The 144179-nt window shown below is 44.1% G+C and overlaps 1 protein-coding gene across 4 annotated transcripts; it reads left to right on the plus strand.

Annotated features, from left to right (window-relative positions):
* Positions 1-28491: 28491 nt before the first annotated feature.
* EEF1A2 (eukaryotic translation elongation factor 1 alpha 2) lies at positions 28492-88703 on the plus strand. 4 transcript variants are annotated; one of them, XM_069751117.1, is made up of 10 exons: positions 28492-28614; positions 33815-33895; positions 34592-34712; positions 50568-50748; positions 55288-55467; positions 55782-56078; positions 58577-58727; positions 74585-74841; positions 77544-77778; positions 88350-88703. In XM_069751117.1, exons 4-10 carry the CDS (start codon positions 50605-50607, stop codon positions 88475-88477), a joined length of 1392 nt encoding a protein of 463 aa, XP_069607218.1. In that variant the 5' UTR covers positions 28492-28614; positions 33815-33895; positions 34592-34712; positions 50568-50604; the 3' UTR covers positions 88478-88703. The 4 variants fall into 4 exon arrangements, with proteins under 4 accessions (XP_069607218.1, XP_069607221.1, XP_069607217.1 ...); XM_069751120.1 differs by lacking the exon at positions 34592-34712; XM_069751116.1 differs by lacking the exons at positions 28492-28614; positions 33815-33895; positions 34592-34712 and adding an exon at positions 47390-47726.
* The last annotated feature ends 55476 nt before the right edge of the window (positions 88704-144179 follow it).

The following is a 144179-nucleotide window of genomic DNA, read 5'->3' on the forward strand; positions in this document are numbered from 1 at the left end:
TAGGAGTTTTTTTCCTGATTCCCCTGGGGTTCTTGAGCCGGTCGGCATTTTGAAGGAAGGGATGATTCTTTCTGCCATCTCCCCTGATTTGCGGCGGGTGCTTCAGGAATTTCAGGCTGATAGGCCTGACCGCTGTCCTGTGGGGAAACTGTTTGTTCCTGATAGATGGACTAGTAAAGTGATTTCTGAGGTTCATTGTTCTGTGTTGGCTGGCCATCCTGGGATTTTTGGTACCAGAGATTTGGTTGGTAGGTCCTTTTGGTGGCCTTCTTTGTCACGGGATGTGCGTTCTTTTGTGCAGTCCTGTGGGATTTGTGTGCGGGCTAAGCCTTGCTGTTCCCGCGCTAGTGGGTTGCTTTTGCCATTGCCGCTCCCTGAGAGACCTTGGACGCATATTTCTATGGATTTTATTTCCGATCTTCCTGTTTCCCAAAGAATGTCGGTTATCTGGGTTGTCTGTGACCGATTTTCTAAGATGGTTCATTTGGTGCCTTTGCCTAAATTGCCTTCTTCTGATTTGGTTCCGTTGTTTTTTCAGCATGTGGTACGTTTGCATGGTATTCTGGAGAATATTGTGTCCGACAGAGGTTCCCAGTTTGTTTCTAGGTTTTGGCGGGCCTTTTGTGCCAAGCTGGGCATTGATTTGTCTTTTTCCTCTGCATTTCATCCTCAGACAAATGGCCAGACTGAGCGAACTAATCAGACCTTGGAGACCTATTTGAGATGCTTTGTGTCTGCTGATCAGGATGATTGGGTGGCTTTTTTGCCATTGGCCGAGTTTGCCCTTAATAATCGGGCTAGTTCGGCTACTTTGGTTTCGCCTTTTTTTTTGTAATTTTGGTTTTCATCCTCATTTTTCTTCTGGGCAGGTTGAGCCTTCTGACCTTCCTGGTGTGGATTCTGTGGTCGACAGGTTGCAGCAGATTTGGGCTTATGTGGTGGACAATTTGGTGCTGTCTCAGGAGGAGGCTCAGCGTTTTGCTGACCGTCGTCGGTGTGTTGGTTCCCGGCTTCGGGTTGGTGATCTGGTTTGGTTATCTTCCCATCATGTTCCTATGAAGGTTTCTTCCCCTAAGTTTAAGCCTCGATTTATTGGTCCTTATAGGATTTCTGAGATTATTAATCCGGTGTCCTTTCGCCTGGCGCTTCCGGCCTCTTTTGCTATTCATAATGTCTTCCATAGATCTTTGTTGCGGAAATATGTGGAGCCCGTTGTTCCCTCTGTTGATCCTCCGGCCCCTGTATTGGTCGATGGGGAGTTGGAATATGTTGTTGAGAAGATTTTGGATTCTCGTTTTTCGAGGAGGAAGCTCCAATACCTTGTCAAGTGGAAGGGTTATGGCCAGGAGGATAATTCTTGGGTTTCTGCCTCTGATGTCCATGCCGTTGATTTGGTTCGTGCCTTTCATCGGGCTCATCCTGATCGGCCTGGGGGCTCTGGTGAGGGTTCGGTGACCCCTCCTCAAGGGGGGAGTACTGTTGTGAATTCAGCTTTTGGGCTCCCTCCGGTGGTTGTAGAGAGTAATGCAGTTGTGCCTGGACTGCAGGAGTGGACAGGTGTATCTACTAATTGCAAAACTGACTGGGGTATATAGCTTTGCTGGATCCTTTAGTCAGTGCCAGTTTTCCATTGTTCTTAAAGGATTCACTTCCCTGCTGGTCTCTCCAGTTTGCTGTGTTTTTCTACAAAGATAAGTCCTGGCTTTGTTTTTGCTGTCCACCTGCAGTGGACCTTATAGTTCTGTGCATTTTCATGTTTTTGTCTTGTCCAGCTTGGTCTGTGAAGGATTTTTTGCAGCCTAGCTATTTCTCTGGAGATGCAGATATACCCCCATGTCTTTAGTCAGATGTGGTGATCCGTATTTTCTGCGGTGGATATTTTCTAGTGTTTTTATACTGACCGCATAGTACTCTGTTCTATCCTTTCTTTTTAGCTAGTATGGCCTCCTATGCTAAAATCTGATTTCATATCTGCGTATGTTATTTCCCTCTCCTCTCAGTCAATATTTGTGGGGGGCTATCTATCCTTTGGGGATTTTCTCTGAGGCAAGATAGGTTTCCTGTTTCTGTCTTTAGAGGTAGTTAGATCTTAGGCTGTGCCGAGGGGTCTAGGGAGTGTTAGGTACCCCCCATGGCTACTTCTAGTTGCGCTGCTAGGTTCAGGGTTTGCGGTCAGTACAGGGACCACCTTCTCCAGAGTACGTCTCATGCTGCTCCAAGGCCACCAGATCACAACAGGTCCGGACCTGAGTGTGGGTGACTGGGTGTGGTTGTCCACAAAACACATAAGACTCAAAATACCATCCCTTAAATTGGGTCCAAGGTTTATTGGTCTGTTTAGGGTCGCTGCCATCATTAACCCGGTAGCCTACCGATTGGAGCTCCCTACGGTATATAAGATTCACAACGTGTTCCACAGGTCTTTATTAAAAAAGGTGATGGGTTCCGTGGACGCAGCGCCGATGCCACCTCCTGTCTTGGTGGATTGCAATTTAGAGTTTGAAGTCTCCAAGGTGGTTGACTCTCGAGTAGTGCGCCGCACTTTACAGTACCTGGTACACTGGCGTGGTTATGGGCCTGAGGAGGTCTTGGGTACCAGCCTTGGACATTCATGCGGACCGGCTGGTCAGTATGTTTCACCGCCGCCATCCGGACAAGCCGGGTCCTATAAGTCGTGAGGGCCCTGGGGTCCCTCGTAGAAGGCGGGGTACTGTCATGTCGGATGCTATTCACACTAGGGCGTCCGACAGACAGCAGTAATTCCGCATTCGTCCACTATGCGCTCAGTGGCGCCGGCTAGATTTTGTCTAGGTTCCATTATTACTTCTCTCAAAGTTAAAATTAACCTACCCTTAAAATTATAGACTGTTCATGTCTTTGTCAGTGGGCAAACTTACAAAATCAGCAAGGGATCAAATACTTATCCCTCCTCCTCCCCCCCCCCCACTGTATTCAGAGCCAGGGAATTTGCAATGACCCCTTTCACTATTTTGGACAACTAGACAATGTTCTATTAAAAATGTCACTCCCTAGACCACCAGGGAGTGAACACGCAACCCTGTTAGTACCCTTGAGCACTTCCAATGAATTCCCTGTCTTATATTTATATAGCCTAAGCATAGTATGTAGCTCAGTACAGAGATTGCACCAGTCACATTAGTCCCTGTTCCCAATGGGGCTCACAATCTAGTTTAGATATGATCATACGCACGCATACACACTGTTATGGGTCATTTTCATAGGGATCCAGTTAACTCCTTAGTATATTTTTTGAATGTGGGAAGAAATCGGAGGAATCAGAAGGAAAATCAGCCCAAACCCAAGGAGACTGGAGAACACCATGTTCCCTAGTTGCCCATTATCCCTGCAAATCGTGGACATCTAATGATGAGTGCAAAGCTTTATTGTGGGAATGACCTGAAAATAAGAAGTGGAATTGTTGAAAGTTTGACAACCCCCTTAAAATTGGGACAATCTCTTTTCAGATCATAAAGTGAAAAGTCCGGCTGTATCACCGGTAGGTGCAAGGATCTCATGACCTGTGTATCGTCTTGCCACATGGTTTTTTTTGCCTTCCTCTGGATCAACATGTTAGGGCATGTTAGGTTAGGCTATGGGTTGAACTAGATGGACTTATAGTCTTCCTTCAACCTTAATAACTATGTTACTATGTAACTATGTAACTATGTCATAGTAAAGAGCAAAGGAAAATCCGGTTCATGTGATCCAGGGAACTGTCGAAGGAAAGAGAGACCAATGCAAGAACAGATTATAAAACGCGTTTCGACTCAATTATGATCCTTCTTTATGCCATGAAGAAGGATCATAAGTGATCTGAAAAGCTCTGGATTCTGCGCAATTTTCATTGCGGGATCTGATTTTTTTTTTGCACTTTACTGACCACTTCTCAGAATCTGTATACCAGCGGACCTCCAAACCAGAGAGCCAATTATGACAAGGGGGAATTGAATGAAGTTAGAAGTGACCATGCTAGGATGGGGATTTCCTGGACCACCTGTCACCCATCCCTACTGCCACAGAGTATTCTCGGCAGGGAATGGCTGATAACAGGGAGATAGCTGATTTCGGTACCAACTCCCAATAATATGAAGGTAATGCAGCCAGTGAGACAAGATCACCTCTTGGGAGGTCTCATGAGTCAGTGCATCACCCAGGAGGGAGATGCTGACTCAAAGTGCTCTACTTACCCAGAAGTATAGTTACATACTTTGACCCTTCTAAGTGTAGGTAATGGAATCCTACGAGAGATCTTTGGCCTATATGGCTGCCATTATGGCTCCCATAGATGTTATCCAGCTTTTCTAGAATCCTGATGAGCATCGGCAGATCTCACTCGTTATACAGTTTATCTACTATATGATGAGGATGGTGATTCAGTAGTGGAGGGAAGTAACATGACTGCACCTGTGGCAGCTATTACTGGTGCGGTTACTATTTTCGTCTCTTTCATCATTACATGGAGCATTACAGCAGGTTACATCATCTCCTCCTGAGTGCCTTGTCACGTCTCTACCTGCTGCACACATTGTGCACGCCCTGAGCTCTCCGTGTCTGACTCAACACTTACAGTAATATAGGCATTATTACACTGACCAGACGGGCACATCTCACTGTGAGTATAGTGACCGCAATGTCCGGACATGATAGGATTAGATACATGGCTATGCGAACTGTATCACACATAACATTATTAGATACATGGCTATTTGTTCTTAAATAGCCAATAGAATACATAATCTGTCTCTTATTGTCTGTTACTTCATAATTAATATTATTTAACCACAGTATTAATAGGACAGAATAGGACCATATTTGAACAACTGCAAATTCACACAGAATATATTCATAAAAAAGGGGGCAGTCAAAAAGTCCAAAAGTATACAAACGTGCAAAACTTTATTTTGTAGTAACAGGCATAAAACATAGCAAGTGGGAAAATCCCCTCCGTCAAACCCAGTACATACAAAAGGACAGGTCAAGGTGCATGTGGCTATCTCTTATTCATTGTCCAAAGATCCATATTCGGCATGTAACTAAATCATGCAGGTTTATCCCAATAGTAGACTAGTGTCATGGACATATGCGACCTAATTACAGATATCATTATTATTATTTATTGTTATAGCGCCATTTATTCCATGGCGCTTTACATATAAGGAGGGGTATACATAATAAAAACAAGTACAATAATCTTAAACAATACAAGTCATAACTGGTACAGGAGGATAGAGGACCCTGCCCGCGAGGGCTCACAATCTACAAGGGATGGGTGAGAATGCAGTAGGTGAGGGTAGAGCTGGTCATGCAGCGGTTTGGTCGATCGGTGGTTACTGCAGGTTGTAGGCTTGTCTGAAGAGGTGGGTCTTCAGGTTCTTTTTGAAGGTTTCGGTGGTAGGTGAGAGTCTGATATGTTGGGGTAGAGGGTTCCAGAGTAGGTGTGATACGCGAGAGAAATCTTGTATACGATTGTGGGAAGAGGAGATAAGGGGGGAGTAGAGTAGGAGATCTTGTGAGGATCGGAGGTTGCGTGTAGGTAAGTACCGGGAGACGAGGTCACAGATGTATGGAGGAGACAGGTTGTGGATGGCTTTGTACGTGATGGTTAGGGTTTTGTACTGGAGTCTCTGGGCAATTGGGAGCCAGTGAAGGGATTGACAGAGGGGAGAGGCTGGGGAATAGCGGGGGGACAGGTGGATTAGTCGGGCAGCAGAGTTTAGAATAGATTGGAGGGGTGTGAGAGTGTTAGAGGGGAGGCCACAGAGCAGGAGGTTGCAGTAGTCAAGGCGAGAGATGATAAAGGCATGGACTAGGGTTTTTGCAGATTCTTGGTTGAGGAATGAACGGATTCGTGAAATATTTTTGAGTTGAAGTCGGCAGGAAGTGGAAAGGGCTTGGATATGTGGTTTGAAGGAGAGATCAGCGTCAAGGATTACCCCAAGGCAGCGAGCTTATGGGACTGGGGAGAGTGGGCAGCCATTTACTGTAATGGATAGATTCGTTGGGGGGGGTCACGTGAGATGGGGGAAAGATGATAAATTCTGTTTTGTCCATGTTAAGTTTCAGAAATCAAGCGGAGAAGAAGGATGAAATAGTGGACAGACATTGAGGGATTCTGGTTAGTAGGGAGGTGATATCTGGTCCAGAGATGTAGATCTGTGTGTCATCAGCATAGAGATGATACTGAAAGCCATGAGATTCTATGACTTGTCCCAGGCCAAAGGTGCGAATGGAGAAGAGCAGGGGCCCTAGGACTGAACCTTGTGGGACTCCGACAGATAGGGGGCGAGGTGAGGAGGTGGTGTGTGAGTGGGAGACGCTGAATGTCCAGTCTGTTAGGTATGATGAGATCCAGGATAGGGCCAAGTCTGTGATGCCAAGGGATGAGAGGGTCTGTAATAATAGGGAATGGCCCACTGTGTCAAAGGCAGCCGACAGGTCCAGGAGGAGGAGGACAGAGTAGTGTCGCTTGTTCTTGGCGGTTAAGAGGTAATTGGTGACCTTAGTTAGGGCAGTTTCAGTGGAGTTGTGTGACCGGAAGCCAGATTGTAAGCGGTCAAAGAGGGAGCAAGAAGAGAGATGGGAGGACAGTTCAAGGTAGACATGTTGTTCCAGTAGCTTGGAGGCATAGGGGAGAAGTGATATAGGGCAATAGCTAGATACAGAGGATGGGTCAAGAGAGGGCTTTTTGAGGATAGGTGTGATGGAGGCATGTTTAAAGCTTGAGGGGAAAATACCAGTTGTTAGTGATAGGTTGAAGAGATGGGTTAGGGTTGGGATGAAGACTGTGGTGAGGTTTGGGATGAGGTGGGATGGGATCGGGTCAAGTGCACAGGTGGTGAGATGCGATCTTGACTGAGTAGAGTGGAGAGTCAATCTTCTGTAATGGTGGAGAAGTTGGTTTTGAAGGTGGAGGGCTGGGAAGTCGGGAGGAAGGGCTCTGGGGGTTGTTGACCAAAACTGTCTCTGATGTTATCAATCTTCTGCTTAAAAAATGAGGCAAAATCTTCAGCTGAGATGAGTGGGGAGGGAGGAGGTGCTGGGGGACGGAGGAGAGAATTGAAGATGTTGAATAACTGTTTAGGGTTGTGAGACAGGGAGGATATGAGAGATGAGAAGTAGGTTTGTTTAGCTGTGGCGAGTGTTGTCTTGAAAGTAGTGAGGGACTGTTTGAATGCTATGAAGTGCTCGTTGGAGTGGGATCTTTTCCATCTGCGCTCAGCAGCCCTGGAAGATCGCCTCAGTTCTTTGGTCAGGCTGGTGTGCCAGGGCTGTCTGTTGATTTTGCAAACTTTGGTACAGTATGTGTAAGTGGGGCAGCAGATTCCAAAGCTACAGCTATTGTGGTGTTATATAGAGCGGCAGCGTCATCCGCATTGTGTAATGAACTTATATCTGTGAGAGGGAGGAGAGATTCAGAGAATGAGTGTAGGTCAAGGCATTTAAGATTTCTGTGAGGGTGTGAAAGTTTGTGGGGTGGGGATTGTAGACATGGAGTGGAGAGGGAAGAGAATGTGAGAAGCTTGTGGTCAGAGAGAGGAAAGGGTGAGTTAGAGAGGTTAGATAGAGAGCAGAGGCGGGTGAAGATGAGGTCCAGTGTGTGGCCATCTTTGTGGGTGGCTGCAGAAGACCATTGAGTGAGGCCGAAGGAGGAAGTGAGAGATAGAAGTTTAGTGGCAGCTGAGAGGGTAGTGTCAATGGGGATGTTGAAGTCGCCCATGATGATAGTAGGGATGTCCACGGAACGGAAATTAAGTAGTCAGGTGGTGAAGTGGTCAAAGAAGGTGGTGGCTGGCCCTGGGAGGCGGTAGATGACAGCCAGATGGAGGGGGAGTAGATGCGCACAGAGTGCACCTCAAAGGAAGGGAGGGTAACAGAGGGTGGCAGTGAGATTGGGGTGAAGGAGCAGGTATCTGACAGGAGAAAACCAACTCCTCTGCCATGTTTGCTGCTGGGGTCGGGGGTGTGAGAAACGTGGAAGCCACCATACGAAAGTGCAGCAGGGGAGGCTGTGTCAGAAGGGGTGAGCCAGGTTTCGGAGATGGCAAGGAAGGAAAGTTTGGTAGTAACAAAAAGATCATGGATGTAGGAAAGCTTGTTGCAGAGAGAGCGAGCGTTCCACAGAGCTCCTGTTAGTGGGACTGGGGAAGCGGGGGCTGGGTGAATGGGTAAAAAGGTTAGAGAGGTTACGGAAGGTTGTGATAGAGCGTGGATGGGGGGTAGAAATGACTGTGGGAATGTGGTGAGGAGGACCAGGATTTGGAGAGATATCACCAGCAGTGAGAAGGAGCAGAGAAAGTGTTAGCAGGTGGGAGCAGGAGAGGGTGTGAGGGGGCTGTCTGTGCTTGGAGACAGAAGATTGTATGTTAAGGAACAGTTTTGAGGAGGAGGTGAGGTGGATGGGGAGGATTGAAGAAGAGATGAACAGTTCTTTACTAGGAGTAGGGATTAGGGGAGTTTGCAGAAAGTGAAGAATTATAGGGGTGAAAGTGAAAACAAACTGAAACATTGTTTACAGTGACTGGCCAGTTACCTTCAGTTCCCTTCTGGTTCAATTCTGGTTTTAATTCTAAAATTAATCTTCACACTTCTAGGACACACTTATAGGAATCACACTGCAGACTAAAGTTATTGCAGACTTGAGCTATGCAATATATGTCAAACTAAGTGCGTTCAGGTGTGAAGCAGAGAGGAGTGGTCTCTGCTCATCTTGGTCAGAGAATTAAGAGTGGACCAGATGCATACAATCAAGCCAGAGTAAACGAGGTCATAAATAACACTGGGGTAGAGCTGGGGTTAGCTGAAAGGCATACCATGAGAATGCTAGGAGCAGAGGAAAGTCTGTGTGCAAAGCTGGGTGATGTACTATGTACACTTCATAGGCAGACAGCAGGAGAGCAGGAGAGCTGGGTGGATGAACATACCATGAGAATGCTAGGAGCAGATGAAAGTCTGTGTGCAAAGCTGGGTGATGTACTGTAAGAGGGTGAACTGTAGTCCCACTGAGAGGGCACTAGGACCCTGTGGTTTTTGCCTGTTGCAGCAGAGGACAGACCTCCCAGAGACAATGTGTGCTGCGGGGTGGGGTCTAGTGTCTCGAGTGTAAAGTGAAAGTGAGAAGTGAGAGCTGAGAGAGAAAAGGCGGGAAGAAAAGGAGAAGCTGCTGTGAGATCTTAAAAAGAGACTGTGTGGATTTACTGCAAGTGTTTTTGGAGGAAAAGAAGCTTTTGAGAGACTTTTTGTTGCTAACGTTCCCCTGGAGAAGAATTAACCTTTTGTTTAACTCTGTGAGAGACTTGTGTTGCTAACGTTTCCTGGAGAGGAGTTAACCCTTTATCCAAGTAAAGACGGAGACTTTGCTAAGAACCCAGTACGTATTTGGAAGTCTGTGGATTCCCTGTGCATTGAGTGGAGAACCAAGTCTGGACAGACTGCTGATACAGAGACGGACGGATTGTCGTGGAAGCATTCCTAGGAGCTACAGAAGCAGAGACTACATCGTGAGACCACTAACTAAGTCCCCGGCGTTTGGGCTCGGCATCGGCCGACAAGACAAGAGGAGTTTGCTGTAACTTATTGGCGCTGAAAATATGAACTGGCTGCAGCCTGTGCGGATTCCTGCCTGAGAGGAAATCCATCTCAGGATACGGTACCATAGTTATAGATACCCGGGTATCTCTGCTCAGAGTGTTAAGTTGTTACTTTAGAGGTGTATCTTATATTAGAGTTGTGTAAGTTATACTCAATGTGCCATTCCAGGGGCTCCCTTAATAACACTACATTCAATTTACACTTGTTCCTGTTTTTAGTTGCCTGTTAGGTAAATTTCTTACTAGTCTGTTGTAGTACACAGTTCTCAGGAGACCTTGGAGTGGCACAGTGATTTCAGCTGCTGCTGAATTAGTGTATCTTTGGGGTGCATCTGCCTTAATATTCTCCATATTACCTTTATTATTTTGCCTTTGAGTAAATACCGTTGGAGATTTCTGCCTTGGTCTTGGTTTGTGACTCACTGGATCTTATTCGGACCTCTGGTCATTACATTTTTGGCGTAGTCGGCAGGATCCAGTGTTTGTCATGGACGGAGGCGAGGGTGGAAATGACCCCGCTGTATCCGCATCCTCCTCGGGGGTTGGGGTTCCCCTGGCAGCCGCTGCGACTCCGGGAGGGTGTGTGCCTGTAGGAGCTTTACTTCAGCACATGCCGAAATACGATGGGCGCAATATGGCGTTGCAAGATTGGGCTGAGAGAATCCGGAGTATTCTGCGCATGTGTAATTTGACCCCCGCGTTACGCGCTGAGCTGGCATTAAATGCACTGGAGGGTGATATTAGGCGTATGGTGATGGTGCGCCCAGAATCAGAGAGGGATACATTAGAAAAGATTTTGGAACTGTTAGAGGGGAGTTTGGGGGGCCGAGCGCGTGTGGCCCAGCTTCGGTCCCTATTCTTTAATCGTCCCCAGAGAGAGTGTGAGTCCCTGATGCAGTACTCTAATATTTTACAAGAGATGTTGAATGAGATGCAGCGACTAGACCCGGGGGCCATGGGGGCGTTCCGGGAGGTAGACCGCTTGCTCCGGGACCAATTCATCACCGGTTTAGCCCATAGACTTCTCCGGGACAAGCTGTTGGAAATGGCCCGGGTTGCACCAGAGTTATCTTTCTGGCAGATTTACCGAGCTGCAGTGGAAAGGGAAGAGAAATCAGCCTATGTTCCCGAGGGGTCAGTGAACAGTGCCCAGCTGGAGGAAGGTGTGTCATCAGGGTCGGGGGGAGAGGGGCTGGTAAGCGTGGTACAAGCTTTGCGTGCTGAGGTGAAGGAGTTGAAGCTGAAATTGTCTCAACTGACAGTTGATCCCGCCTCTACCCCCTCACGGGAACCTCCTGCCCCACCCCCTGGAACGGTGACCCCGCAAATGGCCAGGTCGTCCTATCAGAATGAGTCAAGCCCTCGCCCACGAGGAACAATCACCTGCTGGAAGTGTGGCCGCCAGGGACACATCTCGCGTTACTGCCGGGTGCTTACAGCCCCAGAAACCCCGTCGCCGGCTTTAAACTTCCGGCCGCTGCCATGAGAGGGCAAGCAGCAGCGGCCCCACCCACACAAAGCCCTCGACGGAATGAACAAGATTTGTTTGCATGTAGTCCAGTGATAGAAGCAGAGTTTGAAGGGCGGAAGATGAGGTGCTTAGTTGACACGGGATCCGAATGTACTATAATGCCTCTAGAAGTATATGAGAGATACTTCAGTCGACTAGTGATTCCAGAGGATGGCCGAGTGATACGACTGACCGCTGCAAATAATGGTCAATTGTCAGTCAAAGGGATCGTGTGGATGCAACTAAAAATGTTTGGTCAAGAGCTGGGGCAGAAAGGGGTAGTACTGGTGGATCACCCCCCTAGAAGAGGGATGGAAGTGACGCTCGGAATGAACGTGCTGCGAGATTTGAATCACCAGATGTATGCCAGTGAAGGACCCCGATACTGGGCCCGTGCGACAAGACACCGACCCACACAGAGAATTCTACACCGTCTAGTGCTGAGTTGCGACTTGCTGAAAAGTGCGGTCCCAGGTGGCCGGGTGGGCCGGGTCCGAGTGACTTCGAGGGCCCCGATCCTGCTGGGACCCAGACAAGAGGAACTCTTAATGCTGCCTGTGGGAGCTGCACAGAGATTGAATGGGCTTGAAGTGCTACTTGAGCCCGCCCGAGAGGGTTCCTCATTTGCCAAGGTACATGTGGCCCGGTCTTTGGCGATTGTGAAGAATGGACGAGTGCCGGTCCGATGCATCAATGTTTTAGATGAAGCTGTTGCAATTCCCGCTGGGACCATACTGGCTGAACTGTTCGTGCCGGCAGAGAAGGTGCCGGAAAATGCAGGGTTCGAATTGCGACCAGACCAACAGTCATCCTGGACATTCGCGGTCGAGGTAGGCCGGACTGAACCTCCTACGGAGGAATGGAATGTTCATGTGATCATGGAGCAGATGGGAGTGGATCGGGAGAAGCTGACCCCCGTGCAGTTGGAGCGGTTGGAGAGAGTTTTGTGGGAACATCAAGAGACATTTTCCCGACATGGAGAGGACTTTGGGTGTACCCAGACGATTGAGCATGAGATTCCAACGGGGGATACTCCACCCATTAGAGAAAGATATCGTCAAATTCCTCCGGCGCTCTATCAAGAGGTGAAGAGCATGGTGGCCAGTATGCTGGACAACCAAGTGATCCGAGAGAGCCGGAGTCCCTGGGCGGCCCCTGTAGTCTTGGTCCGCAAGAAGGATGGGACACTCCGATTTTGTGTGGACTATCGGAAATTGAATGCCCACACTGTACGGGACGCATATCCTTTACCCCGTATTGAAGAATCCCTGTCGGCCCTGGGTCGGGCCAAGTATTTCTCAACGTTGGATTTGGCAAGCGGGTACTGGCAGGTCCCAATGGCTGAAAAAGATCGGGCCAAGACGGCGTTTGTCTTGCCAATGGGGCTCTTTGAGTTCAACCGGATGCCCTTTGGCCTCGCTACCGCCCCAGGAACCTTCCAACGCCTGATGGAACATTGCTTGGGCGATCTAAATTTTGAATCAGTCCTGATATATCTAGACGACATTGTGGTGTTCGGAACCTCATTTGAAGATCATCTGGAGAAGCTGCGTCAAGTTCTCCGGCGGCTCAAGAGCTACGGCCTGAAAATAAAGCCAAAAAAATGTCAACTGTTACGAAACCAGATTGAATATTTGGGGCATCTGGTGACCCCGGACGGGGTACTACCTTTAGCCAGTAAGATTAAGGCAGTACAAGAGTGGCCACCTCCTTGTGACCTGCGAGAAGTGCGGGCCTTCCTGGGCCTAGCAGGATACTATCGGCGGTTTGTGCCTAAATTCTCACAAGTGGTGAGTCCCTTGAATGAACTTTTGAGAGGGACAGCGCTGGGTCCTCGAAATCGCCCCATTCCATGGGGGCCCCTACAGAAAAAGGCATTTGATGGAGTGAAAACCGCCCTAACGAGTGCCCCATTGCTGGCCTACGCCCGGTTTGACACCCCTTTTTTGTTGTATACCGATGGTAGTCTTCATGGGTTGGGGGCAGTACTAGCACAGGTGCAGGACGGCCGAGAACGAGTGATTTCTTATGGCAGCAGATCTTTAAGAGACTCCGAGCGAAATCCGGCTAACTACAGCTCATTCCGGCTGGAATTGCTGGCCCTGGTGTGGGCAATGACAGAACGCTTCGCCGAGTATCTAACAGGAGCTGAGGTGCTAGTCATGACAGATAACAACCCGCTAGCTCACTTAGAGAATGCAAAACTGGGGGCGTTGGAGCAGCGGTGGGTCGCCAGACTGGCCAAGTTCAATTACCGCATTAAATTTCGCTCTGGTCGAGAGAACGGCAATGCAGATGCATTGTCAAGGGTGCCCCTTGGGTCATCCGGGGAAGATGTTGACGAACAACTTGAGGACACTGAAACTCCAGCTTTGGGGCAGATACCTATCTTCCAAAGTGTGGTACACTCAAGTGGGGTGGCCACCGGGATGCCCTGTGTCCTGGGTAAAACACCCTCAGATTGGACAAGAGTCCAGGATGAGTGTCCGGACGTTGCACTTGTGCGCCGTTGGGTACAAAACAAGGCCTGGCCCAGTGCAGAGGACAAGGCTCAGTTGTCCATGGAAGGAATGAAACTCCTTCGACAATGGGATAAATTGTGTGTGGAACAAGGTCTTTTGTATCGTAAGGTGTACCTGCCATCGGAGCTGCAGCATCGGTACCAACTGATAATTCCTGTGGGGATGGGGCCGGTGGTCGCTCGTGAGGCGCATGAGAAGGGGGCCCATTTTGGAAGTGAAAAGACACTTCAGTGGTTGCAGCGAGTCCTCTACTGCCCTGAGTTGGGAGGGATGGTGGCCGACGCATGTCGGCAGTGCCGAATTTGTGGGCTCAACAAAAGCCCTGAGCAGCGGGCTCCCACACAGTCTATTAAGACTTCAGCTCCACTGGAGCTACTCATGATTGACTACGTGTTGATAGGGTACTCTACGTCAGGGTACTCCTATTGCCTGGTGATGACAGATCACTTTACCAAGTATGCTGTAGCGGTGCCGACAAGAGATCAGACGGCCAAGTCGGCGGCTGAGGCAGTGTGCCGACATTTCTTCCAAGTGTTCGGGTGTCCGCAGAGAATACATTCAGATCAAGGGGCCTGCTTTCAGGGGACGCTGATGAAAGAGTTGCACCAGCTCTATGGTATCGAGCAGTCGAGAACAACGCCTTACCACCCTCAGGGTAACGGGGCGTGTGAGCGTTTTAATCGGACCCTGTTGCAAATGTTGAGGTCCTTAGAGAGTCAGCAACAGACATGCTGGCCTGAGTATCTCCCCGAATTGATGTGGGCTTACAATAACAGGGTGCACAGTACTACTGGTTACTCACCACACATGTTGATGTTTGGTAGACCTGGCCGAGACATTGAGGATTTGAACATGCCAGATCCCTCCTCCGCCCCCCTTCGGACTGCATCCGAGTGGGTACGAGAGCATCGGCGGCGGTTGAGGGTGGTGCATCAGGTGGTGGGCGACCGCCTTCGACAGGTGGTCCATAAGGACACGCGACCTGTACAAACAGAGCTGTTCTCTCCGGGGGACAGAGTGTTGGTGAGGACAAAACGACGATCAGGAAAGCTGAGTGACCGATGGGAGGCGATACCGTATCTGATAAAAAAACAGGTGAACCCTGAGATTCCAGTGTACGAGGTCAAACCGGTGGGGACAGGGGGGCCAACCCGTAATTTGCATCGTAACATGTTACAACGGTGCTGGTTTGAAGATTCGGCGCCTACTCCCCTAGAGCCAGAGGCCATGTTCCAAGGGGCGGAAGCTCTGAATGATCTTGAGTTTGATGGTGTGTTTACTCCTGCGCCTGCTTATTTGCCCCCTGTGACCGATCTGGCCTCGGGTGATGAGAATGTTGGGGATATGGAGGATGTTGTTGAGGAGAGTGCATCAGGTCAACTGCTTGGTCCTGACGCTGTATCACAGGACATCGAGCCGCAGGAGGAGACAACTCCACTTACGGCCACTAACACGACCACGGAAGAGACTCTAGCTCCCTCTAAGGTCGCACCTGTTGATGTAGGACTCAGGAGAACTACACGATCTACGGCAGGAATACCGCCTCAGCGATATGCTCAAGATGAATTTGAGTGGGAAGGTATGTCGAGGACGCCAACCTCTAGTGGGGTGGCATGTAAGAGGGTGAACTGTAGTCCCACTGAGAGGGCACTAGGACCCTGTGGTTTTTGCCTGTTGCAGCAGAGGACAGACCTCCCAGAGACAATGTGTGCTGCGGGGTGGGGTCTAGTGTCTCGAGTGTAAAGTGAAAGTGAGAAGTGAGAGCTGAGAGAGAAAAGGCGGGAAGAAAAGGAGAAGCTGCTGTGAGATCTTAAAAAGAGACTGTGTGGATTTACTGCAAGTGTTTTTGGAGGAAAAGAAGCTTTTGAGAGACTTTTTGTTGCTAACGTTCCCCTGGAGAAGAATTAACCTTTTGTTTAACTCTGTGAGAGACTTGTGTTGCTAACGTTTCCTGGAGAGGAGTTAACCCTTTATCCAAGTAAAGACGGAGACTTTGCTAAGAACCCAGTACGTATTTGGAAGTCTGTGGATTCCCTGTGCATTGAGTGGAGAACCAAGTCTGGACAGACTGCTGATACAGAGACGGACGGATTGTCGTGGAAGCATTCCTAGGAGCTACAGAAGCAGAGACTACATCGTGAGACCACTAACTAAGTCCCCGGCGTTTGGGCTCGGCATCGGCCGACAAGACAAGAGGAGTTTGCTGTAACTTATTGGCGCTGAAAATATGAACTGGCTGCAGCCTGTGCGGATTCCTGCCTGAGAGGAAATCCATCTCAGGATACGGTACCATAGTTATAGATACCCGGGTATCTCTGCTCAGAGTGTTAAGTTGTTACTTTAGAGGTGTATCTTATATTAGAGTTGTGTAAGTTATACTCAATGTGCCATTCCAGGGGCTCCCTTAATAACACTACATTCAATTTACACTTGTTCCTGTTTTTAGTTGCCTGTTAGGTAAATTTCTTACTAGTCTGTTGTAGTACACAGTTCTCAGGAGACCTTGGAGTGGCACAGTGATTTCAGCTGCTGCTGAATTAGTGTATCTTTGGGGTGCATCTGCCTTAATATTCTCCATATTACCTTTATTATTTTGCCTTTGAGTAAATACCGTTGGAGATTTCTGCCTTGGTCTTGGTTTGTGACTCACTGGATCTTATTCGGACCTCTGGTCATTACAGTACTATGTGCACTTCATAGACAGACAGCAGGAGAGCAGGAGAGCTGGGTGGATGAACATACCATGAGAATGCTAGGAGCAGAGGAAAGTCTGTGTGCAAAGCTGGGTGATATACTATGTGCACTTCATAGACAGACAGCAGGAGAGCAGGAGAGCTGGGTGGATGAACATACCTTGAGAATGCTAGGAGCAGAGGAAAGTCTGTGTGCAAAGCTGGGTGATGTACTATGTGCACTTCATAGACAGACAGCAGGAGAGCTGGGTGGATGAACATACCTGTAGGAAGAATAGACATGCTGGTTAGAGTGCGATGGTGGCAGGTAGCAGGGCACAGTCTGTATAACACATCTATCTGGTTTTAATTCTAAAATTAAACTTCACACTTCTAGGACACACTTATAGGAATCACACTGCAGACTAAAGATATAATTGTGATCCGTCTGTCCTACCGGTCTCTGAAATGAGGCGTAGAGGTCCTTACTCCCTCGGTGTTCCGGCTACCGGGATTCTGTGCCTCAGAAGGAGGCAGCCTGAGCGGGGCTGGTCCCCTTCTGGTACCCTCTCCTTTGCTTCGACTTCCTTCACGCTCACTGCAATACAATTCTGCCTTTCAATGTCTCTTTCTGGGAGCTGCAGCTCTGAGGGCATGCACAGCTCCGTTAACCTTCTGTCCTCCTCAGACTCCGGTCTGGAACTAACTGAGCTGAGCTCAGCCAGCAACTAACTAACTTTCACTACAGACTACCAGTTTATATATATATATGGAGAGTGACCTAATAAATAGGAGCAAAAGCTCCCCCTGGTGGCCCGGAGTATGAAGTGCTTTGCATGTTTGTGATACCTGGATGCAGTTATCCTTTCTTGCCTCCAAACGTAGCATCACTCTCCCCGAGAGGAAAGCAATACCACTGTGACAACCAGGACCCTGGGGCGCCACAGATACACGGCTTTGTGGACTGTATCACGCATGATAGGATTAGATACACAGCTCAGCTGATGATATCACATGATAAGCTTAGATACATGACGCTGCAGGCTGTATAACACATTATATGATTAGAAAGAGATTTCCGGGGAAATGGAAGTATTCTGCGCTTACTGGAAGAATGACATCCACTAGAGGCGCATCCGGGCGGGATCACGCAGGGCATGAGCCGACAGGGGGGCACCATCGGGTCACCTCATGCGACAGCCGAGGTGTCTTCCTGTCAGCTGCATTTTGCCACCCCCACACTAGGATTCCATCATTCTTTGGCTGTCAAACTGACATCTGGCTCAGAGAAAGTGCAGCTCACAGGCTCCCAGTGATCAGTTGTACTGTCGTCTTTCAGACGCAAGTACAATTTGGGCCCTGACCACCGGCACTTCCTGGTCAGGGCGACATCAGCAGCATCATAAGGTCATGTGATCATGCTGCTGACGTCACGCGCCGGCTCTGCACAGGGGAAGACGACAGGGCACAGCGTTGGAGGTAAGTGGGATGCAGGGGAGGAGGATAATGAGGGGTTTGGGGGATTGAGATGGGAAGAAGGGGGATTTATAATGGATTTAGGAACAGGGGGAGGTGGAGGAAGACGTTATTATCGCTTATTATGTTAAACAGTCCCTTAGTATATAGTGTACTCACTTATTATGTATAGCTCAGCCCCTTAGTATATAGTGTACTCACTTATTATGTATAGCTCAGCCCCTTAGTATATAGTGTACTCGCTTATTATGTATAGCGCCATCCCTCAGTATATAGTGTAGGCACTTTTTATGTATAACACTGTCCCTTAGTATATAGTGTACTCACTTATTATGTATAGCACAGCCCCTTAGTATATAGTGTACTCACCTATTATGTATAGCACAGTGCCTTAGTAAATATTGTACTCGCTTATTATGTATAGCGCCATCCCTCAGTATATAGTGTAGTCACTTTTTATGTATAACACTGTATAACTTATGTATATAGTGTACTCACTTGTGTATAGCACAGTCCTTTAGTATATAGTGTACTCACTTATTATGTCTAACACAGTCCCTTATTATATAGTGTACTCACTTATTATGTATGACACCATCCTTAGTTACATAGTTTCCTCTTTTGTTATGTATAACACCGTCCCTTATTACGTACCATCCTCTGGTTATATATGATTCCATCCCTTATTATATAGCTTCCTCTGGTGTTATGTACAGTGCTGTCTCTTACATAGTGTATTCTTGTTATTTTTGTTCTTCAGAGCACCCTCTTTTATTACATAGTCTCCTCTCTTGTTAGATATAAAATGACTGCTGATGGAGGAGCTGGTGACCAGACTACCAGTTCATCAACTCCTCCATTAAAAAAGAAGCTTTCCCATGCTCCATCAGCCATCATTGCTCCATACAGCTTACAAGACAGGACGATATGTAATAAAAAACAGGGCTCTATATAATCCAATATGTAAGGGACAGTGCTGTACATAACAAGAGAGGACACTGTATAATAAGGGACGACAATATACATAATAAAGGAGACTATGTAATATATATACATGTATGTGTGTGTGGCTATATAAATATATATATATATATATATATATATATATATATATATATATATATATATATATATATAATATTTATTTATATATATGTAGCTTTGTCCCAATAAAAGGAGGGGGGCCCAGACACATTTCTTGCACAGGGGCCCCATGCTGTCAGTATCCACCTCTGGTGAACATAGTACGAGGAGCAAGGGGAAGAATGTATGCGGACACAGTATGGGGAGCAAGGGTGATGGAATGTGTGCAGACACAGTATGGGTTGCAAGGGTGATGCAGTGGGTGCATACACAGTATGGGGAGTTGGGAGGATATGTGAGGGGGGCAGTATTGAGAGTAGGGGGTAAATATATGAGGATACAGTATGCTTATCAGGGCAGACATGAGAGGAGAAAGTATGAGGAGGGATGGGGAAACGTGTGAGGAGATTATTGAGGTGAATACTGTGAGGAGACAGTGGGGGGTAGGAGAAAGTCTGAGTGGGTACAGAATAGAGATTGAGTAGTGTGTGTGGGGGAAGTAGCATGAGGGGACAGTGTAAAGGCAGAGCCAGGAGAGGACAGTATGCTAAGGAGGGGGAGTGTGATGAGGGGGCACAGTATAAAGACTGGGCCATATAGAAGGGATACAGTGTGAGAGAACAATGTAAAGAGGGGTCCCAGTATGGAAGGAAGGGGCAGTGAGGAGGGCATGTACGATAAGAGGGACAGTGTTTGGGACATATTTTGTGCAGGGAATATAGTGAGGGGCAATTATTTATTCAGGGGCTCAGCGTAGGGCAGCTTATTTTTATTTAGGAGCATTGTAATGACACTGCTATTTTTAAGGGTATCATGTGGGTATGTGCTGCAGAAGACTGGAGACAAGACAAGCTGTGAATGTGAAAAGTCATCATGGAGTCTCGACAATATGAAGAAAAGAAAGAGAATGACTGCAATCAGATGCATCATCATCATCTTTCAGATACCTGGATGTAAATTTATTTTGTGATACTAATTTTCATCAGTACTGTGGTTCCTGTATGATCCGTAGCCTAATTATGACTGATAGCAACAACTTCCAATATCTCCTTACCATTATTAAGGACATACTGGAAGTTGTAGGTTCATGCGAAACAAATGTATATGGGTCTGACCTGACATTACAATTGATGTACCGCAGTCCACCGCAGTTCAAGCTCATTGAGTTCACAGCACATCACTGTGAGAATTTACGGTGATCTGCTGTGAAGACACTGAGCTTGAACTGTGGTGAACCCATAACTGTTTTTTTCCCACAGTACTGAGGTCACCACAATTTAGCCCTGCTGGGAACGCAGGCTCACTGACCGGCGGTAACCTCGATGATGTCACCGCAGGTCAATGATGCTGTGCTCACAGCATCTCATTCACCAGTGGTTCTCAGCCTGGACGGTTGCATCTTGGCACCGTCCAGGTTGAAAACTATTTATGCCCAGACATGGATTATGGCGTGGGACAGAACGTCGGATAGGTGAGGGATATTGTTGCTTTTTATTTTTGTTTTTTTTTACAGGAGACAAGGGCTTTGGTGGAATTAGGCGTTGGGTGAGTATAACTGTGTTTGTTCTGTGTTTGTTGTTTTTAAATGAAAATGGAAAACTGTGTTTTGTTTTATTTATAATAAAATACTTTATTCTGGCTGCATCTTTATTTACCATATAACTATAGGATTAGAAATGGATAGGTGTCTTATAGACGCCTCTCCATTAGTAATCCGTGGGCTTGATGTCACCTGACAATACAAAGGTGATATCAACCCCACAAATATGAACCTCACTTGCCACCACTACAGAGCAAGTGGGAAGAGTCAGGCAAAGCGGGAAACTGCGGGCTGCTATTTTTAGGCTTGGGAGCCTATATCAATGGCCCCTTACCAGCCTAAAAATACCAGCCCCCAGCTGTCAGCTTTAGCAAGACTGGTTGTCAAAAATGGGGTGGACACCATGCCGTTTTTTAAAATTATTTATTTAAATAATTTAAAAAAACAGCGTGGGGACCCCTCTATTCTTGATAACTAGCCTTGCTGTAGCTGACAGCTGAGGATTTCAGCCCCCAGCTGTGAGTTTTGCCTGGCTGGTTATAGAAAATACAGGGGAACCCACGTCGGGTTTTTCATTTATTTATTTATAGCGCAGGTGGCGGGTGAGGAATACTCTCATCAGCTGCCCCTGCTGTCACTATTATTACAACCTAACACAAAAAAACACAGACCTATTTATGGCATATCCTAAACTTTAATATAATCCTACAAATACTGGGAAGTAAATGCCAAGTATTGAAAAAATTAAATGTACATCTTTATTGAATTATCACATTAAAATTGTTTTTAACGGAGGTACAAGTGCAAAATATACTGCTTATTCCAGGTCAATATCAAGTCTATTGATTGGAGTCCTCGTTTCAATAAATCAGTTAATTGATCACAGCCATATATGTTTAACTAGCTGCCGGTGACCGAGCCACACTGTGAACTAGTCATACAGATGGTTCCTTGGTGGCTCCTGTCCACTCACATATAGACAGAGACTTTTCTGTCAGAGTTAACTGGAGGGGACAAGCTGACGGGGACCGCCTGTATGACTAGTGCACATTGCGGCTCTGTCAGCGGTGGCTACTAAAAATATATGGATATATGGAATATATATGGAAGAATGGATGAAAATCCCTGAAACAAGAATTGAAAGACTCTTTGCTGTCTACAAAAACCATTTACAAGCTGAGAAACTTTCAAAACGGGGTGCTACTAGGTATTAACTACTCAAAACACGGAGTGACGGTCCATTTAAAAATTGTTACAAAGTTTTACTTAAAAAAAATCGCATATAAAGACAAGTAAATAAACATGTACATTATATATATGAGGACAAGGTAATGTGAAGGGCTCAATGAAAACAGGAAGATTAACTCATCCAAGAAAAAAGTGTGGTGGGCATGGGAAATAAACTAGGGAAAATTACTGTACTAATGCAAAATGCCAATCATAAAGTGTCAGTGCTTAAGCATTTCATATAATCCCAATATAAGGCATGGTGTTACTGGTAAGAGTACAATTAGTCAAAGTAAGTTCAATTATCTAGAAGACTATAATAGGGAGAAAAATCCCAACCAGTACACCCATGAATGTATTGAGAGTAAAGTCTGTCAATTAATCCGAAATCTTATAGTGTCATACCAGGATGACTCAGACAGGAGCCCCAACGCGTGTTTCGCATGGGCTTCCTTGGGAGGCTGTCAGGTATTAACCACGCAGGGCGCCCAAACTTTTCCATCGGCCCATTTTGCTTTTTGTAATTTTTAAAATGTAAAAGATTGCAATATTTATTTTTTGCTTAACCCCTTCCCAACATGCACTGTAAATGCACTGCTCTGCGGGAGTTGCGTTCACGCAAACCTCAGCACATGTACGGCGGCATGATCGTGCAGCCTCACGCTGAGCGCCGCTGAGATCGGGTGTGGGCATCAGCTCTGTGAGAGGGGACAACTCACATCAACGGCCACGATCGGTGCTAGTACCAATAGTGGGCATTTAACCCCTCTGATGCCGCTGTAAGTAGTGACAGTGAGATAGAGGAGCATCGAGCATGGAACTCATTCCCTGCATTGCGTTGTCCTGATGGTCTCCATGGAGACACCCAGCCACAAGATGGCCGCGGGGTCCTTCAGGGAAGGTGGCGTGTCAGTGTCTGCAGAGAGCAGGACCTGAGACACCTCCTTCACTGCCTGTCCGATGCTGGTCTGATGCCCTGCAGTGCAGAAGTATTGCAGAGCATCAAATCAGCGATCTGATGATATACAATAATGTCCCATCCTGGGACAATGTAAAAATATAAAAAATTGTAAAAATATTTATTTAAAAATCCCCAAATAAAGAAAAAAAGAAACAAATATGTTTCCAATAAATACATTTATTTATGTAAATAAATAAATAAACAATAAAAGTACACATACTTGGTATCGCCGCGTACATAACGACCCGCTCTAAAAACTGTCCCACTAGTTAACCCCTTCAGTGAACACTGTAAAAAAAGGCAAAAAACAATGCTTTATCATCATACTGCCAAACAAAAAGTGCTATCAAAAAGACGAATGTAAATTAAATTGGTACCGCTGAAAATGTCGTCTTGTTCTGCAAAAAAACAAGCCATCATACAGCTCCATCAAGCAGAAAAATAAAAACGTTATAGCTCTCAGAATAAAGAGATGCAAAAATAATCATTTTTTTTATAAAATAGTTTTTATGTGTGGAAGCGCCAAAAAATAAAAAAACTATATAAATTTGGTATCGTTGTAATCGTACTGACACGAAGGATAAAGCTGCCTTACCAATTTTACCACACATGGAAAGGTATAAAAAAAACAACCAAAAAGCAATTCCTGAATTGCTGCTTTTTGTTCATTCTGTCTCCCAAAAATCGGAATAGGAAGCGATCAAAAAATGTCATGTGCCTAAAAATTATACCAATAAAAATATCAACTTGTCTCACAAAAAACAAGCTTAAAAACGACAGGGGGAAATAATCCCCGAGCTGTACTCAGCACGCACCTACATGAACAGGGGACAGGTGCCTACAGTATAAATATATCCACATTGTAACCGAGACAGGTATCACAGAAAAATCAAAGTGACTGTGCAAGTAAATAAAGTTCAAACACCTGCATTAAACACACAGGTCCAGAGGATTGTATAAAAGAGCACATACAAAATGAGTAAAACTAATATACATACCATATACACCCCTTGAGAAAGGCAATAGCCGAAACGCGCGTCGGGGGGGACAGGGGTGAGGTGCCAGTCCACGCCGGGATTCTTTCTACACTGACTGGTATGTATATTAGTTTTACTCATTTTGTATGTGCTCTTTTATACAATCCTCTGGACCTGTGTGTTTAATGCAGGTGTTTGAACTTTATTTACTTGCACAGTCACTTTGATTTTTCTGTGATACCTGTCTCGGTTACAATGTGGATATATTTATACTGTAGGCACCTGTCCCCTGTTCATGTAGGTGCGTGCTGAGTACAGCACGGGGATTATTTCCCCCTGTTGTTTTTAAACCTGGAATTATAATTAATAAAGTTTGTTCTACATATTTATCTGGACTTTATGCTGCTTCCTTTCTATTGGTTTTGTCGATTTGAGTGCAGTGGTCCAATATGGTCCTTTCTTTGGTCCCATTTTTTCTGGATTAAATATACCCTATTTGGGTTCTATTATGATGCTGGTGACCTTACACTGTTCCACCTTAGTGCCCCACAAAAAAAACAAGCCATAACATGACTCTGTCGGCCAAAATATGGAAAAATTATAGCTCTCAAAATATGGTGATGCAAAAATTAGTTTTCGCAATAAAAAGCGTCTTTTAGTGTGTGACAGCTGCTAAACACAAAAAACAACTATAAATCTGGTATCGCTGTAATCACACCGACTCGAAGAATAAAGTCGCCTAATCACTTTTACAGCACGAAGAACGGTGTACAAAATAAATAAAACCAATTCTTCACATGCTGTTGTTGTTTTTCTTTCTGCCTCACAAAGATCGCAGTAAGGCTCAGAACACATCCTGTGCTCTGCGTTTTACACCAGGGAGTTCCGTGTAAATCTCTAAAATAAGTGGAAGATTCCCTATAATGAGGCAGATGGAGGCACCGTAGACGCCATAGGACCTGTGATCTGGCAGTTTCCGTCTTTTTAGGATTGCATAAAAGTGCCATCGGCCACAGTTTTGTGCACTTCTGAAAAGAAGGACACCGCTGAACAGAGGCCAGACGGCAGAGGTGTATCTAGGGTTTCTGGCACCCGGGGCAAGAATTCATTTTGGAGCCCCCCCCAAGGACATATGCCCCCCGTCAGCCCCATCATTGCCGTCTGCTCCCCCACCATCCCCATAATTGCCCTCTCACCATCAGCCCCATCATTGCCCTCTCCTCCACCATCCCCATCATTGCTCTCTCTCCCCATCAGCCCCATCATTGCCCTCTCCTCCTCCACCATCCCCATCATTGCTCTCTCCCCGTCAGCCCCATTGTTGCCCTTTCCTCCTCCACACCATCCCCATCATTGCTCTGTCCCCGTCAGCCCCATCATTGCCCTCTCCCTCCCCACACACACACATACACCATTCACTTCTCTGCACATTCCCCTGCAGCGCGATATACACACACACACACACAATACTGAGCCACACACACACACATACACATACACACACACGATGTATTCCTGTTACCGTTTTTTGATCTGAATATAATGTGGTTGTTATATACTTGTTATTGGATCGTGTGGGGCTCTTTTTAGAGCTGGGACGGCATTGACTTGTGTGTGACCTAGCCCTGTATATATCTACATAGATACCTACAAATTTTTGCATGTTCCTGGATACATCTTTGGCCCTTTAGTTATGTATATATATATATATAAGAGGGGTGATCCAAAAGTAATGATAATCAATACTAAACACAATGAATATAGTCAAAAAATGTTTTTATTTTTTTACATAGTCTCCTATCAAGTCTATACATTTAGTCCATCTCTTTTCTAAACTTAGAATTCCCTTAGAAAAAAATTCTTGATCTTGACCCTCAAAAAAATCCCCAACAGCGGTTATCACGTCGCTATTGTCATCAAATTTCTTGCCCCGGAGGTGTTCCTTGAGTCGAGGAAAGAGAAAGAAGTCACTGGGGGCTAGATCTGGCAAATAGGGGAGGTGTTCCACCAGTTCAAAGCCCGCTTCTTGAATGGTAGCCATGGCAACTGCAGCTTTGTGAGCCGGCGCGTTATCTTGGTGAAACAGCACTCCAGCCCGCAGTTTACTGCGCCTTTTCTCCTTGATAGCCTCCCACAATCTTCTTATTTGTTCTGCGTAGTAGGAGCCCATAATAGTGGCTCCCTTCTCCAAATAGTCCACCATAATAATTCCTTCATCGTCCAAAAAAACGGACGCCATAACCTTCCCTGCTGAGCTTGACACTTTGAATTTCTTCGGCGTTGGTTCATCGGCTCGTTTCCACGTCATCGATTGTTGTTTAGTTTCGGGATCAAAGTGGTGGATCGAGGTCTTGTCCATGGTCAAAAAACGTGACAAAAAATTTTCCTTGTCTGCTTGGAACTTTTCGAGATTTGCTATTGAAATGTCAACTCGTTTCTTCTTTTGCTCGTCGGTTAACATTTTTGGCACCCAACGCGCGGAGACCTTTCTCATATGCAATTCTTTTGCAAGGATTCTTTGAATACTGCCATATGAGATCCCTGGGACCTCAGCTACATGCCTGATAGTCACTCTTCGATCTGCCAATACAACTTCTTCAACTTTTTTCACGTTTTCTTCATTGAGGGACGTGGATGGGCGTCCTTGTCGATGTTCATCTTCTGTCGATGTTCTTCCCAGCTTAAATTCCTTGGCCCAGCATGCAACTGTGGAATATGGAGGAGAAGATTCCCCCAATGTTTCCACCAAGTCGCTGTGTATGTCTTTGGTAGTCATTTTTTTCAAGCAGAGGTATTTGATGACAGCCCTGAGCTCGTTTTTTTCCATTTTGATGTTCACTCCTCGGCAGTTCATATTCAAATGAATGTAGCTCCCGGGAATCGTGGTCTATTTAAGTGATTTTTTTTTTCCTGGACTAGTGGGTACCTAAGAGAGAAGAAAACATTTTATTTTAATTTCTGTGTGCAATAGAAATAACCGATTATCATTACTTTTGGATCGCCCCTCGTATACTATTTATATTACTAACATGGCATGTATGGTTCCCAGTGCCCTTTTCTTGTTTTTTGTTTTGTGTATCTTGTCTGGTGGCTAATCACTGTTGCCACCGTCTCCGTGCCTTCCACAATAAAGCTATTTTTACTGAAAGACCATAGGTTATTGGTTGGATTTTCCTCCCCCCTATACACACACACACACACACACATTCACATACACACACATTCACATACACACACACATTCACATACACACACACATTCACATACACACACACATTCACATACACACACACATTCACACACACACACACACATTCTCATACACACACACATTCACACACACACATTCACATACACACACACATTCACACACACACACACATACACACACACACATTCACACACACACACACATTCACATACACACACATTCACATACACACACATTCACATACGCATACACACTGTAGCGTGGCTAAAGATCATGTGATTAATGGACGGTATGTATCGCAGAGGTGGGTGGCCCTGTGATGGAAGCCTGGGTATGTTTTGCTCAAGCAGATCTACTGCTGAGTGATTTGTTTACATTGGGAAGGCTTCCAGGTGATTGGAGAGATGGGTGGGTTCAGTCACCTACAAACCCACCCTAAGAGGCATGTTTGAATACCTAAGATGGTTTTATGTTGAAGGACCTGTGGTGATGTCACACTCACCTGACTGGCCATGTGACAGGTATCTGGGTGTGGTTACACTTATGTAAAGAGGTGTGTGTAGCCCATATGGTGAGAGTGTGTTTGGGAGTCTGCAAGAGTGGACATGGTAATATAGAAAATGTTCAGCACAGCCGAAGGGAGGAGGTGCAAGGTCATAGGTTCCCAAGCCTCAATGTGTAAATAACAAGTGACTGGCACACTCCGGACGTGTTGTGATGCAAAATAGGGGGTTTATTATACATACAGTAAACACAAACGTTTCGGTCGTAACTGGACCTTCATCAGTGTGCTAAAGGAAAATATACAAAGAGAATGATATCCAAAGCATAAAGGAACAAAATACAGAAAATAAACATAAACAAAACACAATCAAAATAAACAAAAGTATATACAACACAAAAGTCATGATACAGAAATGAGTAATAACCCCATTAGGGGACCATCAAACAAGATTTCCGAGATATTCATGCTGGAAAAAATTGAACGTGTACGTGAAGGTATGGTGACGCGCCAAGAAAGAAGAAGGAACTAGGGGATGGAGGTATGAAAAAGGTGATGATGAGAGACACACTTTACCGTGGGGTATGGGTGAAAAGGTAAACCTACCTAGATTACTAGTATGTTGGAGGAGCCCCACAAGTTAGAACTAAGATGCATCTGAAGGGAAAAATAAAGTGCATGTAGAGATAACCCTGTACGTGCCTATATGGACCATACGTAATACTATAGGGCTTATGGTGCCATGTAAAATAGTTACATACCGGAAGCCTGAAGCTATATAGAATTCAGGTTGTAGAAGCAGTACATAGACGCAGGGGAGTATGTCCCAGGTGGCGCTAACTGCAGGGGAAATAGGTATGATATAAATTGTGCCAGTGAGCTACTAGATAATATAGGAGTATGGTACATACCAGAGGAAAGCCTGAAGCTATATAGATCCCAGGTTGTAGAAGCAATTTGCTGATGCAGGGTAGTGTGTCACAGGTGACACTATCTGCAGGAGGGATAGGTATGATATGACATAGATGGCGCTAGTGAGCCACTAGATAGTGAAGGTATATGGTACACAGGACTTACCCACCCAGTAAATATGAAGCCACGCGGTGTCACCGCTGTTAAGGGCTAAGAGGGAAGTGCACGCTATCTGTATAAGAAAAGATAAGTGACACTTATGTCACCACACCCCGCCCCCTCCAGCCTCACTTCTCCGGCAACACTATGCACACACCATTCCTCTTCCCCACTATATAAGGAGGTCCCTGGTGCTCCGTTCCCCAGCCTGCACTTGCAGTGGACACTGCGTGCTCCCTCCATTCATCAGGCTGGTAAGTCCCAGACACTGCACGCTCTCTATTATAGCAGTGCAGGGTGGCATCCCTCATACAATTTACTTTTCTTATACAGATAGCGTGCACTTCCCTCTTAGCCCTTAACAGCGGTGACACCGCGTGGCTTCATATTTACTGGGTGGGTAAGTCCTGTGTACCATATACCTTCACTATCTAGTGGCTCACTAGCGCCATCTATGTCATATCATACCTATCCCTCCTGCAGATAGTGTCACCTGTGACACACTACCCTGCATCAGCAAATTGCTTCTACAACCTGGGATCTATATAGCTTCATGCTTTCCTCTGGTATGTACCATACTCCTATATTATCTAGTAGCTCACTGGCACAATTTATATCATACCTATTTCCCCTGCAGTTAGCGCCACCTGGGACATACTCCCCTGCGTCTATGTACTGCTTCTACAACCTGAATTCTATATAGCTTCAGGCTTCCGGTATGTAACTATTTTACATGGCACCATAAGCCCTATAGTATTACGTATGGTCCATATAGGCACGTACAGGGTTATCTCTACATGCACTTTATTTTTCCCTTCAGATGCATCTTAGTTCTAACTTGTGGGGCTCCTCCAACATACTAGTAATCTAGGTAGGTTTACCTTTTCACCCATACCCCACGGTAAAGTGTGTCTCTCATCATCACCTTTTTCATACCTCCATCCCCTAGTTCCTTCTTCTTTCTTGGCGCGTCACCATACCTTCACGTACACGTTCAATTTTTTCCAGCATGAATATCTCGGAAATCTTGTTTGATGGTCCCCTAATGGGGTTATCACTCATTTCTGTATCATGACTTTTGTGTTGTATATACTTTTGTTTATTTTGATTGTGTTTTGTTTATGTTTATTTTCTGTATTTTGTTCCTTTATGCTTTGGATATCACTCTCTTTGTATATTTTCCTTTAGCACACTGATGAAGGTCCAGTTACGACCGAAACGTTTGTGTTTACTGTATGTATAATAAACCCCCTATTTTGCATCACAACACGTCCGGAGTGTGCCAGTCACTTGTTATTTGCAAGAGTGGACAGACTTCCATGTGTCCTGGCTGGACACTGCAGAGTGGCCTGTGTGTTGGACGGTTCCAAGTGGGGACAGATGTCCTGAACAGCACACAGAGACCATATTTAGGCTGGAAAGCATAGGTTTTGGACATGGCACAGCCTGTATGCCTACAGGTCTGAGAGAGAGCGGAGCTCTACCATGGACATTGAGGATTCAACTGTCTGAAGTAAGACTGTTTACCTGTTGTTCCTGTTCCTATGTGGTTTATTGAGCAATAAACCTGTGAACTTTTAATGAAACGTGCCTCCAGAGTGTCATCCGCCGCACCTGATCGAGTACAATCCCTACAACACATACACACACATATTCACACTATTCACACATACACACACATTCACACACACATACACACATTCACATACACACATTCACACATACATACACACATTCCCATACACACATACACACACACACACATTCACACACACACATATTCAAATACACACGTTCACACACACATACACACATTCACATACACACACACACACACACTCACACACACACATTCACATACACACACACATTCACATACACACATTCACATACACCTCTCACCTCTCCTCGCGCTCTGCCGCAGCATCTCATCGCCTTCCTCTGACACAGCCGGCCGCTGAATGATGACGTCATCCAGCGGCGCGTCTGTGTGAGAGGAAGCAAGAGGAAGCAGGAAGACCAATCGCTGGGCAGCGGAGCTGCAGGGATTTGTCCCTGCCCGCCGCAGCCACTCTGCAGGGGCTCCCCTCCACCTCTGCACACTTTGGGAGCCGGCACTCTGCAGCTTCTGTGCCAGCTGTCAGCTTGATAGTCGGCACAGAGAACAGCTGACTCCCAGATCGGGGGCGGCAGAATGCAGCCGCCGGGGGAGACACTGCGGACCGCCGAATTAGGCGGCCCGACTGCGCCCCCTTGCCAGCTATGCCTGGGGCACATGCCCCGGCTGCCCCCCCCTAGATACGCCACTGCCAGACAGAATCCAGAGTAAATCTGCTGCCTCATAGTGATTGAATCCATCAGGGATTTCATCTGTCACGTTACTCGGAGATTTAGATGGAAACCCCAATGTAAGTGCTCAGCATAGAGTGTCAGATAAATGAGATCATAAATGATATGTAAAATGTTCCCAATAAAAGCTTCAACTCAATCCACAAAAAAAACAATTCCCCACTCAGGTCCGTCATCTGTTAACGTAAATATAGGGGGTTTCCACGTTACTGGTAGCACAAAGGCTCTGGAAAAGCGAAATGGCTCCTCGCCCCCCAAAAGAAATTCAGCAAATTCTCCGCTCCCAAATCCAAATGCTCCCTCCCTTCTGAGCCCCAGTGTGCCTAAACCACATTTAGCTCCATTTAGCGCCCACATGTTTGGCATTTCTGTAGTGGTGAAAGCCCACCTAACTTATGGGTGCATGTCTCCAGAAGCACGGACTGGGTATAACGTACTGGTGTCTGCAACGTACTGGTCCCTACAATGTACTGGTCACTACACCGGCAGTTTGCAATTTTCACTCAGCAACATCCAATGCTGTCTGTTTCTGGAAAACACCCATGGAGTCAAAATGGGGTCACTTGAGGGGGGATTCTGCTTTTCTAGCACTTAGGGCTCTGTATATGGAATCTGCAAACTATTCTAGGAAACTCAGTGTTCCAGGAGGCAAACAGCGCTCTGTTCCTCCCGAGTCTCTCCGTATGGCTAAGTAGCACTGTACAGCCACATATGGGGTATTGCCACATTCAGTAGAAATTGTGGGACAAATTTTGGTCCCATTTTTACCCATTTCCCAGTAAGAAAATGTAAAACTTGGGTCTAACACACAATCTTGGTGGTAAAAAGGTAAATTATTTTTTTCTTCACTGCTCAAGGGTATGAATTCTATGACACACCTGTGGTGTCAATATAATCACTGCACTCCCTAGATGAATTCACTGAGAGGTGTAGCTTGTAAAATGGGGTCACTTTGTGGGGGTTCTGCTGTGTTGGCACCTCAGGGGCTCAACCAATGTAACATGGCACCCTTAAACAAGTGCAGCAAAGTCTGCACTGTAATATGACACTACTTCCCAACTGAGCTTTGCCTCAAAAGTAGTGTTCGACGACACTGCAAAACAAATTTGGGGTCTATTTTCTCCTGTTACCCTTGTGAAAATACAAAACTTGTAGCTAAAAAATTTTTTGCAGGAAAATGTGATTTTATTTTCATGGCTTAACGTGTGCTACTGTGAAGAACCTGTGGGTTCAAGGTGCTCGATTCACATCTAGATAAGTTTCCAAAGGGGTCTAGTTTCCAAAATGGTGACACTTGTTGGGGGTTTGCACTGTTTTGGCACAACAGGAGCTCTCCAAACACAACATGGTATCCCCTAATTATTACATCAAATCTTACATTCAAAAAGTCAAATAGCGCTCCTTCCCTTCCAAGCCCTGCCGTGCGCCCAAACAGTAGATTTCCCTCACATATGGGGTATCTGCGTACATGGCGTCTGCTAATTATTATTGAAATGCCAATTATTCCAGCAAATCTTACATTCAAAAAGTCAAATGACGTTCCTTCCCTTCCAAGCCCTGCCGTGTGCCCAAACAGTGGTTATCCTCCACATATTGGGTATCTGCGCACTCAGGAGAAATTGCACAACAAATTGTATGGAGCAATTTCTCCTGTCACATTTATGAAAATGCTAAATTTGGGGCTAAAAAAGATTTATCTGTGAAAAATGTGATTTTTTTTTTATTTTTATGGCTTAATGTTATAAACTTCTGTGAAGCACCTGTAGGTTCATGGTGCACTGCTCACCACACATCTAGATAAGTTTTCTAAGGGAAAATGTGATTTTATTTTCATGGCTTAACGTTATAAGCTACTGTGAAGAACCTGTGGGTTCAAGGTGCTCGATTCACATCTAGATAAGTTTCCAAAGGGGTCTAGTTTCCAAAATGGTGTCACTTGTTGGGGGTTTCCACTGTTTAGGCACATCAGAGGCACTCCAAACGCGACATGGCATCTGCTAATTATTCCAGCAAATTTTACATTCAAAAAGTCAAATGGTGCTTCTTCCCTTCTGAGCCCTGCTGTGCGCCCAAACAGTAGATTTCCCTCACATATGGGGTATCGGAATGCTCAAGAGAATTTGCACCACAAAATGTATGGTCCATTTTCTCCTGGTACCTTTGCAAAAAAAAAAAAAAAAAGGTCTAAAGTAAAAAATTTTTGTTAAAAAAAAAGGAAATGTTTATTTTTCCTACCACATTCCAAGCACCTGAAGGGTTAATATACTGAGGGGTGCATTTTCTTCCATATAGGCCCCTCAAAGTCCCTTCAAATGTGATATGGTCCCTAAAAAAATGGTTTTGCAAATTTTGTTGTAAAAATGAGAAGTCGCTGGTCAACCTTTAACCCTTATAACTTCCTAACAAAAAAAAAATGATGTTTCCAAAATTGTGCTGATGTAAAGTAGACACGTGGGAAATGTTATTTATTAACTATTTTTGTGCGATATGACTCTCTGATTTAAGGGTATAAAAATTAAAAGTTTTCCAAATTTTTGACAAATTTTTATTTTTTTTTCACAAATAAATGCATTTCATATAAAAGAAATTTTATCATGATGTACAATATGTCACGAGAAAACAATGTCAGAATCCGTGGGATCCATTGATGCGTTCCAGAGTTATAACCTCATAAAGGGACAGTGGTCAGAATTGTAAAAATTGGCTTGTTCAGGAAGGTGAAAACAGGCTTCGGTTCGAAGGGGTTAAAATACAAAGGAAATGTGTCATCTTTATCTTCAGGCCTTTTAGAGATCATTTCATCTTCAACTTGCTTAACTGTTCACAATAACAGTAATTTTGACCAGGGGTGCCCAAACTTTTACATGCCACTGTATATCACACTCAGTTCTGCTGTGCTCAAGCACATATTACCACTCATGATCCCAAGTGAATACAAGTCCTTGAGAGGTCCTGTTCTGTCAGTCACTTCTTAAAGGGTTATTCCCATCTTCATAATAAGTACTGTTTGGATAGTGCTTGTAAATAAAAACAATTGTGTCATTTACTGCTTAATACAAATTTTCAGCCGTTTTTAAAATACTAACACTTTTTTCTTGTTTGCAGCTTGTATTGCACAGCATGTGTTGTGCTGTCTAGCACCAGTGGTCTGTAACCAAGGCAACCAACTGTAAACCAAAGAAAATGGTAAATATCTCAAGAATGGCGGCAAATTTTAATAAGCTGTAAATTGCAAAAGTGCTTATTTTTGCAAGCACTACTTATCAATAACCCTTTAACTGACCTAGGCCTGTTCACACAGCTGGTGGGTTGTTACAATGCAGATAGGAATCACAATTCCAGACCAGGAGAGATCTGTGATACTGATGGGTTATGCTTACTGAAGCTTGTCTACACTGGATACATTGTAAGAAATAACCTTCATATACCCAGGAATAAGTCAGATGAGGTTTAGCAACTGAATGTAAACAGCAGATGTTTCCATTGCATGACAGCAAGAAGAGATTTTGAAACTGTTCCGGAAAAGAGGCTTGAAAACACAAGTCTTACGTTTTATATGAGAAATTTCTACATCCGAAAGCATTCTTAGGGTTAATGCTTCCTCCATAGGTGTCCCCTAAGAATAAAAACTCCATAAAGTACAAGAAGATGCTGCCAACTTGTGGCAAGATTGAGGAAGTGCAAGCATATTCAGACATATAGCATTTAGGTGTAATAATAATGTTTGACCAGCAGATGGAGCTCTGTTGTAAAATAAATAAATCTTTCTGGAAGTTTACTTTATAAGACATTTTTATGGGTCATAATATATTCCATATTGTATAATTAAATGCAATAAATATTATATTATTCACTGTGTTTTTATTTTGTACATTCTTTAAGATCTCTGCATTCTGTGAGTAAATGGCAACGTTTTATTTCAACTCAGAGGACGAACACTTTCCGTCCAGAACTAATACTTCTTACAGCAGAGAGTTTGTTACAGTTGTTTCCAGTCTGTGAGGTAAACAAGCAGGAGTCCATCTAAACAACATTTCATATATTTCCCCTGCACGGATCCATTGTGGGAAACAATCAGGACAGGAGACATATTTGTGCAACTGCTGTGGTTAGCTGAGAAAGACTTGAAAAGACTGGATACAATTACAGCAGCAAATAAAAGAAATAAAAGGGCTATTGCCATATAAATGTCACCATAAAGATATATAGCTATACATTTCATTTCCTCCTTTGGGACATTACACCGTCTATATAAAGTGCTTTATATCGGGGGCAACAAAACAGGATCCCCCCCAGCACAACACTGAGGGCTGTGGATTGATTTTCAGTAATGCAACATCTGGAGAAATTGCATTAGTTAGGAATATGAACAAATGACTGGGTAAGTACTCATGTCTGTGGAAATTACACTTCCCTCTAAATAAGAAAAATTACATAATCAGGAGAAATTTACATAGATGGAGAGTGGTCACTATCCAGGGTTCTGAAAGCCGGAAAAAAAAGTTATATACAGCAGCTAAGTGGTGGAAGCAGAGGAATTTTATAGTGGGCAGTATTATAGTAGTTATATTCTTATACATAGATGGCAGTATTATAGTAGCTATATTCTTGTACATAGGGGCAGTATTATAGTAGTTATATTCTTGTACATAGGGGCAGTATTATAGTAGTTATATTCTTGTACATAAGCAGCAGTATTATAGTAGTTATATTCTTGTACATAGGGGCAGTATTATAGTAGTTATATTCTTGTACATAAGCAGCAGTATTATAGTAGTTATATTCTTATACATAGTGTCAGTATTATAGTAGTTATATTCTTATACATAGTGGCAGTATTATAGTAGTTATATTCTTATACATAGTGTCAGTATTATAGTAGTTATATTCTTGTACATAAGCAGCAGTATTATAGTAGTTATATTCTTGTACATAGGGGCAGTATTATAGCAGTTATATTCTTGTACATAGGGACAGTATTATAGTAATTATATTCTTATACATAGTGTCAGTATTATAGTAGTTATATTCTTGTACATGGGGGCAGTATTATAGTAGTTATATTCTTATACATAGAGGCAGTATTATAGTAGTTATATTCTTGTACATAGGGGCAGTATTATAGTAGTTATATTCTTGTACATAAGCAGCAGTATTATAGTAGTTATATTCTTAAACATAGGGGCAGTATTATAGTAGTTATATTCTTGTACATAGGGACAGTATTATAGTAGTTATATTCTTATACATAGTGTCAGTATTATAGTAGTTATATTCTTGTACATAGGGGCAGTATTATAGTAGTTATATTCTTGTACATAGGGGCAGTATTATAGTAGTTATATTCTTGTACATAAGCAGCAGTATTATAGTAGTTATATTCTTGTACATAGGGGCAGTATTATAGTAGTTATATTCTTGTACATAAGCAGCAGTATTATAGTAGTTATATTCTTGTACATAGGGGCAGTATTATAGTAGTTATATTCTTGTACATAAGCAGCAGTATTATAGTAGTTATATTCTTGTACATAGGGGCAGTATTATAGTAGTTATATTCTTGTACATAGGGACAGTATTATAGTAATTATATTCTTATACATAGTGTCAGTATTATAGTAGTTATATTCTTGTACATGGGGGCAGTATTATAGTAGTTATATTCTTGTACATAGGAGCAGTATTATAGTAGTTATATTCTTGTATATAGGAGCAGTATTATAGTAGTTATATTCTTGTACATATGGGCAGTATTATAGTAGTTATATTCTTGTACATAGGAACAGTATTATAGTGGTTATATTCTTGTACATAGGGGGCAGTATTATAGTCGTTATATTCATGTACATAGGAACAGTATTATAGTAGTTATATTCTTATACATAGTGTCAGTATTATAGTAGTTATATTCTTGTACATAGGGGCAGTATTATAGTAGTTATATTCTTGTACATAAGCAGCAGTATTATAGTAGTTATATTCTTGTACATAGGGGCAGTATTATAGTAGTTATATTCTTGTACGTAAGCAGCAGTATTATAGTAGTTATATTCTTGTACATAGGGGCAGTATTATAGTAGTTATATTCTTGTACATAGGGACAGTATTATAGTAGTTATATTCTTATACATAGTGTCAGTATTATAGTAGTTATATTCTTGTACATAGGGGCAGTATTATAGTAGTTATATTCTTGTACATAGGAGCAGTATTATAGTAGTTATATTCTTGTATATAGGAGCAGTATTATAGTAGTTATATTCTTGTACATAGGGGCAGTATTATAGTAGTTATATTCTTGTACATAGGAACAGTATTATAGTGGTTATATTCTTGTACATAGGGGCAGTATTATAGTCGTTATATTCTTGTACATAGGAACAGTATTATAGTAGTTATATTCTTATACATAGTGTCAGTATTATAGTAGTTATATTCTTGTACATAGGGGCAGTATTATAGTAGTTATATTCTTGTACATAGGAGCAGTATTATAGTAGTTATATTCTTGTATATAGGAGCAGTATTATAGTAGTTATATTCTTGTACATAGGGGCAGTATTATAGTAGTTATATTCTTGTACATAGGAACAGTATTATAGTGGTTATATTCTTGTATATAGGAGCAGTATTATAGTGGTTATATTCTTGTATATAGGAGCAGTATTATAGTAGTTATATTCTTGTACATAGGGGCAGTATTATAGTAGTTATATTCTTGTACATAGGAACAGTATTATAGTGGTTATATTCTTGTACATAGGGGCAGTATTATAGTCGTTATATTCTTGTACATAGGAGGCAGTATTATAGTAGTTATATTCTTGTACATAGGAGCAGTATTATAGTAGTTATATTCTTGTACATAGGAGCAGTATTATAGTAGTTATATTCTTGTACATAGGAGCAGTATTATAGTAGTTATATTCTTGTACATAAGCAGCAGTATTATAGTAGTTATATTCTTGTACATAAGCAGCAGTATTATAGTAGTTATATTCTTGAACATAGGGGCAGTATTATAGTAGTTATATTCTTGAACATATGGACAGTATTATAGTAGTTATATTATACATAGGGGCAGTATTATAGTAGTTATATTCTTGTACATAGGAGCAGTATTATAGTAGTTATATTCTTATACATAGGGCAGTATTATAGTAGTTGTATTCTTGTACATAGGGGCAGTATTATAGTAGTTATATTCTTGTACATAGGAGCAGTATTATAGTAGTTATATTCTTATACATAGGGCAGTATTATAGTAGTTGTATTCTTGTACATAGGGGCAGTATTATAGTACTTATATTCTTGTACATAGGGGCAGTATTATAGTAGTTATATTCTTGTACATAGGAACAGTATTATAGTAGTTATATTCTTATACATAGTGTCAGTATTATAGTAGTTATATTCTTGTACATAGGAACAGTATTATAGTGGTTATATTCTTGTACATAGGAACAGTATTATAGTGGTTATATTCTTGTATATAGGAGCAGTATTATAGTAGTTATATTCTTATACATAGTGTCAGTATTATAGTAGTTATATTCTTGTACATAGGGGCAGTATTATAGTAGTTATATTCTTGTACATAGGAACAGTATTATAGTGGTTATATTCTTGTATATAGGAGCAGTATTATAGTAGTTATATTCTTGTATATAGGAGCAGTATTATAGTAGTTATATTCTTGTACATAGGGGCAGTATTATAGTAGTTATATTCTTGTACATAGGAACAGTATTATAGTGGTTATATTCTTGTACATAGGGGCAGTATTATAGTCGTTATATTCTTGTACATAGGAGGCAGTATTATAGTAGTTATATTCTTGTACATAGGAGCAGTATTATAGTAGTTATATTCTTGTACATAGGAGCAGTATTATAGTAGTTATATTCTTGTACATAGGAGCAGTATTATAGTAGTTATATTCTTGTACATAGAGGCAGTATTATAGTAGTTATATTATACATAGGGGCAGTATTATAGTAGTTATATTCTTGTACATAAGCAGCAGTATTATAGTAGTTATATTCTTGTACATAAGCAGCAGTATTATAGTAGTTATATTCTTGAACATAGGGGCAGTATTATAGTAGTTATATTCTTGAACATATGGACAGTATTATAGTAGTTATATTATACATAGGGGCAGTATTATAGTAGTTATATTCTTGTACATAGGAGCAGTATTATAGTAGTTATATTCTTATACATAGGGCAGTATTATAGTAGTTGTATTCTTGTACATAGGGGCAGTATTATAGTAGTTATATTCTTGTACATAGGAGCAGTATTATAGTAGTTATATTCTTATACATAGGGCAGTATTATAGTAGTTGTATTCTTGTACATAGGGGCAGTATTATAGTACTTATATTCTTGTACATAGGGGCAGTATTATAGTAGTTATATTCTTGTACATAGGAACAGTATTATAGTAGTTATATTCTTATACATAGTGTCAGTATTATAGTAGTTATGTTCTTGTACATAGGGGCAGAATTATAGTAGTTATATTCTTGTACATAGGAGCAGTATTATAGTAGTTATATTCTTATACATAGGGGCAGTATTATAGTAGTTATATTCTTGTACATAGGGGTAGTATTATAGTAGTTATATTCTTGTACATAGGAGCAGTATTATAGTAGTTATATTCTTGTACATAGGAGCAGTATTATAGTAGTTATATTCTTGTACATAGGGGCAGTATTATAGTAGTTATATTCTTGTACATGGGGCAGTATTACAGCAGTTATATTCTTGTACATAGATGGCAGTATTATAGTAGTTATATTCTTGTACATAGGAGCAGTATTATAGTAGTTATATTCTTATACATAGGGGCAGTATTATAGTAGTTATATTCTTGTACATAGGAGCAGCATTATAGTAGTTATATTCTTATACATAGTGGCAGTATTATAGTAGTTATATTCTTGTACATAGGGGCAGTATTATAGTAGTTATATTCTTGTACATAGGAGCAGTATTATAGTAGTTATATTATACATAGTGGCAGTATTATAGTAGTTATATTCTTGTACATAGGGGCAGTATTATAGTAGTTATATTCTTGTACATAGGGGCAGTATTATAGTAGTTATAATCTTGTAAATAGGGGCAGTATTATAGTAGTTATATTCTTGTACATAGGAGCAGTATTATAGTAGTTATATTCTTATACATAGGGGCAGTATTATAGTAGTTATATTCTTGTATATAGGGGTAGTATTATAGTAGTTATATTCTTGTACATAGGAGCAGTATTATAGTAGTTATATTCTTGTACATAGGAGCAGTATTATAGTAGTTATATTCTTGTACATAGGAGCAGTATTATAGTAGTTATATTCTTGTACATAGGGGCAGTATTATAGTAGTTATATTCTTGTACATGGGGCAGTATTACAGCAGTTATATTCTTGTACATAGATGGCAGTATTATAGTAGTTATATTCTTATACATAGGAGTAGTATTATAGTAGTTATATTCTTGTACATAGGAGGCAGTATTATAGTAGTTATATTCTTCCACATAGGGGCAGTATTATAGTAGTTATATTCTTATACATAGGAGCAGTATTATAGTAGTTATATTCTTATACATAGGGGCAGTATTATAGTAGTTATATTCTTGTACATAGGGTCAGTATTATAGTAGTTATATTCTTGTATATAGGAGCGGTATTATAGTAGTTATATTATTGTACATAGGAGCGGTATTATAGTAGTTATATTCTTGTACATAGGGGCAGTATTATAGTAGTTATATTCTTGTACATGGGGCAGTATTACAGCAGTTATATTCTTGTACATAGATGGCAGTATTATAGTAGTTATATTCTTGTACATAGGAGCAGTATTATAGTAGTTATATTCTTATACATAGGGGCAGTATTATAGTAGTTATATTCTTGTACATAGAAGCAGCATTATAGTAGTTATATTCTTATACATAGTGGCAGTATTATAGTAGTTATATTCTTGTACATAGGGGCAGTATTATAGTAGTTATATTCTTGTACATAGGAACAGTATTATAGTAGTTATATTCTTATACATAGTGTCAGTATTATAGTAGTTATATTCTTGTACATAGGGGCAGAATTATAGTAGTTATATTCTTGTACATAGGAGCAGTATTATAGTAGTTATATTCTTATACATAGGGGCAGTATTATAGTAGTTATATTCTTGTACATAGGGGTAGTATTATAGTAGTTATATTCTTGTACATAGGAGCAGTATTATAGTAGTTATATTCTTGTACATAGGAGCAGTATTATAGTAGTTATATTCTTGTACATAGGGGCAGTATTATAGTAGTTATATTCTTGTACATGGGGCAGTATTACAGCAGTTATATTCTTGTACATAGATGGCAGTATTATAGTAGTTATATTCTTGTACATAGGAGCAGTATTATAGTAGTTATATTCTTATACATAGGGGCAGTATTATAGTAGTTATATTCTTGTACATAGGAGCAGCATTATAGTAGTTATATTCTTATACATAGTGGCAGTATTATAGTAGTTATATTCTTGTACATAGGGGCAGTATTATAGTAGTTATATTCTTGTACATAGGAGCAGTATTATAGTAGTTATATTATACATAGTGGCAGTATTATAGTAGTTATATTCTTGTACATAGGGGCAGTATTATAGTAGTTATATTCTTGTACATAGGGGCAGTATTATAGTAGATATAATCTTGTAAATAGGGGCAGTATTATAGTAGTTATATTCTTGTACATAGGAGCAGTATTATAGTAGTTATATTCTTATACATAGGGGCAGTATTATAGTAGTTATATTCTTGTACATAGGAGCAGTATTATAGTAGTTATATTCTTGTACATAGGAGCAGTATTATAGTAGTTATATTCTTGTACATAGGAGCAGTATTATAGTAGTTATATTCTTGTACATAGGGGCAGTATTATAGTAGTTATATTCTTGTACATGGGGCAGTATTACAGCAGTTATATTCTTGTACATAGATGGCAGTATTATAGTAGTTATATTCTTATACATAGGGGCAGTATTATAGTAGTTATATTCTTGTACATAGGAGCAGCATTATAGTAGTTATATTCTTATACATAGTGGCAGTATTATCGTAGTTATATTCTTGTACATAGGGGCAGTATTATAGTAGTTATATTCTTGTACATAGGAGCAGTATTATAGTAGTTATATTATACATAGTGGCAGTATTATAGTAGTTATATTCTTGTACATAGGGGCAGTATTATAGTAGTTATATTCTTGTACATAGGGGCAGTATTATAGTAGTTATAATCTTGTAAATAGGGGCAGTATTATAGTAGTTATATTCTTGTACATAGGAGCAGTATTATAGTAGTTATATTCTTATACATAGGGCAGTATTATAGTAGTTGTATTCTTGTACATAGGGGCAGTATTATAGTACTTATATTCTTGTACATAGGGGCAGTATTATAGTAGTTATATTCTTGTACATAGGAACAGTATTATAGTAGTTATATTCTTATACATAGTGTCAGTATTATAGTAGTTATATTCTTGTACATAGGAACAGTATTATAGTGGTTATATTCTTGTACATACGAACAGTATTATAGTGGTTATATTCTTGTATATAGGAGCAGTATTATAGTAGTTATATTCTTATACATAGCGTCAGTATTATAGTAGTTATATTCTTGTACATAGGGGCAGTATTATAGTAGTTATATTCTTGTACATAGGAACAGTATTATAGTGGTTATATTCTTGTATATAGGAGCAGTATTATAGTAGTTATATTCTTGTATATAGGAGCAGTATTATAGTAGTTATATTCTTGTACATAGGGGCAGTATTATAGTAGTTATATTCTTGTACATAGGAACAGTATTATAGTGGTTATATTCTTGTACATAGGGGCAGTATTATAGTCGTTATATTCTTGTACATAGGAGGCAGTATTATAGTAGTTATATTCTTGTACATAGGAGCAGTATTATAGTAGTTATATTCTTGTACATAGGAGCAGTATTATAGTAGTTATATTCTTGTACATAGGAGCAGTATTATAGTAGTTATATTCTTGTACATAGAGGCAGTATTATAGTAGTTATATTATACATAGGGGCAGTATTATAGTAGTTATATTCTTGTACATAAGCAGCAGTATTATAGTAGTTATATTCTTGTACATAAGCAGCAGTATTATAGTAGTTATATTCTTGAACATAGGGGCAGTATTATAGTAGTTATATTCTTGAACATATGGACAGTATTATAGTAGTTATATTATACATAGGGGCAGTATTATAGTAGTTATATTCTTGTACATAGGAGCAGTATTATACTAGTTATATTCTTATACATAGGGCAGTATTATAGTAGTTGTATTCTTGTACATAGGGGCAGTATTATAGTAGTTATATTCTTGTACATAGGAGCAGTATTATAGTAGTTATATTCTTATACATAGGGCAGTATTATAGTAGTTGTATTCTTGTACATAGGGGCAGTATTATAGTACTTATATTCTTGTACATAGGGGCAGTATTATAGTAGTTATATTCTTGTACATAGGAACAGTATTATAGTAGTTATATTCTTATACATAGTGTCAGTATTATAGTAGTTATATTCTTGTACATAGGGGCAGAATTATAGTAGTTATATTCTTGTACATAGGAGCAGTATTATAGTAGTTATATTCTTATACATAGGGGCAGTATTATAGTAGTTATATTCTTGTACATAGGGGTAGTATTATAGTAGTTATATTCTTGTACATAGGAGCAGTATTATAGTAGTTATATTCTTGTACATAGGAGCAGTATTATAGTAGTTATATTCTTGTACATAGGGGCAGTATTATAGTAGTTATATTCTTGTACATGGGGCAGTATTACAGCAGTTATATTCTTGTACATAGATGGCAGTATTATAGTAGTTATATTCTTGTACATAGGAGCAGTATTATAGTAGTTATATTCTTATACATAGGGGCAGTATTATAGTAGTTATATTCTTGTACATAGGAGCAGCATTATAGTAGTTATATTCTTATACATAGTGGCAGTATTATAGTAGTTATATTCTTGTACATAGGGGCAGTATTATAGTAGTTATATTCTTGTACATAGGAGCAGTATTATAGTAGTTATATTATACATAGTGGCAGTATTATAGTAGTTATATTCTTGTACATAGGGGCAGTATTATAGTAGTTATATTCTTGTACATAGGGGCAGTATTATAGTAGTTATAATCTTGTAAATAGGGGCAGTATTATAGTAGTTATATTCTTGTACATAGGAGCAGTATTATAGTAGTTATATTCTTATACATAGGGGCAGTATTATAGTAGTTATATTCTTGTATATAGGGGTAGTATTATAGTAGTTATATTCTTGTACATAGGAGCAGTATTATAGTAGTTATATTCTTGTACATAGGAGCAGTATTATAGTAGTTATATTCTTGTACATAGGAGCAGTATTATAGTAGTTATATTCTTGTACATAGGGGCAGTATTATAGTAGTTATATTCTTGTACATGGGGCAGTATTACAGCAGTTATATTCTTGTACATAGATGGCAGTATTATAGTAGTTATATTCTTATACATAGGAGTAGTATTATAGTAGTTATATTCTTGTACATAGGAGGCAGTATTATAGTAGTTATATTCTTCCACATAGGGGCAGTATTATAGTAGTTATATTCTTATACATAGGAGCAGTATTATAGTAGTTATATTTTTATACATAGGGGCAGTATTATAGTAGTTATATTCTTGTACATAGGGTCAGTATTATAGTAGTTATATTCTTGTATATAGGAGCGGTATTATAGTAGTTATATTATTGTACATAGGAGCGGTATTATAGTAGTTATATTCTTGTACATAGGGGCAGTATTATAGTAGTTATATTCTTGTACATGGGGCAGTATTACAGCAGTTATATTCTTGTACATAGATGGCAGTATTATAGTAGTTATATTCTTGTACAAAGGAGCAGTATTATAGTAGTTATATTCTTATACATAGGGGCAGTATTATAGTAGTTATATTCTTGTACATAGAAGCAGCATTATAGTAGTTATATTCTTATACATAGTGGCAGTATTATAGTAGTTATATTCTTGTACATAGGGGCAGTATTATAGTAGTTATATTCTTGTACATAGGAACAGTATTATAGTAGTTATATTCTTATACATAGTGTCAGTATTATAGTAGTTATATTCTTGTACATAGGGGCAGAATTATAGTAGTTATATTCTTGTACATAGGAGCAGTATTATAGTAGTTATATTCTTATACATAGGGGCAGTATTATAGTAGTTATATTCTTGTACATAGGGGTAGTATTATAGTAGTTATATTCTTGTACATAGGAGCAGTATTATAGTAGTTATATTCTTGTACATAGGAGCAGTATTATAGTAGTTATATTCTTGTACATAGGGGCAGTATTATAGTAGTTATATTCTTGTACATGGGGCAGTATTACAGCGGTTATATTCTTGTACATAGATGGCAGTATTATAGTAGTTATATTCTTGTACATAGGAGCAGTATTATAGTAGTTATATTCTTATACATAGGGGCAGTATTATAGTAGTTATATTCTTGTACATAGGAGCAGCATTATAGTAGTTATATTCTTATACATAGTGGCAGTATTATAGTAGTTATATTCTTGTACATAGGGGCAGTATTATAGTAGTTATATTCTTGTACATAGGAGCAGTATTATAGTAGTTATATTATACATAGTGGCAGTATTATAGTAGTTATATTCTTGTACATAGGGGCAGTATTATAGTAGTTATATTCTTGTACATAGGGGCAGTATTATAGTAGTTATAATCTTGTAAATAGGGGCAGTATTATAGTAGTTATATTCTTGTACATAGGAGCAGTATTATAGTAGTTATATTCTTATACATAGGGGCAGTATTATAGTAGTTATATTCTTGTACATAGGAGCAGTATTATAGTAGTTATATTCTTGTACATAGGGTCAGTATTATAGTAGTTATATTCTTGTATATAGGAGCGGTATTATAGTAGTTATATTCTTGTACATAGGAGCAGTATTATAGTAGTTATATTCTTGTACATAGGAGCAGTATTATAGTAGTTATATTCTTGTACATAGGGGCAGTATTATAGTAGTTATATTCTTGTACATGGGGCAGTATTACAGCAGTTATATTCTTGTACATAGATGGCAGTATTATAGTAGTTATATTCTTATACATAGGGGCAGTATTATAGTAGTTATATTCTTGTACATAGGAGCAGCATTATAGTAGTTATATTCTTATACATAGTGGCAGTATTATAGTAGTTATATTCTTGTACATAGGGGCAGTATTATAGTAGTTATATTCTTGTACATAGGGGCAGTATTATAGTAGTTATAATCTTGTAAATAGGGGCAGTATTATAGTAGTTATATTCTTGTACATAGGAGCAGTATTATAGTAGTTATATTCTTATACATAGGGGCAGTATTATAGTAGTTATATTCTTGTACATAGGGGTAGTATTATAGTAGTTATATTCTTGTACATAGGAGCAGTATTATAGTAGTTATATTCTTGTACATAGGAGCAGTATTATAGTAGTTATATTCTTGTACATAGGAGCAGTATTATAGTAGTTATATTCTTGTACATAGGGGCAGTATTATAGTAGTTATATTCTTGTACATGGGGCAGTATTACAGCAGTTATATTCTTGTACATAGATGGCAGTATTATAGTAGTTATATTCTTATACATAGGAGTAGTATTATAGTAGTTATATTCTTGTACATAGGAGGCAGTATTATAGTAGTTATATTCTTCCACATAGGGGCAGTATTATAGTAGTTATATTCTTATACATAGGAGCAGTATTATAGTAGTTATATTCTTATACATAGGGGCAGTATTATAGTAGTTATATTCTTGTACATAGGGTCAGTATTATAGTAGTTATATTCTTGTATATAGGAGCGGTATTATAGTAGTTATATTATTGTACATAGGAGCGGTATTATAGTAGTTATATTCTTGTACATAGGGGCAGTATTATAGTAGTTATATTCTTGTATATAGGAGCGGTATTATAGTAGTTATATTATTGTACATAGGAGCGGTATTATAGTAGTTATATTCTTGTACATAGGGGCAGTATTATAGCAGTTATATTCTTGTACATAGAGGTTAGTATTATAGTAGTTATATTCTTGTATATAGAGGTTAGTATTATAGTAGCTATATTCTTGTATATAGAGGTCAGTATTATAGTAGTTATATTCTTGAACATAGTGGCAGTATTATAGTAGTTATATTCCTGTGCATAGGGGGCAGGGCAGTATTATAATAGTTATATTCTTGTACATACTGATTTAATGTATTCTGAGCCCACTATACTGATCTCCTGTAAACTGATCCCTGTATACTGATCTACTGTGTCTCCCAGATCCTGGTGCCATCCTCCTGACCTCAGACTGTTCCTGCCATCCCTCTTCACTGTACATGATGTCTGCAACTGTGGGATGCCCCAGACTGGCAGCAGCTGGCATTGCAGCCAGTGCCAGTGCTGTTTATATCACAGAGGCAGCCATGTCATATGATTGGAACTGCCCTAGAAACAGCAGAGCAGCCAACCAAGAGGCTGGTCACACTGGGCATCCGCAGCATCACTCTCTCTGTCCCCTTCATTCACTAACATAATATTAAGGAGGACCCCCACCCAGCCTGTGATGTCCCCCATTATGTCATCCTCCTCCTGTGCTCCCCTCCTCCCTCACTTCTTGCTGTGCCCCCTCCTCTCCTGATCTCTCCTCCCCCTCCCTCACTCCTCCTCTCCCCATCATCCCCGGTACCGCATTGCTGTGGTGCAGGGGTAACTGCATTGCGCTGGGGCCGTCAATAGGAGGACCCCCTCCCGGAGAAATAAAACTGGCTGATCTGGAGCCGGCAGCCCCTGCTGTCTGAGAGCTCAGCCACAGGTAAGAGCTCCCCACCTGCAGCCTGCAGACCCCCAATCACTCTCTCCCCCTTACCCTATGCTTGTACCCCTCATTATCCGCCCCATATAAGTTGGGAGCCCCCTTTATCGCCTTCCTGCTTGTAAGTCCTGTCTCTCACCTGGGAGCCCCCCACTCATGAAGGCTTCAATAACTTTAAATCCGTCCATTGTGTGCCCCCCACACCACTTATCATCCCCATGACAAGTAGCCCCCTTCTATTGCCCACCCCTTATCACATCTTCCCCTATTATCAGGTCCACACCCACTTCCCTATATATATTATATATATATATATATATATATATATATATATATATATATATATAATATTTATTTTTTTTTACTTTGGAGCCCCCCTTTAATTTGTTGGTGGATGGGAGTGGTGGGGGCAGGTTTGTATGGGGGGAGTAGATGATTTGTACCTGGATGGAGGATCTGGGATTTTGGAGAAAGAGACATTTTATCTGTGGCGTAATGTAAAATCCATCAGAGGCTGGAAGATACGAGGGAGGGAGGGGGCGCCAGCGAATGCGGGCACGGAGGGCTACAGCATCTGCACACACAGATGGAGCAGACCTGAGTGCCACACCGAGATGCCCTATGGAAAACTGCATGGAGCATAGTAGATGACAAACTCAGCTCCACTATATCCATCACCAGGGCACTGAGACCAAGCAGAGCGCACGATGTCAGTTTAATGCACGTCAGATGTAGCAGAGCTGAGCTTGTCGTGTAGCACAAAACATGGTCTGATCAATATCTATGGATTTACATGGGACTGCAGGCCATTCTACTGCATTGTCTCTTACCCCAGGCAGATACTACAATGCAAAAACAAAAAGAAATAGGAGACAAATCTAGCTCTGCTACATTTGTGAAGCCAACAAACAATGATTAAGGTCAGTGTTATATTAACTATTAAGATGCTGAGCGGATGATCGATAAATCGTATCTGAAATGGCACATATACGTGTCGGCTCATTAGAAGGTGTGCTACAGAGCTGAGTTTGTCAGCAAAACTTCTAGAACTCTATTGTTTTCCATGACCATCCCGTCTCTGCTATTTACAGGCGCAGGAGGGCAGATTAAATACAGGTTGTGTCTCCCTTTGGATATAAAAGTCCTTTTCTACCGTCCCCTGATGATCCTCCCTGATGCAACCTATACCCTCCCCTCCTCCGCCTCCCTCTACCTGGCACCCATCTGCTCTCAGGCTGTCCTTGGTGTTGTGTTTCTGATCTGGGTGAGGGCACTGACAGTTATGGACTGATCTAGAAGACAGGAGTCAGCTGATGCCCCATTAGATGCCAGGGCACAGCGGAGAGGCAATGGTGATGCTAGAAAATATTTAAAGACCAGTTTCACTAAGGATAAAAATCCCAGTAATGCTCTGTTCTCCGTTCATCCACTTCCCTTACATTTTGTATTTAATTATTACTTATCTGAGTCTGGAAAAGCTGAGTTCCCAATTATGGGGACTGTTTATTGATTGTCACTCAGCCTTCCCAGAAACATTCCCAGATAAATCAAAGAGAACCTATCGCCAGGCCAAAAGTGGCAAGCAGTTCATAGTTTTTAAGGTTGAAGGTATTCCCATCTCCAAGATCCTATCCCAATATGTAGTTAGTATAATAATAATAAAATGCCTCCAATTAGAAATGTAGCATAGTTCTTCTGATTAGCTATGTCATTTACCCCATGTGTAGGGCATTGTAGTAGCTTAGCTATCCATTGTTATGACCACCAACAACTAACTGTCACTATATGAGAGGCCGTGACCATGAATATCTAAGCTACTGCAGTGCCCTGCACATGGGGTAAGCGACATAGCTTATCAGAAGAACTATACTACATATCTAATTTGAGGTATTGGCTAATATTTTTATTATTAGTACACCTACTACATATTGGGATAGGGTCTTGGACATGGGAAAAGCCCTTTAAGTCCATCGAGTTCAACCTCTAGCCTAACATGTTGATCCAGAGGAAGGTAAAAACCCCATGGAGCAGATGCTAAAGCTCCTTATTACGGGATAATTCCTGCCTAACTCCGCATACGACAATCAGACTAGTTCCCTGACTCAACACCCTATCACAGAATTTAGTGCTCATAACCTGTAATAAAAAGTCACACAGGCCCTCCTCGAATTTTAGTAGTGAGTAGTGGCAAAGAGTTCCATAGTGTCACTGCTCTTACAGTAAAGAATCTGCATGCGTGATTATCATTAAACCTCCTTTCCTCTAGACGAAGGGGATGCCCCCTTGTCCCTGACGCAGAGCTTGGTATAAAAAGATCACTAGAAAGATCTCTGTCCTGTCCCCTCATATATTTATACCTTGATATAAGGTCGCCCCTAAGCCTAAGTTATTGTTCTTATTTTATTCCTCCTGCTTCTCGGAGTATTCAGTTTGATTATTTTTTTTAATAAACCTGACATACAAGTTCGAGAAATGTGTGCCATTTTCTTTACTGCTAAATATTATGGTCTTTAGCAAGGGGGCGTGGCTCGCAGGATTCTCGGGGGCGTGTATTTTGGCTCCTCATAATTAGCTTGTGAGCCACACCCCCTTGGTAAAACCCCTAAAAATTTGTAGCAAATAATAGGTTCCATATCTCTGGATCTGAATTGCAGATTTTAAAAAATAAGCAGCAGGAATAAAATAAGATCAAATTCTGGCCACTTTGGTCCTAGTGACAGGTCCTCTTTATTTATTTTTTATTTTTAGGGGATAGAGGGGGATTTCCAGGTACATGCCTCGGTCACTCCACAGCTGGTACGAATCGGAGGTTTGATAACATACATTCTATGTTTCCTTCAGATACCCTCACCCGCTACTGAGCATAACCCCCAAGAGGATGGGGAAGGAGAAGACTCACATCAATATCGTGGTCATTGGACATGTGGATTCCGGCAAATCCACCACCACTGGCCACCTGATTTATAAATGTGGCGGAATTGACAAGAGGACTATTGAGAAGTTCGAGAAGGAGGCAGCTGAGGTGAGTGAGAATGATAAGCTGGGTTTAGAGATTGTCATTCATTCTCTATGATGCTGGCCCGTGGCTACTTTAACATTCACCAGGGTCCCAGAAAGGATCCTAAGAGGGAAGTAGGTGGGTGTCACTGGAGGACAGAAGGTATGTGTCCTGGTATTCAAGAGGGGATGTGTCCTGGTATTCAAGAGGGGATATTATGTTGTGTAGTTCACAGTGATGACATTACATCTGGACTGAGCCCTCATGGTGAAGAACCCAAATTATGGAAACCATGGCACCGTTGGGTCTGGTATCCTACACAAGACAGAATTCTCCAAATTTATATGGCATCCTATTAAACTATTGAAAGGGTTGTCACCTATAGGATAAATGTATCATCACTGAGGGTCTAACCACTGACACCTCCACAAAGCACGAGAACGAGGGTCCCAAAGTCCCAAAGTGCCCTGTGTGAATAGAGCCGGTAGTGAGTATGTACGACCACTGCCCTGTTTACTGTGGTGGTCGCACATGCTCACTACCAGTCCATTCACAGAAGGAACTTTGAACCCTCAATTCACAGTATCTGTGGGGGTGTTAACAGCCAGACCCTCGGTAATCATTATGCACAATTCCACCTCATTTGGAGGTGACAGTGGGCCTCTTACATCTTGGACTCTTGTTGCACCAATGAAATGTCTGAATGTATCATTCATCTTGTAGATAGGTGATAAATGTTGTTTATGAGACAACTTCTTTAAAGGCAGATAATGTTGAAGGATATCATATAGTAATTGAATTATCTATGAAGGCCATCAGGTCCGTTAAGGCCATCAGGGAAAGGTTGGTGGGTATCTGGTAAGGGGCACCCAACTGATACTGACATGAAATAGAGGCCTTTATCTATAAGTCCATTTAAGGGCACCATTCAAGATGTGCCTGGATAAGCATTGAAGAGACTGCCGAGCTCAGGGGTTGGACCCCACATCCATTTCACTGCACCATTAGACTAATTTGTGGATCAGGCGTCAGCATCTAGGAGACAGAAGTAACAGAAGAGGATGAGTCAGTGATTTCTATTCTCTCCCCGTATCACTCTGCCAGCAGAGAAAGATGCAAGATTGCAGTAGGGGGCATTATAATCCGACTCAGAGCCATCCAGAGGAGGCTAGATGTTCTCCTTCTACGTTTTGTATGGATCTGACTCAGCCATCGACCCTTCAGGAGTCTCCATTGAGACCCAGATGGTGACATCTCATTGGGAGCATTGTGCGGTAGAGATGGTGCCCCGAGATGATGATCAAGAGCAGCTGAGGAGTGGAGGCCGCAGAGAACGCCACCTCTGCCAGAGTTTAATTATAGCTGATCTGAGCTGGCAGGCTCCATTTTCTGTGTTCATGTAGAGGGCATGCTGTCCTATCAGCAAAACATAGCTGGGAAATGGAGACGCTCTATCAGAGGAGGCATGGGGCCACCGCTGACCTTAACTTGCTGCCACCCAAAGATATTGAACAGTCAATAGAAAGAGTCTCATCAAATCCGGCGTCAGCTTAATTAATCATCTTATTCCAGGATATTCTGCCAGAGAGTTTACAGGAAAACTAAACCTAATGGCACAGCCGTAATACCCTCACTGTATCTATCATGTCCTCATTATAACCTCCATGTCCTCACTATAACCATCATGTCCTTACGGTCTATCATGCCCTCCCTATAACCATCATGTCCTCCCTATAACCATCATGTCCTCACTGTCCATCATGTCCTTACTGTTCATCATGACCTCACTATAACCATCGTGCCCTCGCTGTCCATCGTTCCCTTCTTTTAGCCATCATGTCCTCACTGTCCATCATGTCCTCACTGTTCATCATGACCTCACTATAACCATCATGCCCTCGCTGTCCATCATTCCTTCACTGTAACCATTATTCCTTCACTCTCCATGTTGCCCTCACTATAACCTCCGTGTCCTCACTTTCCATCATGTCCTCACTGGCTATCATGTCCTCACTGTCCATTATGACCTCACTATAACCATCATGCCCTCGCTGTCCATCATTCCCTCACTGTAACCATTATTCCTTCACTCTCCATGTTGCCCTCACTATAACCTCCGTGTCCTCACTTTCCATCATGTCCTCACTGTCTATCATGTCCTCACTGTTCATTATGACCTCACTATAACCATCATGCCCTCGCTGTCCATCATTCCCTCACTATAACCATTATTCCTTCACTCTTCATCATGCCCTCACTATAACCTCCGTGTCCTCACTTTCCATCATGTCCTCACTGTCTATCATGTCCTCACTATAACAACCATGTCCTCATTGTTCATCATATCTTCACTATAACCTCCATGTCCTCGATGTCCATCATCCCCTCACTATAACCTCCACATCCTCACTGTTCATCATGTCTTCACTCTCCATCACGTCATCACTATAACCTCCATGTCTTCACTGTCCATCATGTGCTCGCTATAACCTCCACGTCCTCACTGTCCATCATGCCCTGATGGTGACATCAAGGTCTGACTAACCAATAAAGTCTTACTGTATCTGTCATGTCTTCTACTTATCTCCACTGTCCTCTGTGCTGTGACTGTCACCATAGTGTCCTTGCTATAGCCATTATGCCCTAATTGTATCCAGCGAGGTCAAACTGCAATAATCATACCATCACTGTTACCATCATGCTCTGATTGTAGGGATCGTATCCTGAGTGTAACATCAGGCCTTGACTGTAGCCATCATCGGGCCCTCACTGTGACTATGATCCATTATACCCTCACTGTAACCATCATGCCACGACTCTAACTATCACAACCTCAGCATCCGTCATACTATGATTGTAACATCACCCCACCATGTCTGACAGGAACTACCTTTCTTTCATAGTAACCATCATACCTCCACTGTAGCCATGATGCCCTCACTATATCTATTACGGTATTCCCTGTATGTAATCACTATGCCCTAACTGTAACCATCATATCATCACTGTAACCCTAATGCCCCCGCAGTACATGACACTCTAGCTAGAACCATCATACTTTCTATGCAACCCTCATGTTTTCACTTTTACCATAATTCCCTCACTGTACCCATCATACCCAGTGGTGTAACTTGAAGCTCGTGGGCCTCAATGTGAAATCTTCAGCAGGGCCCTATCTATCATGGGTCTGTAACACTATTGTCCTTTTAATATGAGCCAGAGGGACCATTTTGGAGCCCTTAGGCTTCAGGGCCTGGGTGCACCTGCAACCTTTCCTCCTATTATAGTTAAGCCCCTGATCATACCCTCACTGTAGCCATGAGGCCCTCACTATCTATTATATCCTGTCTTTAATCACCATGCCCTCATGTATTCATCATGCCCTCAGTGTAGCCATCATGCTCTCACTGTAGACATGATGCTCTCATTGTAGCCATGATGATTCTCTCACTGTCGCCATCATGTCCTCACTGTAGCCATGATGCCCTCACTGTAGCCATGATAATTCTCTTACTGTAGCCATCATGCCCTCACTGTAGCCATCATGCAGTCACTGTAGCCATTATGCCCTCACTGTAGCCATGATAATTCTCTTTCTGTAGTCTTACTGTAGCCATCATGCCCTCACTGTAAACATCATGCAGTCACTGTAGCCATTATGCTTTCACTGTAGCCATGATGCCCTCACTGTAGCCATGATAATTCTCTCACTGTAGCCATCACACCCTCACTGTAGCCATGATGCATGCCACTCACTGTAGCCATGATGCCTTTTACTGTAGCCATAATGATTCCCTCACTGTAGCCATCATGCCTTCACTGTAGCCATCATGTCCCCCCCTTGTAGCCTTCATGCCTTCACTATAGCCATCACACCCTCACTGTGGCTATCATGCCCTCACTATGGCCATCATGCCCTCACTGTAGCCTTCATACACTGGCTGCAGCCACAATGCTCTCTCTGTAGCCATGATGCCCTTATTGTAGCTTTGATGTTCTTACTGTAGCCATGATGTCCACATTGTATGATAAATGCGATCATATCTCCATTTGATTTCAGTTTTTTGTTCTTTGTTAGCAGCCAATTAAGGCAGAGCTGTCTGTAGTGTAGTCTAGTGGGATATCTGAAAGTGACTTGCTACCACCATGACTACTGTATGTCACACATATCCAGTGCGGAGAGCCTTAACCTACTACTAGGTGGTTCATGTTAGAGGCTTGTAGCTACTACTTCTATATACTGTAAGACTCTGATTTTAGGGATGGTGAAGTCACAACTGATTCTTTTTCCAAAAACTTGTCTAGAAGTTTTCCTTAATCACTTACTGAGAGCATTGTCAACTAACCCCCCTACTCAAAAAAAAAAAAAGAAAAACATCAGTAGATGTGAGCCTTGGACTCCTTTCTTCTGTAAAGTATTCTATTTCACAAAATGTAAAGTGACAGTCAGTGTGACCCCAGAACTTGTTTCAACTCATTACCACTTATGGATCTTTACAGCATCCCCCGTATACAGCACAGTAATATCACTGTAACGTGTCCTCACATCTTTGCTTTTCCTAGATGGGTAAAGGCTCCTTCAAGTACGCTTGGGTTCTAGACAAACTGAAGGCAGAAAGGGAGCGAGGTATCACTATTGACATCTCCTTGTGGAAGTTTGAGACCACCAAGTATTACATCACTATTATTGATGCCCCTGGACATCGTGACTTCATCAAGAACATGATCACTGGAACATCTCAGGTGAGTGGAGACCTCGACTGTCCAAGACACATAGACTACATAGGGTTCCCGGTCAAGGACATTATGTGGGCCCTATGTTCTCTACTCTTGCAGCCTGTTTTCCCATAGCATTGTGTTCATTAAAGAATATATCCCGCATGGTATTCAGAAATAAGTTACTATATGCAAACTGAGACTGTGTCCTCTACCATGACCAGTGGGTAAGGCCTTGGGCTAGTTTGTCACACTGGCCTTCTGTATAAAATCCACCTTACAATACTGTACACAATTTCCTTGTTCACCTTTCATAATGGCAGTCAATGTTCTCTTACCAGGCAGACTGTGCGGTCTTGATAGTTGCAGCCGGTGTTGGTGAATTTGAAGCTGGAATCTCAAAGAATGGCCAAACGAGAGAGCACGCCCTGCTAGCTTACACACTTGGAGTAAAACAACTCATCGTAGGCATCAATAAAATGGACTCCACTGAGCCGCAGTACAGTGAGAAACGTTACGATGAGATTGTAAAAGAGGTCAGCGCTTACATCAAGAAGATTGGGTACAATCCGGCCACTGTACCTTTCGTACCCATCTCCGGCTGGCATGGGGACAATATGCTGGAGCCATCTCCTAATGTAAGTGAGGAAACGTTGTGTCCCTGGTCTATTTATACTTTGGGTTAGGCCGGGATCACACATGCGAGAAACACGTCCATGTCTCGCATGTGAAATCCAATCTCTGGCGCCGGCACTGTGGAGTGGAGCGTGCGGCCACATAGCAACACATGGAGCCACACGCTCCGCTCTGGAGTGCCAGCGCCAGAGCTTGGATTTCACATGCGAGACACGGACGTGTTTCTCGCATGTGTGATCCCGGCCTTAGTTCTTAAACCCGATATATATATATATATATATATATATATATATATATATATATATATATATCATATTAAAATGGTTCAGTTACACCAAATTTGACCAATGGACTAAGCTGGTTTGGTGCATGTGGCAAAATGTTAACAGTTAGTTCAACTACAATGTCATTATTTGTGGTCAGGTGAATATTTTAGCTATTTTGGGTTTCTAATAGAAGCCACATTGCTCCTCAATAGCTCCCATCCTCCATGGTTATCTCCCTTTTCAAATATATTTCCTGACTCATCATCATGATGGATCTGGCAGGTCCAGAACATTCCCTCGGTCATCAGATCAGATAAACCCAGTTATAAAAAGGCAGGGGCTTAGTGCCAGTAGAGATGACGCAGAACTTGTGTAACCCAAACAAGGTCTTCAGCTCAGACGCCAATGTGGAGGGCTTTAATAGATTTTTAATATGTTACTAAAACTGGTTGGACGGAACCTGTAAGCTTCTTGAGATGGATAACTGCCTGGTGGATGCAAGTGAGATGTAACACAAAGGGCAAATACAAAACCCAAGATCTAAGTGAGGGAAATATGTCCTGCCACCTTAGTTGACGTAAAATTTTATCCCATGTATTGGGTGTCACCACCATAATGTGGTGTGGCTGTAATTGCTTAATGGACACTTGTCTTATACTTCACCCTCATATCACCAATATGTCCAAAACAAATCAGAAGTTAGAAAATAATAATGTCACCTATAGGAACTAGACATATTGTTCTTGTGGGGTCAAAGTTCTTTGGACAATAGTCCTTGCCAATCATACCAAACACATACAACTAAAAATCCATCAATACCATTTTGTTTCCCATCTTATTGGAGATTTGGTTTCAAGTGTTTTTATTTTGAGGAGGAAATATTAAAGGAAAGGCTTAATGGGTGGACCAGCTAGAAAACAAAAATATGAATCAAGAAAGTCGATTTCAAGATATCGGTGCTGGTCCTGACAACTCCACTTCTGGTTTGGGCTAGATAAAGGAGAGTGTTTGGCGTGTTGGCAGGTGAGCAGTGCTGTGTGCAAAGTGGACTGACAAACTGTATCAGAGAAGGGGGCTGGCCTAGCTATTGAAGTGAGCCAGCCTCCTTAATATACATCACTAGCAATGTTTCGGCAAAAACTATCCTGTGTCAGACTCAAACTAGAAGTGGAGCTGCCAGAAACCAAGACCAGCACTGATCATGTTTATATTGGAGAACCTTTTTGAACATAATTAATTAGTTTTTAATTTATTTATTTTTTGCTGTAAAACCTCTTCAGTAATACACTCCAGTCATAAGATCAGCCACTATACAGTCTTCACAATCAGTGGTCTAGGTTTTTTGGATCTGCAAATTGTACTTGGCATCCATCTGAAAAAGACGTTCAGAAGGATTACGAGTAAATCCATGTAGGTTGGAAGCTCATAGCCAATAACCATTACTCAGAACACACCCAAAATGATGATTGGCTGAAAGCCAAAGGTTGTTTTCAGCTGGATGCCTGACAGCACCACTATTTTAGGCTACTTTCACACTAGCTTTAACTGCAATCCATCACAATGCGTCGTTTTGCAGAAAAAACACATCCTGCAAAAGTGCTTGCAGGATGCGTTTTTTCCCCATAGACTTGTATTGACGACGCATTGCGACGGATTGCCACATGTCGCATCCGTCGTGCGAACGGATGCATCGTGCTTTGGCGGACCGTCGGCACAAAAAAAACGCTACATGTAACGTTGTTTGCTGCCGACGGACCGCTTTTTCCGACCGCGCATGCGCGGCCGGAACTTCTCCCCCACCTCCCCGTACCTCACAATGGGGCAGCGGATGCGATGAAAATCTGCATCCGCTGCACCCGTTGTGCGGCACTTACAACGCTAGCGTCGGTAACCTCGGCCCGACGCACTGCGACGGGCCGAGCCCGACGCTACTGTGAAAGAAGCCTAAACTGCTTAAAACCCTTGGAGACACTATTCAAGTGAAGGAAGGAAGATCAGGTGGTTGACCAAATAGCATAGAGTGATAAGGAACTTACAGATGTGGTCCACTTTGCAAAGTTTTCGAGCATTGACATCAAGACTCCCAGTGAATTCCTAAGCTGAATGAATGAATGAATGAATGAATGCATGCTCACTTTCACTGCTTAAAGCGTCCAATACACCATGATCTCTATTTGTTTCCCAACCTTCCCTGCTTTACCCTGCCCTCTGCTGTCTCGTCTTCTGTCCTATAGATGCCTTGGTTTAAGGGATGGAAGGTAGAGAGAAAAGAAGGAAATGCAAGTGGTGTTTCGCTTCTTGAAGCTTTGGACACAATTCTTCCACCAACTCGTCCAACAGATAAACCTCTGCGCCTCCCACTTCAAGATGTGTACAAAATTGGAGGTAAGGTGTTCATATGATAGATACAGTGGATATAAAACGTCTACACACCCCTGTTAAGATGGCAAGTTTTTGTCATGTAAGAAAATCGTATCAAGATGGATCATTTCAGACCTTTTTCCACCCCTTGATCTGTACAAATTCACGGGACAATTACAAAAACAAAACTAAAGTAATGTGGTTGCATAAGTGTGAACACACGCTTATCATAGGTAATGTGGCTGTGTTAAGAATTAGCCAATCACATTGAAACTCATGTTAAATAGTAGTCAGTGCATAGCTTTCATCATTTACAGTGATTAACCCCATACTTTAGTTTATCTGTTCTAGTAGGATTTTCCAGACATTACCTTAGTTATATTATACAGCAACACCATAGTCAATAAACAGCTTACAACACAGCAAAGGAATCTCATTGTTGAAAGTTGTCAGTCAGGAGAAGGGTACAAAAAATGTCCAAGGCATTAGATATACCATGAAACACAGTGTAGATGATCATCAAGAAGTGGCTTATATTTAGCACAACATTATCATTACCTAAGTGGGCGTCCCTCAAAACATATGAAAAAAAAATTGTCTGGGAGGCTGTAAGAGGCCTACAACAACATTAAAGGAGCTGCAGGAATTTCTGCTAAGTACTGGCTGTGTACAACACCTGATAACAATCTCCATATTTTGTTGGGTGGCAAGGAGGAAGCCTTTTTTATACAAAGAAAAACATCCAAGCCCAGCAATGTTTTTCTAAAACCTGAATGAAGTCTGCCAAAAGCATGTGGAAAATCGTGTTATAGTCTGGTGAAGCCAAGGTTGAATTTTTTGCAAATACTTCTAAAAGATAAGTTTGGTGCAAAGCCAACATTGCATATCATGAAAAGAACACCATTCCCACAGTAAAGCATAGTAGGGGCAGCATTATGCTTTGGAACTATTTTTTGGCAGCTGGAATTTGAATTATGAATAGTTGCAAATATCAGTCTATTTTGCATCCAAACCTTCAGGGATCTAATAAAAAGCTAAAGATGAAGATGAATTTCACCTTACAACACAACAAAAAATTGCCAGAAGAAGATCAATGGTTTGGAAGCCTGAATCCAATTGATAAATGTGTCTGTTCACCCGAAGAGGGTGTATACAGGAGATGTCAATCTGACAGATGTGGAGCACTACTGCAGGGAAGAGTGGACAAAAATTGCCAATTCTAGATATGCCATGGTGACAGATTCCTGTCCATAAAGACTGATGCTGTCATAAATTCAAAGTATTGGTTTAAGGGTGTACAGATATATGCAACCATATTGTTTTAGTTTTTCTTTTTTCCAAACAAAAATATTTCAGTTTATTTTTCAGTGGAATTGTAGAGATTATGGGTGACATTAAGGAAAAGTGCAGATGACCATATTTTTGGGCCAGCAAAACATCAGATCTGACTTAGACCCTTGTTATTCTGTGGGGCTGTGCATATGTCAGATATTTAACTCGGAGGGAGTCCTTCCGAGGAAAAAAATTACTGTATGCCCAAGTTTGATGCAATATTCAGATCTCACTTGGCCATTCAAGTCAATGAGTCCTTGGAAACCATCAGACTGCACCCAGATGACATCTGAGTGCAGTCCGATTTCCATGGACTGACAGAATGGAGAAGATGAGAAAAAAAATCTCTATCTTGTCCACATCCAAGATAATCGGATGATACTATGCTCACTATGAATCTGATCAGATTGTAATTAGCATCATTGACTAGATTTTTTCGGATGACAAAAAATATGCTTGTCTGCACCTGCCCTGAAGGTGGGAAATGTTCTGAAATTTTTCTTCTTGGTATAATTTTTTTTACACAACACACACCTGGCAGGCACTTTAATGGGGGTGTCTAGACCTTTTGTATACACTGTGCTTATATGTTTATATACACCGTATTTTTCAGACAAACTTTTATTCCCCCAAATTTGGGGAGAAAATGGGGGTGCGTCTTATAATTCGAACATACCTTATCGATTGTGGTGTAGCAGGGTGCCAGGGTCGCTGTTGACGGAGGCAAATATGGGTTGATGCTGCGGGCCTCAGGCTGGGAGGAGGCTGGTTTTGAGGTGCAACGCTGCGGGTGTTCGGTGGTGCGGGGGCTATGCCGACATTTTGTGAAAGCCCGGAGCCCCTGCATTTCCATTGTTTAAATTGCGGTGGACTCCGGGAAAATGGTCGCCAGGCACATGCGCAGATGGAGATCTCGGCACCAAGGTTTTGGGAGACAAGATGTCAGCGCCGAGATCTCCATCTGCTCATGCGCCGCCTCCGGTGGCCATTTTCCCAGAGTCCACCGCAATGTAAGCCATGAAAATTCGGGGCCTCCAGGCTTTCACAAAATGTCGGCATAGCCCTCGCACCACCGAACACCCACAGCTTCATACCTCCGAACACCCCTTCCTTCCAGCCTGGGGATCGCAGAATCGTCAGCGACCCTGGCACCCCGCTCCCCCGTAGCCGCAATAAGTTGCATGGATTATAAGAAGCATCACCATTTTATTAACGTTTTTTTTTCTAATTTTTCTCCCCAAAATTTGGGGTGCATCTTATAATCCGCAAAATACGATATATTGTCAAAATGCTACTGAAAGCATGGCTACTAAGAGAAAATTAATGTCCTGGCTGTAGCTGCTCGCTTTCAGTCACAGAGGCGGTGCACACAACAACTACAGTCATCATTCACAATACTGTAGTCACTCTTTGGCAGTTTATTTGACAGCCGGGGGTATAGCTAAAGGGAAGTAGCATTTTTTAACACGATCAGCTCAAAATTTAAAAAAAAAAGTGTTTAAACAAAAGAAAGACCTAAATTAAAGTTTCATGTCACTGCCCTTGCCTTCAAAACAGCATAAATTCTTCTAGGTACACTTACACATACTTTTGAACTAACTCAGAAAGGAGGAGAACTAACCGCAGATCTTCTGTGGATGTCGCTTGCACAAACCCTTCAGTCTTCATGCAATCCCAGACAGACTGGACGATGTGAGGTCAGGGCTCTGTGGGACTGGATCACGTTCAGGACTCCTTGTTCTTCTTTACAATGAAGATAGTTCTTAATGACATTGGCTGTATGTTTGGGGTCGTTGTACTGCTGCAGGATAAAATTGGAGCCAATCGTGATGAATAAGTATCTGTCTGTATTTCTCAGCATTGAGGACACCATTTCCTGAAGTGCAGCTCAAAACTTCCAATCAGCCTCCACCATACTTCACTGTAGGCACTCGTTATTATACCACTCTGCAGACCTTCAGCAAACAAACAGCCTTCTGTTTCCTCCAAATATTTCACATTTTGACTCATCAGTCCAGACCAGCTGCTGCCATTTTTATGCACCTCGGTTCCTATGTATTTGTGTGCTGTTGGCCTTATTTCCATGTCGAAGGTGTAGTTTTGGCTCCAATTCTTCAATGAAGAAAACTTTCTGCCAGTCTGCTCTGAACTGTAGGTGCCAGTATTTGGTCCCACTGGCTGCTGCCAGTTCTTAGCTGATACCACTGCTGGACATTTTCCAATTTCAAAGGGAAGTAAGCATGTTGTCTTTCATCTGCTGCACTAACTTTTCTTGTTCGACCACTGCGAATATTATCCTCAATGTTGTACATATTTGTGGTGCTTCTTCAAAAGAGCTTGAATGGCACATCTTCAATCCCAGGTCAGCTACAAAATCTTTTCCGGGCAGAGACCTTGCTGATGCAGTATAACTACCTTGTCTTGTTGTTGTGCTCATTGTTGCAATGCAGTATAAAATGTGACATGAAACTTTCTCCCACAACATCACCTTTGTAGCAGAGTTTTGTAGCTTTCTGTATCATTATTGACTATGTTTCTACCTACATATGACGATCATTATCACCTGACTATAATCCTACAGAATCACTGACTTTGTACAAGTGTACCTAGAATAATTGATGCTGTTTTGAAGATAAAGAGCAGTCACCCAAAATATTAATGTGATTTACATTTCTCTTTTGTTCGTTAACTTTTTGTCAATTAATGTAGGTAAACTATGAAGACTTCTATTTTTTAAGGTACATTTACTTTGCAGCATTTTCTCATCATCTGCCTAAAACTTTTGCACAAAACTTTCGGTATTCATACCCACATATGACTAAGAATAGAAATTTGGAACTTCAAGTGGTTTTTTCCACAAACAATAGATCTTAGAATAATTATGTTGTAATTTCCATAATTGGATGTGTTAAACTATGTTCCTGTGCTGAGATAATCTTATAAATGTGCCTCTGCTGTGTACTGTGTAATGGCCGTGTCTGACCGTCTACCATAGCTCCCGAGCAGGGGGGATGCAAAGAAGAGTATACAGATATTACAGTATTGGATCACAGTTGATTCTTTCTTTGAGGTAAAACATTTTTTACAACAGGCGGAGAAATGTTTTACCTCACAAATCAGCTGTGATCCTGTGCTCTCTGTATACTCTATTTTGCGCCCCCCCCCCCGCCCCGGAGCTGTGGTATGATCAGACCATGTCACTGTATGGTCAGACACGGCCATTACACAGTACACAGCAGTACACAGCCATTACACAGTACACAGCAGTTGTTGCTGTTAATGGTGGCCCAACCAGTCATTAGGCTTAGGGGGCAATCACTTTTTCTCACAGGGCCCTGCAGGTTTGAATTTCATTTTCCTTTATTAATAAAGACCTTCATTTAAAACTGCATTTTGTGTTTACTTGTACTACCTTTGTCTAATATATAAATTTGTTTGGTGATCTGAAACATTTAAGTGTGACAAACGTAAAAGAATAGGAAATCAGGAAGGGGCAAACACATTTTTATACCACTCTATATACTGGGGGAAATCATAAAGACAGGGTATTAACGACCGCGGTCACAGAGGTTCAAGTGGGTTGCTTGATGTCTCCCTACCTTTTACTTGATCATGGGGTATATATTATATACAGTTGAAACCAGAAGTTTACATACACTATATAAAAAGACACATATGCATGTTTTTCTCAATATCGGACATGAAATCAGAATAAACCTTTCCCGTTTTCAGTCAATTAGGATTAACATAATCTATATATATAATCGTCTAAGGGGTACGTCCGTCTGTTTGTCTGTCTGTCACGGAAATCCCACGTCGCTGATTGGTCACGACCGCCAGGCCGCGACCAATCAGTGAAGGCCACAGCCCGGCCGAGAATTATTCCCTCCCTACTTCCGTCCAGTCAGTGCCCGGCGCCCGCTCTATACTCCCCTCCAGTCAGCGCTCACACAGGGTTAACGGCAGCGTTAACGGACCACGTTATGCCGCGGGTAACGCACTTCCTTAACGCTGCTATTAACCCTGTGTGACCAACTTTTTACTATTGATGCTGCCTATGCAGCATCAATAGTAAAAAAATCTAATGTTAAAACTAATAAAAAAACAAAAAACTTGCTATTCTCACCTTCCGTCGTCCGCCGATGTACACGCGGCTGCCGCCAAATTCCGTTCCCAGAGATGCATTGCGAAATTACCCAGAAGACTTAACAGTCTCGCGAGACCGCTAAGTCATCTGGGTAATCTCGCAATGCATCTTTGGGAACGGAAGCTGGCGGCAGCAGCGCGCGCATCGGGATAGCTTCGCTGGACGCCGGAGGGTGAGTATATAACTATTTTTTATTTAAATTATTTTTTTTTAACAGGGATATGGTGCCCACATTGCTATATACTACGTGGGCTGTGTTATATACTGCGTGGCTGCTATATACTACGTGGGCAGTGTTATATACTGCGTGGGCTGTGTTATATACTGCGTGGGCTGTGTTATATACTGCGTGGCCACAGTTATATACTGCGTGGCCACAGTTATATACTGCATGGCCTGTGTTATATACTGCATGGCCTGTGTTATATACTGCGTGGGCTGTGTTATATATTGCGGGCCTGTGTTATATACTGCATGGGCTGTGCTATATATTATGTGGGCTGTGTTATATACTGCGTGGGCTGTGTTATATACTGCATGGGCTGTGTTATATACTGCGTGGGCTGTGTTATATATTACGTGGGCTGTGTTATATACTGTGTGGGCTGTGTGATATACTGCGTGGGCTGTGTTATATACTGCATGGCCTGTGTTATATACTGCGTGGCCAGTGCTATACATTATGTGGGCTGTGTTATATACTACGTGGCTGTGTTATATATTGCGTGGCTCCTATATACTACGTGGCTCCTATATACTACGTGGCCTGTGTTATATACTATGTGGCTGCTATATACATACAGTGGGGCAAAAAAGTATTTAGTCAGTCAGCAATAGTGCAAGTTCCACCACTTAAAAAGATGAGAGGCGTCTGTAATTTACATCATAGGTAGACCTCAACTATGGGAGACAAACTGAGAAAAAAAATCCAGAAAATCACATTGTCTGTTTTTTTATCATTTTTTTTGCATATTATGGTGGAAAATAAGTATTTGGTCAGAAACAAACAATCAAGATTTCTGGCTCTCACAGACCTGTAACTTCTTCTTTAAGAGTCTCCTCTTTCCTCCACTCATTACCTGTAGTAATGGCACCTGTTTAAACTTGTTATCAGTATAAAAAGACACCTGTGCACACCCTCAAACAGTCTGACTCCAAACTCCACTATGGTGAAGACCAAAGAGCTGTCAAAGGACACCAGAAACAAAATTGTAGCCCTGCACCAGGCTGGGAAGACTGAATCTGCAATAGCCAACCAGCTTGGAGTGAAGAAATCAACAGTGGGAGCAATAATTAGAAAATGGAAGACATACAAGACCACTGATAATCTCCCTCGATCAGGGGCTCCACGCAAAATCCCACCCCGTGGGGTCAGAATGATCACAAGAACGGTGAGCAAAAATCCCAGAACCACGCGGGGGGACCTAGTGAATGAACTGCAGAGAGCTGGGACCAATGTAACAAGGCCTACCATTAGTAACACACTACGCCACCATGGACTCAGATCCTGCAGTGCCAGACGTGTCCCACTGCTTAAGCCAGTACATGTCCGGGCCCGTCTGAAGTTTGCTAGAGAGCATTTGGATGATCCAGAGGAGTTTTGGGAGAATGTCCTATGGTCTGATGAAACCAAACTGGAACTGTTTGGTAGAAACACAACTTGTCGTGTTTGGAGGAAAAAGAATACTGAGTTGAATACATCAAACACCATACCTACTGTAAAGCATGGTGGTGGAAACATCATGCTTTGGGGCTGTTTCTCTGCAATGGGGCCAGGACGACTGATCCGGGTACATGAAATAATGAATGGGGCCATGTATCGTGAGATTTTGAGTGCAAACCTCCTTCAATCAGCAATGGCATTGAAGATGAAACGTGGCTGGGTCTTTCAACATGACAATGATCCAAAGCACACCGCCAGGGCAACGAAGGAGTGGCTTCGTAAGAAGCATTTCAAGGTCCTGGAGTGGCCTAGCCAGTCTCCAGATCTCAACCCTATAGAAAACCTTTGGAGGGAGTTGAAAGTCCGTGTTGCCAAGCGAAAAGCCAAAAACATCACTGCTCTAGAGGACATCTGCATGGAGGAATGGGCCAACATACCAACAACAGTGTGTGGCAACCTTGTGAAGACTTACAGAAAACGTTTGACCTCTGTCATTGCCAACAAAGGATATATTACAAACTATTGAGATGAAATTTTGTTTCTGACCAAATACTTATTTTCCACCATAATATGCAAATAAAATGATAAAAAAACAGACAATGTGATTTTCTGGATTTTTTTTTCGCAGTTTGTCTCCCATAGTTGAGGTCTACCTATGATGTAAATTACAGACGCCTCTCATCTTTTTAAGTGGTGGAACTTGCACTATTGCTGACTGACTAAATACTTTTTTGCCCCACTGTAGCTATATACATACATACATACATATTCTAGAATACCTGATGCTTTAGAATCGGGCCACCATCTAGTTATTAATATTTGCCAAATGCCAGACTATTGAGAGAGAGAGAAAGTTTTAAGGCATTTTTATTCCTTACCCCAAAACACAGTGTCTGCAAATTGAGATTCTGGTTTGGCTTTTTTATCCTAGGTCATGTGACAAGGCTAGTTAAAGGGTCGACATTGACTGTTAGGATTGCTACTTCCAATAGGTGGCACTAGAGTTCTAGTCCTCTTCCTCTCTGAAGAGAGAATTTGCTTATTTCTTACTGCAAAGTCAAAAATTTGCATGCATTTCATTAGTATTTGGTACCATTGCTCTTAAACTGAATGACTTGGGTCAAACGTTTGGGATATTCTTCCACAAGCTTCTCAAAGTAGTTGATCAGAATTTGGGCCCATTCCTCCTGACAAAACTGGTGTCACTGATCCAGGTTTGTAGGTCGCCTTGATCGCACCCGCCTTTTCAGCTTTGCCCATAAATTTTCAATAGGATTGAGATCAGGGCTTTGTGATGGCCACTCCAAAACATTGACTTTGTTATCCTTAAGACACTTTACTACCATTTTGACAGTATGCTACTGGTCATTGTCCATTTGGAAGACCGACTCCACCCAAGCTTTAACTTTCTGGCTGATGTCTTGAGATGTTGTTTCCGTATTGCCACAATCTTCTTTTCTCATGATGCGATTTATTTTGTGAAGTGCTCCAGTTTCTCCTGCAGCAAAACAACCCCACAACATTGTGCCTCCACCCCCGTGTTTCATAGTTGGGATGGTGTTCTTAGGCTTCCATGCTTCTTCCTTTTTCCTCCAAACATAACGATGGTCATTATGCCCAAAAAGTTCAATTTTAGTTTCATCAGACCACATGACATGTCTCCAAAAATTAAGAGCTTTGTTCCTGTGTGCATTTGCAAACGTTAATCTGACTTTTTTATGTTTCTTTTGGAGTAATGGCTTCTTCATGGCAGGGTGGCCTTTCAGCCCATGTTGATACAGTACTTGTTTCACTGTGGATACTGACACATTCTTACCAGCTACCGCCATCATCTTCACAAGGTCTTTTGCTTTTCTCCTTGCATTGATATGCACATGTCGGACTAAAGAACGTTCATCTCTGAGACACAGAACCCATCTCCTTCCTGAGCTGTATGATGGCTGGACCTTCCCATCTTATTTGTACTTGTGTATAATTGTTTGTACAGATGAACGAGGAACCTTCAGGTATCTTGAAATTGTACCCAAGGATGAGCCAAACTTGTGTAAGTCCACAATTCTCTTCCTGATATCTTGGCTGATTTCTTTAGACTTTACCATGATGTTACACATAGAAACAGTGTTTCAGGTGTGCATTAAATACATCCACACATGTGTCTTTAATTAACTCAGATGTTGCCAAAAAAACTATCAGAAGCTTCCAAACACATGACATCTTCATATGGGCAGTCCAGAATTGTTTAAAGGCATAGTAATCTTAGTGTATGTAAACTTTTGACTTTGCAGTAAGAAATAAAAAAGTCCTAAACATTCTCTGTCTCTCAGTATTCTGGCATTTGGCATATATTAATAATCACGGTAATCCTAATTGACCTAAAACAGGAAAGGTTTATTCTGATTTCATGTCAGATATTGAGAAAAACATGCATATGTGTCTTTTATATATACTCCCCATCTTGAGATAGATAGATATATATATATATATATTTTTATATATATATATATATACAGTGGGGCAAAAAAGTATTTAGTCAGTCAGCAATAGTGCAAGTTCCACCACTTAAAAAGATGAGAGGCGTCTGTAATTTACATCATAGGTAGACCTCAACTATGGGAGACAAACTGAGAAAAAAAAATCCAGAAAATCACATTGTCTGTTTTTTTAACATTTTATTTGCATATTATGGTGGAAAATAAGTATTTGGTCAGAAACAAAATTTCATCTCAATACTTTGTAATATATCCTTTGTTGGCAATGACAGAGGTCAAACGTTTTCTGTAAGTCTTCACAAGGTTGCCACACACTGTTGTTGGTATGTTGGCCCATTCCTCCATGCAGATCTCCTCTAGAGCAGTGATGTTTTTGGCTTTTCGCTTGGCAACACGGACTTTCAACTCCCTCCAAAGGTTTTCTATAGGGTTGAGATCTGGAGACTGGCTAGGCCACTCCAGGACCTTGAAATGCTTCTTACGAAGCCACTCCTTCGTTGCCCTGGCGGTGTGCTTTGGATCATTGTCATGTTGAAAGACCCAGCCACGTTTCATCTTCAATGCCCTTGCTGATGGAAGGAGGTTTGCACTTAAAATCTCACGATACATGGCCCCATTCATTCTTTCATGTACCCGGATCAGTCGTCCTGGCCCCTTTGCAGAGAAACAGCCCCAAAGCATGATGTTTCCACCACCATGCTTTACAGTAGGTATGGTGTTTGATGGATGCAACACAGTATTCTTTTTCCTCCAAACACGACAAGTTGTGTTTCTACCAAACAGTTCCAGTTTGGTTTCATCAGACCATAGGACATTCTCCCAAAACTCCTCTGGATCATCCAAATGCTCTCTAGCAAACTTCAGACGGGCCCGGACATGTACTGGCTTAAGCAGTGGGACACGTCTGGCACTGCAGGATCTGAGTCCATGGTGGCGTAGTGTGTTACTTATGGTAGGCCTTGTTACATTGGTCCCAGCTCTCTGCAGTTCATTCACTAGGTCCCCCCGCGTGGTTCTGGGATTTTTGCTCACCGTTCTTGTGATCATTCTGACCCCACGGGGTGGGATTTTGCGTGGAGCCCCAGATCGAGTGAGATTATCAGTGGTCTTGTATGTCTTCCATTTTCTAATTATTGCTCCCACTGTTGATTTCTTCACTCCAAGCTGGTTGGCTATTGCAGATTCAGTCTTCCCAGCCTGGTGCAGGGCTACAATTTTGTTTCTGGTGTCCTTTGACAGCTCTTTGGTCTTCACCATAGTGGAGTTTGGAGTCAGACTGTTTGAGGGTGTGCACAGGTGTCTTTTTATACTGATAACAAGTTTAAACAGGTGCCATTACTACAGGTAATGAGTGGAGGAAAGAGGAGACTCTTAAAGAAGAAGTTACAGGTCTGTGAGAGCCAGAAATCTTGATTGTTTGTTTCTGACCAAATACTTATTTTCCACCATAATATGCAAATAAAATGTTAAAAAAACAGACAATGTGATTTTCTAGATTTTTTTTTCTCAGTTTGTCTCCCATAGTTGAGGTCTACCTATGATGTAAATTACAGACGCCTCTCATCTTTTTAAGTGGTGGAACTTGCACTATTGCTGACTGACTAAATACTTTTTTGCCCCACTGTATCACCCATCCTGGTATATATGTCCTTTATCCTGGGCCCTATCCTGATATATACAGTGGGGCAAAAAAGTATTTAGTCAGTCAGCAATAGTGCAAGTTCCACCACTTAAAAAGATGAGAGGCATCTGTAATTTACATCATAGGCAGACCTCAACTATGGGAGACAAACTGAGAAAAAAAAATCCAGAAAATCACATTGTCTGTTTTTTTAACAATTTATTTGCATATTATGGTGTAAAATAAGTATTTGGTCAGAAACAAAATTTCATCTCAATACTTTGTAATATATCCTTTGTTGGCAATGACAGAGGTCAAACGTTTTCTGTAAGTCTTCACAAGGTTGCCACACACTGTTGTTGGTATGTTGGCCCATTCCTCCATGCAGATCTCCTCTAGAGCAGTGATGTTTTTGGCTTTTCGCTTGGCAACACGGACTTTCAACTCCCTCCAAAGGTTTTCTATAGGGTTGAGATCTGGAGACTGGCTAGGCCACTCCAGGACCTTGAAATGCTTCTTACGAAGCCACTCCTTCGTTGCCCTGGCGGTGTGCTTTGGATCATTGTCATGTTGAAAGACCCAGCCACGTTTCATCTTCAATGCCCTTGCTGATGGAAGGAGGTTTGCACTCAAAATCTCACGATACATGGCCCCATTCATTCTTTCATGTACCCGGATCAGTCGTCCTGGCCCCTTTGCAGAGAAACAGCCCCAAAGTATGATGTTTCCACCACCATGCTTTACAGTAGGTATGGTGTTTGATGGATGCAACTCAGTATTCTTTTTCCTCCAAACACGACAAGTTGTGTTTCTACCAAACAGTTCCAGTTTGGTTTCATCAGACCATAGGACATTCTCCCAAAACTCCTCTGGATCATCCAAATGCTCTCTAGCAAACTTCAGACGGGCCCGGACATGTACTGGCTTAAGCAGTGGGACACGTCTGGCACTGCAGGATCTGAGTCCATGGTGGCGTAGTGTGTTACTTATGGTAGGCCTTGTTACATTGGTCCCAGCTCTCTGCAGTTCATTCACTAGGTCCCCCGCGTGGTTCTGGGATTTTTGCTCACCGTTCTTGTGATCATTCTGACCCCACGGGGTGGGATTTTGCGTGGAGCCCCAAATCGAGGGAGATTATCAGTGGTCTTGTATGTCTTCCATTTTCTAATTATTGCTCCCACTGTTGATTTCTTCACTCCAAGCTGGTTGGCTATTGCAGATTCAGTCTTCCCAGCCTGGTGCAGGGCTACAATTTTGTTTCTGGTGTCCTTTGACAGCTCTTTGGTCTTCACCATAGTGGAGTTTGGAGTCAGACTGTTTGAGGGTGTGCACAGGTGTCTTTTTATACTGATAACAAGTTTAAACAGGTGCCATTACTACAGGTAATGAGTGGAGGAAAGAGGAGACTCTTAAAGAAGAAGTTACAGGTCTGTGAGAGCCAGAAATCTTGATTGTTTGTTTCTGACCAAATACTTATTTTCCACCATAATATGCAAATAAATTGTTAAAAAAAACAGACAATGTGATTTTCTGGATTTTTTTTTCTCAGTTTGTCTCCCATAGTTGAGGTCTACCTATGATGTAAATTACAGACGCCTCTCATCTTTTTAAGTGGTGGAACTTGCACTATTGCTGACTGACTAAATACTTTTTTGCCCCACTGTATGTCCCTTATCCTAGGATAAATCCTGGTGTATATATCCCCCATCCTGGTGTATATATCCCCCATCCTGGTATATACTGTATATCCACCATCTCATATCATGGGCCCCATCCTGATATAAATGCCCCATCCTGATAATATGTCCATTTATTCTGGTATATGTCCCTTATCCTGGGCCCCATGCTGGTATATGTCCCCTGTTCTGCCACTGTTCCTTAATGCATAGAAAAAAATCATAATTATACTTACTGTACCTTCCCTCTGCTCCCCCATCATGCAGCGTTCTATTCTTCTTTTGCAGCTGACTTCAGCATGCAAGCGACTGTAACATAGTAACATGACCTTAGCTTTTGCCTCTGATTGACTCTGTGCGCCACAATACACTTCAACTGGATGTGCAACGAGGACGCACAGCCAGTTGAAGTTTCTGCTGGTGTTGGTAGACCGCTCACCCGCATGGTTCCCCACCTGCAACCCACTTGGAACTTTGTGACCGCGATAGTTACGCCCCTGTCTTTAACATATCCTCCAGTATATATAGTGGTGTGAAAAAGTGTTTGCCCCCTTCCTGATTATTTCCTATTCTTTTGCATGTTTGTCACACACTCACACTTACATGTTTAAATTTAAATATTAGACAAAGATCACAGAAGTAAACACAAAATGCAGTTTTTAAATGAAGGTCTTTATTAAGGGAAAAAGAATTCCAAACCTACAGGGCGTAAAAAAGTGATTGCCCCCTATACCTAATAACTGGTTGGGCCACCCTTAGCAGCAACAACTGCAATCAAGTGTTTGCGATAACTGGCAATGAGTTTTTTTACAACACTCTGAAGGAATTTTGTCCGCCTCATCTTTGCAAAGTTGTAGTAATTCAGTGACATTGGAAGGTTTTCGAGCATGAACCGCCATGTAAGGTCAGGCCACAGCATCTCAATCGGATTAAGGTCAGGACTTGGACTAGGCCACTCCAAGTCTTAATTTTGTTTTTCTTAAGTTATTCAGAGGTGGACTTGTTGGTGTGTTTTAGATCATTGTCCGCGGTATAAGCCAAGTGTGCTTCAGTTTGAGGTCATGAACAGATAGCCGGACATTCTCCTTCGAGATTTTTTGGTAGACCGCAGAATTCATTGTTCCATTTACCACAGCAAGTCTTCCAGGTCCTGAAGCAGCAAAACAGCCCCAGACTATCACACTACCACCACCATATTTTACTGTTGGTATGATGTTCCTTTTCTGAAATGCTGTGTTACTTCTATGCCAGATATAATGGAGCATAAACCTTCCAAAAAGTTCAACTTTCGTATTGTCAGTCCACAGAGTATTCTCCCAAAAGCCTCGGGGATCATCAAGATGTTTTCTGGCAAAACTGAGACAACCCTTTATTTTCTTATTGCTCAGCAGTGGTTTTCTTCTTGGAACTCTGCCATGCTGGCCATTTTTGCCCAGTCTCTTTCATATGGTGGAGTCATGAACACTTACCTTAACTGAGGCAAGTGAGGCCCGCAGTTCTTTGGATGTTGTTGTGGGTTCTTTTGTGACCTCTTGGATGATTTGTCGCTGCGGTCTTGGGGTAATTTTGGCCACACCTGAGAAGATTCACCTCTGTTCCACGTTTTCGCCGTTTGTGGATATTGGCTCTCACTGTGATTCGCTGGAATTCCAAAGATTAGAAATGGCTTTATAACTTTTTACAGACTGATAAATCTCAATTACTTTATTTCTTATTTGTAGAAAATGCAAAACACCCAACAACAAGGTAGAAACTATAAAGTAATTCTGAACAATTAATTATATAGATCAGTGATAATGACTACCCTTGGTGTTAAAGCAAAAATGGAAAAGTGGCAACCACTCACAACCAGAAACCAAACCAACCACCAGAACTAAGGATACACCAGGAAGACCAAACTGAATCATATAAAATAATATCTTTATTAATTAATAGCAGCGATACAGAATAAATAAAATCAATAAATAAGCAAATTGTGTGCGAAACAGGACTGTCTATATTAGATAATTAAAAGGAATATAAAACCTTAAGCACAATTAATATAATGATTACCTGTGCAAGGTAATTAATCGCCAGAATCGGGGTAAATAGTTCCCTGAAATTTTTATAACAGAAGAAATAAAAAATAAATGCCAAGTGGAATAATCAACAATATAGTAACAAGTGTGCAAAATAGTGTGCAATGTTGCAAAAAAGTATAAAGTGCTTTAGTGCAAGAAAAATAAACTAGGGAAAGGGTCCACTCATACAAAGAAGCCTCCCTTAGACACAAAACAGTGCTACACTAAAACAAAGTGCTCAGTGCATATAGTGTATAATCCAGGGACAATATTAATAATCATTACCTTAGGGCACCTCACCATCCTAGATACGCGCACACACCCGACGCGCGTTTCGGAAATAAATTCCTTCGTCAGGGGCTTATTTGCTCCAGACTTTCTTTCGATCATGGCATGATGTATAGCTTTTGAGGATCTTTTGGTCTACATCAATTTGTCAGGCAGATCCTATTTAAGTGATTTCTTGATTGAGAACAGGTGTGGCAGTAACCAGGCCTGGGTGTGGCTAGGGAGTTTGAATTCAGCTTCCCAAAGATATGATGAACCACAGAAAATTGTGTGATCTTTGTCTAATATTTAAATTCGTTTGGTAATCTTAAACATTTAAGTGCGACAAACATGCAAAAGAATAGGAAATCGAGATGGGGGCAAAAACGTTTTGACAAAACTGTTTTTTTTTTACTGTCTGTTTCCGTAGAGAAACCATCAGCAAGTAGGTTAATTGCTGCTGATGTTATTGTTATATTTTTGTGTTTTTCTGTTAGAGAGCCGCCTTAGACATTAGATTGTGAACCTTTCAAGACTAATCTAATGTCAGTATGTAATTTTAGGCTTCATTGTGCCTCCACTGCGACAGGTGAACTTTAAATCGTCCTTTTCCTTATCGCCTGCAGGAATCGGCACAGTCCCAGTAGGCCGCGTAGAAACTGGGATCTTAAAACCCGGCATGGTAGTGACCTTTGCTCCTGTAAATATCACCACAGAGGTGAAGTCTGTGGAGATGCACCATGAAGCCCTGAGTGAGGCTCTTCCTGGAGATAATGTCGGCTTTAATGTCAAGAACGTGTCCGTCAAAGACATTCGCCGTGGGAATGTGTGTGGTGACAGCAAAGCGGACCCACCCCAGGAAGCTGCGCAATTCACCTCTCAGGTCAGTGGGAACAACACACAGTTATATCTGTCTGTGGGAAAGTTGGACACATCCACCACAATGGGACCATTCGTTTCCACAGATGTATTTCCTCCGCTTTCCTGGACTTCAAAATGGGGACTGTTCCAATTTAAATGTATAATCATATCTAAAAAAACATGATATATTCAACAGTGCCACCCAATGGCCACCTTGGAATATTACAATTTTCCAAAATTGTAGAAGATTTTTCTGCACAACTCATTATCACTTCTTCACAGTGGCCCACCGGAGGATTCTCCTGTTCTCCTGTGGGCCAGTCCAAGCCTGAATATGTTAGTTGCATTCCTTACTGCATTCTAACCCCATCAATTTCCAACCAATTTTCATTTTTTTTTTTGTCTTTGTTTTCTCCTCCTTTTCTTCCAAGAGGCATAACTTTTTTTTTTCACGTCCACATAGCCATATAGGGGCTTCTCTATTGTGGGACGAGTTGTACTTTAAAATGATAACATTCACTTCAGCATTTTTCGAGAGCCATAACGTTTTCAATTTTCGGGATATGGAGATGTCATATGTATGAGGATTAGCACCCGGTCATCATATAATTTGTACCCATATTTTCACCATTTTTCCCGTCTGCATGCTCCATATCTTAACTTTTCAGTTGCAGTTGTCTCTGAGCTAGTAGATGGAGACTAGGTACTGTGACGTATTATATTTAGAGCACACATAGACATGAGAATTTCTTCTCTTGTCTCTATTTAGCATGTACAGGTCCTTCTCAAAAAATTAGCATATAGTGTTAAATTTCATTATTTACCATAATGTAATGATTACAATTAAACTTTCATATATTATAGATTCATTATCCACCAACTGAAATTTGTCAGGTCTTTTATTGTTTTAATACTGATGATTTTGGCATACAACTCCTGATAACCCAAAAAACCTGTCTCAATAAATTAGCATATCAAGAAAAGGTTCTCTAAACGACCTATTACCCTAATCTTCTGAATCAACTAATTAACTCTAAACACATGCAAAAGATACCTGAGGCTTTTATAAACTCCCTGCCTGGTTCATTACTCAAAACCCCCATCATGGGTAAGACTAGCGACCTGACAGATGTCAAGAAGGCCATCATTGACACCCTCAAGCAAGAGGGTAAGACCCAGAAAGAAATTTCTCAACAAATAGGCTGTTCCCAGAGTGCTGTATCAAGGCACCTCAATGGTAAGTCTGTTGGAAGGAAACAATGTGGCAGAAAACGCTGTACAACGAGAAGAGGAGACCGGACCCTGAGGAAGATTGTGGAGAAGGACCGATTCCAGACCTTGGGGAACCTGAGGAAGCAGTGGACTGAGTCTGGTGTGGAAACATCCAGAGCCACCGTGCACAGGCGTGTGCAGGAAATGCGCTACAGAGAAGCAGCACTGGACTGTTGCTAAGTGGTCCCAAGTACTTTTTTCTGATGAAAGCAAATTTTGCATGTCATTCGGAAATCAAGGTGCCAGAGTCTGGAGGAAGACTGGGGAGAAGGAAATGCCAAAATGCCTGAAGTCCAGTGTCAAGTACCCACAGTCAGTGATGGTGTGGGGTGCCATGTCAGCTGCTGGTGTTGGTCCACTGTGTTTCATCAAGGGCAGGGTCAATGCAGCTAGCTATCAGGAGATTTTGGAGCACTTCATGCTTCCATCGGCTGAAATGCTTTATGGAGATGAAGATTTCATTTTTCAGCACGACCTGGCACCTGCTCACAGTGCCAAAACCACTGGTAAATGGTTTACTGACCATGGTATTACTGTGCTCAATTGGCCTGCCAACTCTCCTGACCTGAACCCCATAGAGAATCTGTGGGATATTGTGAAGAGAAAGTTGAGAGACGCAAGACCCAACACTCTGGATGAGCTTAAGGCCGCTATTGAAGCATCCTAGGCCTCCATAACATCTCAGCAGTGTCACAGGCTGATTGCCTCCATGCCACGCCGCATTGAAGCAGTCATTTCTGCCAAAGGATTCCCGACCAAGTATTGAGTGCATAACTGAACATTATTATTTGATGGTTTTTTTGTTTGTTATTAAAAAACACTTTTATTTGATTGGATGGGTGAAATATGCTAATTTATTGAGACAGGTTTTTTGGGTTATCAGGAGTTGTATGCCAAAATCATCAGTATTAAAACAATAAAAGACCTGACAAATTTCAGTTGGTGGATAATGAATCTATAATATATGAAAGTTTAATTGTAATCATTACATTATGGTAAATAATGAAATTTAACACTATATGCTAATTTTTTGAGAAGGACCTGTATTCAGGAGCAGCAGCATGGACTATACGCAGCAGTATTGAGCAGTGTAGCCATGAATCCAGCATTGCGATGAGACAAAACAAAAAATACTAGAAAACTGTTGCACTATTGTCTCTGCGTCTCTCTCACACTGATCCCCTCCCTCAACTGTTAATCTCCAACCTCGGTGAGCTGGCATTATATCTTCTATTGTGCAGGATTGATTTTAGCAATATTTCACAGTAAATGATGAGGCAGGGGGTGGGAGACAAGAGTGACTCTTAAGTGTTGTACTATTGATTCAAGCAATGATTGTTGAAATGACACTGACCATTTAAAGAGGTCCTGTATACATAGTAATATTTATAAAGATATCTTTATATTTTGTGTTTTAGTAGATTTATGATTGTGGCTCTCTTGACTTGGTAGGTGATCATACTAAACCATCCAGGTCAGATCAGTGCTGGCTACTCTCCAGTCATTGATTGTCACACTGCACATATTGCCTGCAAGTTTGCTGAGCTCAAAGAGAAGATTGATCGTCGCTCTGGCAAGAAACTTGAAGACAACCCAAAATCCCTGAAATCTGGAGATGCTGCCATCGTAGAGATGATTCCTGGAAAGCCCATGTGTGTAGAGAGCTTCTCCCAGTACCCACCTCTTGGTGAGAAATTCATTTAATATGTTTTATTTTCCATATTTTTTCATTCTAGAATTTAAAGACGAGAATGTAACTCATATAGTACTTCCTCCTAAGTACTACTATATAATGCAAAGTATGTACAAGAATATAACTACTATAATACTGCGCCTTATGTATAATAATATATCTACTGTAATATTAACACCTACATACAAGAATATGACTACTATAATACTGCCCCTATGTACAAGAATATAACTACTGTAATACTGCTCCTATGTACAAGAATATAACTACGGTACTATAATACTACCCCTATGTACAAAAATATAACTACTATATTACTGCCATCTATGTTCAAGAATATACTATAATAATGCCCCCCCTATGTACAATAATTTAACTATATAACACTACCCCATGTATAAGAATATATCTACTGTTATATTACCCCTACATACCAAATATAATTACTATAATACTACCCCAATGTACAAGGATTGAACTACTATAATACTGGCCCCTATGTATAAAAATATAACTGCTATAATACTGCCTCCTGTTTTCTAAAATATAATTACTAAAATATTGTCTCTATATATAAAAATATAACTATAATACTGCCTCAATATACAAGAATATAACTACTATAATACTGCATCCTCTATACAAGAATATAACTACTACAATACTGCCCCCATGTACAAGAGTATAGCTACAGTGGGGCAAAAAAGTATTTAGTCAGTCAGCAATAGTGCAAGTTCCACCACTTAAAAAGATGAGAGGCGTCTGTAATTTACATCATAGGTAGACCTCAACTATGGGAGACAAACTGAGAAAAAAAATCCAGAAAATCACATTGTCTGTTTTTTTTAACAATTTATTTGCATATTATGGTGGAAAATAAGTATTTGGTCAGAAACAAACAATCAAGATTTCTGGCTCTCACAGACCTGTAACTTCTTCTTTAAGAGTCTCCTCTTTCCTCCACTCATTACCTGTAGTAATGGCACCTGTTTAAACTTGTTATCAGTATAAAAAGACACCTGTGCACACCCTCAAACAGTCTGACTCCAAACTCCACTATGGTGAAGACCAAAGAGCTGTCAAAGGACACCAGAAACAAAATTGTAGCCCTGCACCAGGCTGGGAAGACTGAATCTGCAATAGCCAACCAGCTTGGAGTGAAGAAATCAACAGTGGGAGCAATAATTAGAAAATGGAAGACGTACAAGACCACTGATAATCTCCCTCGATCTGGGGCTCCACGCAAAATCCCACCCTGTGGGGTCAGAATGATCACAAGAACGGTGAGCAAAAATCCCAGAACCACGCGGGGGGACCTAGTGAATGAACTGCAGAGAGCTGGGACCAATGTAACAAGGCCTACCATAAGTAACACACTACGCCACCATGGACTCAGATCCTGCAGTGCCAGACGTGTCCCGCTGCTTAAGCCAGTACATGTCCGGGCCCGTCTGAAGTTTGCTAGAGAGCATTTGGATGATCCAGAGGAGTTTTGGGAGAATGTCCTATGGTCTGATGAAACCAAACTGGAACTGTTTGGTAGAAACACAACTTGTCGTGTTTGGAGGAAAAAGAATACTGAGTTGCATCCATCAAACACCATACCTACTGTAAAGCATGGTGGTGGAAACATCATGCTTTGGGGCTGTTTCTCTGCAAAGGGGCCAGGACGACTGATCCGGGTACATGAAAGAATGAATGGGGCCATGTATCGTGAGATTTTGAGTGCAAACCTCCTTCCATCAGCAAGGGCATTGAAGATGAAACGTGACTGGGTCTTTCAACATGACAATGATCCAAAGCACACTGCCAGGGCAACGAAGGAGTGGCTTCGTAAGAAGCATTTCAAGGTCCTGGAGTGGCCTAGTCTCCAGATCTCAACCCTATAGAAAACCTTTGGAGGGAGTTGAAAGTCCGCGTTGCCAAGCAAAAAGCCCAAAACATCACTGCTCTAGAGGAGATCTGCATGGAGGAATGGGCCAACATACCAACAACAGTGTGTGGCAACCTTGTGAAGACTTACAGAAAACGTTTGACCTCTGTCATTGCCAACAAAGGATATATTACAAAGTATTGAGATGAAATTTTGTTTCTGACCAAATACTTATTTTCCACCATAATATGCAAATAAAATGTTAAAAAAACAGACAATGTGATTTTCTGGATTTTTTTTTCTCAGTTTGTCTCCCATAGTTGAGGTCTACCTATGATGTAAATTATAGACGCCTCTCATCTTTTTAAGTGGTGGAACTTGCACTATTGCTGACTGACTAAATCCTTTTTTGCCCCACTGTATTATAATACTGCCCTCTATGTAAAAGAATACAACTTCTTTAACCCTTCCCGACCTTTGACGCAGCGTATGCGTCATGAAAACCTGTGCCATTCCGACCTGTGACGCAGCATGCGTCATGGCCGGATTGGGCTCCTGCAGGCCGGGTGAAAGGGTTAACTGTAATTTCACCTGGCCTGCAGGGACAGGAGGAGTTGTACTTTAGCCCAGGGGGGGTGGCTTAACCCCCCCCCCCCCCCCGTGGCTACGATCGCTCTGATTGGCTGTTGAAAATGACGTTTCACTTTCACTTTCAATCAGAGCGATAGTAATATTTCACCAATGAAAATTGGTGAAATATTACAATCCAGCCATGGCCGATGCTGCAATAGTATCAGCCATGGCTGGAGATTGTGATCTGACCCCCCCACCGCCAGAGATCGCCTCCCCTCCGGTCCTCCGTCCTGTCATTTCATGTCCTTCGCTCCCCTCCGTCCTCCTGTCCGCTCCCCCCGCTGTCCGGTCCCCCCCCCGCTGTTCGATCCCCCCCCATCATACTGACCGACCTCCCGTGTGCCTCCCGGTGTCCATCCGGCTGCCGCATGGGCGCCGCCATCTTGGAAAATGGCGGGCGCATGCGCAGTGCGCCCGAGGAATCTGCCGGCCGGCAGATTCGTTACAAGTACATTTTGATCGCTGTAATACTGTAATAGGTTCTATCACAGCGATCAAAATAAAAAAATAATAAATAAACCCCCCCTTTATCACCCCCATAGGTAGGGACAAAAATAAAATAAAGAATTTTTTTTTTTTTTTCTTTGCCCCGTTAGGGTTAGGGTTAGTTCACACTGCGTCTAAGCAGTCCGTTAGACGGACTACGTTACACCACGGCATAAGCGCGGTGTAACGTAGTCCGTTATGGCCGCCATTGACAGCAATGTTGGACGCATCACTAGCGCACGCCCACAATGGGTGTACGCTAGGGATGTGCCGTCATTGAGTGACGGACCCGGAGACGCGGGCTGCAGCGTTTCCGGGTCCGTCACTGCTAGCGCAGATAGAGCTAGCAGATGCTCTATCTGCGCTAGCGCGATGCAAACGTCAGGACTTGCGCTAGCAGCAGCCCGTTAGCGTATGTGCTGAACAGGCTGCTGCTAGCGCAATGTGAACCTGGCCATAGGGTTAGGTTTGGGTTACGGCTAGAATTAGGGTTAGAACTAGGGTTAGGGATAGAATTAGGCTTTGTGCACACGGTGCGGATTTGGCTGCGGATCCGCAGCGGATTGGCCGCTGCGGATTCGTAGCAGTTTTCCATCAGGTTTACAGTACCATGTAAACCTATGGAAAACCAAATCCGCTATGCCCATGGTGCGGAAAATACCGCGCGGAAACGCTGTGTTGTATTTTCCGCAGCATGTCAATTCTTTGTGCGGATTCCGCAGCGTTTTACACCTGTTCCTCAATAGGAATGCAGTGCCTTTTACCTGCGGATTTTTCAAAAATGGTGCGGAAAAATCTCACACGAATCCGCAACGTGGGCACATAGCCTTAGGGTTAGGGTTGGAATTAGGGCTAGGGTTGGAAATATGGTTAAGATTAGGCTGTGGTTAGGGTTATGGTTAGGGGTGTGTTGGGGTAAGGGTTGTGATTAGGGTTATGGCTAGAGTTGAGATTAGGGTTAGGGGTGTTTTGGGGTTAGGGTTGTGGTTAGGGGTGTGTTGGGGTTAGGGTTCTGATTAGGGTTATCGCTACAATTGGGATAAGGGTTAGGGGTGTGTTGGGGTTAGTGTTGGAGGTAGAATTGAGGGGTTTCCACTGTTTAGGCACATCAGGGGTCTCCAAACGCAACATGGCGCCACCATTGATTCCAGTCAATCTTGCATTCAAAAAGTCAAATGGTGCTCCCTCCCTTCCGAGCCCCGACGTGCACCCAAACAGTGGTTTACCCCCACATATGGGGTACCAGCATACTCAGGACAAACTGGGCAACAATTATTGGGGTCCAATTTCTCCTGTTACCCTTGTGAAAATAAAAAATTGCTTGCTAAAACATAAATTTTGAGGAAAGAAAAATGATTTTTTATTTTCACGGCTCTGCGTTGTAAACTTCTGTGAAGCACTTGGGGGTTCAAAGTGCTCACCACATAACTAGATAAGTTCCCTGGGGGGTCTAGTTTCCAAAATGTGGTCACTTGTGGGGGGTTTCTACTGTTTAGGCACATCAGGGGCTCGGCAAATGCAACATGACACCCGCAAACCATTACATCAAGTCTGCATTTCAAAAGTCACTACTTCCATTCCGAGCCCCGATGTGTGCCCAAACAGTGGTTTACCCCCACATATTGGGTATCAGTCTACTTAGGATAAACTCAGCAACAACTATTGGGGTCCAATTTCTCCTGTTACCCTTGTGAAAATAAAAAAATGCTTGCTAAAACATCATTTTTGAGAAAAGAAACATGATTTTTTATTTTCATGGCTGTGCGTTGTAAACTTCTGTGAAGCACTTGGGGGTTCAAAGTGCTCACCACATATCTAGATAAGTTCCTTGGGGGGTCTAGTTTCCGAGGAGGGGTCACTTGTGGGGGGTTTCTACTGTTTAGGCACACCAGGGGCTCTGCAAACGCAACGTGACGCCTGCAAACCTTTCCATCAAAGTCTGCATTTCAAAAGTCACTACTTCCCTTTCGAGCCCCGATGTGTGCCCAAACAGTGGTTTACCCCCACATATTGGGAATCAGTGTACTCAGGACAAACTCAGCAACAACTATTGGGGTCCAATTTCTCCTGTTACCCTTGTGAAAATAAAAAATTGCTTGCTAAAGCATCATTTTTGAGAAAAGAAACATGATTTTTTATTTTCACGGCTGTGCGTTGTAAACTTCTGTGAAGCACTTGGGAGTTCAAAGTGCTCACCACATATCTAGATAAGTTCCTTGGGGGGTCTAGTTTCTAAAGAGGGGTCACTTGTGGGGGGTTTCTACTGTTTAGGCACATCAGGGGCTCTGCAAACGCAACATGACACCCGCAGACCATTCCATCAAAGTCTGCATTTCAAAAGTCACTACTTCCCTTCCAAGCCCCGACATGTGCTCAAACAGTGGTTCCCCCCCACATATGGGGTATCAGCATACTCAGGACAAACTGGACAACAACTTTTCGGGTCCAATTTCTCCTGTTACTCTTGTGAAAATAAAAAATTGTGGGCTAAAAAATAATTTTTGAGGAAAGAAAAATGATTTTTTATTTTCACGGCTCTGCGTTATAAACTTCTGTGAAGCACCTGAGGGTTTAAAGTGGTCACCACACATCTAGATTAGTTCCTTGGGAGGTCTAGTTTCCAAAATGGGGTCACATGTGGGGAAGCTTCAATGTTTAGGCACACAGGGGCTGTCCAAACGCGACATGGTGTCCGCTAACGATAGGAGCTAATTTTTCATTCAAAAAGTCAAATGGCGCTCCTTCCCTTCTGAGCCTATACCGTGTGCCCAAACAGTGGTTTACCCCCACATATGAGGTATCAGTGCACTTAGCAGAAATTGCCCAATACATTTTAGGATCCATTTTATCCTGTTGCCCATGTGGAAATGAACAAATTGAGGCTGAAAGATATTTTTTGTGAAAAAAAAAAAAAAGTACTTTTTCATTTTTACGGATCAATTTGTGAAGCACTTGGGGGTTCAAAGTGCTCACTATGCATCTAGATAAGTTCCTTGGGGGGTCTAGTTTCCAAAATGGGGTCACATGTGGGGAAGCTCCAATGTTTAGGCACACAGGGGCTCTCCAAACGTGACATGGTGTCCGCTAATGATTGGAGCTAATTTTTCATTCAAAAGTCAAATGGCGCTCCTTCCCTTCCGAGCCTTGCCGTGTGCACAAACAGTGGTTTGTGACCACATATGAGGTATCGGTGTACTCAGGAGAAATTGCCCAACACATTTTAGGATCCATTTTATCCGGATACCCATGTGAAAATGAAAAAATTGAGGCTAAAAGAAATTTTGTGTGGAAAAAATAGTACTTTTTCATTTTTACAGATCAATTTGTGAAGCACCTGGGGGTTCAACGTGCTCACTATGCATCTAGATAAGTTCCTTGGGGCGTCTAGTTTCCAAAATGGGGTCACTTGTGGGGGAGCTCCAATGTTTAGGCATACAGGGGCTCTCCAAACGCGACATGGTGTCCGCTAAAGAGTGGAGCCAATTTTTAATTGAAAAAGTCAAATGTACAATAACTTTTGGTGTCCAGTCTCTTTTTTTACCCTTGGGAAAATAAAAAAATTGTGGCTAAAACATCATTTTTGTGACTAAAAAGTTAAATGTTCATTTTTTCCTTCCATGTTGCTTCTGCTGCTGTGAAGCACCTGAAGGGTTAATAAACTTCTTGAATGTGGTTTTGAGCACCTTGAGGGGTGCATTTTTTAGAATGGTGTCACTTTTGGGTATTTTCAGCCATATAGACCCCTCAAACTGACTTCAAATGTGAGGTGGTCCCTAAAAAAACGGTTTTGTAAATTTTGCTGTAAAAATGAGAAATCGCTGGTCAAATTTTAACCTTTATAACTTCCTAGCAAAAAAGAATTTTGGTTCCAAAATTGTGCTGATGTAAAGTAGACATGTGGGTAATGTTATTTATTAACTATTTTGTATCACATAACTCTCTCGTTTAACAGAATAAAAATTCAAAATTTGAAAATTGCAAAAAAAATTTTCACAAATAAATGCAAAAATTATCGACCTAAATTTACTACTAGCATGAAGCCCAATATGTCACGAAAAAACATTCTCAGAACCGCTAGGATTCGTTGAAGCGTTCCTGAGTTATTACCTCATAAAGGGACACTGGTCAGAATTACAAAAAACGGCAAGGTCTTTAAGTTCAAAGTAGGCTGGGTCATGAAGGGGTTAATACTGCCCCCTATGTACAAGAATATAAATACTATAATACTGCCCCTTATGTACAAGAATAATACTACTATAGTATTTCCCCTATGTTCAGAAATATAACTAATATAATATTTTCCCTATTTACAAGAATATAACTACTATAATACTGCCCCTTAGGTACAAAAATATAACTACTGTAATACTGTCCCTATATACAAGAATATAACTACTATAATATTGATCCCTATGTACAAGAGTATAAGTACTATAATACTGCTTCCTATATACAAGAATATAGCTACTATAATACTGCGCCCTATGTACAAGAATATACAGTAACTACTCTAATACTGCCCACTGTGTACAAGAATGCAACTACTATAATACTGCTCTGTATATACAAATATATACTATAATACTGTCCCTCTATACAAGAATATAACTACTATAATACTGCCCCTCTATACAAGAATATAACTACTATAATACTGCCCCATATGTACAAGAATATAACTACTGTAATACTGTCCCCTATGTACAAGAATATAATTACTATAATGCTGCCCCATGTACAAGAATATAACTACTATAATATTGCCCTTATATTCAAGAATATAACTACTATAATACTGCCCCTATGTACAAGAATATAACTACTATAATACTGCCCCTATGTACAAGAATATAACTACTATAATACTGCCCCTCTATACAAGAATATAACTACTATAATACTGCCCCCTATGTACAAGAATATAACTACTATAATACTGCCCCTATGTACAAGAATATAACTACTATAATACTGCCCCTCTATACAAGAATATAACTACTATAATACTGCCCCCTATGTACAAGAATATAACTACTATAATACTGCCCCTATGTGCAAGAATATAACTACTATAATACTGCCCCTATGTACAAGAATATAACTACTATAATACTGCCCTATATACAGGAATATAACTACTATAATACTGCCCCCTATGTACAAGAATATAACTACTATAATAATACCCCCTATGTACAAGAATCTCTAACTACCAGGGCCGGACTGGCCATCAGGCAGTTCTGGCAAATGCCAGAAGGGCCGGTGGCAGTAGTGGGCCGCTCGAGTGTGCCCCTGTCGGCACACTCCCCCCGCTGTCGGCACACTCCCCACCCCGCATTCAACTATACCGGCATCATAGACGCCGATACAGTTGAATGCAATGATGGAGGAGAGAGCGTCCGCTGTCGCTCCCTCTCCCATCATTCCCCGCTCTGCCTCGCGCTGACACTGCGGGTGCGCAATGATGTCATATCATCGCACACCTGCTGTGTGGCCGGGTAGACTGCAGCTGTTGAGACCGGAGCCAGGAGCAGCGCGGGGCAAGGCGAAAGGTGAGTAGAGTGTTTTTTTTAATTATATATATATATATATATATATATATATATATATATATATATATATATATATATATATATATCAATGAGTGATAACTGGATTGTGGGGCTATTGGGGGTGGGGCTGCATTACATTCTATGGGGCTGTGCTGCATTACGTTCTATGGGGACTGGCTGCATTACGTTCTATGGGGTTGACTGCATTACATTCTATGGGGGCTGTACTGCATTACATTCTATGGGGGCTGTGCTGCATTACATTCTATGGGGGCTGTGCTGTATTACATTCTATGGGGGCTGGCTGTATTACATTCTATGGGGGCTGGCTGCATTACATTCTATGGGGGCTGGCTGCATTACATTCTATGGGGCTGGCTCCATTACATTCTATGGGGCTGTGCTGCATTACATTCTATGGGGGCTGGCTGCATTACATTCTATGGGGCTGTGCTGCATTACATTCTATGGGGACTGGCTGCCTTACATTCTATGGGGGCTGGCTGTATTACATTCTATGGGGGCTGTGCTGCATTACATTCTATGGGGGCTGTGCTGTATTACATTCTATGGGGGCTGTGCTGTATTACATTCTATGGGGGCTGGCTGTATTACATTCTAAGGGGGCTGTGCTGTATTAGGCTACGTTCACATTTGCGTTGTGCGGTGCTGCGTCTGCAACGCACAACGCAAACCAAAACGCATGCAAAACGCATTGTTTTGTGACGCATGCGTCCTTTTTTGGCATGATTTTGGACGCAAAAAAAATGCAACTTGCTGCGTCCTCTGCGCCCTGACGCGTGCACCAAAAAAGACGCATGCGTCACAAAACGCAATGCAACGCATGTCCATGCGCCCCCATGTTAAATATAGGGGCGCATGACGCATGCGTCGCCGCGGCTGCGCCCGACGCAGCCCGGAAGAACGCAAATGTGAACATAGCCTTACATTCTATGGGAGCTGTGCTGTATTACATTCTATGGGACTGGCTGTATTACATTCTATGGGGGCTGTGCTGTATTATATTCTATGGGGCTGTGCTGTATTACATTCTATGGGGGCTGTGCTGTATTACATTCTATGGGGGCTGGCTGCATTACATTCTATGGGTGGCTGGCTGCATTACATTCTATGGGGGCTGTGCTGTGTTACATTCTATGGGGGCTGGCTGTATTACATTCTGTGGGGGCTGTGCTGTATTACATTCTATGGGGGCTGGCTGCATTACATTCTATGGGGGCTGTGCTGTATTACATTCTATGTGGCTGGCTGAGTTACATTCTGTGGGGGCTGTGCTGTATTACATTCTATGGGGGCTGTGCTGCATTACATTCTATGGGGGCTGGCTGCATTACATTCTGTGGGGGCTGTGCTGTATTACATTCTATGGGGGCTGTGCTGCATTACATTCTATGGGGGCTGGCTGCATTACATTCTGTGGGGGCTGTGCTGCATTACATTCTATGTGGCTGGCTGAATTACATTCTGTGGGGGCTGTGCTGTATTACATTCTATGGGGGCTGTGCTGCATTACATTCTATGGGGGCTGGCTGCATTACATTCTGTGGGGGCTGTGCTGTATTACATTCTATGGGGGCTGTGCTGCATTACATTCTATGGGGGCTGTGCTGCATTACATTCTATGGGGCTGGGCTGCATTACATTCTGTGGGGGCTGTGCTGTATTACATTCTATGGGGGCTGGCTGCATTACATTCTATGGGGACTGGCTGTATTACATTCTATGGGGACCGAGCTGTAATGCTGGATACAGCTGTGATTATATGTTATATAGTCGTGTTACACTCCCCTCACTTCTTGTAACCTACAAGTGTACAAAGATATTATACAGTCACCATGTGACAAGTGGGCCCGTGTGACTTCAAATGCCAGGGCTGAATTTTAGTCCCAGTCCGGCCCTGCTAATTACTATAATACTGCCCCTAGAATATTCCTACTTGAATACTGCCTCCTATGGACCCTTCAGATGCTCATTTGTTCTTCCTCCATTCCTGATTTCAGGGCGGTTTGCTGTACGGGACATGAGGCAGACTGTGGCTGTGGGGGTAATTAAGAATGTGGAGAAGAAGAGCGGAGGTGCTGGTAAAGTAACCAAGTCTGCACAGAAAGCCCAGAAAGCTAACAAATGAATCGTAGGCTCCCCGCGCCCGGCATACAAGCCCTGTGCCTCTGAGAGGCTCCACACCCTTCCCTCTGAGGTGCACGTCAGCCCATCTGCTTGTAAAAGCCTACACGTTAACGACTGGATGCTCACCATTAAGGTCCAGTGGAAATTCTTTAAGAGGAAAAGCATGCCCCCGCCATTGTGACCCCTAGTGCTCATTTTACCAATTAAACCGGTTCAACATCATGAAACATATCTGTGTGGTCTTCATTATTCTATTAGATGAGGCAGGATTATTTGTAATAAATATGTGAACCCCTGGATTGCTTGTGATATAGCACTGTTATGCGGTCACATTCAGACTGACTGTAGCAATCCTGAATGCAGTCTGATCATGGCTAAGGTTTCAAATCATGACAATGTCCGCGTAAGGAGCGGAGTCAGGAGCTGAGTCTGCTCCATTCAGCCCTGTTGTTGGCTGTGTTATACATGGAGTAACTAAGATGTTAAACTGATGTGATTATATCAGATGCCGCTGTCAATCATTACAGCGGCATTTAATGTCAACACATTTTTGCTACCTAATCTGATAGCAGCATAATGTAGGGGCAGAGACCCTGATTTCATGGATGCATCATTTACTGGGGTGCTTACTGTAGTTTTGATAAAATCACTATTTATGTCAGCAGGAGATGATCTGTAGAGGACTAGTAAGCCAGCTGCCATGTAGTCCTCCATATTCATGAGCTCTGTGTAACACCGCCCCACCACTGATTGGCAGCTTTCTGCCTATCCACAGTGCACACAGAAAGCCAATCAGTGCTGTGGGCGGGGTAATACAGGGCTCAGAATTCTGAGCACTGCTAGATCTGCAGCAGATACAACAGTTTTCAATCAAAACTGCATGAAGCAGCCTACTAAGTCATACATTGCTGGAATCTGGAGTCATACATTGCTGGAGTCTCTGAACTACATCATGCTGCTCTCAGATGGGTTAGCAAAAACCTGGTGACAAATTCCCTTTAAGAGGCTGAAAATGGGGAAAGTATCACTTCCAATGCCCATTAATCCCCACCGCAACCATGGGTGCCATGGGCGGCACTATCATGTTAACCGGAGACCGACTGAAGGGCCATGTTTCTGCCATGCTTGTACAACTATACAGTATAGAAGATTCGTAAATTTGCAATACACTGCAATATTAACCCCTTACTATTCTGTCCGAGGTCAGATCCCCTGTTTTGTACAGCGGACGTGCCCGCAATAGCGGCAGGTGGAATCGTGATCCACCCACCGCTATTAACTAGTTAAATGCCGCTGTCAAACCCTGACAGCGGCATTTAACTAGCGCTTCAGGCCATTAGGCCGGAAATGAGTGCATCGCTGACCCACGTGACCGGGGGTAAGCGATGCGTCGGCTTGACAACCTGAGGTCTCCTGAAGACCTCTATGGTTGTTGATGCCAGATTGCTGTGAAGGCCACCCTGTGGTTGGCGCTCATAGCAATGCTGGAATTTAGCTACATAGGAGTGATCTGAGCATCGCTCCTATGTAGCAGAGCCGATCAGGCTATGCCAGCTTCTAGCCTCCCATGGAGGTTATTGAAGCATGGCAAAAGTAAAAAAAATGTTTTAAAAAATGTGAAAAAAAAATATATATATAAAAGTTCAAATCACCCCCCTTTCGCCCTATTCAAAATAAAACAATAAAAAAGATTAACCTGATCGCTAAATGTCGTAGCGAGAAAAAAAATTGAAACGCCAGAATTATGTTTTGTTTGGTCACCGCAACATTGCATTAAAATGCAATAACTGGCGATCAAAAGAACATATCTGCACCAAAATAGTATTATTAAAAACGTCAGCTTGGCACGCAAAAAATAAAGCCCTCACCTGACCCAAGATCACAAAAAATGAAGACACTATGGGTAATGAAAAATTGCGCAATTTTTTTTTTTTTTAGCAAAGTTTGGATTTTTTTTTTACCACTTAGATAAAAAAGAACCTAGACATGTTTGGTGTCTATAAACTCATAATGACCTGGAGAATCATAATGGCAGGTCAGTTTTAACATTTAGTGAACTTAGCAAAAAAAAAAAAAAAAAAAAACAAGTGTGGGATTGCATTTTTTTTACACTTTCACTGCACTTGGAATTTTTTTCCCATTTTCTAGTACACGACATGCTAAAACCAATGATGTCTTTCAAAGTACAACTCGTCCCGCAAAAAATAAGCCCTCACATGGCCATATTGACAGAAAAATAAAAAAGTTATGGCTCTGGGAAGAAGGGGAGCGAAAAACGAAAATGCAAAACCGAAAAAAGCCTGGAACATTAAGGGGTTAAAGTATTGCAGTGTAGTTCATGATCCTTGGAAAACCAATAAAAAATGTAAAAATGACAAAAAAAATGTAGAAGTTAATAAAACCTAGAAAGTAAAAAATGTACCTATTTGGCATTACAACATGTCAGAATTAATGAAAGATCATAATATTCATCCCATACGGTAAATGCCAAAGCAAAAAACAATGAAATCGCAGAATCCTTGTTTTATAGTTACTGCACCTTCCAAAAAATGGAATAAAAAGAGATCAGAAAGTCGTATGGACAAAAATAGTAATGATGAATAAAAACTGCAGCTCATACAGCAAGTAATAAGCCTTCATACATCTCTATATGTCCAAAATAAAGAAATCAGAGCTCTTGGAAGGCCTCTTTTGTATATGAGCCCCCATATAAGCCTTGCGGTGGCCCTGACGTCGAACATATAGGACAAACATACAGAAATAGAGTTCTAACAGAAAAGTCACAGAAAACAAAATATTCATTTTTACCCTCATGGAGCTTGATGGACATTTGTCTTTTCTGAATCGTACTAACTGTGTAACTACAGTATATGACCATGAGATAATTACTCCAGGGCTCATTAAGACCCTATGTGGGATAATGCCTATTGTAGAAAAAAACAATCAAGAGTGTGGCTGAAAATGTAAAAGACATATTGCACTCACAGCTTGCCCAAATTAACAAACCTAAATATCTTGATTACACCTCCACTACTATAAGGCCGCCGTCACACATGCGAGTTTTACGGACGTAAGAGCGCAGAATCTACGTCCGTAAAACTCGCAAAAAATACGGCACAATTATTCTCTATGCCCCTGCTCCTATTTGCCGTATTTTACTGATCAGTATTATACGGCTTTCTACGGCCGTACAAAATCGCAGCATGCTGCGTTTGTCACCGTACTGCGCAAGAAATACGCCAATGAAAGTCTATGGAAGCGTGAAAAATACGGATTACACACGGACAAGCAGTGTGACTTGCGAGAAATACGCAGCGCTGTTAGAGAGAAAAGCCGGTAATTCAGTGCGGTGTACAGTAAAGTCACACTGACAGCTTACAGTAGAATAGGTAGAATAAATGTGTACACATAGAATAGGTATATATATATATATATATGTCAGTGAGACACATATATGTATATATATTAATATTTATTCCAGCGCTAGACAGCTTGAAAGCCGGTAATTCAATTACCGGCTTTTTCCTTCTCCTTCCTAAAACCCGACATGATTTGAGACATGGTTTACATACAGTAAACCATGTCTTCTCTCCATTTTTTTTGCAGATTCCACACTACTAATGTCAGTAGAGTGTATCTGCAAAATTTGGCCGTTCTAGCTCTTAAAATAAAGGGTTAAATGGCGGAAAAAATTGGCGTGGGCTCCCGCGCAATTTTCTCCGCCAGAGTAGTAAAGCCAGTGACTGAGGGCAGATATTAATAGCCTGGAGAGGGTCCACGGTTATTGGCCCCCCCCTGGCTAAAAATATCTGCCCCCAGCCACCCCAGAAAAGGCACATCTGGAAGATGCGCCTATTCTGGCACTTGGCCACTCTCTTCCCATTCCCGTGTAGCGGTGGGATATGGGGTAATGAAGGGTTAATGCCACCTTGCTATTGTAAGGTGACATTAAGCCTAATTAATAATGGAGAGGCGTCAATTATGACACCTATCCATTATTAATCCAATTGTAGTGAAGGGTTAAATAAAACACAAACACATTATTTAAAATTATTTTAATGAAATAAAAACAATGGTTGTTGCAGTATTTTATTCAACGCCCAATCCAGTCACTGAAGACCCTCGTTCTGTGAGTAAAAAAACATAATAAACCAACAATATACTTACCCTCCGCAGATCTGTAACGTCCAACGATGTAAATCCTTCTGAAGGGGTTAAAACATTTTGCAGCAAGGAGCTGTGCTAATGCAGGCTGCTCCTCGCTGCAAAACCCCAGGGAATGAGGCTAAAAATAGATCAATGATCTATATTTAGCTTCATTTGCGGTGAGGCGCCCTCTGCTGGCTGTTCATAGATCGTGGGAAATTACTTAGAAAGCTCCCAGGCTTTCTAGGTAATTTCCCACGATCTATGAACAGCCAGCAGAGGGCGCCTCACCGCAAATGAAGCTAAATATAGATCATTGATCTATTTTTAGCCTCATTCCCTGGGGTTTTGCAGCGAGGAGCAGCCTGCATTAGCACAGCTCCTTGCTGCAAAATGTTTTAACCCCTTCAGAAGGATTTACATCGTTGGACGTTACAGATCTGCGGAGGGTAAGTATATTGTTGGTTTATTATGTTTTTTTACTCACAGAACGAGGGTCTTCAGTGACTGGATTGGGCGTTGAATAAAATACTGCAACAACCATTGTTTTTATTTCATTAAAATAATTTTAAATAATGTGTTTGTGTTTTATTTAACCCTTCACTACAATTGGATTAATAATGGATAGGTGTCATAATTGACGCCTCTCCATTATTAATTAGGCTTAATGTCACCTTACAATAGCAAGGTGGCATTAACCCTTCATTACCCCATATCCCACCGCTACACGGGAATGGGAAGAGAGTGGCCAAGTGCCAGAATAGGCGCATCTTCCAGATGTGCCTTTTCTGGGGTGGCTGGGGGCAGATATTTTTAGCCAGAGGGGGGCCAATAACCGTGGACCCTCTCCAGGCTATTAATATCTGCCCTCAGTCACTGGCTTTACTACTCTGGCGGAGAAAATTGCGCGGGAGCCCACGCCAATTTTTTCCGCCATTTAACCCTTTATTTTAAGAGCTAGAACGGCCAAATTTTGCAGATACACTCTACTGACATTAGTAGTGTGGAATCTGCAAAAAAAATGGAGAGAAGACATGGTTTACTGTATGTAAACCATGTCTCAAATCATGTCGGGTTTTAGGAAGGAGAAGGAAAAAGCCGGTAATTGAATTACCGGCTTTCAAGCTGTCTAGCGCTGGAATAAATATTAATATACAGTGGGGCAAAAAAGTATTTAGTCAGTCAGCAATAGTGCAAGTTCCACCACTTAAAAAGATGAGAGGCGTCTGTAATTTACATCATAGGTAGACCTCAACTATGGGAGACAAACTGAGAAAAAAAAATCCAGAAAATCACATTGTCTGTTTTTTTAACATTTTATTTGCATATTATGGTGGAAAATAAGTATTTGGTCAGAAACAAAATTTCATCTCAATACTTTGTAATATATCCTTTGTTGGCAATGACAGAGGTCAAACGTTTTCTGTAAGTCTTCACAAGGTTGCCACACACTGTTGTTGGTATGTTGGCCCATTCCTCCATGCAGATCTCCTCTAGAGCAGTGATGTTTTTGGCTTTTCGCTTGGCAACACGGACTTTCAACTCCCTTCTATAGGGTTGAGATCTGGAGACTGGCTAGGCCACTCCAGGACCTTGAAATGCTTCTTACGAAGCCACTCCTTCGTTGCCCTGGCGTTGTGCTTTGGATCATTGTCATGTTGAAAGACCCAGCCACGTTTCATCTTCAATGCCCTTGCTGATGGAAGGAGGTTTGCACTCAAAATCTCACGATACATGGCCCCATTCATTCTTTCATGTACCCGGATCAGTCGTCCTGGCCCCTTTGCAGAGAAACAACCCCAAAGCATGATGTTTCCACCACCATGCTTTACAGTAGGTATGGTGTTTGATGGATGCAACTCAGTATTCTTTTTCCTCCAAACACGACAAGTTGTGTTTCTACCAAACAGTTCCAGTTTGGTTTCATCAGACCATAGGACATTCTCCCAAAACTCCTCTGGATCATCCAAATGCTCTCTAGCAAACTTCGGACGGGCCCGGACATGTACTGGCTTAAGCAGTGGGACACGTCTGGCACTGCAGGATCTGAGTCCATGGTGGCGTAGTGTGTTACTTATGGTAGGCCTTGTTACATTGGTCCCAGCTCTCTGCAGTTCATTCACTAGGTCCCCCCGCATGGTTCTGGGATTTTTGCTCACCGTTCTTGTGATCATTCTGACAATACGGGGTGGGATTTTGCGTGGAGCCCCAGATCGAGGGAGATTATCAGTGGTCTTTTATGTCTTCCATTTTCTAATTATTGCTCCCACTGTTGATTTCTTCACTCCAAGCTGGTTGGCTATTGCAGATTCAGTCTTCCCAGCCTGGTGCAGGGCTACAATTTTGTTTCTGGTGTCCTTTGACAGCTCTTTGGTCTTCACCATAGTGGAGTTTGGAGTCAGACTGTTTGAGGGTGTGCACAGGTGTATTTTTATACTGATAACAAGTTTAAACAGGTGCCATTACTACAGGTAATGAGTGGAGGAAAGAGGAGACTCTTAAAGAAGAAGTTACAGGTCTGTGAGAGCCAGAAATCTTGATTGTTTGTTTCTGACCAAATACTTATTTTCCACCATAATATGCAAATAAAATGTTAAAAAAACAGACAATGTGATTTTCTGGATTTTTTTTTCTCAGTTTGTCTCCCATAGTTGAGGTCTACCTATGATGTAAATTACAGACGCCTCTCATCTTTTTAAGTGGTGGAACTTGCACTATTGCTGACTGACTAAATACTTTTTTGCCCCACTGTATATACATATATGTGTCTCACTGACATATATATATATATATACCTATTCTATGTGTACACATTTATTCTACCTATTCTACTGTAAGCTGTCAGTGTGATTTTACTGTACACCGCACTGAATTACCGGCTTTTCTCTCTAATATATGTGTCTACTGACATATATATATATATATATATATATATATATATATATATATATATATATATATATATATATATATATATATAGACAGTATATATATATTTTCTTTTTGGGACACATGGATCACTTCTATAGCGGTATGTTGGTTTTGCTAGCCTGCGAGAAAACCACGCAGTACGGATGCCATACGGATTACATACGGAGGATGCCATGCGCAAAAAACGCTGACACACCCTGCCTACGGAGGAGCTACGGACCACTTTTTTCGGGACTTTTCAGCGTATTACGGCCGTAATATACGGACCGTATTGTTTTACGCTGTGTGTGACGCCGGCCTAATACTGCATTTACAGTGGGTATGGAAAGTATTGGGACATAGGAATACACCAAGAAGAAATCCATACATCTTCAGATAAATACAGCTTATACGAAGGTGCCTGAAGGAGAACCACACTGAAATGTCCTTTTCCTAACTTGGCATAAATGGGACTGATGTTGATTTTGAATTGTTCTGAGCTATTGAGTCATAAAGAGAACGGACAATATATGGTGTGTGATTGTGGGAAGTCACTGCAGCAAGAAAGTGCAACAGATCAAAGAGAAATAGGTTTGACTTCCAAAACCATGACATGGCAGGTTTTTTTGTTGCTGACACCATAAATGACCTCAGTACAGCGCTCCTGACCTTTCGGGGAGCAGACGGTTGGATGCTTCCACCTTTCCCAAAATGGTCTATGCAATTCATCATAAGACTTGACAGTTTATAATCTTGCCTAGCCATATGTCTGAGATTGTGGTTACAACGTTATTAGTACAAGTGCTCTTAGCTGTTTATGGTGGTCTGTATATTCAGCTTCCACAACAAAATACAGGCTGCAGCAAACAGAATTCTGCTGACCAAGGTGGAAATCCTTGGTGGAGGGATGTACCCTACATAGCGGCAACCCATGCAGCCTTTATGGGGCCTGTGAGTCAATGGCAACCGTTGTGACTTGCCATCAGGCCCTCTCTGCTGCCCCCATCATAACAATTTCAGTGGGATCTGCTCTGTGGCCTCCCCTCTAACACTCTCGCACCCTTCCAATCTATTCTAAACTCTGCTGCCCGACTAATCCACCTGTCCCCCCGCTATTCCCCGGCCTCTCTCCTCTGTCAATCCATTCACTGGCTTCCCATTGCCCAGAGACTCCAGTACAAAACCCTAGCCATGACGTACAAAGCCATCCACAACCTGTCTCCTCCATACATCTGTGACCTCGTCTCCCGGTACTTTCCTGCACGCAACCTCCGATCCTCACAAGATCTCCTACTCTACTCCCCTCTTATCTCCTCTTCCCACAATCGTATACAAGATTTCTCTCGCGCATCACCCCTACTCTGGAACTCTCTACCACAACACATCAGACTCTCGCCTACCATCGAAACCTTCAAAAAGAACCTGAAGACCTACCTCTTCCGACAAGCCTACAACCTGCAGTAACCACCGATCGACCAAACCGCTGCATGACCAGCTCTACCCTCACCTACTGTATCCTCACCCATCCCTTGTATATTGTGAGCCCTCGCGGACAGGGTCCTCACTCCTCCTGTACCAGCTGTGACTTGTATTGTTTAAGATTATTGTACTTGTTTTTATTATGTATACCCCTCCTCACATGTAAAGCGCCATGGAATAAATGGCGCTATAACAATAAATAATAATAATATTGAAATTTTTCCCTCTTTGTTTCATTGCAGCCATTTGGAAAATTCTCATTTTTCTCATTAATGTACACTCTGCACCCCATCTTGCCTGAAAAAAAACAGAAATATAGAATTTTTTGCAAATGTATTAAAAAAAGAAAAACTGAAATATCACAAGGTTATAAGTATCCAGACCCTTTGCTCAGTATTCAGTAGAAGCCCCCTTTTGAGCTAATACAGCCACGAGTCTTCTTGGGAATGATGCAACAAGTTTTTCACACCTGGATTTGGGGACCCTCTGCCATTCTTCCTTGCAGATCCTCTCCAGTTTCGTCAGGTTGGATGGTGAACGTTGGTGAACAGCTATTTTCAGGTCTCTCCAGAGATGCTCAATTGGGTTTAGGTCAGAGCTTTGGCTGGGCCAGTCAAGAATGGTCACAGAGTTGTTCTGAAGCCACTCCTTTGTTATTTTAGCTGTGTGCTTAGGGTCATTGTCTTGTTGGAAGGTGAACCTACAGCCAAGTCTGAGGTCCAGAGCACTCTGGAATATGCTTTCATCCAGCATATCTCTGCAGTTAACTGCATTCATGTTTCTATCAATGTCAACCAGCTGAAAAACATCCCCATCGCATCATGCTGCCACCACCATTTTTCACTATTGGGCAGGTGATGAGTAGTGTCTGGTTTTATCCACATATACTGCTTAGAATGATCACCAAAAAGGTCTATCGTTTCATCAGACCAGAGAATCTTATTTCTCATAGTCTGGGAGTCCTTCATGTGTTTTTTTAGCAAACTCTATGTGGGCTTTCATATGTCTGGCACCGAGGAGAGGCTTCCGTCAGGCCACTCTGCCATAAAGGCCTGACTGGTGGTGGGCTGCAGTGATAGTTGACTTTGAGCTCCTACTGCATCTGTGAAGCTCAGCCACAGTGATCTTGGGGTTCTTCTTTACTTTCACCAAGGCTCTTCTCCCATGATTGCTCAGTTTGGCTGGATGGCCAGGTCTAGGAAGACTTCTGGTGGTCCCAAACTTCTATTTAAGTATTTAAATCATATCCAACTAGAACAGGAATTATGAGCCATAAAGTAAAATCAATCAACTTTATTGAAAAAAATACTTAATAAAATCTATAAAAATTGAAAGGGAGCGCATGTCCAATAATTACTGCCTGGTAACACCATATATCTTACATATTGTCATCCAGTGTGACCCATCCACAACCATCAAAAATATCAAGTAGCTCGCTGCTCAAATCTCCATTGTCTATATATATACTGTATATCTACTATATAATTGTCTAAAGGTCACTTCCGTCTTTCTGTCTGTCACGGATATTTTTTGGTCGCGGCCTCGCTGTCATGGAAATCCAAGTCGCTGATTGGTCGTGGAAAAACGCCCACGACCATTGCCACGACCAATCAGCGACGGGCACAGTCCGCCGGCAAAATGGCCGCTCCTTCCTCCCCGCAGTCAGTGCCCGCTCCATACTCCCCTCCAGTCAGCCCTCACACAGGGTTAATGCCAGCGTTAATGGATCGCGGTGTAACGCACTCCATTAACGCAGCTCTTAACCTTGTGTGACCAACTTTTTACTATTGATGCTGTGTATGCAGCATCAATAGTAAAAAGATCTAATGTTACAAATAATAATAATAATAAAAGAAAGGTTATTCTCACCCTCCGACGTGCGCGCTGTCCTGGGCAGTGCAAGCGGCAGTTTCCGGTGCTAAGGATGCTATGTGAGAAGGACCTGCCATGATGTCACGGTCATGTGACCGCGACATCATCACAGGTCCTGCGCTCATCCAACCCTGGGACCGGAAGCTGCCGCGTGCTCCGCACACAGGCGCCAAGACTACAAGGGGCCTACGGACGGTGAGTATATGTTTATTTTTTATTTTAAGTCTTTTTTAACTACTCATATAGTGCCCACATTGCTATATACTACATGGGCTGTGTTACATACTACATGGCTGCTATGTACTATGTGGGCAGTGTTATATACTATGTGGGCAATGTTATATACTGTGTGGGCTGTGTTATATACTACATGGCTGCTATATACTATGTGGGCAGTGTTATATACTATGCGGGCAATGTTATATTATGTGTGGGCTGCGTTATATACTATATGGCTGCTACATACTACGTGGGCAGTGTTATATACTGTGTGGGCTGCGTTATATACTGCATGGCTGCTATATACTACGTGGCCAGTGTTATATACTATGTGGGCAATGTTATATACTGCGTGGGCTGTGTTATATACTGCGTGGCCACTGTTATATACTGCGTGACCTGTATTAACGAATCAGGTATTCAAGAATATGTTGTGGCCTGTGCTATTGTGCTATATACTGTATGGCTGCTATATACATACATATTCTAGTATACCCGATGCGTTAGAATAAGGCCACCATCTAGTATATACAGTATATATATATATATATATATATATATATATATATATATATATATATATATATACACAGTACAGACCAAAAGTTTGGACACACCTTCTCATTTAAAGATTTTTCTGTATTTTCATGACTATCAATATTGTACCTTCACACTGAAGGCATTAAATCTATGAATTAACACATGGGGAATTATATACTTAACAAAAACGTGTGAAACAACTGAAAATATGTTTTATATTCTAGGTTCTTCAAAGTATCCACCTTTTGCTTTGATGACTGCTTTGCACACTCTTGGCATTCTCTTGATGAGCTTCAAGAGGTAGTCACCGGAAATGGTTTTCCAACAATCTTGAAGGAGTTCCCAGAGATGCTTAGCCCTTGTTGGCCCTTTTGTCTTCACTCTGCAGTCCAGCTCACCCCAAACCATCTCAATTGGGTTCAGGTCTGGTGACTGTGGAGGTCAGCTGGCGCAGCACCCCATCACTCTTCTTCTTGGTCAAATAGCCCTTACACAGCCTGGAGGTGTGTTTGGGGCCATTGTCCTGTTGAAAAATAAATGATGGTCCAACTAAACGCAAACCGGATGGAATAGCATGCCGCTGCAAGATGCTGTAATAGCCATGCTGGTTCAGTATGCCTTCAATTTTGAATAAATCCCAAACAGTGTCATCAGCAAAGCACCCCCACACCATCATACCTCCTACTCCATGCTTTACGGTGGGAACCAGGCATGTAGAGTTCATCCGTTCACCTTTTCTGCGTCGCACAAAGACACGGTGGTTGGAAACAAAGATTTCAAATTTGGACTCATCAGACCAAAGCACAGATTTCCACTGGTCTAATGTCCATTCTTTGTGTTCTTTAGCCCAAACAAGTCTCTTCTGCTTGTTGCCTGTCCTTAGCAGTGGTTTCCTAGTAGCTATTTTACAATGAAGGCCTGCTGCACAAAGTCTCCTCTTAACAGTTGTTGTAGAGATGTGTCTGCTGCTAGAACTCTGTGTGGCATTGACCTGGTCTCTAATCTGAGCTGCTGTTAACCTGTGATTTCTGAGGCTGGTGACTTGGATAAACTCTTGGTCTTCCTTTCCTGGGGCGGTCCTCATGTGAGCCAGTTTCTTTGTAGCGCTTGATGGTTTTGCAACTGCACTTGGGGACACTTTCAAAGTTTTCCAGATTTTTCAGACTGACTGACCTTCATTTCTTAAAGTAATGATCGCCACTCGTTTTTCTTTACTTTGCTGCCTATTTCTTGCCATAATACAAATTCTAACAGTCTATTCAGTAGGACTATCAGCTGTGTATCCACCAGACTTCTGCACAACACAACTGATGGTCCCAACCCCATTTATAAGGCAAGAAATCCAACTTATTAAACCTGACATGGCACACCTGTGAAGTGAAAACCATTTTCGGTGACTACCTCTTGAAGCTCATCAAGAGAATGCCAAGAGTGTGCAAAGCAGTCATCAAAGCAAAAGGTGGCTACTTCGAAGAACCTAGAAATAAGACATATTTTCAGTTGTTTCACACTTTTTTATTAAGTATATAATTCCACATGTGTTAATTCATAGTTTTGATGCCTTCAGTGTGAATTTATAATTTTCATAGTCATGAAAATACAGAAAAATCTTTAAATGAGGTGTGTCCAAACTTTTGGTCTGTACTGTATATATATAAATATATATAATATATATACACACACCACCACAGCCAGAGTAAAAACACCTATAAATATGAGGGGCAAGTCCCCACAAAATTTACCAAACTGGTATATAAACAATTACAGGGAAAAGTTCTCCTAAAATTATCTTAAATTTGGCTTGGTGGGTATATATGATGTGGTATAGGACTATTGAGGCTCCTTATTTAAAACCACAGTGACCATTTAGAAATCCCATAATGATGATAGATAGAAACCTCAAGTGAGGCAACCAAAGATATATATATAGCAGTAGGCAAATGTAACAATAGTGTATAGATGGATAAGGGGTATATGACCTTGTGCAGACAGTATTGATCCCTGACGCGCGTTTCGCGTACAGCTTCTTCCCAGGGGGTTAACATGTACTAATGTAGCGTGAATACCTTTTATATCAATGGTGCAGATCATGTATAATGACACTTCTGCTGACAAGCCGGGAGTGTGACGTTGCTGGGTGTCAGCGCCATTTTCACACCATATTTATAGGTGTATTTACTCTGGTTGTGGTGGTGTGTGTGTGTGTATATATGTATGTATATATATATATATATATATATATATATATATACACATATATATATATATATATATATATATATATATATATATATATATATATAGGAGATTTGAGCAGTGAGCCACTTGATATCTTTGATGGTTGTGGATGGGTCACACTGGATGACTATATGTAGGATATATGGTGTTGCAGTAATTATTGTACATGTGCTCCCTTTCAATTTTTATAGATTTTATTATGTATTTTTCAATAAAGTTGATTGATTTTACTTTATGGCTCATGCTTCCTGTTCTAGTTGGATATGATTTATGTGCCATTGATTTAGGCAATTCTTCTCTATAGCTGTTCTTCTATTTAAGGATTATGGAGGCTTTTAGGAACCTTGAGTACTGCAGAAATTCTGAGGTAACCATGGCCACATCAGTGCCTTGCCACAAATCTGTCTCTGAGCTCCTTGGCCAGTTCCTTTGACCTCATGATTCTCATTTGGTCTGACATACACTGTGAGCTGTAAGGTCTTATATAGACAGGTGTGTGCCTTTCCAAATCAAGTCCTATCAGTTTAATTAAACACAGCTCCAATGAAGGATTAGAACCATCTCAAGGAGGATCACAAGGAAATGGACAGCATGTGACTTAAATATGAGTGTCTGAGCAAAGGGTCTGAATACTTATGACCATGTGATATTTCGATTTTTCTTTTTTAATAAATTTGCAAAAAATTTTACATTTCTGTTTTATTTTTCAGTGAAGATGGGGTGCAGAGTGTACATTAATGTGAAAAAAAAAACTTTTTTGAATTTACCAAATGGCTGCAGAGAAAAATGTAAAGGGGTCTGAATACTTTCCATACCCACTGTATATACGAGGATTTAACTGCTATACAAGAATATATAACTATAAGCAAAACCCACTGATGCATAGTCAATACCAATTAAGGTTCAAAATACATCTATCATAAGGACACGATCAAATTGATCACGGACACTCCAAAATACATAGCTCCTATACAAACTCATTGAGTAATGTCCAAAGTTTCAAATATTATAAATTAATAATTTTTATTTATACAATAGTGAAAAGACCAAAATATAACAAACAATTCACACAAGAAAAATACATACACAGTATTAAAAACAGCTTATCATGGACAAGGCATGGATTGTCCCCCTGAGGGCAGTGGGGTACTCGGTACCGGGTCCTTCGGTTCTCAAAGGGGGATGTCACGGTGGCTGACCCGGTCCGTGGCCCTAGGGACGTCCGTATTAAAATGGGGAAAGGTCCTTAAAGGGGAAATGTTCGTGATGCCACCTGTGGTATTCGGTCAGGGTGACCGACGCTGCTTAGGGGTCCGCTGGGGTGATGTTATGGCAGCTAGATGGTATACCTTCCCTCAGGTGAAGTATGCCCCCAGGGCTTCCCAGTTTGTAGATCGTGGATGGTGTAAGGCGCAGTGAAGAACGAGGACACAAGGTTGCAGTCTCTTTACCTTTACTGAAGGCTTCAGCATCCACAGTCCAGAGCACCAGATCACAGGGCAGGCAGAGTCCGGCCGGTCCGAAGGCAAATCCAGAGTCCCCTTATCCAGGTGGAAATCAGTAGCCTTCCTCTAGCGCCTGGGTGTTGTAGTGCCTTCCTGCTAAGCTTCTTGATAAGGTCCTCACAACTGTTGTAGATGATATGTTTATCTCTGTCCCCCAGATGGATAGGAACAAACCTGTATGACTGGTGGCCTGAGGCTTTTTACAGAGACTCTAGCACCCCCCAGCCCCCACAACTTGCCACCGTGCCTCCTGGGTATACGTCGGGCAGGTAATATGGAATTAGCTGTCCTGCCGGTCTCTGGAGCAAGGCATGGAGACGATTGCTCCCTCTGTGTTCTGGCTATCGTATCCTGCGCCTCAGAAGGGGGAAGCCTGTGTAGGGCAGAACTCCTTCTGGTTTCCTCTCCTTTTGCTATGACTTTGTTTCTCACCCTCTACAACACAATTCGCTGTTCTTGTCTCTTTCTTAGGATGCTGCCGCATCGGTAGGCAGTCGCCTACTACTGTCCCATCATTGGCTAATGTGTGACTCACTGTCACTGTAGCAGGCATAGCCCGATAGGACTTGTAGTCCCATTGGACGATGCCTGCACACACACATGCACACACACACACACACAGTGCCACACACAGTGCCACACACACACGGACAGGCCACAGACCCCCCGGACAGGCCGCAGACCTCCCAGACAGGCCGCAGACCTCCCAGACAGCCCGCAGACCACCCGGACAGCTCGCAGACCCGGCACGGACAGCCCGCAGACCCCCTAGACAGCCCACAGACCCCCGGACAGGCCGCAGACTACCGGACAGGCCGCCAACCACCCAGACAGCCCGCAGACCCGGCACGGACAGCCCGCAGACCCGGCACAGAGAGAGTTCGTAGACCCCGCCTGCACACACACACACACACAGTCACCGCCCACACTCTTCCCCCGTTATGACCTGGTGGTGAGGACAATAATGGACCTGGTGGTAAAGAGCACACGGAATGACCTGATAGTTACTAATAATACAGGACAAGCTCTGAGACGTGGGAACTCTGCTGACCGCAATCCCTAATCCTATCACACACACTAGAAATAGCCGTGGAGCGCTCCTGACAAAGACGGCCACCAAAAGGATCTAGCCACCAACTCTCTGGTACCAAAGATTCCAGGATGACCAGCCAACACCGAACAATGAGCCTCAGAGATAACTCTACTTGTCCATTTATCAGGGACAAACAGTTTCTCCGCTGGGCAACGGTCAGGTCTATCAGCCTGAAATTTTTGCAGCACCCGCCGCAAATCAGGGGAGATGGCAGACAAAATTACCCCCTCTTTGAGAATACCCGCTGGCTCAGGAACACCCGGAGAGTCGGGCACAAAACTCCTTGACAGGGCATCAACCTTCACATTCTTAGAGCCCGGAAGGTACGAAACCACAAAATCAAAACGGGAGAAAAATAGCGACCAACGAGCCTGTCTAGGATTCAACCGTTTGGCAGACTCGAGATAAGTCAAATTCTTGTGATCCGTCAAGACCACCACGCGATGCTTGGCTCCTTCAAGCCAATGACGCCACTCCTCGAATGCCCACTTCATGGCCAACAACTCTCGATTGCCAACATCATAATTGCGCTCAGCAGGCTAAACTTTCTAGAAAAGAAGGTACATGGTTTCATCACCGAGCCATCAGAACTTCTTTGCGACAAAACAGCTCCTGCTCCAATCTCAGAAGCATCAACCTCGACCTGAAACAGGAGCGAAACATCTGGCTGGCACAACACAGGGGCAGAAGAAAAACGACGCTTCAACTCCTGAAAAGCTTCCACAGCCGCAGAAGACCAATTGACCACATCAGCACCCTTCTTGGTCAAATCAGTCAACGGTTTAGCAACACTAGAAAAATTACTGATGAAGCGACGATAAAAATTAGCAAAGCCCAGGAACTTTTGCAGATTCTTCACAGATGTCGGCTGAGTCCAATCATAAATGGCCTGGACTTTAACAGGGTCCATCTCGATAGTAGAAGGGGAAAATATGAAACCCAAAAAATGAAACCTTCTGAACTCCAAAGAGACACTTAGACCCCTTCACAAACAAAGAATTAGCACGAAGGACCTGGAACACCATTCTGACCTGCTTCACGTGAGACTCCCAATCATCCGAGAAGATCAAAATATCATCCAAATTGTATATCAGGAATTTATCCAGGTACTCTCGGAAGATGTCATGCATAAAGGACTGAAATACTGATGGAGCATTGGAAAGCCCGAATGGCATAACCAGGTACTCAAAATGGCCCTCGGGCGTATTAAATGCTGTTTTCCATTCATTGCCCTGTTTAATACGCACAAGATTATACGCACCACGAAGATCTATCTTGGTGAACCAACTAGCCCCCTTAATCCGAGCAAATAAATCAGACAGCAGCGGCAAAGGGTACTGAAATTTGACTGTGATCTTATTAAGAAGGCGGTAATCAATACAAGGTCTCAAAGAACCATCCTTCTTGGCCACAAAAAAGAACCCTGCTCCCAATGGTGACGACGACGGGCGAATATAACCCTTCTCCAAGGATTCCTTTATATAACTCCGCATAGCGGCGTGTTCTGGCACAGATAAATTGAACAGTCGGCCCTTAGGAAACTTACTACCAGGAATCAAATTGATAGCACAATCGCAATCCCTATGAGGAGGTAGGGCACTGGATTTGGGCTCATCAAATACATCCCGGTAATCCGACAAAAACTCCAGGACTTCAGAAGGGGTGGATGACGAAATAGACAAAAATGGAACATCACCATGTACCCCCTGACAACCCCAGCTGGACACAGACATAGATTTCCAATCCAATACTGGATTATGGACCTGTAGCCATGGCAACCCCAAAACGACCACATCATGCAGATTTTGCAACACCAAAAAGCGAATATCCTCCTGATGTGCAGGAGCCATGCACATGGTCAATTGGGTCCAGTACTGGGGCTTATTCTTGGCCAAAGGCGTAGCATCAATTCCTCTCAATGGAATAGGATACTGCAAGGGCTCCAAGAAAAAACCACAGCACCTAGCAAACTCCAAGTCCATCAAATTCAAGGCAGCGCCTGAATCCACAAATGCCATAACAGAATAGGATGACAAAGAGCAAATCAGAGTAACGGACAAAAGAAATTTCGACTGTACCGTACCAATGGTGGCAGACCTAGCGAAACGCTTAGTGCGCTTAGGACAATCGGAGATAGCATGAGTGGAATCACCACAGTAAAAACACAGCCCATTCCGACGTCTGTGTTCTTGCCGTTCAGCTCTGGTCAAAGTCCTATCACATTGCATAGGCTCAGGTCTATGCTCAGATAATACCGCCAAATGGTGCACAACTTTACGCTCACGCAAGCGTCGATCGATCTGAATGGCCAAAGACATAGACTCATTCAGACCAGCAGGCATGGGAAATCCCACCATGACATCCTTAAGGGCTTCAGAGAGACCCTTTCTGAAAATTGCTGCCAGCGCACATTCATTCCACTGAGTGAGTACAGACCACTTCCTAAACTTCTGACAATATATCTCTACCTCATCCTGACCCTGACACAGAGACAGCAAGATTTTCTCTGCCTGATCCACTGAATTTGGTTCATCATAAAGCAATCCAAGCGCCAGAAAAAAGTGACAGGAACGTAGAGGACCACCCTCCGCCAAAGCGGAAGCCTTTATCTGTAGACCCTCAGGTAGAGTCTGACATGGACACCGGTGGTGGACAGAACATCTCTAAAGGTACCGTTACACTGGACGATATCGCTAGCGATCCGTGACGTTGCAGCGTCCTGGCTAGCTATATCGTCCAGTGTGACAGGCAGCAGCGATCAGGCCCCTGCTGTGATATCGCTGGTCGGGGCAGAAAGGCCAGGACTTTATTTCGTTGCTGGCTCTCCCGCTGACATCGCTGAATCGGCGTGTGTGACGCCGATTCAGCGATGTCTTCGCTGGTAACCAGGGTAAACATCGGGTTACTAAGCGCAGCTGGATCCTGTCAGTCACTGTCTGTGGCCCATAGATGTTAATAAGCCAGAGTCGCCTACCATGAATAGTGACTTCCAGGACCAAACATCTTCCCATGACCACCTCCCTCATCCGTCACACTAAGCGACGCTGCAGCGATACCGACAACGATCCGGATAGCTGCAGCGTCGCTGTTTGGTCGCTGGGGAGCTGTCACACAGACCGCTCTCCAGCGACCAACGATGCCGGTAACCAGGGTAAACATCGGGTTACTAAGCGCAGGGCAGCGCTTAGTAACCCGATGTTTACCCTGGTTACCATCGTTAAAGTAAAAAAAAAACCAACCACTGTGCTTCTCTGCTCTGGCTGTGAGCGCCGGGCAGCCGGAAAGCAGAGCGGTGACGTCACCGCTCTGCTTTCCGGCCGCTGTGCTCACAGCCAGAGCAGAGAAGCACAGTGCCGGGGACAGACAGCGGTAGGTAAGTATGTAGTGGTTGTTTTTTTTACTTTAACGATGGTAACCAGGGTAAACATCGGGTTACTAAGCGCGGCCCTGCGCTTAGTAACCCGATGTTTACCCTGGTTACCGGCATCGTTGGTCGCTGGAGAGCGGTCTGTGTGACAGCTCCCCAGCGACCAAACAGCGCCGCTGCAGCGATCCGGATCGTTGTCGGTATCGCTGTCTACCGATGTCCGGACGGTTAGAGGTCCCCAGACAAAAGCACAAGACAAGGTGATCAGAGTAAGGGACGACCTTCTCACTCAGGGTGCCAACAGCCTCAGCAGGACTCACAAAAGCAAAATCTATCCTACTGCTCCTGTTGGAACATGAATACGTGAATTTTGGCTGTCGACCTCCCTGTGCAAAAACGTCAGTCCCTGGTCATTGTCCTGCCCGAGGAACTGTCACCTGACGTCAGTATGGCATTAAAGTCCCCTGCCATCACCACCGGAAGAGAAGTGAAGAGGTAAGGGTTGACTTCTATGACAACATGACTGACTGGTGGGAGGACGTCAAGGAGGATATCAGATCCCTCTTAAAGAGACTGTCAGTTAATAAAGGGAGGAATAAGTACAGCCAGTACCTAAAGCTGCGTGAAGAATTGGAGTCACTATATTCGGCGGGTGGGGATGACAAAGTGAAGATCGACTGACTGAAATCTGAGATAAGGCAGTATCAGTATAGCAGGTATACCTCCCTGGTTCTTGAACAGGATTATGGGTCTTAAGGTACCTTCACACATAACGATATCGTTAACGATATCGTTGCTTTTTGTGACGTAGCAACGATATCGTTAAGGAAATCGTTATGTGTGACAGCGACCACCGATCAGGCCCCTGCTGGGAGATCGTTGGTCGCTGAACAAAGTCCAGAACTTTATTTCATCGCTGGATCTCCCGTCGACATCGCTGGATCGGCGTGTGTGACACCGATCCAGCGATGTCTTCACTGGTAACCAGGGTACACATCGGGTAACTAAGCTCAGGGCCGCGCTTAGTAACCCGATGTTTACCCTGGTTACCAGCGTAAAAGTTAAAAAAAAAAAACACTACATACTTACCTACCGCTGTCTGTCCCCGGCGCTCTGCTTCTCTGCACTCCTCCTGTACTGGCTGTGAGCGTCGGTCAGCCAGAAAGCAGAGCGGTGACGTCACCGCTCTGCTTTCCGGCCGCTGTGCTCACAGCCAGTACAGGAGGAGTGCAGAGCACAGCGCCGGGGACAGACAGCGGTAGGTAAGTATGTAGTGTTTTTTTTTTTTTACTTTTACGCTGGTAACCAGGGTAAACATCGGGTTACTAAGCGCGGCCCTGCGCTTAGTAACCCGATGTTTACCCTGGTTACCCGGGGACTTCGGGATCGTTGGTCGCTGGAGAGCTGTCTGTGTGACAGCTCTCCAGCGACCAAACAGCGACGCTGCAGCGATCCGGATCGTTGTTGGTATCGCTGCAGCGTCGCTTAATGTGAAGGGGCCTTTAGGGGCCCCTGACCCCTTTGAGAATTGCAGGGAGAGGGTAGTCAAAAAAATGGTCACGGGTCTCACTGACTTCCAGGGTGTATTGCAGGATTCACGGGAGGGTATCCTGGAGGTGGTGAGATCTTACTATGCTGACTTGTTTCAGAGGAAAGATTTGGATAAAGATAGGATGGCTCAATTCTTGGAGGCAACTCCTGCGCCTGATACTAATTATCTGGACTTTTCTCCTTTGACAGCAGAGTTAACGGTGGAGGAAGTTAAGGAGGCTATTGATAAATTACATCTGAAGAAGGCACCAGGTCCAGATATCATAACAGCAGAATTTTATAGGAAATTTAGAGACCTCTTGGCTCCAATCCTCGTGGATGTGTATAGACGTTGTCTAGAAGTTGCCTCCGTCCATGAGAGTGTCCTCGTTAATTCTGCTGTCTAAAGGTAAAGAGCCGAGCGACATCAAGAACTGGAGGCCGATTGCCCTCTTGAATTTGGACAGGAAGATTCTAGCAAAGATCCTGTTTTCTAGATTAGTCTGTTTGTCCCCAGCACTGTTAGCAGGCTCTCAGTTTGGCACAGTAAAAGGGCGCAACATCTCTGGAGCAGTCATCTCGATAAGGGAGATGTTTGAGAGATGTTAAAGCTCTGCGGTGTGGGAAATATGTTGTTAGTCTGGACCAGGCTAAAGCCTTTGACAGGGTTGATCATGACTATCTGTGGGCCACTTTGTCTAAGTACGGTATTCCGGGACAATTTGTGGATTGGCTGGACAATTTGTGGATTGGCTGAAGACGTTGTACAGAGAGGCAGTGAGCTTTCCTCTGATTAATGGTTGGCAGGGTGACACTTTTGGAGTTGGAGCAGGCGTGAGACAGAGTTGCCCACTGAGTCCGTTCCTGTATGTTTTTGCCCTAGACCCGTTTCTGAGGTCACTGCAGGAGTGCGATTTTCAGTCAGGGGGTGCCAGTCCCTCACTGCCTGTTGTAAACTATGCGGATGATGTGACGCTGGTGATCTCTAATCCTCGAGAGGTGCAGATGTTATCTGCGTCCTTCAGAAGGTACTCAGAGGCCTCCGGGTTTCTGGTCAACCTTGAGAAGAGTCAAGCTCTGTGGACATTAGATACTGATCCCAGCTTTGATCTGCTGCAGTTTGCCAAAGCCTCCACCCATATTAAGATCCTAGGGGTTAAATTTGGGAGGGATGATAATACCATGCTAAATTAGGAGGAGAAATTGGAAACCGGAAATGCAAAGGTTCAGCAATGGAAGTACTGGAGGCTGACCTACAGAGAAAGGGTCGCAATGTTGAAGACTTACCTGGTCCCTGTTTTCTTTGATCTCTCTGTCATTTTCCCTTTGCCAGAATCTTTCACAGCAAGGCTCTTCAGCCTGTTCTTCCAGCTCTTGTGGAGGAATAGGTTGAACCTAATAAAGAGGGGAATAACGTACCTGCGGCGGAGAGAGGGTGGGCTGGATATTTTGAATACAAGGGTTTTCTTTGACTCCTTGTTTCTAAAGGTAAATTTTGGGAACATGGACTCAAACAGTAGCTCCCTGTGGGTAAATAGTATCAGGTACTGGATATTGCCTTTTACAGAATCTTGGTTGTGAGGCGGCAGTTTCAAGAGGAGGAGATGGACAGGTGACCACCTCCCCCAGTATCTGGACTACGGTCTGAAGTGTGTTAGGAGGTGGGGACTGCAGAAATCTTACATTGAGAGCAGTACGAGAAGAGATCTGTATGCTCATGTATGTAGGACTTACTTTTACTCTCCACTGGCCCTGACAGATTGTGTCACCACAACCCTGCAGGAAAGCCTTAGGTTCCTAAACGGGAAACGACTTCCTCCTAAACTGTTTGATGTCACTTGACTTTCACTGCATAATCGTCTCTTTGTCAGGGGGAACCTGAAACATCTAAGTGTCTCTGATCGGAATTGTCCCCTTGGTTGTCAGCAGGAGGAGACTATGGAGAATTTTATATGTGATTGCTGGGGAGGGAGGAAGATCTGGGAGGAAGTGTCAGTTAATCTAAAAAAACCCAGACTGTGGACCCTAAAGTATCCTGACATAATCTATGGTGTCCCCTCCACCGTTAGTAACATTGACAGAGAGACGATGTACATTATAATCAGTGTCATCAAATACTATCATTGGCATATGAGAAGCTAAGTGTCACTGCACAACGAGCTGTTCGATCACACCGCTGCGGCTGGTCAGGTTATGTCAGAACTCCGGTGGATAAAATCACTAGAAGTTGATGTATGGATGCGGCTGCATCCCCACTGATCGTGCACTCCTCCCATTGACCTTGCAGGTGGTGGTAATCTACTCTACCTACCCATAAATTGTAGGTTTAGCCCGAAGTGACATGTTTTCTCCAGAGTTGTAGGCTGGTGGCCCAAAAGTGGCATGTATGGTAGTGTAGGACCCATCAGAGGGAGATCACCTTGCCGTGGTTGATGGGCACACATGAATTGGCCAATTTATGCGCTAAGAATCTTCATTTTATCTATAACTAAGTTTTATAAAAAAAATTGTTTTGAAATTTTTTTCATGAAAAATATTTTTGAGAAGTATAATTCATATTGAATATTTGTCTGTGTTTTCACATGGCCTAGATTCATGTACATGTGCTGCTGTGTTTTTCTTTATCTCTCTTTCTCTCTCTCTTTAATTTTTAATTTTCTTCTCCCTCCAGGTGTGGACACTTTCATTTATTTGTGAATATTATTATTATTATTATTATTATTATTATTATTATTATACATTTATATAGCGCCATTTATTCCATGACACTTTACATATGAATAGGGGGCAAATATAGACAAGTACATTAAACATGAGCAAAAAAAAAAAAAAACAAGGCACACAGGTACATAAGGAGGGAGGGCCCTGCCCACGAGGGCTCACAGTCTGCAGGGGGTGGGTGAGGATACACTAGGAGAGGGTAGAGCTGGTATAGTCTGATTATTTAGTACTTGTGTATATATAACCAAAGTGATTTGTGTTTTGTAATGCTGGGTGATTTTTGTTTTTATTATAATTGTATTTATGTTTGGTTTTATAATAAAAATTGCCCCATGTGCAAGAATTTAAATACTATAATACTGCTCCCCATGTACAAGAATATAACTTCTATAATACTGCCCCTTTTCTAAAAGACTATACTGTAAAAGTGCCCTATGAACAAGATTACAAGTACAGGTACTCCTCAGCTTATAAACAGGATAGAATCAATTTGCATGTAACCGTAAGTTGGAATAAGCACATTTTTCAAGTATAAGGCTAGGTTCAGATTGCGTTAATGGGACCGCGCTAACGAACAGCGTTGCACGGCGAAATTAACGCCGTGCAACGCGTCCGTTAGCGTGCCCATTGGCAGCAATGGGAACGCACATCGCTAGCGCGTGCCATTTTCGGCACGCGCTAGCGATGTGCCGGTGTTTTGTGACGCGCCTCGGACGCGGCGCGCACGAGGTCCGTTCCCCGCTCTCGCAGATCGGGGATCTGCGAGAGAGGGGACGTTAAACGCAACCCTGAAAAAGACATTGCGTTAGCGCAATCCGCTAGCGCTTAGCGCTAAACGGATTGCCCTAACGCAATCTGAACCTAGCCTAACTCTTGTCACCCATTTTTTTGGGGGGAAAGCATAGATGGATGAATTTATTCAAGTGGAATTGAATTCTACTTGAATTTTACAAAAATGAGTGTTCTCCAAAATGTGGATATTTTTGTATTTTACTCACTGCATGTTTAGTACAATGGACATTTTTCTGCACTGTAGAATGCCGGCTAATGGTAAAAAATAAAAACTAATATTCACCTTATTGCTCACCTTTTCAGCCGCCCTGCTGCTTGCTGCCTGCCATCCGGTTATCTTCTTTCCACTGTCCAATCCTATTCTTGCTGCGTGTCATAAAGTCACGACAGACTCTGGAGTCTGGACCGGGTCAGAAATCCTGGCTTATAGTGAACAACCAGAGAAGCAACGGCATAAGAGGACTGGATGATGGGCAGCAAACAGCAGGGTGGTTGGAGAAGTGAGTGATGAGGTACTATATCAGCCTTTTTTTACATCTTACGTCCATATCTACAAACTAGATGGTGGCCCGTTTCTAACGCATCGGGTATTCTAGAATATGCATGTCCACATAGTATATTGCACAGCCCACGTAGTATATTGCCCAGCCACGTAGAATATTGCCCAGCCACGTAGTATATTGCCCAACCACGTACTATATTGCCCAACCAAGTAGTATATTGCCCAGCCACGTAGTATATTGCCCAACCAAGTAGTATATTGCCCAGCCACGTAGTATATTGCCCAGTGATGTAGTATATTGCCCAGCCACGTAGTATATTGCCCAGCCACGTAGCATATTGCCCAGCCACGTAGTATATTGCCCAGCCACGTAGTATATTGCCCAGCCACGTGGTATATTGCGCAGTCAGGTAGTATATTGGCCAGTTACGTAGTATATTGCCCAGTGATGTAGTATATTGCCCAGCCACGTAGTATATTGCCCAGCCACGTAGCATATTGCCCAGCCACGTAGTATATTGCCCAGCCACGTAGTATATTGCCCAGCCACGTGGTATATTGCCCAGCCACGTAGTATATTGCCCAGTGATGTAGTATATTGCCCAGCCACGTAGTATATTGCCCAGCCACGTAGTATATTGCCCAGCCACGTAGCATATTGCCCAGCCACGTAGTATATTGCCCAGCCACGTGGTATATTGCGCAGTCAGGTAGTATATTGGCCAGTTACGTAGTATATTGCCCAGCCACGTAGTATATTGCCCAGTTATGTAGTATATTGCCCAGTCACGTAGTATATTGCCCAGTTATGTAGTATATTGCCTAGTGACGTAGTATATTGCGCAGCCACGTAGTATATTGGCCAGTTACGTAGTATATTGTCCAGTCACGTAGTATATTGTGCAGCCACGTAGTATATTGCCCAGTTACATAGTATATTGGCCAGTCGCGTAGTATATTGTTCAGTCACGTAGTATATTGCTCAGTTACGTAGTATATTGCCCAGCCACATAGTATATTGCCCAGCCACGTAGTATATTGCCCAGCCACGCAGTATATTGCCCAGTCACGCAGTATATTGCCCAGTCACGCAGTATATTGCCCAGTCACGCAGTATATTGCCCAGTTACGTAGTATATTGCCCAGTTACGTAGTATATTGCCCAGCCACGCAGTATATTGCCCAGTCACGCAGTATATTGCCCAGCCACGCAGTATATTGCCCAGTCACGCAGTATATTGCCCAGTTACGTAGTATATTGCCCAGTTACGTAGTATATTGCGCAGCCACGTAGTATATTGCCCAGTTACGTAGTATATTGCCCAGTCACGTAGTATATCGCACAGCGACGTAGTATACAGCACAGAGCCACGTAGTATATTGCACAGCGAAGTAGTATACAGCACAGAGCCACGTAGTATATTGGCCAGTCACGTAGTATATTGCCCAGCTACGTAGTATATTGCCCGGCCAGGTTTGTCACAGGTGAAAAAATAAAAAATAAACATATACTCACCTTTCCGTAGGCACCTTGTAGTCCACAGCAGCTTGCGGTCCCAGGGTTGGTATCAGAGCGCAGGACCTGTGATGACGTCGCGGTCACATGACCGTGACGTTATGGCAGGTCCTTGTTGCGCAGGGCCTGTGATGACGTTGCGGTCACATGACCGTGACGTCATGGCAGGTCCTTCTGATATACCATCTTTGCCACCGGAAACTGCAGCGGAAGATGGCGGCCGGTGGGAGCGGCTCAGCGGACTACGGAGGGTGAGTATAACAGGTTTATTTTTTTTTAACTATTTTTAACATTACATTTTTTACTATTGATGCCGCATAGGCAGCGTCAATAGTAAAAAGTTGGGGACACACAGAGTTAATAGCGGCGGTAACAGAGTGCGTTACCTGCGGCATAACACGGTCTATTACCGCCGGCATTAACCCTGTGTTAGCGGTGACCAAAGGGGAGTATGCGGGCGACAGGCACTGACTGCGGGGACTAAGGAGCGGCCATTTTCTTCCGGACTGTGCCCGTCGCTGATTGGTCGCGGCAGTCATGACAGGCAGCTGGCGAGACCAATCAGCGAATGAATAACCGTGACAGACAGGCAGACAGAAGGACAGACGGAAGTGACCCTTAGACAATTATGCAGCGCCCCAGAGACCTGGTCGTTGCAGTATGGCCCCAAGGCGAGTAGCGGTACGTCCGATGGCACTAAAGAGTTCTCCTGACCAGGTATCACCAGAACACATTACACTTCACACTCCGGCCACTAGGGGGAGAAAAAGGCTTCATTTATTGGGCCACTCCTCACACTGGTAAAACTAGGGGCTGGGGAGGAAGTTAGTCAGAAGCTGACTGGGTTGGAACCAGGCAACATCCCGTGGCAGGGGGTGTTGCGGGGAGAAGACACAGGGGGGTCCCTGTCAGGCGTGGGAACCTGGCAGGTGCCTAGCGACAGAACGTTACGGAACCGCACCTGCACACCTTGCGGCGGTATCCTAAGGAAGAGACAAGAGGGGAAGAATATTGTGGAACAGTGTAAACGAGATCAGCACAAAGGAGAGCCAGTAAGAGTCGTGCCGAGAGAGGAAGGCAACATCTTACTGAGGCGCGTAGTCGGTGGCCGGATCACCGTAGGAGTAACTGACTTCACGCATTACTTCAAATTCCGCTGGACAGTCAATTATAGGTTGGCTTTCTACCTTCTACACCTACGAAGACATAGGGGGCAACATTGGGAGAGGGGCGTCTCTAGGGTCCCGGAAGACCTCCAAGCCTTCCCGTCAAGCGGGTGGCGTCCTAGCCATAACATATCTGGGGGACGCTAGCAACATCTGGAACCAAAGAAAGAGAGAGAGAGAAAGCTGTAGAGAACGAACGAAAGAGAACAGCAGTTGTGAGGACTATAACGAATGCTCAGCAGGGTAGGACTACAACACACAGGCGCTATTGGTAGGCAACAACGATTTCCATCTGCGAGGGAAACTCTGGATGTGCCCATTGGACCGGCCGGTCTCTGATAAGCCTGGTTGAACGTGCTCTGGACTGAGTGTACTGAAGCCTTCAGTAAAAGGTAAAGAGACTGCAAACCTGTGTCCTCGTTATTGCCTGCACCTCACACCATCACCATCCACCTCACTGGGAAGCCCTGGGGACACACTTCACCTGTGGGAAGGTATACCATCCAGCTGCCATTCCATCACCCCAGCGGACCCCCACAGCAGCGTCGGTCACCCTGACCGAATACCACAGGTGGCGTCACGAACTCCTGACAGACTATACTACCACCTTCATTGGACGCCCCTTAGCAGGGTCGCGGACCGGGTCTAGCCACCGTGACCGCCTCAGAACCGAACCAGAGAGGCCCTGTACCGAAACGTCGTGGCCCTGTGTCTGGGGGCGCTCCAACTTGGCGTCACGAACAGGATCGTACTTAAGCCTGAAGAATTGGGTCATGTGTGCCTTGGAACTGTGATTGAAACGTGTTGGACTGTGATTTATTGCAAGGACTGTGTATTGCTATTGACGCATGATTCCCGCCAAAACCGCCACCATTGCTGCGCCACGAGGAGCGCAGGAGAAGAAGGAGGGCGTGTCATGGGAGGAGATCGAGAAAACGGCGCGAACAGCAGGACCCGCCCCCTCCGACTATGGCTGCAGGAGGACGAGCTCAGGAATGGAGGAGCTCAAACCCCCGAAGGCAATGGAGCCTCGTGCGTGTGCTGCAGACCCAGGGGCGGAGCTGATGACCAGCGGGTACCCGAACGACGACGAAGTGACCCCGGAACACCGCAGCCCAGCAGAGCCGACCCAGAGCTTGCCGTCGTGTGGGGACCCGGATCCCTTGGAGTTGCCGGAGAAGGCCTTAGGCCATCCGACTCCAGACGGGGGGTCGGCGACGGCGAGGAAATGGAAGTCGGAGCTGTGCTGGAAGGCCGCCCAAGGGAAGCCGTGGTCAGAGCCGCAGCAGACTCCAGCGTCCTCGTCAGCGGAGCTGACCGACATCGGTGGAACCACATCAGACGCAGGTACCAACAGCGCCCCTGCCCCACAGACCGCTCCGGCGACCGCTCACCAGCCCATTGATGACTGGTGTCCCGCTACTGAGATCGTAGTGGCGTCCCTGTATGCCATGAAGGGGATCCTGCCCCCACTACCGACACCGCTGGGTATACCGATCAACATCAGCCCCAGAGGAGTGGTCTTTGAGTGGAATGCCCCCCGGTTTCAGCCAGACGGGTCCCGACAGGAGGGCTCCTACGTCATCAGGCTCACCTGGGATCAGTATAGGCGAAGCCTAATCTCGCAATGGGAAGATCGAGAAAGAATGGAACAGATCGTCCGACCCGAGGAACGGGTGCCCCTTGTCAATTGTTGCCCGGTACCGAAACGTCGTGGCCCTGTGTCTGGGGGCGCTCCAACTTGGCGTCACGAACAGGATCGTACTTAAGCCTGAAGAATTGGGTCATGTGTGCCTTGGAACTGTGATTGAAACGTGTTGGACTGTGATTTATTGCAAGGACTGTGTATTGCTATTGACGCATGATTCCCGCCAAAACCGCCGCCATTGCTGCGCCACGAGGAGCACAGGAGAAAAAGGAGGGCGTGTCATGGGAGGAGATCGAGAAAACGGCGCGAACAGCAGGACCCGCCCCCTCCGACTATGGCTGCAGGAGGACGAGCTCAGGAATGGAGGAGCTCAAACCCCCGAAGGCGATGGAGCCTCGTGCGTGTGCTGCAGAACCAGGGGCGGAGCTGATGACCAGCGGGTACCCGAACGACGACGAAGTGACCCCGGAACACCGCAGCCCAGCAGAGCCGACCCAGAGCTTGCCGTCGTGTGGGGACCCGGATCCCCTGGAGTTGCCGGAGGAGGCCTTGGGCCATCCGACTCCAGACGGGGGGTCGGCGACGGTGAGGAAATGGAAGTCGGAGCTGTGCTGGAAGGCCGCCCAAGGGAAGCCGTGGTCAGAGCCGCAGCAGACTCCAGCGTCCTCGTCAGCGGAGCCGACCGACATCGCTGGAACCACATCAGACGCAGGTACCAACAGCGCCCCTGCCCCACAGACCGCTCCGGCGACCGCTCACCAGCCCATTGATGACTGGTGTCCCGCTACTGGGATCGTGGTGGCGGCCCTGTACGCCATGAAGGGGATCCTGCCCCCACTACCGACACCGCTGGGTATACCGATCAACATCAGCCCCAGAGGAGTGGTCTTGAGTGGAATGCCCCCCGGTTTCAGCCAGACGGGTCCCGACAGGAGGGCTCCTACGTCATCAGGCTCACCTGGGATCAGTATAGGCGAAGCCTAATCTCGCAATGGGAAGATCGAGAAAGAATGGAACAGATCGTCCAACCCGAGGAACGGGTGCCCCTTGTCAATTGTTGCCCTGAGAGTTTGATAAAACAGGGGATTGTGCTGGTCTTCCACCGGGGGAGGGGTTGCGGCTTCATATTAGAGCCAGGGCTGCTGACCGAGGTCTATGTGTCTAGCTGCAACGTGGAACCCCAGTCCCGCAGTGTCCCTCCACTCCGCAACTTGTACAGAGGGGACCATGTGACCTACACCCACCACTGGAGTGAGCGAGGGTGGTATGCGCACTAGTGGTTGCGCCATCGACGATCACGACTGAAACTGGTGGTGGGACTCCACTGACCCCTGACCCCATAGGACTCCAGCGTCTTCGTCAGCGGAGCCGACCGACATCGGTGGAACCACATCAGACGCAGGTACCAACAGCGCCCCTGCCCCACAGACCGCTCCGGCGACCGCTCACCAGCCCATTGATGACTGGTGTCCCGCTACTGAGATCGTAGTGGCGTCCCTGTATGCCATGAAGGGGATCCTGCCCCCACTACCGACACCGCTGGGTATACCGATCAACATCAGCCCCAGAGGAGTGGTCTTGAGTGGAATGCCCCCCGGTTTCAGCCAGACGGGTCCCGACAGGAGGGCTCCTACGTCATCAGGCTCACCTGGGATCAGTATAGGCGAAGCCTAATCTCGCAATGGGAAGATCGAGAAAGAATGGAACAGATCGTCCGACCCGAGGAACGGGTGCCCCTTGTCAATTGTTGCCCTGAGAGTTTGATAAAACAGGGGATTGTGCTGGCCTTCCACCGGGGGAGGGGTTGCGGCTTCATATTAGAGCCAGGGCTGCTGACCGAGGTCTATGTGTCTAGCTGCAACGTGGAACCCCAGTCCCGCAGTGTCCCTCCACTCCGCAACTTGTACAGAGGGGACCATGTGACCTACACCCACCACTGGAGTGAGCGAGGGTGGTATGCGCACTAGTGGTTGCGCCATCGACGATCACGACTGAAACTGGTGGCGGGACCCCACTGACCCCTGACCCCATAGGACCCAGCACTACCACCCCGACGTGTGGTGCTCTGCTTGTGGAGTCTGCCACCGGTATCAACGTTCGCACCCAGATCGCTGCTGATACGACGGTGCTGGAAGGTGACACGGAGCCAGCCTTTCCCCGGATGGGATGTGGTCGCCACCCGCCGACGTTGTGTCACCCATTACAGCACTAAACCTCGAAAACCTGAATATGTAAATAGTTAACTGTTCCTGCTGCTACTTCCAAACCCGTCCAGGGTTAACTCCTAGGGATCCCTTTGTTGACCCGGGATCCCTATTGTTTTCTATTGTTTGTCTTTTTCTACTGTTCATCACTGTTTAAAGACTGCCGAATCATGGACCGTGAATGATTCACAAACTGGCCTTGTAAATAGTTGCACCTTTTTTAAGGGTGCCCCCTACTGGTTTTATAAGTCAAAGAAGACTTTGGGAAGACTTTGTGAAGACTTTGCAAAGACTTGCTGCAGAAGGACTTGCTTGCTGTAAAGAGAATCTGCACCAGAGACTTGGGTCCCTCTTAAAGGGAATGTTGATGATTGTTTTACCGAAATGTTAATAATGTTGAAGGATTTAGAAAGTTTTGATAATGTTAATGAAGATTGAGGACAGGAAAGTCTGAAGTGAGCCCGTAGGGGTTAGAGAGAGAGAGTTCTCCTGAGAAATGTAGAAAGATGGTCGGCGCAATGGCAGTAGGCTCAGCCAAAGGAGCTAGGCGGTCCTGCATTGGCGAAGTGAGAACAGAAAAGAAGGTTAAGTTGTTATAGTACATGTTAGTAGGCCTTTAGTGGGTTCAGTTATACGCCCTTAACCCCTTCACGACATGCGCCGTACTAGTACTGCGCATGCCGTGAATCCCCCTTTGATGTGGGCTCCGGCGGTGAGCCCACATCAAAGTCGCGACATGTCAGCTGTTTTGTACAGCTGACATGTGCGCGCAATAGCGGCGGGTGAAATCGCTATTCACCCGCCGCTATTAACCTGTTAAATGCCGCTGTCAAACACAGACAGCGGCATTTAACTACTGCATCCGGCCGGGCGGCCGGATATGACGTCATCGCCGACCCCCGTCACATGATCGGGGTCGGCGATGCATCAGGAAGGTAACCATAGAGGTCCTTGAGACCTCTATGGTTACTGATGCAGGCCTGCTGTGAGCGCCCCCCTGTGGTCGGCGCTCACAGCACACCTGCATTTCAGCTACATAGCAGCGATCTGATGATCGCTGCTATGTAGCAGAGCCGATCAGGCTATGCCAGCTTCTAGCCTCACATGGAGGCTATTGAAGCATGGCACAAGTTAAAAAAACAGTTTTTAAAAATATGAAAAAATATAAAAAATATAAAAGTTTAAATCACCCCCCTTTCGCCCCATCCTAAATAAAACAATAAAAAAAAAATCAAACATACACATATTTGGTATCAACGTGTTCAGAATCGCCCGATCTATCAATTAAAAAAAAGCATTAACCTGATCGCTAAACGGCGTAGCGAGAAAAAAATCCGAAACGCCAGAATTACGTTTTTTTGGTCGCCGCGACATTGCATTAAAATGCAATAACGGGCGATCAAAAGAACGTATCTGCACAAAAATGGTATCATTAAAAACATCAGCTCGGCACGCAAAAAATAAGCCCTCACCCGACCCCAGATCACGAAAAATGGAGACGCTACGGGTATTTGAAAATGGCACTTTTTTTTTTTTTTTAGCAAAGTTTGGAATTTTTTTTCTCCACTTAGATAAAAAATAACCTAGTCATGTTAGGTGTCTACGAACTCGTAATGATCTAGAGAATCATAATGGCAGGTTAGTTTTAGCATTTAGTGAACCTAGCAAAAAAGCCAAACAAAAAACAAGTGTGGGATTGCACTTTTTTTGCAATTTCACCGCACTTGGAATTTTTTTCCCGTTTTCTAGTAAAAGACATGGTAAAACCAATGGTGTCGTTCAAAAATACAACTTGTCCCGCAAAAAATAAGCCCTCACATGACCATATTGACGGAAAAATAAAAAAGTTATGGCTCAGGGAAGGAGGGAAGTGAAAAACAAAAACGCAAAAATGAAAAAGGGCCGCGACTTGAAGGGGTTAAAGGAAGAGTTAGTTTAAGGTTCAAAAATTTTGCACTTAGTAGAATACCCGGCTGGGTACAGAAAGTTATTTATAGTCTAAACGTTATTTAAAAATATTTAAAACTGTTATTTTTGTTTGTAACGTTCAAGTGTCTTCACCTCCCATCAGAGGCGTAGCTAGAGCTTTTGCCGCCCGGGGCTGTTCCCGAGTTTGGCGCCCCCCCCCTATCCCCCCCCCCCACCTCAATACACACAAAGGTTACCAAGAATGGTTTTCCTGTTTTGTAGAACTTAAACTGGGCCTAATGGTGTCACCCCCACATGCCACACCTGTGACTTAATACCACCACACCATGACCAGGCCACATAGTGACCGAATAATACTACATACAAGGGACAAATACCACCGCACCATTTCCAGACCACATATTACCACCACATAGTGACTGAATACTACAATACTGATCAGTAATAAAAAAAAAACCACAATACTATCACCATAAGTGCCAGTATTCACAGGAGATCTGTACTTAGTATGCAGTGTCTGTGTAGAGGTAATACAGAGATCACTGGTGGTATTATACACAGGACCTCTATATAGTATACAGTGTATAGTGTCAGTGTATAGGTAACACTGACTCACCAGTGACGTCTCTAGGTGAAGTCCTTCATCTTTCATCCAGCACAGACCGCCATCATTCCTTCCAGCCAGGACTCGTTTCTGCAGGAAATAACACAGTTATCTCGAGCTCCGCTTGCAGAACACATTACTTAATTTTTCACAACTTCTACATTACACCACATGAAGAAAAAAAGGTGATATAGTGTCACTCTGCACAGTAACAGGACCGCCCCCCCCATTTAAAACAGTATGCTCAAAAAATAAAATAAATACATCACTGCAGTAACAATATCCCTTAATTATCCCCTATGGTAATAATATTCCCCACCCTGGCCCCGTTTATCTCATTCCTGGCTCCAGCCATATGTTGTCGTATCCTGCCCTCATGAGTATCCATTCTACCCCATATGATCTCCCCATCCTGCCCCACCAGCCTCCATCGTATCCGTCCTGCCCCATGATCCAATCCTGCCCCGTGTCTCCAATCATGCCCCGTATCTACATTCTGCCCATGCCTCAAGTCCTGCCCCCAGTGTGTCCAGCATATTACCCCCATGTTGTCCAGCAATCTGCCCCAGTGTGTCCAGCATATTACCCCCAGTGTGTCCAGCAGTCTGCCCCAGTGTGTCCAGCATATTACCCCCAGTGTCCAGCATTGCCCCAGTGTGTCCAGTATATTGCCCCCAGTGTGTCCAGCAATCTGCCCCAGTGTCCAGCATTGCCCCAGTGTGTCCAGAAGTCTGCCCCAGGGTCTCCAGCATTGCCTCAATGTGTCCAGAAATCTGCCCCAGGGTCTCCAGTATTGCCCCAGTGTGTCCAGCAATCTGCCCCAGGGTCTCCAGTATTGCCCCAGTGTGTCCAGCATTCTGCCCCATAGTCTCCTGTACTGCCCCAGTGTGTCCAGCATTCTGCCCCATGGTCTCCAGTATTGCCCAAGTGTGTCCAGCAATCTGCCCCATGGTCTCCTGTATTGCCCCAGTGTGTCCAGCATTCTGCCCCATGGTCTCCAGTATTGCCCCGGTGTGTCCAGCAATCTGCCCCATGGTCTCCAGTATTGCCCCAGTATGTCCAGAAGTCTGCCCCAGGGTCTCCAGCATTGCCTCAATGTGTCCTGAGATCTGCCCCATGGTCTCCAGTATTCAGTGTGTCCAGCATTCTGCCCCATAGTCTCCTGTACTGCCCCAGTGTGTCCAGCATTCTGCCCCATGGTCTCCAGTATTGCCCCAGTGTGTCCAGCATTCTGCCCCATGGTCTCCAGTATTGCCCCAGTGTGTCCAGCATTCTGCCCCATGGTCTCCAGTATTGCCCCAGTGTGTCCAGCATTCTGCCCCATGGTCTCCAGTATTGCCCCAGTGTGTCCAGCAATCTGCCCCATGGTCTCCTGTATTGCCCCAGTGTGTCCAGCAATCTGCCCCATGGTCTCCTGTATTGCCCCAGTGTGTCCAGCAATCTGCCCCATAGTCTCCTGTATTGCCCCAGTGTGTCCAGCAATCTGCCCCATGGTCTCCTGTATTGCCCCAGTGTGTCCAGCAATCTGCCCCATGGTCTCCTGTATTGCCCCAGTGTGTCCAGCAATCTGCCCCATGGTCTCCTGTATTGCCCCAGTGTGTCCAGCAATCTGCCCCATGGTCTCCTGTATTGCCCCAGTGTGTCCAGCATTCTGCCCCATGGTCTCCAGCATTGCCCCAGCCCCAGACAGTCAGAAATAAAGAAAAAAAAAAAAAAGTAAAATCCTCACCTCTCCCGTTCCCAGCGCAGGTCCGGTGCAGTCAGCGTCTCTCCGGCTCTGCGACGCTCAGGACAGAGAGGCAGAGCGGCGCGCACAGTAGTGACGTCATCGCGCCCTCTGCTCTGAGACGTCGCAGAGTCAGAGGACGCTGAAGCCGCAGGAACCAGGAGAGGTGAGTATTAGAGCGGGGGGCGGGGGCGGGACCCGGGGGTGGGGGGAGCTGGCCCTGGTCGTGGCGGCGGACGGCGCCGCCCGAAGATTTAAAGGGGCGTCTTTTTATTTTTTTTTTATTTTTTTTTTTTTATCTTCTTCTCCTGCAGCGCCGGCCGCCCCCAGCATTGTGCCGCCCGGGGCGGACCGCCCCCCCCCGCACCCCCTTCCTACGCCACTGCCTCCCATAAAGGGAAGCACCTTTTCTATTTATTGTTCTTAGCATTTAAAATTTTGTATGTCTTTCACTGCAATGTATTGTTGTTCTTCTTCCCAGTCCAGGAGTACTGGATTTAACCGGGGGGGAGTGCAGCGCCCCAGAGACCTGGTCGTTGCAGTATGGCCCCAAGGCGAGTAGCGGTACGTCCGATGGCACTAAAGAGTTCGCCTGACCAGGTATCACCAGAACACATTACACTTCACACTCCGGCCACTAGGGGGAGAAAAAGGCTTCATTTATTGGGCCACTCCTCACACTGGTAAAACTAGGGACTGGGGAGGAAGTTAGTCAGAAGCTGACTGGGTTGGAACCAGGCAACATCCCGTGGCAGGGGGTGTTGCAGGGAGAAGACACAGGGGGGTCCCTGTCAGGCGTGGGAACCTGGCAGGTGCCTAGCGACAGAACAGAACGTTACGGAACCGCGCCTGCACACCTTGCGGCGGTATCCTAAGGAAGAGACAAGAGGGGAAGAATGTTGTGGAACAGTGTAAATGAGATCAGCACAAAGGAGAGCCAGTAAGAGTCGTGCCGAGAGAGGAAGGCAACATCTTACTGAGGCGCGTAGTCGGTGGCCGGATCACCGTAGGAGTAACTGACTTCACGCATTACTTCAAATTCCGCTGGACAGTCAATTATAGGTTGGCTTTCTACCTTCTACACCTACGAAGACATAGGGGGCAACATTGGGAGAGGGGCGTCTCTAGGGTCCCGGAAGACCTCCAAGCCTTCCCGTCAAGCGGGTGGCGTCCTAGCCATAACATATCTGGGGGACGCTAGCAACATCTGGAACCAAAGAAAGAGAGAGAGAAAGCTGTAGAGAACGAACGAAAGAGAACAGCAGTTGTAAGGACTATAACGAATGCTCAGCAGGGTAGGACTACAACACACAGGCGCTATTGGTAGGCAACAACGATTTCCATCTGCGAGGGAAACTCTGGATGTGCCCATTGGACCGGCCGGTCTCTGATAAGCCCGGTTGAACGTGCTCTGGACTGAGTGTACTGAAGCCTTCAGTAAAAGGTAAAGAGACTGCAAACCTGTGTCCTCGTTATTGCCTGCACCTCACACCATCACCATCCACCTCACTGGGAAGCCCTGGGGACACACTTCACCTGTGGGAAGGTATACCATCCAGCTGCCATTCCATCACCCCAGCGGACCCCCACAGCAGCGTCGGTCACCCTGACCGAATACCACAGGTGGCGTCACGAACTCCTGACAGACTATACTACCACCTTTATTGGACGCCCCTTAACAGGGTCGCGGACCGGGTCTAGCCACCATGACAGCCTCAGAACCGAACCAGAGAGGCCCGGTACCGAAACGTCATGGCCCTGTGTCTGGGGGCGCTCCAATTATATAGTAGATGGAATGCAAGTTGGAGGTTCGTCACGCCGGAACTGCCTGTACTGTACTGCTTCCTCCCTCTAGTGTTTACAAGGAAAATCTACTATTTTATAGGGACATGTGGAAAAAATGCTGCAAAGTACAAATGTTTTAAAAAATTGATCTGTTAATAGTAGTGATGGGTGCAAGGACTCGTTACTCGAGTTTCCCTAGGATGCCCGGGTATGCACAGAGTATCGCGGGTGCTCGAGTTACATGTTCAAGTCCCCACGCCTTCATGTTTTGCGCTTGTTTAACAGTCCCCAAACATTTGGGGACTGCCTGACATACACGGGCAATCCCCGCATGTTTTGTGTGAAACAGCTGCGAAACATGATGGCGTGGGGACTTGAACATGTAACTCGAGCACCCGCGATACTCTGTGCATACCCGGGCACCCTAGGGAAACTCGAGTAACGAGTACTTGCGCTCATCACTAGTTAATAGATTATTATTTATCAGTTAACAAAATGCAAAGGAAATGAAAAAGAAAACTCTGTGTCACATCAATATTTCATATAAATGCCTGGGCTTTCAAAACAGCACTGGTTCTTCTAGGTACATTCGCAGTTTTTTCAGTTTTTCTTATTAATGACATTGGCTGTATGTTTGGGGTCGCTGTCTTGCTGCAATATAAATTTGGAGCCAATCGGAGGCCCCCTTGATGGTACAGCGTGACGGATGACCGACTACCCGCATTTCTCAGCATTGAGAACACCATTAATCCTGAACAAGTTTTAGGCAGGTGTGAGGAAGATGCTACAAAGTCAGAAATGCCTCCAAAATATATATCTGTAAATTTTCTCTTTAGAGAGGTAGAGGACTTGAACTCTAGCGGCACCTATTGGGAGTAGCAATCCTAAAAGTCAATATAGACTTTTTAATGTTTTGCCATATGACTTGCGATAAAACCAAACCAGAAAATCAATTTCCAGATACGTATTTCAGTTTGTTGCCCTTCCTCAGCACAAAGCACGAGATCTGATTTGACTGTATGAGAGACTTCTGTTTGGGTTTAAAGGGGTAACATTTCTCCATGTGGAGGGTGACATGCCAGTGTAAGGAGACTTATAGGCCATGCAATGCTCCTCTGGAAAATTAAAGGGAACCTGTCACCCCCAACATCGAAGGTGAGCTAAGCCCACCGGCATCCGGGGCTTTTCTACAGCATTCTGTAATGCTGTAGATAAGCCCCCGATGTAATCTGAAAGATGAGAAAAAGAGGTTAGATTATACTCACCCAGGGGCGGTCCCGCTGCGGTCCGATGGGCGTTGCGGTCCGGGGCCTCCCATCTTCATAGGATAACGTCCTCTTCTGGTCTTCACACTGCGGCTCCGGTGCAGGCGTACTTTGTCTGCCCTGTTGAGGGCTGAGCAAAGTACTGCAGTGCGCAGGTGCTGGGAAAGGACCGCCCCTGGGTGAGTATAAAATAACCTCTTTTTCTTATCTTTTAGGATACATCGGGGGCTTATCTGTTATGAAAGGCAATTCAGTACTACAATGGTCATAGCGGTCAGAGCACATACAGTGATCTGACAATAACCCAAAATCATAGAACGAGCTCTGAGACGTGGGAACACTGCAGACCGCAATCCCTAATCCTCTCCAAACAACACTAGAGGCAGCCGTGGATTGCGCCTAACTCTGCCTATGCAACTCGGCACAGCCTGAGAAACTAACTAGCCTGAAGATAGAAAATAAGCCTACCTTGCCTCAGAGAAATACCCCAAAGGAAAAGGCAGCCCCCCACATATAATGACTGTGAGTTAAGATGAAAAGACAAACGTAGAGATGAAATAGATTCAGCAAAGTGAGGCCCGACTTTCTTAACAGATCGAGGATAGAAAAGGTAACTTTGCGGTCTACACAAAACCCTAAAGAAAACCACGCAAAGGGGGCAAAAAGACCCTCCGTACCGAACTAACGGCACGGAGGTACACCCTTTGCGTCCCAGAGCTTGCAGCAACAAATTAGACAAGCTGGACAGAAAAAATAGCAAACAAATAGCAAAGAAGAACTTAGCTATGCAGAGCAGCAGGCCACAGGAATGATCCAGGGAAAAGCAAGTCCAACACTGGAACATCGACAGGAAGCCAGGATCAAAGCATTAGGTGGAGTTAAGTAGAGAAGCACCTAACGACCTCACCAGATCACCTGAGGGAGGAAACTCAGAAGCTGCAGTACCACTTCCCTCCACCAACAGAAGCTCACAGAGAGAATCAGCCGAAGTACCACTTGTGACCACAGGAGGGAGCTCTGCCACAGAATTCACAACAGTACCCTCTCCTTGAGGAGGGGTCACCGAACCCTCACCAGAGCCCCCAGGCCGACCAGGATGAGCCACATGAAAGGCACGAACAAGATCGGGAGCATGGACATCAGAGGCAAAAACCCAGGAATTATCTTCCTGAGCATAACCCTTCCATTTAACCAGATACTGGAGTTTCCGTCTAGAAACACGAGAATCCAAAATCTTCTCCACAATATACTCCAATTCCCCCTCCACCAAAACCGGGGCAGGAGGATCAACAGATGGAACCATAGGTGCCACGTATCTCCGCAACAATGACCTATGGAATACGTTATGTATGGAAAAAGAATCTGGAAGGGTCAGACGAAAAGACACAGGATTAAGAACCTCAGAAATCCTATACGGACTAATGAAACGAGGTTTAAACTTAGGAGAGGAAACCTTCATAGGAATATGACGAGAAGATAACCAAACCAGATCCCCAACACGAAGTCGGGGACCCACACGGCGTCTGCGATTAGCGAAACGTTGAGCCTTCTCCTGGGACAAGGTCAAATTGTCCACTACATGAGTCCAAATCTGCTGCAACCTGTCCACCACAGTATCCACACCAGGACAGTCCGAAGACTCAACCTGTCCTGAAGAGAAACGAGGATGGAACCCAGAATTGCAGAAAAATGGCGAAACCAAGGTAGCCGAGCTGGCCCGATTATTAAGGGCGAACTCAGCCAAAGGCAAAGAGGACACCCAGTCATCCTGATCGGAAGAAACAAAGCATCTCAGATATGTTTCCAAGGTCTGATTGGTTCGTTCGGTCTGGCCATTAGTCTGAGGATGGAAAGCCGAGGAAAAAGACAAGTCAATGCCCATCCTAGCACAAAAGGCTCGCCAAAACCTTGAAACAAACTGGGAACCTCTGTCAGAAACGATATTCTCTGGAATGCCATGTAAACGAACCACATGCTGGAAGAACAATGGCACCAAATCAGAGGAGGAAGGCAATTTAGACAAGGGTACCAGATGGACCATCTTAGAAAAGCAATCACAGACCACCCAAATGACTGACATCTTTTGAGAAACGGGAAGATCAGAAATAAAATCCATAGAGATATGTGTCCAAGGCCTCTTCGGGACCGGCAAGGGCAAAAGCAACCCACTGGCACGAGAACAGCAGGGCTTAGCCCGAGCACAAATCCCACAGGACTGCACAAAAACACGCACATCCCGCGACAGAGACGGCCACCAAAAGGATCTAGCCACCAACTCTCTGGTACCAAAGATTCCAGGATGACCAGCCAACACCGAACAATGAACCTCAGAGATAACTTTATTGGTCCACCTATCAGGGACAAACAGTCTCTCCGCTGGACAACGATCAGGTTTATTAGCCTGAAATTTTTGCAGCACCCGCCGCAAATCAGGGGAGATGGCAGACACAATTACTCCTTCCTTGAGGATACCCGCCGGCTCAGACAAACCCGGAGAGTCGGGCACAAAACTCCTAGACAGAGCATCCGCCTTCACATTTTTAGAGCCCGGAAGGTACGAAATCACAAAGTCAAAACGGGCAAAAAACAGCGACCAACGAGCCTGTCTAGGATTCAACCGCTTAGCAGACTCAAGATAAGTCAAGTTCTTATGATCAGTCAATACCACCACATGATGCTTAGCTCCTTCAAGCCAATGACGCCACTCCTCGAATGCCCACTTCATGGCCAGCAACTCTCGGTTGCCCACATCACAATTTCGCTCAGCAGGCGAAAACTTCCTGGAAAAAAAAGCGCATGGTTTCATCACTGAGCAATCAGAACCTCTCTGCGACAAAACAGCCCCTGCTCCAATCTCAGAAGCATCAACCTCGACCTGGAATGGAAGAGAAACATCTGGTTGACACAACACAGGGGCAGAAGAAAAACGACGCTTCAAGTCTTGAAAAGCTTCCACAGCAGCAGAAGACCAATTGACCAAATCAGCACCCTTCTTGGTCAAATCGGTCAATGGTTTGGCAATACTAGAAAAATTGCAGATGAAGCGACGATAAAAATTAGCAAAGCCCAGGAACTTTTGCAGACTTTTCAGAGATGTCGGCTGAGTCCAATCATGGATGGCTTGGACCTTAACAGGATCCATCTCGATAGTAGAAGGGGAAAAGATGAACCCCAAAAATGAAACCTTCTGCACACCAAAGAGACACTTTGATCCCTTCACAAACAAAGAATTAGCACGCAGGACCTGAAAAACTGTTCTGACCTGCTTCACATGAGACTCCCAATCATCCGAGAAGATCAAAATGTCATCCAAGTACACAATCAGGAATTTATCCAGGTACTCTCGGAAGATGTCATGCATAAAGGACTGAAACACTGATGGAGCATTGGCAAGTCCGAATGGCATCACTAGATACTCAAAATGACCCTCGAGCGTATTAAATGCAGTTTTCCATTCATCTCCTCGCCTGATTCGCACCAGATTATACGCACCACGAAGATCTATCTTGGTGAACCAACTAGCCCCCTTAATCCGAGCAAACAAATCAGATAACAATGGCAAGGGGTACTGAAATTTAACCGTGATCTTATTTAGAAGGCGGTAATCTATACAAGGTCTCAGCGAACCATCCTTCTTGGCTACAAAAAAGAACCCTGCTCCTAATGGTGACGATGACGGGCGAATATGCCCCTTCTCCAGGGATTCCTTCACATAACTGCGCATAGCGGCGTGCTCAGGCACGGATAAATTAAACAGTCGACCTTTTGGGAATTTACTACCAGGAATCAAATTGATAGCACAATCACAATCCCTATGCGGAGGTAGGGCATCGGACTTGGGCTCATCAAATACATCCCGGTAATCAGACAAGAACTCTGGAACCTCAGAAGGGGTGGATGACGAAATTGACAGAAATGGAACATCACCATGTACCCCCTGACAACCCCAGCTGGACACCGACATGGATTTCCAATCTAATACTGGATTATGGGCTTGTAGCCATGGCAACCCCAACACGACCACATCATGCAGATTATGCAACACCAGAAAGCGAATAACCTCCTGATGTGCAGGAGCCATGCACATGGTCAGCTGGGTCCAGTATTGAGGCTTATTCTTGGCCAAAGGCGTGGCATCAATTCCTCTCAATGGAATAGGACACTGCAAGGGCTCTAAGAGAAACCCACAACGCTTAGCATACTCCAAGTCCATCAAATTCAGGGCAGCGCCTGAATCCACAAATGCCATGACAGAATACGATGACAAAGAGCAGATCAAGGTAACGGACAGAAGAAATTTTGACTGTAGCGTACCAATGGTGGCAGACCTAGCGAACCGCTTAGTGCGCTTAGGACAATCAGAGATAGCATGAGTGGAATCACCACAGTAGAAACACAGCCCATTCAGACGTCTGTGCTCTTGCCGCTTAACTCTGGTCAAAGTCCTATCGCACTGCATAGGCTCAGGTCTAAGCTCAGGCAATACCGCCAAATGGTGCACAGATTTACGCTCACGCAAGCGTCGACCCATCTGAATGGCCAAAGACATAGACTCATTCAAACCAGCAGGCATAGGAAATCCCACCATGACATCCTTAAGGGCTTCAGGGAGACCCTTTCTGAAGATAGCTGCCAGCGCAGATTCATTCCATTGAGAGAGCACGGACCACTTTCTAAATTTCTGACAATATACCTCTATCTCATCCTGACCCTGACAAAGAGCCAGCAAATTTTTCTCTGCCTGATCCACTGAATTAGGTTCATCGTACAGCAATCCGAGCGCCAGGAAAAACGCATCGATATTACTCAATGCAGGATCTCCTGGCGCAAGAGAAAATGCCAAGTCCTGAGGGTCGCCGCGCAAAAAAGAAATAACAATCAAAACCTGTTGAACTGGATCACCAGAGGAGCGAGGTTTCAAGGCCAGAAATAATTTACAATTATTTTTGAAACTCAGAAACTTAGTTCTATCTCCAAAAAACAAATCAGGAATAGGAATTCTTGGTTCCAACATAGCTTTCTGATCAATAGTGTCTTGAATCTTTTGTACTCTTGCCGAGACCTGATCCACAAATGAAGACAGACTTCTAATGTCCATCGCTACACCTGTGTACTGAACCACCCAAATGTCTAGGGGAAAAAAAAGGCAAAACACAGTGCAAAGAAAAAAAAATGGTCTCAGAACTTCTTTTTTCCCTCTATTGAGAATCATTAGTACTTTAGCCTTCCTGTACTGTTATGAAAGGCAATTCAGTACTACAATGGACATAGCAGTCAGAGCACATACAGTGATCTGACAATAACCCAAAATCATAGAACGAGCTCTGAGACGTGGGAACTCTGCAGACCGCAATCCCTGATCCTCTCCAAACACAACTAGAGGCAGCCGTGGATTGCGCCTAACTCTGCCTATGCAACTCGGCACAGCCTGAGAAACTAACTAGCCTGAAGATAGAAAATAAGCCTACCTTGCCTCAGAGAAATACCCCAAAGGAAAAGGCAGCCCCCCACATATAATGACTGTGAGTTAAGATGAAAAGACAAACGTAGAGATGAAATAGATTCAGCAAAGTGAGGCCCGACTTACGGCACAGAGGTACACCCTTTGCGTCCCAGAGCTTCCAACAACAAATTAGACAAGCTGGACAGAAAAAATAGCAAACAAATAGGAAAGAAGAACTTAGCTATGCAGAGCAGCAGGCCACAGGAATGATCCAGGGAAAAGCAAGTCCAACACTGGAACATCGACAGGAAGCCAGGATCAAAGCACTAGGTGGAGTTAAGTAGAGAAGCACCTAACGACCTCACCAGATCACCTGAGGGAGGAAACTCAGAAGCTGCAGTACCACTTCCCTCCACCAACAGAAGCTCACAGAGAGAATCAGCCGAAGTACCACTTGTGACCACAGGAGGGAGCTCTGCCACAGAATTCACAACACTTATCTACAGCATTCCAGAATGCTGTAGATAAGCCCCTGATGCTGGTGGGCTTAGCTCACCCTCGATTTTGGGGGTGACAGGTTCCCTTTAAATAAGCAAATTGCCTCTTCATAGAGGAAGAGGACTTTAACTCTAGTGCCACCTATTGGAAGTAGCAATCCTAACAGTCAATAGGAAAAATGTGCACGAACATGAAAAAACTCACCGTGCCTCGTCTCTGCATCAGTAGTGAGTACCTATATCTATGCTGTCGAACAGTAGATTCTTTGCAGTGCTGAGTTTGTACAAGCGAAGCTTTACTTGGTAAGGTAAGTCTAGATTATTAAATCCCTCTGGCTCTTAGCTCTGTAGCTGTGATTAACAGATTTGAGGCAACATGTCACTTGATGATCTCCTCCAAAGAATAGCTGGTGGGTTGTGTTCTGCTCTCATGATCTCTAAACAAAGGTGACAGCCACCCTCATGGCAGACAGTTTTTGCAACAATTCTGGCGAAAAACTATTTGAAGTGCTGCAAAATTTTTGCACAACTTATAGATGCACAAAAATTGTGCAACTTTTGGCGTTTCTACGCCAATCCCAGCCAATTTTTGTGCAAATTCAATTTTCTATAGCTAAATTCATCATTTCGTAAATTACGACAGAAACCTACAGGGGTATGTATTTTGCCGTTGCGCTCGGGAGATGAAAGATGCGCCTCTTACTGAATTTAGCTCATCTTCATGCCGTGCATTCTTCATCAGGACTGGAGTACAAAACACCAGTCTTGACGAATCAGGGCCTGTGTCTACTTTTCAGAATATGCTTATGTCGATTTCAGACATGAAGAAAATCAGATTGTTAGATGAGAATTCTTAGTTATATGGGCTCTACACACATCCCCCAGCTTTATGTACATGAAGGCTCTGCGTATGGTAATGGACGCTTAGAACAGAGCCATTCATCCTCCTCTGACGCATTGCTCATTAACAGAAGTAGATTTCTATCTCAGTGACAGCACAATCCGATACTTGGAAGATGGCAGCGTGAGCCAAGTGCAGCGCCGGTCTCGCTGTGGGAGTGACGGTGCTGGGTTTTGATTACTGCAGTGACTGAGGAAATGTGATAGGTTTGTGTAAGAAAGTAGGACAGTGCATTAGGAGCAGGGGGCTGGGTGCTTTCTTGCAGGTAACATAAGTGGAGGAAATTCATAAATAATGCACCTACACACATGGGATGAACTCAGCGAGTGTAGGGAAAGGGCCGAAGCTATCACTGCACTCTGGAAGTGGTGGAGACCATCAATGAATATTGAAACTTTTGTTGTGTTTTGTCCTTTTATTTTTAAAGGGCACGTTCACACGGTCAGTATTTTACCTCAGTATTTGTAAGCCAAAACCAGGAGTGGAACAATCAGACAAAAAGTCTAATAGAAACATGTGCACCACTTCTGTATTTATCACCCACTCCTGGTTTTGGCTTACAAATACTGAAGTAAAATACTGACCAAACACTGAAAATGTGCACGTGGCCTAACAGACAAAGCAGGAACACGTTAACATCAAGGCCACATTCACATGTTGAGTATTTGATGAGTTATTTACCTCAGTATTTCTACGCCAAAACCAGGAGTGGGCGATAAATACAGAAGTGGTGACGTTTTTCTGTTATACTTATGGATATATCCACATGCCCATTTTTGCAATTTTGATCCACAAATCAGATCAAAATAGGACATATCTCCAATTTTAGAAATTAAATGGAGACATCCTAATTGGATCCAGTTTACAGATCAAAGTCGCCCATTCAAGTAAATGGTTTCATCGGAAAAAAACAAACAAATATTGCTTGGATGCCATCCACGTGTCACCTGAGTGCTGTCTGTTTTTCATTAAGAAAAACAAATGGACCAAAAGTATTTTTTCATATAGGAGAAAACATTTGACGTGTGAATAACCTCTTGCTAAAAGTGGGGAAGTTAGCATTGTTTGCACCAAATGTGTAGTCACTTGTACTCATTTTTTTTCTCGGCGGGTATAATGGCCTGAAAGGTCAGGCGTGACATGGGCCTCACTTATTGAACATATTCAGAAGACCGACATTGTCTAGCAGAACGTTGGATAGACTTAAAGAAATTGCATGACCGTAATATATGATAAATTTTTGCAAAGACCATTTACAGGTCATTTCTGACATACCCAATGGGAACTTTCTGGATTTATTGGCATCTGATTTGCCAATGCTGTCATGGTTTTATTATGAGAGGAAGCCATGCCAAAAAGGGTTCATGTAGATGCCTGTGGATCTCGATCTGATCATGGACCACAATGCGTGGACTGGCCGTGGGTCTCTTGACCTAAGCATGAGAGCCTCATAGAAATATATGATGAAGGGGACCTGAACTTTGGTGCTATAAAATGGTCGTAGTAAGGGCTATCGGGCTGCCAAGGGAAGCAGAGTACCTTCACAGACATCGTTGGACTGGAGCACCTTGGACGCACCATTGAAAATCATTCTTGGGGCCAACTTTGGAGCTACATAGAAATAAATACAAGACCACCAATTGTGCTGTAAAACATGCTAATATTAGGGTATAATATAAGGTACACGTTTAATGATGTGGAAGGGGTTGGGGTAGCCCCCCTCATAGAATATAATGTAGCCCCCTCATGGAGTATAATGCAGCCCCCTCACAGGGCATAATGCAGCCCCTTCATAGGGTATAATGCAGCCCCCCACATAGAATATAATGTATCCCCCTCATAGAGTATAATGAAACCCCTTCATAGAGTATAATATGGCCCTCCCCATAGAATATAATACAGCCCCCTAATATAGTTTAAAACAGACCCCCATAGAATATAATGCAGCCCTCCATAGAGTATAATGAAGCCCCCTCATAGGGTATAATGCAGTCACCCCATATAATATAATGCAGCCCCCATCATATAGTATCATACAGCACCCCATAGAATATAATGTAGACCCTCAGAGTATAATGCAGTGCCCCTCCATAGAATATAATATAGTTCCCTCATAGGGTATAATACAGCCCCCTTATAGGGTATAATGCAGCCCCCTCTTAGGATATAATGCAGCTGGATTGCCCCCATGGGGCCGTGGAGTACTTGGTACCGGGTCCTTCGGTTCACAGGGGGATGTCACGGTGGCTGACCTGTTCTGTGGCCCTGGGACATCCGTGTAAAAGGGAAAGGTCTTTAACCCCTTCATGACCCAGCCTATTTTGACCTTAAAGACCTTGCCGTTTTTTGCAATTCTGACCAGTGTCCCTTTATGAGGTAATAACTCAAGAACGCTTCAACGGATCCTATTGGTTCTGAGATTGTTTTTTCGTGACATATTGGGCTTCATGTTAGTGGTAAATTTAGGCCGATAATTTTTGCGTTTATTTCTAAAAAAAAATCGGAAATTTGGCGAAAAGTTTGAAAATTTCGCAATTTTCTAATTTTTAATTTTTATTCTGTAAAACCAGAGAGATATGTGACACAAAATAGTTAATAAATAACATTTCCCACATGTCTACTTTACATCAGCACAATTTTGGAACCAAAATTTTTTTTTGCTAGGAAGTTATAAGGGTTAAAATTTGACCAACGATTTCTCATTTTTACAACAAAATTTACAAAACCATTTTTTTTATGGACCACCTCACATTTGAAGTCACTTTGAGGGGTCTATATGAGAGAAAATACCCAAAAGTGACACCATTCTAAAAACTGCACCCCTCAAGGTGCTCAAAACCACATTCAAGTAGTTTATTAACCCTTCAGGTGTTTCACAGCAGCAGAAGCAACATGGAAGGAAAAAATGAACATTTAACTTTTTAGTCACAAAAATGTTCTTTTAGCAACATTTTTTTTATTTTCCCAAGGGTAAAAGGAGAAACTCAACCCTAAAAGTTTTTGTCCAATTTGTCCTGAGTACGCTGAAACCTCATATGTGGGGGGGAACCACTGTTTGGGCGCACGGCAGGGCTCGGAAGGGAAGGAGCACCATTCGACTTTTTGAATGAAAAATATAGCTCCCATCTTTAGCGGACACCATGTCGCATTTGGAGAGCCCCTGTGTGCCTAAACATTGGAGCTCGCCCACATGTTACCCCATTTTGGAAACTAGACCACCCAAGGAACTTATCTAGATGCATATTGACCACTTTGAACCCCCAGGTGCTTCACAAATTGATCCATAAAAATGAAAACGTACTTTTTTTTTTCACAAAATTTTTATTTTAGCCTCAATTTTTTCCATTTTCACATGGGCATCAGGATAAAATGGATGCTAAAATTTGTTGAGCAATTTCTCCTGAGTACACCGATATCTCACATGTGGGGGTAAACCACTGTTTGGGTGCACGGCAAGGCTCAGAAGGGAAGGAGCGCCATTTCACTTTTTTAATGGAAAATTAGCTCCATTCATTAGCGGACACCATGTTGCATATGGAAGGTATGTAGTGTATGTCAGGTTGGTGTGTGTGGTATAGTATTCACCACACACACCAACCTGACGTACACTATACCAAACTACACACCAACCTGACGTACACTACGCCATACACACCAACCTGACACTACGTCAGGTTGGAGTGTGTGGTGTAGTGTACGTCAGGTTGGGGTGTGGTGTAGTGTACGTCAGGTTGGAGTGTGTGGTGTAGTGTACGTCAGGTTGGTGTGTGTGGTGTAGTGTACGTCAGGTTGGGGTGTGTGGTGTAGTGTACACCATACACACACACCAACCTGACGTACACTATACCACACCACACACCAACCTCACGTACACTACGCCATACACACCAACCTGACACACTACGTCAGGTTGGAGTGTGTGGTGTAGTGTACGTCAGGTTGGGGTGTGGTGTAGTGTACGTCAGGTTGGGGTGTATGGTGTAGTGTACACCATACACACACACCAACCTGACGTACACTATACCACACCACACACCAACCTCACGTACACTACGCCATACACACCAACCTGACACACTATGTCAGGTTGGAGTGTGTGGTGTAGTGTACGTCAGGTTGGGGTGTGGTGTAGTGTACGTCAGGTTGGGGTGTGTGGTGTAGTGTACACCATACACACACACCAACCTGACGTACACTATACCACACCACACACCAACCTCACGTACACTACGCCATACACACCAACCTGACACACTACGTCAGGTTGGGGTGTGGTGTAGTGTACGTCAGGTTGGGGTGTGTGTGGTGTTGTGTATATCAGCCTGGTGTGGGTGAGTTCTGTAGGGGAATGTCAGGTTGTGTTTAGTCCACGGACGTGTGATGAATTCTGAAGCATTCATTTAAACACAGTCTAGGTTTGTCGGGACACGTTTCACATTGGAAACGAGTTTCCCTTCTTATCCTCCTTTTATAGCACACCCGGCACCTTTTTTTTGCTCTCCCCTCACAAGGAAAATATTGCCCTGGTACCATACGGGAGACTTGAGTTCCAGGGGTGCTGGGGCCCGCTCCTTCCTCGCCTCCAAACATTAGGACCTTTATCACCGCCTCCTGGAACTGAAGGAAGGTGTTGTTGGTCTGGCCTGCACATCGTGATAGCACGTATGCGTTATACAGTGCCATTTGCACGATGTGCACAGCCAGTTTTTTATACCACACCTTCGTCTTCTGCATGGCACTATAGGGCTGGAGGACTTGATCAGAAAGATCAACTCCCCCCATGTGTTTGTTGTACCCCAGGGCACAGTCCGGTTTGTGGACCTGTGCTGGGGTACCTCGAACGGTGGTCGCCGTGGTGCCGGGACCATGGATTGTGGTCAAGAAAAAGACGTCCCTTTTGTCTTTGAACTTGACCACAAGCATGTTGCCGCTACATTGGGCCCGGCTCTCACCCTTTGGGAGAGCATGCTCAATTAGCGGCAAAGGGAGACCCCTCTTGTTTCTGCGCACGGTACCGCAAGCGACGGTAGCTCTGGCAGAGAGGGATTGAAAGAGTGGGATGCTTGTATAAAAGTTATCAACGTACAGATGGTAACCTTTATCAAGCAGTGGGTGGACCAAATCCCACACTATTTTCCCACTCACCCCCAGAGCAGGTGGACAATCTGGGGGCTGGATACTGCTGTCCTTTCCTTGATAAACTCTAAAGCTGAGAGTGTACCCTGAGGTACTCTCACAGATCTTGTAGAGTTTTATCCCGTACCTCGCCCTTTTGCTGGGCAGGTACTGACGGAACTGAAGCCTCCCTTTGAAGTGGATGAGGGATTCATCCACACAAATTTCCTTTTGGGGAATGTACACTTCAGCAAACTTGTTGCTGAAGTGTTCGATGACCGGACGAATTTTGAACAGTCTATCAAAATTCGGGTCATCGCGAGGAAGGATGTCCGTGTTGTCCCTGAAGTGGAGAAATTTATGAATCGCCTCAAAACGTTTGCGAATCATAACGATGCCATATATTGGAGTTTGATATAAAATATCAGTACTCCAGTATTGGCGAATTTCTGGTTTCTTCACAATCCCCATGTGAAGTACCAGTCCCCAATATTTCATCATTTCTACGGAGTCAACGGGATTCCAAGTAGTAAATGATGAACTTGGGTTTTCGGCAAAAAATTGCAGGGCGTACAAATTTGTTTGCTCCACCATGAGACTGACGATTGACTCCGAGAAAAAGACTTTGAAAAAGTCTATTTCCCTGAGGTTGGCAGTCTCAAATTGGATTCCTGATTGGGGAATGAAATCAGGAATCCGTGGAGTAAAATTTTCAGGGACGGGGGTCCAGACGGGGGCACTAGTGCTAGCTTGGGCGTGACTAGCACTAGGTTGGGGGTTACTTCCACTTGGCTCCGGCTCTCCTCCCCTGGGCTCCGGACGATTTCTCGACCTGCGACATCTTGGGGGTGGCGAGTTGGTATCACTAGAGGAGGAAGAGTGGGAGGAATACAGAAAAGTGGGGTCCTCTCCCTCACTATCAGCTTCGGAGGCAAGAAAGGAATATGCCTCCTCAGCTGTGTACAGCCTTTGTGACTGGGATGACTGGGAGGAGCGGGACATTGTGTGTGTGGTGTGTGTAAAAAACTAAACTTTATTATAGTGTGCGTGTGTGTATGTGCGAGTGTTTGGTGAAACTTTCTACTGCAGGAGGGGGCTGCCAGGCGCGGGGGCGGCTGCCAGGCGCGGGGGCGGCTGCCAGGCGCGGGGGCGGATGTCAGGAGCGGGGGCGGATGTCAGGAGCGGGGGCGGATGTCAGGAGCGGGGGAGGCTGTCAGGCGCGGGGGCGGCTGCCAGGCGCGGGGGCGGATGTCAGGAGCGGGGGCGGATGTCAGGAGCGGGGGCGGATGTCAGGCGCGGGGGCGGCTGCCAGGCGCGGGGGCGGATGTCAGGAGCGGGGGCGGATGTCAGGAGCGGGGGCGGCTGTCAGGCGCGGGGGCGGCTGCCAGGCGCGGGGACGGATGTCAGGAGCGGGGGCGGATGTCAGGAGCGGGGGCGGCTGTCAGGAGCGGAGGCGGCTGTCAGGAGCGGAGGCGGCTGTCAGGCGCGGGGGGGCAGAGGCGATGCAGTAGCCGATGGAATCGGCAGCAGCAGCAGGGGTGATCAGGGGGACGGGGGGTGATCAGGGGGACGGAGGGTGATCAGGGGGACGGGGGGTGATCAGGGGGATGGGGGGTGATCAGGGGGTCAGTGGGTGATCACCAGGGGACAGGAGGGAGCTGTCAGGCGTGGCGGGCAGAGGCGATGCAGTAGCAGATGGAATCGGCAGCAGCAGCAGGGGGTGATCAGGGGGACGGGGGGTGATCAGGGGGACGGGGGGTGATCAGGGGGTGATCAGGGGGGCAGGGGGTGATCACCGGGGACAGGAGGGGGCTGTCAGGCGCAGGGGGGCAGAGGCGATGCAGTAGCAGCAGCAGATGGAGTCGGCAGCAGCAGCAGATGGAATCGGCGGCAGCAGCAGGGGGTGATCAGGGGGACGGGGGTGATCAGGGGGGCAGGAGGTGATCAGGGGGGCAGGGGATGATCAGGGGGGCAGAGGGTGATCAGGGGGGGCAGGGGTGATCACCGGGGGACAGGAGGGGGCTGTCAGGCGCGGGGGGGGGGCAGAGGCGATGCGACAGCAGCAGATGGAATCAGCAAAAGCAGCAGGGGGGTGATGAGGGGGAGATCAGGGGGGCAGGGGGTGATCAGGGGGGCAGGGGGTGGTCACCTAGGGGCAGGGGGGCTGTCAGGCGCGGGGGGGCTGAGGCAATGCAGCAGGAGCAGATGAAATCTGCTGCAGCAGCAGGGGGGTGATCAGGGGGGCAGGGGGCAGGGGGTGATCAGGGGGGCAGGGGTGATCAGGGGGGCAGGGGGTGCTCAAGTGGGCAGGGGGTGATCACCAGGGGGCAGGCGGGGGCTGTCAGGAGCTGGGAGAGCTGAGGTGATTGAGCTGGCAGCAGCAGCAGCAGCAGGGGGGGGGTGAAAAGGGGGGCAGGGGGTAAGATCGGGGGGGAGGGTGATCAGGGGGGCAGAGCGCAGAGGTGGATGGCAGAGAGGGGAGTACCTGGCGGCGGCGGCAGGAGCAGCGGCAGAGGCGGCAGGAGCCGCGGCAGAGCAGCAGCAGCGGCGGCGATCGGCGGCGATCGGGGGCAGGTATAAATGCAGGGTCCTCGTTCTCCAGCTTCCAGCAACGGGATGAGTCTGGAGAACGAGGACAGACATATTTTACTCCGCCCCTACAGATCTGATTGGAGAGCTAGCGTCACATGGACGCTAGCTCCAATCAGAGCTGGAGGGGGTTAAATAAAGGTCACCCGGAGCGATCGTACACGCGGGGGGGCAAAGCCACCCCCCCTGGGGTGAAGTACAGGTACCCCTGCACCTGCGGGTACGGTGACATTTAAATGACCCCGGTCACCGGACCCGCAGGGAAGCATTCCCGCCATGACGCCACATAGGCGTCAGAGGTCGGATTGGCACCGACTTTCATGACGCCTACGTGGCGTCAAAGGTCGGGAAGGGGTTAAAGGGAACCTGTCACCCCGTTTTTTCAATATGAGCTAAAAATAGCGTTCAATAGGACCTGAGCTGTGCTTTACAATAGTGCCTTTATTATGCCCTGATTCCCCACCTTTGCTGCCAAAATACTTTAGTAAACTCGCCGTTTTCGGCTGTCAATCACCCTGGTCCGGTCCGATGGGCGTTGCCAAATCGCTGTCTCTCCCCCCACTCCTCGGCGTGTCAGACGTAACTCGATCTGTGAATAGCACTGATCGCGCTCATTTTTTGCAGTTGCGCAGTGCATTAGGCTCTAGCGCATGCGCAGTATGTATTGCCCAACTGTGGGCAAAGCATACAATAAATAATTGCGCATGCACGGGTGTTCACTGTAACCTCTGTGCCCCAGAAGTTTGGATATGCAAATTGTGTTGTCCTGGACGCCAGTAAATTTTTCTCGGGCACACAGGTTACAGTGAAAACCCGCGCATGCGTAATGATGTGCTGTATGCTTTGCCCACAGTTGGGCAAAGCATAATGCGCAGGCGCGAGATGACACTTTAATGCACAGCCGAAAATGGCGAGTTTACTAAGGTATTTTGGCAGCAAAGGTGGGGAATCGGGATAATAAAGGCACTATTGTAAAGCACAGCTCAGGCCCTATTGAACGCTATTTTTAGCTCATATTGAAAAAACGGGGTGACAGGTTCCCTTTAAAGGGATAGAGTTTATATTCGTGACGCCACCTGTAGTTTTCAGTCAGGGTGACCAACGCTGCTTTAAAGGGAACCTGTCACGCCGTTTTTTGAGATTGAGATATAAATACTGTTAAATAGGGCCTGCGCTGTGTGTTACTATAGTGTATGTAGTGTACCCCGATTCCCCATGTATGCTGAGAAATAACTTACCAAAGTCGCCGTTTTCGCCTGTCAATCAGGCTGGTCAGGTCGGGAGGGCGTGTTCACAGCGCTGGTTCTTCCTCAGCTTTACGTTGGTGGCGTAGTGGTGTGCACCTGTTGAAGTGACTAATCCACTGTGGGCACGTGAACAAGCAGCGCGCGATCTGCGCTGTCATCCCTTTCGTCGGTGGGGGCGGCCATCTTCCTGGGGCCGCACGTGCGCAGATCGAGTGCTCTGCTGCACGGGGCTTCAGGAAAATGGCCGCCGCGATCTCTAATGCGCACGCGCGGCATACCGCGGCCATTTTCCTGAAGCCCCGTGCAGCAGAGCACTCGATCTGCGCACGCGCGGCCCCAGGAAGATGGCCGCCCCCACCGACGAAAGGGATGACAGCGCAGATCGCGCGCTGCTTGTTCACGTGCCCACAGTGGATTAGTCACTTAAACAGGCGCACACCACTACGCCACCAACGTAAAGCTGAGGAAGAACCAGCGCTGTGAACACGCCCTCCCGACCTGACCAGCCTGATTGACAGGCGAAAACGGCGACTTTGGTAAGTTATTTCTCAGCATACATGGGGAATCGGGGTACACTACATACACTATAGTAACACACAGCGCAGGCCCTATTTAACAGTATTTATATCTCAATCTCAAAAAACGGGGTGACAGGTTCCCTTTAAGGGGTCCGCTGTGGTGATGTTATGGCAGCTGGATGGTATACCTTCCCACAGGTGAAGTATATCCCCAGGGCTTCCCGGTGTGTAGATGGTGATATGGTGAATGGCGCAGGGAATCACGAGGACAAAAGGTTGCAGTCTCTTTACCTTTACTGAAGACTTCAGCATCCACAGTCCAGGATACCAGATCACAGGGCAGGCAGAGTCCGGCCGGTTTGGAAGCAAGTCCAGAGTCCCCTTGTCCAGGTGGAAATCTGTAGCCTTCCCTTGCGCTGTAGTGGTGTAGTCCCTTACTGCCTATGACTTCACATAAGGGTCTCATAGATGTGGTGTCTCTCTCTCTGTCTCCCGTAGTCGGATAGGACAAAATCCGTATGACTGGTGGCTTGAGGCTGCTTATAGGGACTCTATCATGCCCCGGCCTCTGAGGGGTGCCACTGTGCCTCCTGGGTGTAGGTGCGGACAGGTAACTTGCAATTTGGTGTCCTGATG

Source organism: Ranitomeya imitator, chromosome 2 (genome assembly GCF_032444005.1).
Source record: "Ranitomeya imitator isolate aRanImi1 chromosome 2, aRanImi1.pri, whole genome shotgun sequence".
NCBI classification, from domain to species: Eukaryota; Metazoa; Chordata; class Amphibia; order Anura; family Dendrobatidae; genus Ranitomeya; species Ranitomeya imitator.

Bases quoted from the DNA above. Each gene is read 5' to 3' on its own strand.
- EEF1A2 (XM_069751117.1), top strand. From the start codon at position 50,605: ATGGGGAAGGAGAAGACTCACATCAATATCGTGGTCATTGGACATGTG. The intron at 50,749-55,287 runs GTGAGTGAGAAT...TGCTTTTCCTAG, and splicing joins TCGAGAAGGAGGCAGCTGAG to ATGGGTAAAGGCTCCTTCAA. The intron at 56,079-58,576 runs GTAAGTGAGGAA...TCTGTCCTATAG, and splicing joins TGCTGGAGCCATCTCCTAAT to ATGCCTTGGTTTAAGGGATG.